Below are 144179 nucleotides of genomic sequence, written 5' to 3' on the forward strand. Positions count from 1 at the left end.
TTCCATGAAAATTTTCAAGTATGTATTTATTATAAAAGTGCAAAAGATGAAAGGAAGCCTGCTATTTGATAAGGTCATAGGCAAAGAAGAAAGTTGCATTTGAGATATAAACACTCCAAGACTGTAGAAAACGCTGGTGTGGTGACGGAATTTATACTACTGTGTTGTATGGAAATCCTAAAACTGGTGTATAACCTGTGAAAGTCCCATAAGCAGAAGTTAAACAAATAAGTCCTTTATAGACTTCTAAAATCCATAGTCCATGGGCTTCTTGCATCATCAGAAGTGGTATAATGATAAACTATGACAGTAAATAAGAAAGGGTCATAAGGCATGAATTAAAGAGTTAGCACACAAAGAGCTGGATTTAGTACAACATTCTAAAAGACAACTAATAAGTCTGTTTCAAATAATTAAGGCATTTTAAGAAAGGAGGAGGGATAAATAAGACAACTGCACAGAAAAATCAGTGAACTGGAAGGTAAAATTGAGGAAACTCTCTAGAATGTATCACAGAGAACAGATGGCAAATACAAATGAATAGATAGAAAATATAGAAGCTAGATTGAGAAAATCCAGCAGATATAAAATAAAGCTGTCATGTTGTGCATTCCCACTGGTAGGATGTAAAACAGTATTGCAGTTCCTCAAAAAGTTAAAAATAGAATTACCATATAATCTAGCAATTTCATTTCTGGGTAAATACCCAAAAGAATTGATACAATATAAAATGGAATTGTATTTTTAGTTTCTCTTTCTGAGAATCCATTACTTGTGTATAAAAATGCCATCGATTTCTGGGTGTTAATTTTGTATCCTGCTGTATTGCCGAATTCATTTATTAAATCTAGTAGTTTTTTGGTGGAGTCTTTAGGGTTTTCTATTATAATATCATGTCATCTGGGAATACGATAATTTTACTTCCTCCTTTCCAATTTGGATGCTTTTTATTTCTTCTTTTTGTCTGATTGCTGTGGCTAGAATTTCCTCCAAGAGTAGTGAAAGCGGACATCCCTCTCTTGCTCTTGTTCTTGTTCTTGTTCTTAGGGAAAATGGTTTTAGTTTTGGCCCACTGAGTATGATGTTGGCTATAGGTTTGTCATATGTGGCATTTATTATGCGTAGGCCCACTTTGCTGAGTTTTTATCAAAAAAGGGTGTTGGATTTTGTTGAATGCTTATTCTGCATCAATTAATATGATCTGGTGATTTTTGTCTTCTAATTTGTTTATGATGTATCACATTTATTGATTTGTAAATATTATACCAGCCTTGCATCAGTCTCTGAGTTTGATGAAAATGCCAGGCCCTCATCACTGGGTTAGAGGAAAATGGAAATCACAGGTTAGGTGTTTATAAATTATGTGCAGTACACAGACACTGCCCAATTATACAGGAAAGAGAGTATGGGAAGTAGAATAGTCATATGCAGTGGTTTTATCAGTAATTGTATTGTATAAATGTACAAATATTTGTATATTTTATTGTTTGGAAAGACTTTTATTTTGCAAATCCTTTAGGCAACAATTAGCCCCCAATTTTTTAATATGTATTTTATTGATTTTTTGCAGAGAGGAAGGGAGAGGGATAGAGAGCTAGAAACATCAATGAGAGAGAATCATCAATCAGCTGCCTCCTGCACATCCCACACCAGGGGTGTGCCTGCAACCAATGTACATGCCCTTGACCGGAATGGAACCTGGGAACTTTCAGTCCGCAAACCGACGTTCTATCCACTGAGCTAAACCTGTTTTGGCTGCCCCCAAAATTTTTTTAAATGAACTAAAAGTGTATGGTTAGTGAAAAGTTAGGTACTAACTTTCTGTGTCTCAGACAATTGATGGAAGTGTCATGTGCACACAATAGGTTTGGCATTTACTAGCCAAATCCCTTGCTACCAAGGGTAAATATCCCTTATTTATTAAAGAATATCATGGCAATATCACCAACCACCTGACAATCAGAAGGGACAAGAGTGCCACTGAAGAAGCATCGGCACCTACTTAAGTCAGCACCTACTTAAGGAAATTTAAAGAAGAATGTGCCCACAATGAGGGCAGCTGTGGAATATGCACTTACAAAGAATGGCTTTGCACAAAGACCAACTGCATATGCTCAATTAATTTTGCTCGTTTCCAACTTACAAAGTGAAATAAGTGGTCGTTACTAACAAATTGGGAATGCTGCAAACAGTTTTCTAAAAGGGCCAGTTTTGCATACCACTGTCACTTGATACTTCAACTAGTCAATGAGTTCAAATACTTCCTAAAATTGGATTCGTGGTCTTCAAAATCCAACTCATGGGATCCCAGGAAAGTGTTGGGAATTCATCCTGTCCAAAGTGAAACAGGACCTTATTTTGAATGTTACTGCAAATGTAAGTAGAATGTTTCCGCTGAGCTGGTGATGTGCAGCCACAAAGCAAAAACTATGTTCTTACTGAATGAAAACAGTGGGGCAGAACTGCACTTAGAGTCGGTTGGGTAAACGCACAAGCTATAGATGTGTACAAAGAAGCAATGCTGTTTTACCAATAAAAATAAAAGCTAGAGTTATCAAAATTTACACACACACACACACACACACACACACACACACACACACACAGAGAGAGAGAGAGAGAGAGAGAGAGAGAGAGAGAGAGAGTAATTAAATAACTCAACTACCAAATTTTTGTGACAAGGCTAATGATGAAATTCAAGAAATAGACAAACAAAAAAACCTTGCCATAGTGATATGAGCTTTATCTCCTTGCTTCTAATAAGCAATCAGATTTTTGACCTTTTCAAACCTTTGAATTATTTTTTTGTGAATCAACCTAAGAGTCCTACATGTATTGAATTTTTATTTATTTATTTGATTGAATTTCATTTAAAAGCCATTGGAAATCTTTAATGAAAGTATATGATGAATGAAAAGTTCCCCAATGCAGCTTTTGAAGCTTATGGAGAACTGCCATCAATAAAAACAAAGCTTGCCAACAAGAAGATATGGAAATATTATTAAAGCAAAGACAGAACTAAACAAATAAAGTGATCATCACTCAAACAGTACCAGAGATTTGATTTGGAAAATATTGAATTTGGAATATCTCAACATGTAGGAAGTATATTTGGATGGTGATTCTGTTTTTAATTGGATAAAGTGATATTCTGTGCCAGAATGAAGCAAAAATAAAAATCCAGAATTTTTTCAGCATTTAAATATGTTAAAACATTAAAAATGGTAATACAGGAAATCCTTTATGGTAAGTCCTATCTTTAAAAATATCTGTTAAAAAATGTTCCTCTGAATGGAAGCTGAGAGACAGTATGTAAAATATTTAGGCTGAAATATTTAGCTATTTCAATATGAAAAAATAGAACTGAGTCTATATCTTCCATGCAGTATAAATTGCTCTGACCTTACCATATACCTTGGCATCTATAAAATACTTTCTCAACTAAAAATATGTTTTCACTATAAATAAGAATTATTTGAATGTAACAAGAATTTCAAATGTATTAATCATAAATTACAATTTTGGAGATCTCAGAAATTTCACGAAAAAAAACACACACCACACAATAACAAAAAGGTACTAAAAAAAAATAACATTCTTCAGAAAAATACCAGTGACAGTTTTAGAACTAGAAATGGCTGAGTGAGTGGGCAGAGCACCAAGGATGTTTAGGGCAGTGAAAATACTCTATCTATGATACCATAAGGTGGAAATATGTCCATATACAAATCTGTCCAAACCCAGAGAATGCACATCATCATGAGTGAACCCTAATAATATACACCACAGACTTTGGGTGATAATGATGTGTCAATGTAGGTTCATCAATTGCAATAAATGTACCTCTCCGGACGACAGGGATGTTGATGGTGGGGGAGGTTGATAGCAGGGGACGTTGTACATGTGTGTGGGTGGTAGAATATATGGAAACACTTTATACCTTCTGCTCAATTTTTCTGTGAACCTAAAACTACTCTAAAAATGTCATTAAATTTTTTTAAAGTTCATAAAAATGTTGCTAAAAGTATAATAATATAATGAAATGAAAAATGTGTTTAAGCCAGAAAAATGTTATGATCAATTAAGATATTACATCAATAAAGTGTCATTATCTTTTATATTGTATAAAATGTTGAGAGCAAAAATAGTAGTTTTCTAAGTTTACTTTGTTCTTATGTATCACAATTACCCATATTAATTTTATAATTAATAAAATACTTTAAAAGAAAAAAATAACTAAGAAACTGACTGAAGTGTAAGAATATCTTGACTGTTATTTTAATGGTCATTTAATTCATATGTGAACATTTAAAGTTGTTTGCATTAATAAACATGAATATGTATTATTATCTGTTTGCTAGAAATCACACTTTAAATAATTTATTAATTCCAAAAGGTTAAATATGAAAAGAAAGAAGCATCAACCGAGCTCTTAGTTGTTAAGTGTGTATACATTTTTGGGGGGACACCCTCTATTAATATGATTGACATGTGCAAGAACTGTGTCTTAAACTACCCTTTCTGCTTTCATTCTTCCTCGAGATTAAAGTGTCAAAGTAGAATTTTTTTTTTTAACTAAGCAGAAGGAGAGATGAGATGTCTCATTAAAACTTGGATGAACTCTCCCTGTCACAGCTTATTTATGTTAGTAGCTTTCCTCAAATCAATGACTCTCACTAAGATGGGTACATTAGTGCCTTGTAGCTAAATGCATTGGGAAATAAATGGAGACTCCTTCCTTATATTGCACACACAACAAACGTTGGCTGATATCTGTCAGCTGCTCTGAAGTGGGAGATTAGAAAATTAAACTTCATTGATAACTTCCATGAATCCCAAGTCAAAAATCAAAGCACAATCCTCTGTGTCACATTGAACCTGGAAGGCAGTGTAAGAAAGCTTTTTAAGCAAAAGCTGCTGAATCTCTTCCTAGCCAAGGACTGCCTTTGAGGTTCACTCCAAAAAGCAAGTGATCACCGGGGATGGCTGTTCTCATAATTTTGAGTGTTTAATGTAAAGCAATCCCAGCTCATGAGCACTCATCTACACTAATAAAAGACAAATATGCAAATTGACTCACTTCACAACACCCACCAGCCCATCAGGAGTGAGTATGCAAATTTACCCAACAAAGATGGCGGTGGCCCTGACCCCTAGCTTCTCTGGGTCTCTGGGCAGCATGCATGCAGGCGAGGAGCAGCCGGGTGGGGTGGGATGCCTGCTATGAGGGGGAGGGCAGGGAGCAGAGGGAGCTACATGAGCAGTGCTCTGGCTGGAGCGAAGACTGAAGGCTCTGGCTGAAGCGAATATGGAAGGTGACAGCCAGAGCAAAGGCCTGGGTCCCAGGTGCTGGAGGAAAACTGGTGCTGGCAGCCAGAGGAAGGAAAGCCTATTGCACGAATCTTTGTGCAACAAGCCTCTAGTATAACCTATGAAAAACAATATACCTATAATGGGCATCCTACACAAAACTAGGAAGGTCTCTGTTCTCCTTGAGTGTACTGCTGGCTAGTTGCTTTCCGTTGTCAAGCTGGAAGAGACAGAGACAGTCCAGTGTGATGCTTTGGAGGAGCACAGAGCACAGAAACAGCGGATTTAATCACCTCTCACACTTCTTTTTCCTTTGCAGTTATTAGCAAACATACCTTTCTCCACCTTATCTTTGTTGAGGTCATATCAGCAATTATCTGCCTTTCCGTTTATGGGAAACCACCTGACTAATTCATAGTGCAGAAAAGCTTATCCACTTGCTTCCATGTTCCTTTGCCCAAGAATGATTAGCAATGAGATATTTCAAACATATAGAAAAACAGAGATAAATAAAAGCACCCAGAGTGAACGGAGGTTCACACTCCACTGTGCATGCTTAAGATGGTTGTCGTCACACTCTTCAGTCGTCACTGCCACATTTACAACAAGATTTGGCCCTTGGCTGGGACATGTCATATGAGCATACCCTTGCATGTAAGGCTCTGACATATTTCTCTGAAGTGATTGTATAGCTTTCAGCTCCATGGTCTTCCATTTTCCAGTGTGGCTCCCTCCATAGGGTAGGGATGAGACTGGGTGATACAGTGGCTGCAGTCTGGCTTTGGGACCCCCTCAGGTCTGAGTTCCAACCCTTCCCACCTGTTGAGTGCATGTGGGCAAGGGTCTTTACTGTCTCATTTATAGAACGGGGATAATAATGCCGACCTTGTAGAGGTGCTAAGAGATGATGTAAGTAAAGTGTTAGATGAGTAGTTGGCACATAGTAGGTGGTTATTACCAGCTTGTGTATCTATTGGATGTGCAAACAACACTCAAAAGCTTGAGCCCCATCCAACTGAAGGATATCTACCAGGAACCAGCCACGCACGGTGCAGACCATGAATGGCTCTTCATTTGTGGGCTCACTCATGCATGCCACTTCTGCAACCTTCCAATGCTCTGATTCTAAACCATGCCATTTTTATAGAGTTTTGTAACACCTTTGCAGAAAGCCAAATTAGCCCATGAGGTAAGGGAGCAGTTGGTTGTAACCATGAAGCCCCCTAGTGACCATGAGCATTCTTTGGCTGGCTGTCTTTATTTCCATGCATATCTCTTTCCCTATTCTTAGGTGTACCTATGATTTGTCATTATCGCGAGTTGTGTTGAAAAGATCATATGGACTCAGTGGTTCTCAACTATGGCTGATCTTCGAATTCATCTCTGTGTTAAAAATATCTATCATCCATCTACCTATTATCTATCTATCTATCTATCTATCTATCTATCTATCTATCTATCTATCTTCCTACCTACCTATTATTGATCCCAAGGCCACCTCCCAAGATATGCTGGGAATCTCTGGGACTGGGAGAGATGGGGATGGGTAGGCTGAGGGTATGAGGAGTTAATGTTCCATGCAGGAGAGGCTATTACGGATCCAGGGTTGAGAACCACACTGAGTTCACCACTTGAAATGGTGTCTCTCTGAAGAGCAGTCTGAGATGTGGGAATTAATCAGGGAGTCTTTTCTTCTTGTTCCAGTGACTTTGTAGGCAGGATGCTGCTATTCCAAGTCTTCTGTTGCAAATTATGTCTTCCATAGGAACGAAGTATACCCACGGGCCATGCAAGCACAATGTAAATCAAAACACATGTCCACAGCTGGAGCAAACGCATTAGGAACATTTAACTGGATTCCACTGGAGTGAGTCGGTGTGACACACATGCCCAAGTTGACAAAAACAACCCCCTAAAGAAAGCTCCATGAAAAATAGCCAAAGCATTGGGTTTATGAGTAATTCAGTGTTCTAACACACACACACACACACACACACACACACACACACACACACACGGTATAATGCACACACCGTACCCTTTCGCAAACAAAAGCACACCAAATGCCAGGAACTGGCATGAGAGTACATTGTTTCCCAGACATGAAGCCCAGATTGGAACTGACCAGTGCTTCCCATACTCCCCTTCTCTCTCCCCTCCTCCTGATCCCCAACAGCTGCATGCTCTCAGGTACCCTGGAGGAGAAGTGCATCTGAAGATGGAGACGATGAAGAAATCACGCTTCTCTATTTATTACAGTTTCCATGGTGACAGCAAAATAAAAGACAACAATAAGCGTTTCAAAGCAACAATAAAAGAAGCCACCTCTCTCTCAGGCAGGCCCTCCTTGGAGGGAAAACAGAAGCTGTCCTGATGCTCTCTGTGAGATGATGGCCTGTGTCCGTCCCCCGATCCAGGGGTATGGCTCTCAATGGGGCTGGCTCCCTGTACACACGCACCCCAGCAACCAAGAAGCTACTCCTGTCATGTGCTAACTTTTATATTTTCTTTGGGGATCCTGTTGCTGAGTTTCACTTTCCATAAACTTCCAGAAACCAGACAGTGAAATCTCTGGGGATTTCTGAGCCACCCAATTCAAAATACCATAATCAGGAACTTAAGTAGGGTCAGAATGCCGGCTGACCTCTTGCAACTAACAGGGACTTGGAATTTGGGCTTGTGAGATATTAACAAGTTTTGTCCCTCAGGACAGAGTCAGCAGGGAAATGCCCTGGGTGTCTGACATGGGCAATGCCAAAGCCAGATCCCTCTTCCTGGGAGAAACCAGGGCCACCACACTTATTGGTAACAAGGTAGAATAGTCCGCTCACTGCAACCTCATTATCATTTGTCACACTTGCCTTGCATTCAAATGCTCTTACCCATGTCGATCGTGCCAGTTAGATGTCCCTTTCAATAAAAGCTCCTAGTAGTACTAACTCATTAGGTTCCACAACTATTCAACCCATTGACAGTATTCCCCTTGATTAACCTCCAAGAAGAGTGGGAAATTATCATAGAACAGTGAAAGCAGTGGTTCGGAATCATTCCTTCCTTCCTTCCTTCCTTCCTTCCTTCCTTCCTTCCTTCCTTCCTTCCTTCCTTCCTTCCTTCCTTCCTTTCTTTCTTCCTTCCCTCTCTCCCTCCCTCCCTTCCTCCATCTTTCTTCCTTTCTTTCTTCCTTCCTTCCTTTCTTTCTTTCTTTCTTTCTTTCTTTCTTTCTTTCTTTCTTTCTTTCTTTCTTCCTTCCTTCCTTCCTTCCTTCCTTCCTTTCTTTCTTTCTTTCTTTCTTTCTTTCTTTCTTTCTTTCTTTCTTTCTTTCTTTCTTTCTTTCTTTCTTTCTTTCTGGGGGGAAATTCCCTCAGTGAATTTACTTAGAGCAAAAATGGCATCTCGGCTTTGGTCTTGCCCCTATGTTCACTCATGTTAGTACTTCTTTTCATTTAAGTTTTTATAGAAGGTAGGTCCTCTTTGCCTAAAAACCCAAGGGAAAAACCCCAATGCTTTAATTTACTCACATCCTGCTGTGCTTTCTCAGGTTATTCATTTCCATACCACGCCTTCAGATGCAACCTCCTGCTCTGAAGGAAAAGGGAAGACAGGTCAATGGGACATTGTCCCAACCTCAGAAGGAGATAACTTCTATGTCCTTCTTCCTGGTGGCCAACACCAGGGCTGCTCTAGGCTATTTCCAAACCTCAGCAGGCTCAATCCTAGAAACAGACACCATTTCCTTCCTAACCTGTCATGCTCAGAGAGGCATAAAGAATAAATTTAGAATATTGGTAAAGCACATTTCCATCACCCTTGAGGTATGAAAGCTCTGGCCACTAGACACTCATAATTTTGCCTTCTTAAATCCTTGTCTCTCCTCCTGAGTTCACCCACTCAGAGTTTGGCATTATATTCTTAAACTATAAAGTCCTCAACATGATGCCCATTCGGAAAGCCTAAGCAAGCAAGGCTGGTTAATGCAGGACGTGGCCACTTACTCTATAAGATTCTGATCCTCTCACTGCCTGGTAGCCAGGGACCTTGAGAAAGTTGCTTCAGGTGGCAGGGAGCCCCAGTGCTGCTTCTCGCTCTCTCTCTAACAGCCATGTGACGTTGGGAAGAGACCTGTCTCTTCTCTGGATTTCAGTTGTCTGCTTTATAAAAACAAAAAGCTGGCCATACAATCAATCTCTTTCAGCTACATGTTCTATGCTTTGCAACTGCAAGGTTGAATCTGAGAATCTATGCATACCAAAAGACTTAAAAACTATGGCACCTAACACTTAAGCACTTTATGTGTGTTAATTCATTGACTCCTCTTTGAAACTCCATGAGGTAGGTATTGTAATTATAAACCCTAATTTTAAGGTGAGGAAAAAGGCATAGAGAGCATGGCCTGTGTCAGACGGAAGTAGCATAAAAGCAGGCACTGTCTCTAAGGGAAGTACTCAGGAACCAACCACCAGAAACATAGGAAAATAGATTTGAGGTTGAACCTCCTAGTGTTTGCAGGCTGAGAAAGTGAGAGAGGAAGTGTGAGAATTACAATTAATCTGCCAGTTAACAGCATTTACAAAGAACCCAGACTACAGCCAGACAACGCACTCTTGACCACCGGCTGGATTCTTTCATTACCAAGGACAAACACAAGTGGCAATGGTGTGAATGAGGATGATTCTGGCAGCTTGGGCTCTCTTTGCCACCTCCTCAGTGTTTTGGGGCAGGAAATGTCCCAATGATACTGGATTAGGGAACACAAGAGGCCAGGCAAAGAGAGCCACTCTCAAGACTGGTTTCGAGAAGAAATAAGCCCTGCCTCCAGGATCAAAACACAGCCACTGAGGTCCCGACGGCCCTACTCTGATGTCCCAGCATTGGCCTCCTCTAGTCCAGCAAGATCTTTGCAAAGGAACAGACAACATGTTTGTTCATTTTGAAAACAGGTCTATTAGAAACCCCCAAACCCAACAAGCTTCTCTAGCAGGAAAGTTCTTCTCTGTCCCCTGCAGAAAGATAGTGATGGGAATGTATGCTCTCTGGATTCTGGGCTTCTTGCACCAGGACTCAAGGTTCTGAAAGGGCCTCCTTTCAATGTTCACCTACTGTAGAAAGGTTTCATGGAAACGTGATTGAGCGTTGTTTGGTTCAGGGCCCGACGAGGGTTTTCCACCATTAATCCTCTTGGAGGAGGGTGGGGCTGAGCTGGGCACAATATAGCCTGGTCGCAGGGTTATGCAACCATCGCTCCACAAGTTAACAGCACCTTAGGGGGTTAACCAACACAGCTGTGCAATGCGATACACCTTCATGCTATCGTCACTGCTACGTACTGTGGCCAACTTGGAGAGTTCTCTATATTGATACTTTCTTTGACCCTATCCACCAAATAGCTCTGTGGCACACTGGCTGTCATAGAATGAAATACCTCCCTTCCCCTGGAGCTAAAAGCATACCGTACTAAGAAGCGGTAGATTCTTTGCTACCATGTCATTGATTTACCTACTGTACTATGTGACCCTGGAGAGCTATGAATCATCCCTCAACTTTCCAGCTAACCAAACAGGTTCCTTCGGATACAATCTCTTCTTTCTCTAGATTTATTTGTTCTGAATCCTGGTGCATTCCTAGGGCATTATTTCTTACTGAAGACAGCTCTCCCTCAGTGTTTGCTTAGTGATATTTTTTATTTGAAGTTCTTCCTGAGTAGTGGGCTTGCCCTTTTCCAAGGCTTTGTGTTCTTAGGAATACCTGAGTCACATGCTGTCAGAGTTCCAGCATTCATCAATCACAGGCCGGGGCTCATATTTTTGTGTCTTTCTTCTCTCCCATGGGCCACTAAAGAGTGTCAAAATTCTGATTTCTTTAGTTGAACTCAGAGACAATGTCTTGTCTTTTTTTTCTTTCTTTATATTCACTATTTTAATTTCTAGGTAATGCAACAGATCATGTCTTCTTTCCAACACTAGTTGAGGAATTACTGTGTTGGGCATTTTGCTGAGTGCTGGGGGCAGAGTTGAAGATGATCTGTCTTTAGGAAGCTCACCATGAATGAGATAAGAAAGGTCATGACTAGCCAAAACTGGTTTGGCTCAGTGGATAGAGCGTCAGCCTGCGAACTGAAAGGTCCCAGGTTCAATTCCGGTCAGGGGCACATCCCCAATAGGGGGTGTGCAGGAGGCAGCTGATCGATGTTTCTAACTATCTCTCTCCTTTCCTCTCTGTAAAAGTTCAATAAAATATATTTTAAAAAAAAAGAAAAAAAGAAAAGTAGACAAAGCAGGAAGTGCTTCAAGGAAAGATCCCTGCAGGCACGCAGAGCAGGGCTTGACACAGCCTGGAAGATCCCAGAAAAAAATCCATCCAAAATTCAAGAAGAAGTGACACTTGACCTACTTTTTACTTTAAAGGACAAGTAGCAGTCATCTCTGGAGGAGTCCAAACAACAGTGGGACAGATGTGGATGAGGAAGAATGACGTAACAAAGGGAGGCTGGAGAGTCGTGGCCAGGGCACGCAGGGCTTTGTCCCTGGGGCTAAGATATAGGAACTGTATCTGAAAAGCAGACAGGAGCCCCCAAAGGGGAGAGACAGCAGGACTGTAATATAGAATGGTGTCATGAATCGAAGGACAAAATCTCTGCTACATTAGTAAGACTGTGTGTCCCCATTCACTTCATCTGACATTGCTACTTGGCCCCAGTGACTGCATACAGTGCATGGGGAGACTGATTGGAGCTTTGTGCCAATTCCTGGCCCCAGCCTGCCTCTCCAGGAGACTTACAGCAGTGGCCACCTGTCCTCTGGTCTGAAGAGGAAGGATCTCTTTGCATAAGGGCACGAAATGAGGGATCCGGATGACGGACAGCAGTGGAAATGGCACTTGTAGCTGGGGAAGAGAGCGTGTGAGCAGAGGCGGAGACACAAGCCCGTGAGCCCCATGTGGTGGGAGGAGGTGGGAAATGCGGTGACAGGGACCAGAGATCCCTGGGTTCCCCATCTCTTCAGAACATTGCTGCATAGAAGGTTACACATTTCCACGTTGGACATGCTCAGTTAGAAAGAAAGAAATTGTCTCAGCACAAATGTGAGGCAATAGCAAATGAAGAAGACAAAGCACATGGCCTGGGGTGCTTCTCTTTCTAATCTGTTCTCCTTGCCCAAGACAGCTTGCCTGTGGTGCCCAGTTAGACATGCTCCCTTTGAAACCCAGCGTTCACAGATCTTAAGGGAGTTTTCAGATGGCAATGTAATTCTTTTTTTATTTTTATTTTTTTTTAATTTATTTTATTTTTTTTAATAAGGCTCAAGCAAAGTCCTAGTAATCATCTATTATCACATCTGTAGCATAGCTCATGTTCTCTTAAGGCTCATCAGAGGATTTAGAAACAGCTCAGGAAAATAATCTGACTCCTAATGATCCCTGGACACCTCTTTTTTCCTTCTGGACACAGGCTTTTTAAAATTTCCAAGACACATTTTGGGTAAACTTCATTAGGAATTTTATGAGTGCATGGAACTTGAACTTGCAGGGTTATCACATTTCATGCACACGGGCCTCTGCTCTAAAACCCACACTTTCCCCCTCATATATATGTTCCATGGAGACCTTTTCCAGGAATGTAGAGGTTCAAAACTTTCACTCAAGCTGAGGTTTCTCCGTTTTTATTAGGAATTTCACTGGGTGTGTTACAGAGACAAAAGCAGTTTCAAAATTGCTGGCTCAGTCACGTGGACAGCAAGTGACTCTCAGCCCGGCAATGAAGAAAACGGTTTTTGGCTCAGCTAGAGTGGGTCAGTTGGCTGAGCACCATCCTGTGCACCGAAGGGTTGCCAATTCAATTTCCGGTTGGGACACATACCTGGGTTGCGGGTTCAATCCATTGGAGCATGTACAGAAGGCAACCGATTGATGTTTCTCTCTCTCCCTTCCCCAAGCATACCCTTATGCTAGCATGTAACCCCTCCGATACTCCCAACCCCAACTTGGGTCTTATTTCCTACTTCACAGATGTAAGAAGACAGGTTCTGGATACTGTCTGATGAATGTAGGTTCAGTACGTTTAATGCAATCTGTGTAATTCTGCAAGCATATACAGAAATGAGGATTTTGTAAGCACCATTTAAAACTATCTGATTTTTCAGGTAACTCCCTGTAGATCTTTTTATAAAGCAAAAGCCCTTTTGGAAAAAATTGCATCATTCTCCACTTCACATGTTCTAATTTCAGGTTTTCATAAATTAATTTCAAATTTCAAAAAAACCCCAAAACGGTGGAGGCCACCATTCATTTTCATTTGTTGAGCTAAGCTCCATACCAAGCCAAGAGCCAATCATGCTTTGCTGTTAAGCTTTCCTAAATAACAAAGGACATTTGAAAATGTGAGCTACTGAACAGAAAACTTCCCCGTGAGTCAGCAGACAAGCCCAGCGAAAGATCTCATGGTTCCAACTAACTAGCCATAGACTTTCATATCTGCTTTTTCTGTGGTCTTCCAATAAGAGTCCAATTTCTAGTTAGGAAGTGAGAAATTGGGTTGGTTAGAGATGCTAAGATACCTTGTATTAAGGGTGTTAGAAAAAAGTGGCTGAGTCCCAAGGTCTCAAACATGGGAACTCTTTATCTTCAGCCCCCATTCCATCTTCTCCATGAGATTGCAAAGGAATACAACGAGCAGAGAACTAGCCCAGGCAATTTGTTAATGGGACTCCCACCTCAAACCCTGATAGAGTAGATCCTGGTGAGCTGGCTCTGATTATAAACTCCTGCATATCCTATTATTAAAGTATATTTTGAATTATATTACTGTATTACACATTCATTGTATTTAATAGTATTGTATATTCTATAAAGTGAATTGCATATTTTATTATTTGTAACAGACTTACATTTGATTATATATGAAATATACATTTCTTTCTCAGAGAGCTGGCTGTTACAACATTTATCAGCACACCACTGCCTAAATGAAGAACAAACCCAGGTTGGTTCCTCTTTGGCTTCTATCTTAGAGGCCCATGCCCTTAGCTCCTTAGTTTACTATTCCTCTGTCAAAAAAATCACAAGTAATTGTACAAGAACACAAATCAAAAGATCTTTTCCTGAAAACTCAAAGCATACCAGTATAATCTGCCCAATCCAGCCTTTCTTGATTTGAGAGAGGGAGAGGGAGAGAGATAGAAACATCAATGATGAGAGAGAATCATTGATTGGTTGTCTCCTGCAAGCCCCATGCTGGGGAATCAAGCCTGCAATCTGGACACGTGCCCTGACCAGGAATCAAACTGTGACCTCCTGGTTCAAAGATCGATGCTCAACCACTGAGCCATGCTGGCTGGGCCAATCCAGCCTTTCTTAAGAAGGCTGTCCTTCAAAAAAAAGACAGCTATAGGCTGATGTGATCACACCTGCCATTAGGCAAAAATGAGAGAATCCTAAGAGTGCTGCATCATAACTTAATAGATGTTCTCCTCCTTAAATCCTTATAGATGGCTCCTTGGGGGCAGAGGACAGGGGGCTAGAGGCATTGAGGTAGGAACAACAGGAATCTTCCTGTGAAATCTGGAATATGTTTGAGGTACATGACAAAAGATCAGTTGGATGTTTCCACCTTTCACCAAGCAGAATAAACACGAGCATCAGGGGTTCCTACACATTTATTTTTAAACTAGAGGCCCAATGCAGAATTCGTGTACAGGTGGGGTCCGGTCAGCCTGGCCCCAATCGGTAGATAAGGACTGGGCCTGTCGAGAGGAGGAGACAGCAGGAGGTTGGTAGGCTGACTGGCCCTGATCGGACCTCCGATCAGGGCCAGGTTGGCTTGGGGGAGGGACCATGGGCAATTGGCCAGCAGGCCCTGCCCCCAACTGGGGGGGGGGGGAGCGATTGGAGGTAGGGCTGGCCATGGGGAGGGGCTGTGGGCAGTGGACTGGCTGGCCTCACCCCTGAATGGGGCCGGGGGAGGTTGGCCAGCCAGCCCCACCCCTGATTGGTGTGTGTGTGTGGGGGCCATCAGGGGCACGGCTGGCTGGGGAGAGGGGCCACAGGCTGATTAGGGCGCTGGGCCACATCTGGGGTGGGGCCAGCCAAGGGAAGGCGCTGCAGGAGGTTGGCCAGTCGGCCCCATCCCCAAATTGGGCCAGTTCTCTAGCTGCAGTGAGCATCATAGTGACTGGTTGTTCTGGCGTCAGGTCGTTGGCTTTTTATATATATAGTCACTGACTTTAAAATGTCTTTCTAAAGGTAAATATAAAAGTTATCAAACCAAGATGGATAGAAATTTAAAATAGTGTTACTTGGTAGTTGTGACTGGTAACTTTAGGCCAATGCCATTAGCCAATCCTTACAACTAAGGAATTTCCTTTAATGCTAAAAAAAGAAAGAGGGAAGGAGAGAGGGAAGGAGGGAGGAAAAGAGAGAAAAGAAAGAAAGACATAAAAGTTCAACATTTTCTTTTTTAAAAAATATATTTTATTGATTTTGTACAGAGAGGAAGGGAGAGAGATAGTTAGAAACATCGATGAGAGAGAGTCATCGATCAGCTGCCTCTTGCACACCCTCCACTGGGAATGTGCCCGCAACCAAGGTACATGCCCTTAATTGGAATCGAACCCGGGACTCTTCAGTCCCCAAGCCGACGCTCTATGCATTGAGCCAAACCGGTTTTGGCTCAACATTTTCTTAAACAAAACAAACAAAAAAGGTCAGACCTGTCTGTTCATATAAGATTTCTGACTGTTCCTGTTACTCTGTGTTCTTCCTTGTCCAGACATCTACTCAATACATAATTTTTTCCCACTTGTTAAGTCTTCTCCTCCCCCTCACCTTCTCCTTAATGACTTTCCTCTAAAAAAAACACAAAAACAAAAGGTCACCATATATCTGTTGTTCTCTGAGTGCCATGAAGTAGAACCTTTTGCTCAACAGTCATCCCCCAATTAAAAGGAGGGCAATTTTTCACTAATGAGAAAGCACAATGGATGCAGGCAAGATGTCTTCAGGTAAGCGGCTTCTGCTGTCTTATTTATAATATGCACAAAAGACTTGTCTGTCTTCAAAATAACAGATGAGTCAATGCTACCATCATAAAATGTTGACATATCCACCCACTGCAAAAAGGAAACTGGCTTCAGAACGTCTTACAGAAAGCATGAAGCTAATCTCGACAAATGGTAACACTTTTACTTAATTGAAACTCAGGCACAGAACTGCTCTCAGGCCCTCAGGAGAGAGCTGTGTTTAGTGGACGGCAGGCTGATACATTAAGGGGGTTTGAGGGGGAAAGAGTGGGAGAAACCCAATCAGTCTGGCATCTGACAAGGTATGAGCCCTTTGTTATAATCTTTTATGAATTAATAATTATGTTGTTGATAGTATCACAGGATGGAGAAGGGATGTGTTCCTAACAAAAACACACCCAAGAAACTTAGAAAACAAAATGGGAAAAATCAAGAATATTTTTACTTACCGAGCTCTGCTATCTGCATAGAAAAGAACATGTACTTTCAACCACAAAGACATTTACTAACTTAAAAATATTTTATTTGGACATTGCATGTCAGATTACTGTGGCTTTAGCCAGACTCATTTCGGTATTATTTCTATATTCCTAAAGGAGGCGCTATTGAGCTCAACAAACTTTTCATTATATGAACAGAGAGGTATTTCCTCCACCCATGTCTTTTTTTAATGTGCTAAACTTTAAAGTTTGATGGTTTTTTTTAAAAGAGCAATCTCTTGTGAGGCTCTGGGGCCAGATTGCCTGCCTTGAATCCTGTCACTGCCTCTTGCTGGCTATGTAATCTTATACAAGTTAGATTTTTGTGTATATGCTTTTATGAAGTACTGACAATACCAATACCTATCTTATGTGTTGAAGACTTAATGAGTTAATAATACATATGAAGCACTCGGAACAATGTCTGGAACACAGTAAGTTAGCTACTGCTATTGTATTATTTTACTATATTTTCAAGGTGAATATATATATATATATATATATATATATATATATATATATATATAGTTTGAAGAGAAAAGGACCCCAAGTACTTATTGAGAACTAATCAGTAACTAGAAAAATATATATGGCCCAACTGTTGTGGCTCAGTGGTTGAGCGTCGACCAATGAACCAGGTCAAGGTTCGATTCCTGGTCAGGGCATATGCCCTGGTTGTGGGCTTGATCCCCAGTGTGGGGTGTATGGGAGGCAGCCAATTGATGATTCTCTCTGACCCTTGATGTTTCTCTTCCCTCTCTCCCTTCTTCTCTCTGAAATCAATAAAAATATATTTTAAAATATACATATTTTTAAAAATTACACCATTCTTTTTAAAAAATAAATCTTTATTGTTCAGATGATTACAATTGTTTCCACTCTCCCCCCTACTCCCTCCCATAGCTCCCCTCCACCTGGTCCCCACTCTATACCATTCTTTTTAAAAACGTATTTTTAAATTGTTGAGGTAATTACTTTTGGTTCTAAATTTTGACCAGATTCAAAGATATTTATTAAAAGGAACATGTTATATATAATGATTTTATCCTTAGAGGAACTCAGCCCTTACATTTTTAATGCTTATACTTTTCTAAGTCCGCCATTCAGAAGTAGGAGTTAACACTTGACTTCAGGATTTCAGGTTAATAGTTGCCCATAATGGAAACAAAAACCCCTTACCACTTTCTGCATACAATTATCATAAAGGCACAAAGAGAGCCAATACAGGGAACATACGAATTGACTGAAGAGTGGTGGTGAATAAACACATTCGTGTTACTACTGAAGGACAGGACCTTCAGTTATTTCAAGTGGAAAATGCTATCTGTTAACACAGAACCTCAGCAGCAGTAACACAACTTAGGAAGTTGTATTCTGCAAAGCAGTGCGTGAATTTTGGCACTGCACAGACCAGACCAAGGTTCAAATCCCACTCAGCCAAGAGTGGGATTTGAAAGGCACATAGCTCAGGGTGGCACTTCTGAGCTATGTGCCTTCGGCCAAATTACATAATCTCCGAGTTTCCTTATCCTGTTTGGTAATGACTATTGTAAAGTAGGATATATTTACCTCACAGAGTTAATCTTAATTCTAAACACGACAAACAAAACACCGCTATGATTAATTTATTCTTGTTTCCTCATTTTATAGGTAAGACTGTATTGAGGCACAGAAATAAGTTGTTTACTGAGAGTGCTTAAAAGAGTCTTGATTTAAGTATTCAAACTAGGAAGACAAAAAATATACACTAAATGTCAGGAGCTCCGTTGAGAAGGATAGTAATTTACTAAGTACCATCCTATAAATGCCATTCCCCATCAGACAGCTGGTGAGCCTACTGATGGAAAAGTGCAATTTATGTGCTAAAAAGTAACATCGTAATACTTTATGCTTAATTAACTGCTATGTCTAATGTCATTTAATTTGACCACAACAGCCGTATATTTTAAGACCCGCTTTTTAGTGATAGGAGTAAGTAATAAAAAATTTCATAAACTAAGAAATTTCAGAAAAAATAAATAAATTAGTTTAGCTCTGGCTGGGTGGCTCAGTCAGTTGGAGCATTATCCTGTGCACCAAAAGGATGAAGGTTTGATTCCTGGTCAGAACACACACCTACATTGCAGGTTTGATCCCTGGTTGGGGCACATACAAAAGGCAACCGATCGATGTTTCTTTCTCACACTGATGTTTCTCCCTCTCTCCAAGAAATTAAGACTTATCCTTGGGTGAGAATTAACCTTTTTTTAAGGTATGGAAAAAGAAAAATCATAACTAATTAAAGAATTTGCTTATTAAGCTCTCAACTTTTAATAAAAGTCCACGTGTCCCTTAACTGTACCTATCACAGATGGTAGAGGTTAAATTAGAATTTGAAAATAGTCACTTTGCTAGAAAGAAAAAGGCTGCTACGATTTGTTGCAGAAAAATGTAAATGAATAATAAAAATGTAAAAGTAAACACATTATGGTAAACCAACAAAAGATAGCCACTCTTTGAGGCTAATAAGTTTTCAAAAAACTTCGTTATTCCTTATAACTTCAATCAAATGTTTTTAATTTTACAAATCTAGACCAACACCTTCCCTCCAACCCTGCTTGTCCTCATCTCTTGCAATCAATGGAGACAGTAGGAAATAAATCCACAAAACAATTTTTAAAAATTCCAATGGAAGACTACTGCTTTTATAAACTGCTTTCACCATTTATAAAGTTTAAATGTCTTCTAAAATATAGCGCTGGCTGTACATAACGTTTGCATGGTGGTTGGGGCCAAGGTGTATTGTGTGGTTTGGGCAACTGCATCCCTGCTGCTGCATCATCTCACAGCACACACACCCTTATGTTCATAACCCATCACTGCAAACGGACACAACCACTTCTCTTCATCCTCCCCATCTTTAGAGCCACCTGACCTAGTGCAGTGTCTTAACCACTCATGCTTTCACATAGCAAAAGCCTGCAGCTGCTTCCTGACTGCTGCCCTCTCCTTGCATACTGTGGCCAGACTAATCTTAAAGACTCCGCATTGGTACTTCTTTCTGCAAAGACCAATAACTGTTCCCCATTGAAAATGTCACATTTAAATTAATGGTTCATTCTTATCTGCCACACACTTGGTTCTTTCATTTAGTCACTTCACCAGAGGCCACGTTCATCGAAACGCAATGTGCAATGAGGACAAATTTTCCATGAAAACGAAGATTTTTATTTAAAAAAATATTTTATTAATTTTTAGAAAGGAAGGGGAAAGAGAGATGGAAACATCAAAGATGAGAAAATCATTGATCGGTTGATTCCTGCATGCCCCATTTGGGGATCAAGCCTGCAACCCGGGCATGTGCCCTGACTGTGAATCGAATGGTTGACCTTCTCATTCAATGCCCAATCACTGAGCTATCCCAGCCAGGCTGTGTACTCTAAGATTTATATGCCATTTTAATTTTTTTCTCCCATACTCCAAGTACAATATATTAACTCACAGCACCACCTACCTTCCAATAAAAGACTAGAAAGCTAGGTTTACTTTTAGCATAATGCCCAAATGGCTGACCTATACAAAGTAGAATGCAATTAGGCTCATAATGCAAAGGAGAAAAAAAGATATCTAAAAACACAAGTTCCATGTGGCACTATATATAAGATACTTATACCAGTACACATACATTTCCTCGTAATGTTCCAAACCCAGCAACATATTAAGAATTTCAATCTGACACAAAACAGTCAGTGCACAGACTGTGCCTGTAAGAGTTCACTAGAGCTGCAATCAGGGAGATGAGGGCTGCTTTGACATAAATCTAATATTCACTGACACTTTCCTGCCAAAGTGGTAGCTGGAACGTGTGGTTTTCCTTAGAAGTCTTCTCAATGTTTTAGTCCTGTACCCTGCTTAAATGAGACAAAGGATGATGAGGGATAAAATCTCACTTTTCTTTCCTCTCGCAGTGATACCTATCAGACCAAAATCTGTATAAAACATAGAAGAGGATGCCCAGGCGGCGCACTCTCTACAACAGGGGTCTTCAAACTACGGCCCGCGGGCCACATGCGCCCCGCAGAGGAGTCTGATCCGGCCCGCCAGGTTTTTTGGGCAGTGAGCGCAGCCGAGGTGTTACAGTAGGAATTAGTAGTTCATATAGTCCGGCCCTCCAGCTCTCTGAGGGACCGTGATCTGGCCCCCACTTTAAAAAGTTTGAGGACCCCTGCTCTACAATGATCCAAACCAACCACACCACAGTCCTTTCTCAAATCGGTGTGATTCCCTGATTTCATACTGAAAGGGGATTCTTTTTTCCACAGAAGCGACAATCTCCTTACACCAACCTAAGCGGTACAGAAGTGTTAGTCGGCAGAAATGAGCATTTGTACCAACAGCTGAGAAGTCAGTCAAACCATGAGAAGCAACAGACTGCATGAAAAGCTTGGCTGTGATGTTCATGAACGGAAATGTCTTACGTTACATAGCATTTCTCCTGTGCAGGCCCCAACAGCCCGGTGAGGCAGGCTGGGGTGAGGACCAACGTCCATGCCCCCCACAGGGAAACAGACGCACTGTGGTTTATGCACCTCGGCCCAGGCCACGGGGCATTATGGCGGTCTAGTGCTCTATTCCTTGGATATAAAATTTAGGAAACAAAACCATTTTGGAAGGCTCTTTGCACGCCGGCGTGCAGCATGTCACACTCACAGCAGCAGACTACCAGGAGCCTTTCTGTGATTGGACAAATTACCATTCCATTTTGGTGGGATTACCTTGCCAGTTAGAGTTGTTAAAAGAAAGAAATAAACTCTACTAACCTTTACAATAATTAGTGAAAATTTCATATCATCAATGGAGTAACAAGGACAGTTCTCACCTGCTTCGTAAGCCTTCTCCTCTACCCTCTTTGCATTTCCCTCACAGGAAATCCATTATTTTCCTAATGCATTAGTTTTAAATGCTTCGTTTCTTCCTGAAGAGACCCTTTGAGCTGATCCAAGGAAATTATTAATTTACTTCAAGGTTTCTCTAAACTTCTGTGTCCTAACATGTAGAATACAATGGACATTTTTACATTTTCTTACATCCTACTACACAATACAAACCTGGTTAAAATGCACTAAAAAGCATTTGTGTTCAAATCAACACTAATTTAAAATGTTTGATTAGGAAACAGCGTAATTTATTTTAATATATTACAATTTAGTATGAAGGTGAGCAGTTATTTCTGAGTTTTAAGTATTTAAACTATAGTTTACACCATTGAAACAGATTTTGGGGGGGTCTTTCTCTCTTCATTTTTGATTTTTTAATTCTTCCTTTTAAGAAGTTCACAGTGTCACAGGAGTAAAAAACAAGACTGGTAGGAAGCACTCTAAAACATATGGCTTTATATACATAAAAAATTCAATAATGTTGTCATAACCCCTAATACAATGGGATCTATGTTTACCTACTACTATCCAGAATAGACGTCTGTACATATTAATTGTTCAAGTATGTCTAGAGCAGTGCTGGTCAAAGTGAGGTCCCACTGCTAACTTAATGGGTGTTTCTTTGAAGACCACATCCAATGTCAATACATTAAATATAAGTGTAACAATTTCTTGACTATGCTCGAAAGAGCCAAACATAATTTAACTTACATTTAGTTAACACCCCCTTTGTACAGCACCAAGGTTAAAAAGGGACCTAGCTAAATGTTCTCTTTCTTTTATTAGTTACAGTTTGTTATTTCTACAACATTAAGCCCCCACTGAACTCTTGTGAAACTTTAACCTTAAATAAATAAACACTTCATCCACTTCACACTTAAATACCTAATTGTTTCCGTATAGTACATGTTTCTGGGTAACAGTTCTATCTTTGAGAACTAGGCAAGTAGGAAAGGGTTCTCTAGGTTTGCTTTAAAAGTTTCAAGAAATTTGGTGGCTAGCTCGTCATCGACGACTCGGCCGTCACTCGACATGGTGACCCGGATGAGCTGCTGCTGCTGCAGTTTGTCGTTCCCCTCTTCGTCCTGAGTGAGCTTCAGCACAGACCGGAATCGCCCCACGGCCAAGATGCAGGCCTGAGGAGGGTTGATCACCGCAGTGAACTCATCGATGCCAAACATCCCCAAGTTGGAAATGCTAGAGGAAATAGAAAGCTCTGAAGGTGGCATGTCGACAATCAAAGAAGACTTTCCCCCCCGTGCACATTTTCACTTTAAAACTGTCATTCACAGGTAAACTGATTGTGTAGTAGTGGTAGAAAATCTAAGACTCTACAGATAAACTAGCCAGATAAGTAAGTGAATTTTACTAAGTCACTAGATAAAAGGTCAATATAAAAATTCATTTTATATTTATATACAAGTTGCTGTGACTGGGAAATAAAATTTAAGAATAATACCATATATAATAATATCAAAAATATCACGGAGCCTGGCCAATGTGGTTCAGTGGTTGAGCACTGACTCATGAATCGATTCCCTCGATTCCCGGTCAGGGCACAGCTTGGGTTGCAGGCTTGATCCCCAGTGTGGGTTGTGCCGGAGGCAGCCAATCAATGATTCTCTCTCATCATTGATGTTTCTATGTCTGTTTCCTTTTCCCTTCCTCTCTGATATAAAAAAAACAGGTAACATCTGTTTGATGCTACTGATAATTAAGAGTTTAAATTTTACCTGAAAGATCCTCCTTGGTATTCTTCAGGTAACAATTTCCCATCTCTTGCTTTCTTTGAGAGAACCTGAGAAAAATGCAAAACATGTCAAACAACACTGTATTATGCACAGTGCAGGGTATTTGTCACTTGAAATATATGGACAGGGTACAGTCTCATCTCTGATATGCTTTGCTTTCACTTTATAAGATGTATATGTAATTTTCTCTAAAGTCAATTTTAAAATGAACAAGATAGGATACAATCTAAAGAAGCTAAAGTTGTGAATCAAAACTGTAGAAAAAGCACTTTCCTTGAAAAATTGTGCACCACCACTACACAGAATGTTCTGGTGTTTTCCATTTTGTCTATAAAACTTTTTTCTTTTAAGATATTAGAAGACATTATTGTCAACCTAATATTTTGATTAAACTATGCAATGGCAACAAACTTGCAACCGACATAATAGTTTTCATCTTTTACTCTTTCCTCTTTTTTATCCATAACACACATGTAATTTCAGACAGTTGTTAAAAAAAACCCCAAACCTTATATTTCACTTCCCCATATTAGAAGCATCTTTCTTGTTGCCAAGTCTTTATAAATGACTTTCCAATGTCTGTTTTTCTAAACACTGCATCTGCCAGAATTTACTTAGTCATTTCCCCAGTGGCATCATTTGGTTCACTGGTTTCTTTTGAATGATTTCATATAAATTCTCAGAAGTGGGATTACTAAGCCCCAGAAAGTGGACATTACTGCTTCTTCATCCTACAGCTGAAGCACTCCCTGGATGAGCTAACGGACACCCCACAAAGAATATAAGGATGTAGTAATGTTATATCACTCTCGAAAATACTGAGTTCTAAAAACTTCCTTACAGAGGGAAAGACAGATAACACCCTGAGAGTGAGTTTAAGAAGTTCTTAAATTTTCCTTTACTTGCATTTGCAGTTAACTGCACTTCTGTTTGAGTTTTACTTTACAATGCTTCCAAAGCAGGGACACAGAAGCTCAATCATTCCATATAAAAAAATTAATAATGAATTTACTTTATGAGGAGAAGAGTTGATAAAATAAGTCCTGGGCTTACTTAATGGTCTGTATTATATACCTAACATAAGTACAATTACAATCACCATTAATAAGTGTTTAATTTGAAACTATAAATAATTTCCACTTTGAAAAATAAAACATTCTTTAAAAATCTAAAAATAATTTCAACGTATTACTGTGACAATGCAACTGAAACAACTACAGATTGATTTTCTTAGGATACAGTTACTTATGAAGCTATTTGAAACCAAAATGAAAACTGAAGAGAGAGATTTAGATTGTGCAGTCCATGGAGTATCAGAGGCGGAGAGAATGATCTGCAGAAGTGCTTTTTCTGCCTGAAACAATACCACTGTTCACATGACTTGCACAGACACATCATGTGGACCTTGAGAGGCATTTCTTTAAAGGCAGATGATTTCCACATGAGTGACTGCACTAACACATAAAAAGCATATCCATTTTAAAAACTAGGCTGCAAGCACTTTAAAAAAATCTCTGTACACTCTGAAGACATCAGCAGGATATTCCTATCAATGAACTCTAAGAACCTGAAGTAAAAATAGACTGAGGAGGATTGATGGTTTTAAAAATTCCTAAAGAATTCTCACTGGATTTTCCTGGTAGTGTGAAAATATGAACTTAAAGCCAAAGCTGGTAACAACTCTAAGCAGACAGCTATAACAATATAATACAAGATGGACAGCAAACATTTCTAAAATATATTACATGCCTTATTAATTCATTCAAAATTATACTGGGTACTGATGCAAAGTAAACTTTACCTCTGCCTTTTAAAAGTACTATAATTAATGAAGAATTGAGAAACGTGTGGGATGATCTAAGGTTTGTTACCATATTCCTCTATTCAGGAAATACAAACTTGAACTTGGCTAAAACATTCCTTTAGCAGCATACACTGGCATCCTTGGGATTACTGCGGGTCAAGAAGTAAATACTTAGTGCAGGTGTTCTTAACCCGGGTTCCATGATGCATTTCCAAGGACCCACAAACTCCTTGGAAAATTACTTTGACTTTTAAATTGGCCAAAGTCACACCACCTTTCAATTACAAAATATAGTTGCATTTTTATCTATAAGAACATATTCTGCAAATCTTTTCAAAGAGGAGTGGAGAAAGGCTTTAAAATGATAATTCTACTAAGGTCACCATCATTTATATCTAACTCTAAGGGTCTAAAGACATGTTTTTTAAACCAGATTGCCTTGTTTTCATTTATTTATTTATTTTGAGCAAGTAGGTCCAGACACAGGCACTCACATATAACATCAGCTTCCCAAAGAAATCTTATCTTCTACTTTTTAATCCCTCTCATAACGTGTTCTACCACTAAACACAACTGGCCCTTGGTAAACAAAAACAAAAACAAAAACAACGAATCTGAAATTGTCAATGCTGACACTATGATATTTCTGATCAAAAACACAGAAATTACTGAGGCTGTCAAAGCTGACCTACTGCCTGTGTTCCTGCTGTTCAATGTAATATTTTTGGTGAAATCAGATTCTTCTACATTAGAGCCACAGAACTGCTTCTGAAGAAAATGCAGGAAAAATGAAGTACTTTTGTTTTTAGAACACTAAGCACTTTTAGTGGTCTCAATTCTAAAAAGAAAATGAATAAACTTTTAAGAATAAAATGATGTTAACAGTGAGGCCTATCACCACGTTTTTAGAAATATAGTTTCAGCTTTAACTATCTAAACTATGATCTTTAATGTTGAATTCTAGACTTGGGGAAGTAAATACTAATTCATCTATAACCTGAATACAACTGACCCTACTTTATCTGCATGCTATTTCTGCAATTTTGAATGTAAAATGTTCTTAAATTGGGACATATCTGCGCCCTGGCCAGGTGGCTCAGTTGGTTAGAGCATTGTCCCGTACACCAAAAGGCTGTGGGTTAAATTCCCTAACAGGGCACATACCTAGGCTGTGTAGGTTCAATCCCCAGTTGGGGCACATAAGGGAGGCAACCAATCAATGTTTCTCTCCTCTCTCTCTCTTCCCTCCACCCCTCTCTTCCCTCCCTCTTTCCCTAAAATCAATAAAAACATATCTTCAGGTGAGGATTAAAAACTAATAAATAAATAAAATAAATAAATGGGTCATATCTGTATTAAAAACTTTAACTCCATATATACAAATGACAATCACTTGGAAATACACAGACACAACTGCATATACAAATATAAGTAATTACATGTAGATATATGCATATCAATCACAGAGTGACCAGATCACCTCAATGCTTTGTCAAGAAGTAAAATCCAACGTTTTGAAAGCAGAGTATTTAAGGCCTACCTTCACAGAGTCAGCAATTTCCTGTATGCCTTTGGCCGCAGCGTCCTTTATGATTGGTGTAATTAAGCCTCTATCTGTTGCCACAGCCACTGAAATATCGATAAAGGGCAGTTGCTTTGGGCCTTCTCCATCCCAGCTTACATTAACATTTGGCATTTGCTAGAAATCAGAAACAGAAATACATGTTACTAATAAAGAAGCAGCTTCAGAACAAGGTGAGTAGAAAAGTAACTAAATTACTATGCTCACTGGAAAGTGAATATAGCTAGACAGAAGGAAATAAAAATTTGCTTTAAGATACGGTTTGGATCTCTGTGTTAAATACCTTTAATATCCGGGATGAACAATTAAGCACACCATCTTTCTGAAACAAGCTTGAGGAAATTCTGATCAAAAACACATTTGATCCCTTTATATCATGGTTACAAAAAGGCTCCCTTTGTGAAACCTGACTGCTATAAAATATTTTATGTTTGGTGTACTTCCTGCCCCAACATTTTACCAACATGACCTTGAGAAGGCAGACAGGGAAGAGGGGTGGTGACATTCACCCACTCATTCCTGAGATATTATATTAAGGAAGCCTGATTTTCTAGCACAGCCCGAGGAGGTACCAGCATGCCATTCATAAATGACTTCCTTATTTAAGAAAGATTTTCTAGCTTCATAAACATATAATATGTCCTACATGTGAGCATGTCTATATTTAATATACATATAATACAAAAACCAGATGAAATGGTTAAATACTTGGAAACAATGCAAATTGATACGTTGTCAAGTATCATAGCAGAAAATGATGCTGAAAAATAGACATAAAAAATTTTCTCTTCTCAAAAATTCTTTGCTTTCTACAGAATAAGATCCATACCTCTCTTCTGTAATGTAAACATAGCCATCCACAGAATAATTCCTGCTACCTACCTAATCTTACTTCTGACCACTGCGCTAAGATGATTTCCCAGGTCCCTCAGGCCCCGCCCTGCCATGCTGAGCTCATTTTCATTTCTTCACTCATCTCTTCAGAGGCTCACTCATTCAACAATGCCATTAAGTCAAAATAAACAAGGAAGTCCCAACCTCTTAGAAGATTTAAAATTCTTTAGAGATAATGGTAAAATAAAAGAGGAAAAAAACCCACCCCTCACTAGGCAAATAAATTTAGCTAGGAAGCTATTGTGACAAAAACCTATGGGACTAAGTTGTCCTCAAAGGAGAATTTATAAATCTAAATAATCTTACTAATAAAAGATAATTATAATGAATTACATTCAAGTTTCCTAAGAAAATATCTCTAATCAAAATAAACCTGAGGAAGTGAAGGAATACAAAATAAGTATGCAAAAGCGAGACAGTTCAGAAAATCCCCAGGCATTTCAGACATTAACATAATTATAAGCAAATTTAAGTGACTCTAAGCTAATTAAGTTTGGGAATTTAGATGAAATAAATTTATTTTCTGAGAATATATACACTTCCAAGACTGATTCAAGAAAAAGCTGAAAATTAAACAGTTCAATAATTATGGGGAGGGGGATGAGAAAGTTGGCAGTGCTCCCTCTTCAAAACAGAACTCAGGTATTTTTACTGGTGAATGCTCTACAACTTCAAGAATAAAAAGCTTCACAATATTAAAAGAATCAGAGAGAAAGGGAAGGAAAAAAAGCACCCAAATCCATTTTGATGAATCAATTTATTTAAAAAAAAAAGAAAGAAAGAAAAAACTAGCACAAAATTTAAATTACAATTACTATGGCTCCTGATACAAAATTATGAAATGAAATTGACCAAGAGCTAATGACCACTCAAGGAGGGCAAGAATAACTTAGAAAATCATTAATAATTCAAAATATTATTTGGTCAAAGACATATGAACACTTCGACATGAACAGCTGAAACGGCATGCCTATAAATTCTCAACTATTTAACTGTTCAATAAATAAAAATACATTCTTTGTAAATGTACCTTCAATATAGCACCTACAAAGCCGCAATACAGAAAAGCAGCCTCATTCCACAAAGAAGACATGACAGGAGATGGCGCTGAGCAGCTAGTCAGGAAGCCTGGGTTTCAGATTCACATCACTAGTCAGACAGACCACCTAGCTTCTTGCCACTCCACCGGAACGCTATTGGGCTTCTGAAACTTAATACACAAGGTCCAGACACAAACTCGAGAGTCCCTGCTGCAAAGGGACTCCTCTCCCATTTCCCAGTCTTAGCACATGGGAAACTCCATGCCTCGGTCTGGAATCATCTCTAGCTCATACCCACATGACTCCCTCCCTCTCTCTTGCAGGCTTTGTCTCATTACCTCCTTGCTAGAGAGGCCTTGCTTTTGAAAACAACGGCAATAGTTATTTTGTCCCTGAACTTGCTCTCTATTTCAGCTGAGCATTTTCACTATCTGACAGCATTTGCTTGTCTCTTCCAACTAGAACGTAAGCCCCATGAGAACAGAAATTATGTAGGCCTTTGTTCACCACCATATTTCAAATGCCTAGAATGTATTTAGCACAAGACAGGGGGTCAATTAGTATTTGTTGAATAAATGGTCACTATTCTGCTATTATTAATTAGTTGTAAGCCCTTTTGATTTTGTTTCTTCATCTATAAAACCGAGGAAGATTAAATGATAGAATGATTTTAGCAATAAAATTATAAAGGGCTGTGATTTAAAAATAAGAGTTCTATTTATCCATAAAAATCCAAAGATGTGAGATTACTTTAGAAGCCAAAATTATTGGGATTTGCTACTTACTTTAAGAGTAACAGCTGCTGCCTTGATGATAAAATCATTTACTGACACTTTAATGTCATCTGAAAGAAAAACAAGCATATTAATATTAACGTTCATAATAAACTTTAACATGACCATTAGGATTTCAAACTTGTAAATTACTACACTGACAAGCAATGGTAAAAAACATGACAGGTTTTGTTTGCTTATTCAATAAGATTCCACTGATTAGAAAAACTTGTATTATGTGAGGTCCTGGATAAATAGTATTAACCATGGAAAGTTTATTTCTGGGGCTTGATTATAATTCTTTTAAATTGCCCAGTTATAATACACAAGAACTTACAGAAAGAAAACCAACTTGCATGTCTCTAAAGAGACAAATGTTCTCTCTATGATGTATACAAACAGGATGATTTGTTTTTTTTCTCACTTTTCAAATGTTTTTTTTCTGCATATGCTTTATAATATACTGACTATATTAGAACTATGGTACAGATAGTCACTTTATGAAATAAATATGTATGAAATAAATATGTATCTGGGGGATATTCAAATTTTTTTTACTAATGAGGTGTACAACAAAAATTTTAGACCACTGCATTAGATAAGATCTGCTTTTTAACTTAACAAGATACAGGAAGGTCCTAGTGCAGAAAGTAAAATGAGGTTTTCTGTCTAGTTTTATGGTGAGTCCATTTGAATTAGTGTCCCTCCAGTACACATGAGATTTTAAGATAAAGCTGAGGTCCTCTCCCTCCTTACAGAGCTGCCATAACTAAAGCATTTGATTTGTACTCTTGCTTTCCCCAGTGAGTATGGAAGTGTTGGAAAATGTAAACTACACTTGATTCTTTATTGCAAGAATTTCTAGAAGATCAAGATCTAGTCAATGATATGTGGCAGCAATCACAAATCTTGTTATTATAGTATCATGGAATTTTGTGTGAACAAGACCTCATTTCAAAGGCATGCTGAAGATTTCAGAAAGAGAGTAGATAAATTACCATAAACATAAAAACTGCCAAACTGTCATGGTAACTGTCAGCTGCTCATTTAATTCATAGCTCTTCTAATTCAGATTTCCAGAAACATACAACTTCTTTGTTTCTTTAAAATCCCTCAGGAATAGAAATAAAAATGGATTTCCAATGCTTACATGTCAGAATTTCCTAATATACATAATTGTAAAGATTCTTAGCAAATTTTTAGAAAATGGAATCAAGCAATTATGAAAAAATTAATGATTAAATGAGTTTTATGCACTCATTACAAGTAATCACTCATATAAATAAGGTCAATTCAACATTTGGAAAGCAATAAAATTCACCATATTAATAGGTAGAAAAAGGAAACGTTATCTCAAAAGATGCAAAAAAGTATTTGACTTGCCCTAACCGGTTTGGTTCAATGGATAGAGCGTCGGCCTGGGGACTGAAGGGTCCCAGGTTCGATTCCGGTCAAGGGCATGTACCTTGGTTGCATGCACATCCCCAGTGGGGAGTGTGCAGGAGGCAGCTGATTGATGTTTCGCTCTCATCAATGTTTCTAACTATCTATTCCTCTCCCTTCCTCTCTGTAAAAAAATCAATATATTTTTTAAAAAGTATTTGACAAAATTCAACATCCATCCAAATGTGAATTTCAGTCTGAAAAAGGAAATCTACAAAACCCTACAGCTAATATTAAAGACTGAATACTTTCTCCCAAGATCAAGAATGAGGTGAGAATATCTGCTTTTACTACTTATATTTGGCATGCAATAGAGGTCCTCAACAGTGCAATAAGGCAAGAAAATGAAATAAGAGTCATACAAAGTGGAAATGATACATTAGTTTATGCTAACAATTCTTATGTCTCAGCAATCTTAGCCTTAATTGATTTATAGGAGAAACATTACAAATTTAATAACCTAAAATATAATTTGAAAAAGAAATTAAAACTTGTATCAAGAAAAGTGATACATAAGACATATTTATAATCTAAAACATTCTTAAACCAGTTTGAACTTTATATTTTCTAAAATATAAAGCTTTATTTGGGTATCATATAAAAAAGTATGATTTATTCAATACTATGGAATCTATTTCTTATAAGAAATAAGCCAATTGCCAATTTTTTTTAGCACTAATATATTCCATGAAATTGAAATAAAAAGCTACATATGTGCATTTTATAAATAAAGGATTTTATTATAGTTAACATGTGTATTGCATTAAGTAAATTCAACTTTACTAACCTTTGACCAGATTTTGTCTAACTTTTAAAACAGCTCCAACGTCACAATCAGCAGTAGCATATGCATGAGGTACAGTACTTTTAGATTCAGTTAGCCTTTTGGCAATAACTCTTCGAATATTGCTAGCTGGGATTTCAGTAAATGTGCCCTGCAAGGAATAGAAATCTGTCCATTAAACCATGAAAAATAAAAGGAAAAAAATAAATTTCATAACAGAAATCAAGTCTCATTTACTTTTGATGATAATTAAAGATTAATATTAAAAAAGTACTATTAAAAATTCTTAGTGCCCTAGCCAGTTGGCTAGAATGTCTTCCTGTACACCATAAGGTGGCGGGCTCAATGCCTGGTCAGGGCATGTATATGAGGCAATCCATCAATGTTTCTTTCACATCGAAGTCTCTCTTTCTCCTTTCTCTCTCTCTTCCTTTCTCTAAGATTTAAAAAACATTCTTAGTATAAGGAAAAATGTAAGAAACCTAAGGAGTATAAAACTGTAGAAAAAAACTTCACAGTATATGAGTGTAGAAGAAAATGGAAAAATTCAAGTTTCAGTTATGAATGGGACTTTATATGTTAGTATGATTGAGATGATTTTAAAATATCTAAGAAATCATGAATAATTCCTCATGGATGTGTGTGTGCATGCACATGTATAAAAATACACACACATACCCCAGAGGTACCACTTATAAGCAATTTTTGTGATAAACATCATCTCTATATATAAAAGGCTAATATGCAAAGTGTCCCCTGGGGAGTTTGAGCACTTGTTATGATGTGCGCTCACCACTGGGGGCAGTGCATAATGAAGAAAGGCCCATCTGGCAGACAGAAGGCCCTAATTGGCCCTGATCTCCAACCAGGCCTAGAGACCCTACCTGTGCATGAATTTCATGCACGGGGCCTCTAGTTTCTTAATAATACTCAAAGCAGCCAATAAATCAATAAAACAACTAAAAGCAATTTTTATCTGTAAAAATGTCATAAAGTAGCCCTAGCTGGTTTGGCTCAGTAGATAGCACATCAGCCTGCAGACTAAAGGGTCCCAGATTCAATTCCAGTCAGGGGCACATGCCTGGGTTGCGGACCTGATCTCCAAAAGGGGGCGTGCAGGAGGCAGCCAATCAATGATTCTCTCTCATCACTGATGTTTCTATCTCTCTCCCTCCCTCTCTGAAAGCAATAAAAATATATTTAAAAAATGGCATAAAGTAGCAAAAGATAATCTAATATACTGGATAATCTATCAAATTATTTCTATTTCAGTTTATTTTTTTTTAAAATCACATGAATACCTATGTCCTAGAAATTCAAAATATGGAGTATGAATGAGATAAAAAAAAATCTTTCTGTAACTTTATTGTCGCCTTTCCATTCTGTTCCTTGAACTTCTAACAAAAACATGGGACCTTAAATTACATCTAATTCCTTCCTTGTCCTTTACATCATCCTGGGATTGGGTTATAATCACTTCAGGATAATACAGAAACAGAAAATACAGATGATTTCCTTTTTAACAATTGCTCACTTAGAGAACTAAACATTTTAGGTTAACAAAATACTTAGTCAAACAGAATAAATACTCTCTATATACTGTAAGAATTTGAAAGTGAGGTTTATCTTTCTAATTTTAATAACTTAGTTTTTAAAGAAATTAAGATTTGATTACACATAAAATTTTTGTATATGTAGTCATAAGTCATTAATGTACAGTAAAAAAATCTGTTTCCTATGAAACTTGTACTATTTTCAATTCTTCTAAAATATTATATTTAAATATATCTCTCCGTTAGAAAAAGTAGCATAGGTTTATCTCTGTTTGCCTGTTAATATTTTAAGTGCCCATTCAATTTTAAATAAACCGGATTATTCTGCATTTCTTCTGATGGGAAGAAATAACGTGAAACCTAGGAAAGGGAGGGACAAAAATGGAGCAATTTGTAAACAAAAAGACTGTTCTTCATAGTGAGCCTATCAATTTCCTTAGTGAAAAATTACAATTTTTCCACAAAAGGGAGCTGGTATCAGCTACTAATTACTAGCTAAACAAGACATGAAAAGTATCGGGATTACAGAGCATGTATATGGTACTGAAGGTGTGGAACTTGTAGTAAATTTGAATGGAATCATAATCCTGGTGTTCCTTTTGGAAGTCAGAACTGTACAAATAAATTTGGTTTGTGACAGGAGCTCTGCAAAACAAAGCACTTGGAGAGTTTTAGCTGCTACTAAAATAGACTGCAAAAAAGTACTTGTAAAACATGCAGTAATGGTGCTTATTTCCTTTCCCACTTAAACCTGGAAAATAAAAATCTACTTAGATGACATTACCGCTACGTTAGGTTGTCCAGGAGTTGACACTGGTGGGATCATGGGCCGGGGATAAGATGGTGGGGCTGCGGCTGGGGCTGGGGCCTTTGCGGGCAAAGGTGCAGTGGGAGCTACTGGAGGGGCTGGGGTTGGTCTGGTTTCCGTGACTTTGCCCGCCTGTTTCAACTGGACAAGCTTGACAGCATCCCTGGAGATAAGAGAGAATTAGATAATCATGATCAGCAACAAGAACTACAATAAAACCTTTAGAAAAATGGTAGGGAGATGTGGAGGGAAGATACAGAAATACATACATGTCAAGGCTAAAATGGGAAAGGAATTATTTGAGCTAGACAAATGAATCTTGTCTGCTGATTCATATTATTTGTCCAATCAGTACAATATTTGTACTGTTTCAAAATCCAAAGAATTAGAAATTTATTAACATACTGGATATAGTTTTTTTAAAAAAGGAAATTAGTCTTTTCATTCCAGGGACGGGAGGAGGGGTCATTTGGAATATGAGCAATTCATAAATTAAACCACACCCTCATTCTTTAAACTTGTGAAATAATTTTCACACTCAGAAATTATGAAGTTTATTGTGCCTATGACTTTCATTAGGACATTTACTAAATCACTGTTTAGTGCTAATTACCTTGTTCATGGCCAGAAAAATCACAGTACTGTTAATTTCGCTCAACAGGCTATCAGCACAATCTAATGTAATGAACCTAACCTCAACATCATTTAGAATAAAAAATAGACTAATAATAAACTTGCCATTGTATTACTGTGTAAAATAAAGGTATTTTTGTTTTTTAAAAGGATATAGTGAGATTACTAAATATGTCACCCCTTTTTTTCTTATAAATAAGCATATTGCTTTAAAACCTTACCGCAATTTAAAAATTTTAATGGAACTGCCAATAGAAATGTGGCACATATAACTACAGCAGCCTTATATTAGGTTTATATACCTATTTGACTAATCTTTGTCATCCCCGTTAGAATAAATTTCAATAGATAAGGCACTGTCTATTCTAACAGACTCTTGAAAGACAAAATTTAAACAAATGGGAAGACATATCAGTGTTCTTGGAAGACTCAACATCATAAAGATGCCAGTTCTTTCTAAGTTAATTTAAAATGTGACACAACCCAATACAAACAACATGGTTCCCTGCCATACCCTGCCAGGAGGCTAGACGAATTGTTCAAAATCCATTTGGAAGAATTAAAAGTGTGGTTTTAACAAAATATAGACAAAATAGGAAAGAAAATCTAAAAAGAGACCCAACTGTATCTGGAAATTACTTTGATCATATAAGTGAATAAAATTCAAACAGATAAGAATAACCTTGTTTTTAAAAGTAATTTCCATGTTTTAGAAATTTAAATGTGATTGCATATTTTTTTCATACAAACGAAAAATAACACAAAAATTCACTCTCCTGAACTCTAATTTTCTGCCTTTATCACCATTTCCAAGGATCTCACTTAGTTACCAAATTAGAATTGTTTTTCAGTAATGCTGCAATTATTCAGAAAACCCTTGCACAGCATACAATTTTACTCAGACAAAGGCAATTAAAAACACAAAGGAACAGTGTACTTTCTTTTAAATCATAACTTGAATAAGCTCTTCTTTAAGTACTTTCAGAAAATAATGATCATGATAAGTAATGAAATTGGCTATTACGAAAAGCACACACATACTCTTTGGTGAAAATCCCCCGAGGGCCAGTGGCTGTGCCCTGGCTGGCATCCAGTTTGTGTTTTTCCAGAATATTACGGGCAGCTGGACTTACGCGGAGCCTAAGAAGAAACAATGAAGATAGTGGGATCAATTAACACTCATATTTTGATTCAAATATATCCTAAAGTCAACAGTTTTTCTGATCATTAAAAAAATAGAAACATAAAGCTAAAACAAACAGCCACAGACAAATAAATTAATCTGTACTAATCTGGTTTCTATTACTATCAACACATTTTCACACAAATTTAATTAGTTACCATTTCAAAATAATCTTTTAAAAAGAGTAAATATGCACAAGGAGAAAGCTGCTACTTTTCACGTGGTTCATTCAAATAAACACTCACTGCAGTGTCCCTGGTGGGAGTTCCTTTCTGACAGGTACAGGAACGGGTGGTCCTGGGGAGGGGCGAGGCGCTGAGGGCTGTGAGGTGGCTGCTGGAGGACCTACATCTTTGGGAATCTCAACATGTTTCCAATCTTCTCCTTCTTCAACTAGCAAGCCAATTAGTGAACCTAGCCGTATACCTTTAGATCCTTCTTCAACCTATATTTTAAAAAGAAAATAACTGCAGAGATGGAAAGGCTCATGACCTCATGAATAAGCTTATTCCTTTGTTGGATGTTGCTGTGCCAGTTAGAAATATCAGTTACTTTGAGTTACATCTCCTTCCAAGTCAGCCAGCCTCCCCTTCCCACTCACTACCTCCCTTTCCTTCCTTCCTTCCCCCACTAATACCCTCCTTTACCACTTTCCCCCTCCCAGTTACTAATGCTATTTCCTGAAATAAAGGAAAAATCTAGAATCTCCCCTCTTTCTGACAGCTTTTAAACAGTAAGACATATTTATGACCATTATCCTTTTGATCTCAATCAGTACAAATCTCAAACAAAAAACTGTGGTTGCACATGTCAACTAGTTGTCTTTCTCAGAGCTCTATACAATGGCTTAGAGAACTCTTAAGAACTCATAAGAGATTAACTCCCCCAATAAGTCCTTTACTAAAATTAATTCAATGAAAAATATTTTCAGTAAGCTTAATCTAGAAAAAAGAACATCTCATTATATAGATAGAATTGGTTAACAACTCTTGTTAATGTTAAGTATAGTTCCCACCTTTTTCTACATATCTATTTACAAACCTGAGAAATAAAACAGCATGAACTTTTTTTTGAGTACATTAGAAACATGGTGGTGTCTCAACTAATCAAACACATTTTCACAGACAATGCCAATTAAAAGTGTAAGACTGAAGATAAAGCTTGATATAAATATATTTTAAATGCTTCAGTAGCATTAATTTATTTTTAAAATCTCTTATTTTTAAAAAGTCTCTATAGAACCTTCAAATGACAGTATTTTGTAAGTTCAGTAATAGAAGAAAATGCCATTCCTTTAACATTTTCTATTATATTCCCTTTCAATTACTGTAAGTAAGGTTCATTTCAGATGTAATTTAATGAATAACTGAATGACAGGCTGCAGGATGTTCACTAATATAGTAATTATAAGTAAAAGCAAAACTCCTAGAATGAGGCTGGCATTTCTGAGAGGTTCTAATTTTTATGCTGATTACTATAATATGTACTCTATTCCTTAAAGAATAGGGTGTAAGTCTGGGGAGTAAGGAAACTTTCTAATTTACTAATCACTGATGGAGAAGAAACAGAACAATGCTTTGATAAGGCAAAATATATATAAGAAATGGGTACTTAAGACTCAGAACGTTTAAGGAACTGCAAGCTGTGGAAAAACACTAAGAAACCCAAGAACATTTTTTTTTTAGTTCTTTGCCACATACTGAACAGTTTTACTTCTTTGGACTGCTCATTTGTCCTTATTACATTAAAAAGATGAGTTAGGATTATTATTAGGTTATTTTTTGAGTCTTCTAAAAATGTCTAATTATTTGCTTATGAATTGCTAACTAAGAATCACAAGGTAAAATGACTAATAATTTTTAAAACTTGATATAAAAAAGCACTAAGTGATATAAAGTCCACTTGATGTTAACTCCTATCAAAACTGAACCAGAAATAGGATCAATATCCAAGTACAAAGAACAATACTCCAATGCAAATGATTTTTTAATAAATAGGAAAGTTGTATTGGAAAAATATCAATAAATTTCTAACATCTGAATCAGACATGATATTAAATCTAAAACTGACACCACATCTGTTTTATTTATAAATCATATAAATGATTCCCATATATACCCTATCAATTGATACCTCTACAAGTAGGCAATAAGTATTTATGATAGTATCATTTCAACATTTATCATATTTAAAAATCAAATAACATTTATTTTTAACTACTCACATTTTTTTTCTTCCCATTAAAAAAATGACACCATGAAGCATAATACCCAAATATACCGGAGAAGTGTATGCTACCACACAACTTGAATATATAACAGAAGTTAAAATAATATCTATTAGAGTTCGTTCCATTTAAAGTCACTGAAATCACTAAGTGAAGTTCAGATCATTTTCTCTGGCTTTCTTTATTCCCTGAGAAATAAGAGGACTTTTAGAAGTGTGCTAGCTTCCTGTAGACTAGTGTGCTTATGTTGGCAAATGTTTAAAACTGGCACAGTCTCGGTAAAAGAAGAGTAAATAATGCTCTCTCCAAAGTGTTTAGAAACCAAACAAGGTGGCCTTTGTCACTGTTAGCACTGGGACGGCTCCACTCCACCAGAGCGATTGGAGTTCCAGAACACTTCACTCGGTCAGTTCTTTTCCAGGCACCTGCTTACTGGATAAAATTCTCCCTACTCTTGTGCCACTGATCTCCTAATGTGAAGTGTAGGGTTTTTATAGTTAGCCCTGAGAAAGCTGCTGATTAATAGTGAAATATTGGATCTGGAATCTGTCATTTAATGTACAAGCCTTCCCTTCCAGTCTTTTAGAGACTTGCTCAGTTTTCATACTGGCTCTGCTACTTGCTAGTTAGGTGACCTTAGAAAGCCGTCTCACCCTGACCGTTTCTTCATCTGTAATGGAAATAATAGTAACTACTCAGAGTTGTCATGAGGAATAAATGAGTTCGATATAAGATACAAAACAGTGCCAGAAATCTAGTAACCACTACATAACTATACAAGATGTTATTATTGTTACTACTAGGGTGTTCGTATTTTCAAGTTTTTTATTTTATTATTATTCTTAAAAATATATTTTTATTGATTTCAGAGAGGAAAGATAGAGGGACAGAGATAGAAACATCAATGATGAGAGAGAATCATTGATCAGCTGCCTCCTGCATGCCTCAAACTGGGTATCAAGCCCACAAATGGGGCATGTGTCCTTGACTGGAATCGAACTTGGGACCCTTTAGTCTTCAGGTCAATGCTCTACCACTGAGCAAAATCAGCTAAGGCTGGTTAGTGATTTTTAAAACAAAAAATATACTCAACACGGATAAAGACTGGACTTCAGAGGATTGTCCCTTGGCAGAGGCTGGAAGAACTGAAGAAGGCTTTTGACAATCTATTTTTCCACAATACTCAGAGGCTGAATTCTGTCCCAAGCCATGAACCTCTTGTAAGGGCCTCTTTACCAGAGACATCTCCATAGTCTGACATAAACCTGCAAATGTGCTCAGAACAGCCTACCCTCATCTATGTACCAAAGGATAGGAGGTGAATTCAAGAGACACAATAACTTCTGTGTAAAGGGGTTCATTCCATTTAAGTTCTAATAAATACAGTGCTTTGATTCTGATATTTAAAAAATAATCAGTAAGTTAAACAATTATTTAAATATTTTTTTAAGTTTAGAAGTAGAACACTCCAGAACTGCTAAGTGAATACTGAGTACTAACTGCAGTGGTTAGTGGAGATGAGCTAAGTAACCTGACTGGCCTAATGGGTTTGAAAACCTAGTAAAGAATTTCCATGTTAACCATTATACAGCTTTCAGTTGTTTTTATTCTTTAATATATACAGATTGACTTATATGCCAACGAACTTGAGTTTAAAAGGAAGATAACTAAGAAACACTGAGGCTGAAAACAAATCAAGGACAAGACAAGGTAAACTGCAGCATATACCACCTCATTTTTTCACTATTTTCCCCTATAAAAGTGTATATATGTTGTACATTAATATACTCCCATTTCTATTAAAAAAGCATGTGAAATAATAAAGCCATAAAGTCCTAAAATATACATACAATCTTTTCTTTGGCAAGAAAATAGCTATTTGTGCCCCGAAAGCTGCTATCAATCATACCCCCCATTGCTTTCCAGAGCATTAGGGGGCCAGATGAACAGCCACTCCTGGCCTGTGGCATTCATTGTTAGCAATGTGAAATGCACTGCAAAGCAGCTTACTGAAAAATGCTATCAATTCTGGGAGACTTTCACAGCCAATAACCCAGACAATCTTGAACCCAGCTTGCAAAAAGCACACAGGATAAAATGTAGCTGGATTTATTACATATGGAAATTCAAACAACCTTTTTTGTTTTCAAATCCTTTGCATAAATTAGTCAAAAAACTATTTTTATATGAATATTTATATTTTCAAAGCCTACAATCTTAGCTGCTACATCATATATTTATATTTAGTTATAAAGGTAAAGAAACTTTAGCCTTCTGCTCATATTTCCTCCAAGGAAGCATTTTCAACCATGTGTTTTACATGGCTATTAATATTGTAGATGACAAATAAAGGAAGTTTGTCAAATTAGATTATAAAAAAATAAAATGTAAGCAACTAGAAAAAAGGGAAAGGAACAAAAAAATAAGAAACATAAATGAAAACTGTGTCAAGATCTCCGTCTAATGAGAGTGTAACATTTCAAAGTGTGGTCTGTGGACAGAATATACAAAAGAAGATATATCCATGCTCAAAGCAGAACTGAACTGGAGTTTCGGAATTAAAAACACATGTAACAAAGGACTACTACCAATAGAAGCACAGCTTACCTGTACAAATCAAACAGAGAGGCATGAATGGATACTTATCGTCTAGTCACAAACAAACATTACAATTTATTGGACAACCTTGCAGAGAGCATGGGATCTAATGGTCACCCAGAGCCGAGTGAGTGCTGGTAATTATAATATTGATGGGAATAACAACATTTTTGGCACTTGGTGGGTGATAGGTCTTGTGATGAGTGCATACATCTTCTCTCAATCTCTACCAGCACCCCCATGACATGGGTATTTTTATCTCCACTTTATTTTTATTTTTTTTAAAATATATTTTTTTATTGATTTTGTACAGAGAGGAAGGGAGAGAGATAGAGAGTTAGAAACATCGATGAGAGAGAGTCATCGATCAGCTGCCTCTTGCACACCCCCTACTGGGGATATGCCCGCAACCAAGGTACATGCCCTTGACCGGAATCGAACCCGGGACCTTTCAGTCCCCAAGCCAACGCTCTATTCATTGAGCCAAACTGGTTTTGGCTTTATCTCCACTTTATTATGAAGAAAAGGCAGAGAGAAGTCACAGGATTTGCCAATCATTACGTCATGAATAACTGGCCAACTCATTAGCTATATGAATCAGGCAGTACTGAGACCCCAGAGCCTGCAATTTTAGTTGCTACACCTGCTGTCTATTAGATGTTCTGGAAGAGAAGAAACAAACATGCACCATTATAGTAACCCTACCTAGTCAGGCTTTAAGCATTTTAATTTACTTACTTTTCACATATACTCTGATATTCTGTTTAAAAACTAATATGCTTATTACATAAAATTTGGAAAATATAGCAAAAATGGGGAAGGAAGATCACTTGGTTCCCTCCCCAAAGACAAACACATAACATTTTTATAACATTTTATTCTTTTCTATATTTATGTTTTTCCTTGTAGTCCACAAGATTGTAATCAATGTCAACATATATTTAAAAACCATTTTTCCAAACATTTTTTAGTATTTACTAATGTATAATATGTAAAGAAATCACGTTGGTTTTTAGAAACAAATTTTAATGGCTACAATGGCTTCTTCTGTTGTTTAAGAGAGCTCTCTTCTATTGCTAGACGTTTTGTTTGGAGGGCTATATCAACTTCAACCTCTAGTGAAGCCACTAGAGTACCCAGGATGTAGTTCCATATTTTATATTAGTTATAAAGAAGAGATTGCCCAGAGAAGAGCTCTCAAAATGATTCTGATGAGGAGAAAATTCTAGTGTCCTAAATTAAATTACAGTAGGCCTGAGGGTGGAAGGAAGAGACAGGAGAGGTTACTGCCAGGCAGAACCAACAAAAGACTGCTTACATTCCCGAGTGTGCACTGAAGCTGATTTAACTTCAAGGTGACTATCTCCAGGATTATTTAAAGAGAATAGCCAAGTAGCCCACCAGCAGTGCCTCCGCTTCTTGCTTACGCTAGAACTTTCTGGACTGTGACCGACAACCAATCCACAGGAACAAACACTATGTATTTAGCACAGAACTGGTGCTTCTTGACCACCCCCAACCGCCTTGATCTACAGCCAATGCAAATTCTTTCAAAACAATGTCTATCTTCTTCCCCAAACTGTTTGTCCTTCAACTCCAGGACAGCTGTCCTGTTTTCATCCAGCACTGCTGCTGGGGGTTCAGACTTTCAGCTGTAGGGCCTGGTTCTTTTTCTGGCTAGCATTTGGCTCAACAAATCCTTTCTTATAAAAATGTTTTTGTTAAACAACTGCATATATTTAAACTAGAGACTTGGTGCATGAAATTCATGCACGGGTAGGGTAGGCCTGGCCAATGATCAGGCTGATCAGAGCTTTCTGGCTGCCAGCTGGGGCCTTCCTAGTGGTCAGTGTATGTCATAGCGAGCGATTGAACTCCCTTGGCATGTGTGTGTGTATATATATATATATATATATATATATATATATATATATATACACACACACACACACACACACACACACACACACACACACACATATTTACACACACACACACACACACACACACACACACACACACACACAGATTTAAAGGAAATGACTGGTCTTGCTGGATCCACAGCATATTTTCCATAAAAATGTTCATGGAACAGAACTTATACTATCAACAGAAAAGACTGTCAACTTGATTATATTCTATACATACATTTTTATATAAATATGCATTTTAAATTATAAAAATGTCTAAATTGTGAGAATGAGTAAGAATGGGACTAGGCCAGTGAGTGTGACTATGAAACCTATGGAAAAGACTTCCCAGAACATCTTAAAATAGTCTTGTCTAGAGGAAGGAGCTGAGCAGATGGCAGCTTTATACGCCTGCAGTCCTGGGGGGGTCCCAGGGAGCAATAAAGATAGGATTTATCATTCTCATGATATAAGAATAAAACATTCCTTCTTTTTCATTTTACCAACTATAAACTTCGAAATTGCTATTTCTAAGAATTACCCTATTGCTTTCTTTGTCTTCAAATTCCATCTCAAATAGCCTTCTCTCATCCCTCAGGCCAGAATGCTTTTCATACCTCACTAGAAAATCCAAACACCAAGTACTACTGTTGAGGTTGAAACAGTTCTCTGGGGTCTGATCACCACGGGCTATTCTTAAACCTTAATACTAAAATATTTTATACATCTGAATTTAAAATATAAGAAATCTTCATCTGTTGTAAACAATCAAAATAAACTTACCACTATTTTGGCCAAAATGCCATCATCACTTGCATCTAAGGTCACCACAGCTTTGTCCGTCTCTATCTCACATAAGGCGTCTCCGGCACTCACAGCTTCCCCTACAAAACAAGACTGGGTTTGTTTTGTTTTTTAAAATACACATTTTAGTATGTGAGTTGGTGTGTGTATATGTTTGTAAAAACATGAGTAATAAGTACCAAAATATCAGTGTTTGTTTCTAGGCTGTGGAATTACAAGTAATTCTCATCATGTATATATGAGTGTTTGCATGTGTGTAAGAGTATATATGAAGATACAGCGAATAGCAATGAATGCACATCCTCTTCTGAACAAATCAATTCCAGATCCCATATTCCTCCCTTTATAGTATACTTTGACTATTATTCCATGAAGAGAAAAGTGTTACAATTAATAGCACTTCTGGGTTCACAACGTAGGCTGAGTTCAGAAAACCTGTTGGCACTACAGAGTATAAATGAATAAAGCATATTAAGCAAAAAGAGAGATAATCACAGATACAATGAGGTCAAATAAGAAACATTTCTGTGCAACAGAAACAGTAGAGAAATTAAAAAATGTTGAGCAGGACCTGACTGGCTGGTTTCTAGATCTAAAAGCAGATTGGGGCAAAGTGTAGTAGTTGCTCTTAGAGTAAAGGGAACTAAAAGTGGCCTCCTGAAGCCAGGAGGCTCAAATCAGACTCTCAACTTAAAGCTAGGACTGGGTCTGGGTTCCTCTGCTCATAATAATCGGAGGCTGATAACAGAGGTGATCGTCGCCTGCCGACTAGGACTGTGGCTTTAAGAACTGTGGGTCTAGGAAGGTGGGTGAACAAAAACACTGCCTCAAAACCAGGAACAGAGCCAAGCCACTTTCGGGCTCCGCTACTACACTTGCTAATATCTCTAGTATCAATAGCTAAATCCCTGATTGGAGGGCGGAGGAAGGGAAGAGTAGGGGACAGGTAGGAAGACATTAAAACACAAAACCTTCCACTCAAAAGTAAATTGCAAGACAGAGTTCCAAAATATATGAAGAAATTTAATGTTAAGAAAGAAAAACCATAAAATCACTACTAAGAACAGAAACTCATTTCAGATGCAATTCATTTAGAAGACCCATCAAAAAACAAGAGATAGAAAAAATAATAATGTACAGAAATAAAATAATATCAGGTAGAATGAAAAAAACTAATTAGAAATCTTGGAAATGAAAAATAGTCAGTGAAATAAAAAGAAACAATCAATGGGGTGTATTTTGGATGAGCAGAGTGAAGTGAATTGGTCAATTATAGATAGCATTAAGAAACTACCTGGAACTTAATGTAGGCAGACAAGATAAAAAATAGAAGAGGCATTAGACATAGATTGAGGTTGCAATGTTTGTTTAATGGAGTTTAAGGGAAGAGGCTGGAGGGAATGGTGGAGAAGCAATACATGAAAAGATAACTACTGAGAATTTTCTCAGAAATGAAGAATCATGTACCCTCACAATGAAAGCGTTCTGAATGAGTTTAGAATATGCCTATCTATGGTGGATAGACTGGGAGAGGGCACAGGGAGCCTTGCAGCTTGTTGGAAATATTCTACATCTTGCTCTACCTGAGCTTATGCTTTCTGGCAAGTAATAACTTGATAAAGAAAAGGCTAAACAGAAAAAAAAGTATTAGTCTGTATAAACTGGAATCCACATTAGATACACTTAAGAGAAATTGTATACTATCATCAATAAAAACACAATCATAAAAGCTTTCGGAGGAAAAAAATCAGATTACCTCAATGAGATGCCAGACTGAGAGCACACTTCTCAGCAGCTGCTATAGAGGTCAGAAGACAATGCAGAAGTATCTTCAAAAAGCTGAGGAAAAATAACTGTCTAGAATTTTACATGTGGCCAAACCATCATTTAAGAATGAAGAAAAAGTATTCTTTAGACATATAAAAGCTAAGAAAATTTATCATGTACTGATGAATTATTACAAACTACAGTTCATCAAGAAGAAAAGTGTTCACAAAGGTAACCCATGGACTATAAGAAACAATTAGCAGAGAAGTTGATAAAAATGTTAACTATTAATTTAAAATATTTCTGAGTGTTTATAAAGGTGTAAAGCTGAAACTCTAAAAAAGAATAAGATGAAAAAGGGAATGTTCAGATGATCATTAAAGCATGCTAAGAACTTTGATATAGATAGGAGGAAAAAATATCAAATAATCTAGACTTTATTGGCAACATTTAATATTACCTTAAAAACTTAATAGTGTACACCAAAAACTTAAAAAATAGAAATATCTACAGTATTCAAAAAGCTGAGGAAACACAGAAAATAATAAAAACGAACATCTAACTGAAGGCAGATACATAAGAACAACAGAAAAGAATAAAACAAAAAGGTAGAAATACGTTCAAATGTGTCAGTAATTGTAATAAATATAAATGGCTTAAATCCACCTACCAAAAGCAGAGGTTATCAAAATTTAAAAAATAAAAATATGGTAAATATGGCTTATAACCAAACAAGACCTAAAACAAAAATAAAAAAATAAGGGACAAAAGAAATATGCAACATACAGATACATCTATTAGGAAAAAAAAGTGGGGGGGGGGGGGCGCGCTTGCTTTTTCTTTGCTATGGCTTTCCACAATTTATGAGAAGTATCTGGTAATTAAACCTGAAAACTGTTAGTTCCTCTGATTCAAACAGCCCCTCTTTTCAAATAGCAAGACAAGATAATCTACTTTCAAGGCTACATTCTTGAAAATACAGTGGTGCCTCGCACAACGAACTTAATTCGTTCCAGGAGTAAGTTTGTTATGCGAAAAGTTCGTTATGTGAAACGCGTTTTCCCATAACAATACATGTTAAAAAAAATAATTCGTTCTGTAGCATAAAATATGCTAAGATGACATAAAAAAAGATAAATTTTTTGTTATTATTTTTATTTAGATACATCTAAAAACATAATTTTTTTTTTAAAAAAACATATTTTTTTAATTTTAAGACAGACTAAGTAGAGTCTACCGAATCTTGCACATCTTCATCCATTTTCTGCTTTTTGGCCGATGGTTTCATGAAAAACCTGTCCAAAGTCGTTTGTTTTTCTCTTTTCTCCAACATCTGCCGGAAATAACGGACAAGAGTATCGGAGTAAAGATCGTTGATCCTGTTTGCTTCAGCTGAATCCGGATACAGTGTATTGAGTTTAACTTAAAAGGACGACTGCCGTGATACGTGCGTGATTTAATTCGTAATGAAGAACGATTGCCGCGATACGTGCTTAAGTTAAGCGCAGTGACTAACGACTGCCTGCAGTGCCTGCGCGGAAGGATGCAATACATCGGCAGCGATCGTGGAAGCTCGGGCGAAGCAGTCGTGGAAGCTCGGGCGACTTCGTTGTGTGAAACGAAGTTCGTTGTATGAATCATGAAATGAAGTTCGTTGTGTGCAGCGTTCGCTGTGCGAGGCGTTCTTTATGCGAGGCACCACTGTACCTTTTCCCTGCTGTTTTTATAATACAGGGATAATTAGTATAAACTTTTCTTCCCACTGCACTTCAAACAAGCCTTTTAGGAAAGCCTCATAATTTTTGCTCCAAGCATGTTATATAGGCTTGGAAAAATACTGATTTGACACCTCCCAAGACATCAGCAGGGGCTGCCTCTTGAATAACAAACAAAACAAACTACAACCCACCCACCTCTCTTCCACCCCCCATATTTGCTCAATTTCAGGTCTCAAATCCCCACCCTTCCTTATTGCTTAGCAATAGTCACAGCTTATAAAAAGGAGGCTGCCCTTTGTTTTCTTGGCCTTGTACAGATTAACAATGCACTGACCCTTCCTTTCCCCTCTGGGGAAAGTAAAATAAACTCCCTCTCTCTTACTACCTCTTCTCTCAGTTGTGAATTCTTTCACAGCCCAAATCACCAGCCAAAACCCTACCACACACCCCTCACATACACACCAAGAAACAGTTGTACAACAATATTAATAGGCATACTCAATAGGACATGAAGAAAAATCTAAAATACTAAGAAAGTTCACTGTACAGAAACTACTTCATTGTACACCAAAATTCTCACAGAGGTGGTTATAATACCTCTTAGTTAAAACAGTTCAGAACCACCAATATATATACTCCATTAATGAAATAAACAAACTTATCTGTTAGATAATATTTAGTGAAAACCCTAAAAGAAAAGGTGCTTGGTCTGACTCCAAGGAGATTTTTTTTTTACTGAACAAATATTTATTGAAAACGCATTAGCACACTCAAGATACAAAACTGAAGGTGGGGCGGGGGAAGAGTTAAGATTTCTGGCCTCAGGAAGCTTATTTACTTTCTAGTGTAAAGCTAATTGGAAATTACAATAAGATTAGGTGAAGTCTAGATGCTATGGGTATATTCAGAAAGGGCATCTACCTCCATTTTTGGAAGGTGAAGGACATCTAATCTGAGCCTGAAAAGATGAGGGAGAGGTAATGAAGTAAATGGACCTTAATCCAGGCAGAAGGCAGGACATACCCAAAGGCCTGGGGGTAAAGAAAACAGGGAACTTTGGAGGATTTTCCTAGCAATACCTGAAAAGGGCTGAGATATTAGGATGGTCTGGTAAGTAGGAATCAGTTAAAAAAAAAAAAAATACAGAGAAAGCTACAGCAAAAGATTATATAATCTTACTTCTTTATAAGACAGATGTTTTAATAGTTTAAATAGATTGTACTTCAAAAGGAAAAAATCACACCTTTATATGTTTCTGCTGTAACCATGGAAAAAAAAAACTGAACCAGGCAACCTAGCAATTAAATACTTCTTTTAGACACCTAGAAAAAGACAAAATGTTTTTATCACTTGAGCTCATCTATTCCATATTCTAAACATCCTTTAAGAACCACCCATAGCCCAAACTGGTTTGGCTCAGTGGATAGAGCATCAGTCTGAGGACTAAAAGGTCCCAGGTTCAATTCTGGTCAAGGGCATGTACATTGGTTGTGGGCACATCTGCGGTAGGGGGTGTGCAGGAGGCAGCTGGTTGATGTTTCTCTCTCATCTATGTTTCTAGCTCTCTATCCTTCTCCCTTCCTCTCTGTAAAAAAAATCAATAAAATATATTAAAAAACACACACAAAAAAAACCACCCATAAATTCTACTTCAGCCATAGATCAATCTAAATGGACTTGTTCCTGTTCCTGAATTCTTATAGTTGTAATTTATTTCCAATGAATCAAAAATTGCATTACAGAATGTTATGTTGCTACTATTAATTACTTTTAAAAAAAAATTAGGTTCCCTCTTTCTACCAAACTATGGGTGTCTTCACAACAGGAACAGGACAGGTCCTAAGTATTTTATAGTCTACCTAATTCCCCAGGCTAGGACCTTACAGATAATGAGTTTGAGATTAAAACACTTTAGAAAAAAATGAACAATAATTTCACACATCCTCATTTCCTCAGAAGGTATACATCAAACTGTCGAGTTTAAAACATCTTATTATTACCTAAGAGCACAGTACTCTTAATTTATTATGAAACTAAGGTTCTATCTATCAATTAATCAAACATAATGTACATGCCAAAAGAAAATTCTGAGACCCAATAATGAGCCAGGAAGATTCCAAATATACTCAGTGCAGCCTTGATCCACAATTTAGCACTGTAATTGGGAAAGCTGCAAGGCAGAGTAGTTACAAGGAACTCTTGCAACTCAGACAGGTTTGAGTCTAAGCTCTGACACTTACTATAGTAATCTTGACCAAGTTACATAATCTCTCTCTCAAAAAAGTTTTGAATGTGCAGCTATATTAAAAACAAAATCACAGAACTGGAGATGTTATGTTAACTCTTCACACACATCTTCAAATAATACTTGGCAACATCCTTAGATGAAAATGGTAGGTATGTTATTAGTAACCAAGACTCATTCTAGCTCCCTAGTCCATACCCTGTTATTTCAAACAGATCATTCCACAAATATTCATGCACAAGACATTATACTAAGCACTGGGTATAAATACAACAATAAGATATGGTTCTGTCCATAAGTTGGTAGTCGAGAGAAGATGAGAAGCTAGGACAGAGCATCATGGCCAGTGTGAGGTGACTGACAGGGGCTCCTCAGCTGCCATGTTGAGGGCTGGCTGGTTGCAGAAAGAGATGGCAGCCTTGCCATGTCCCTGTGCCAACTCTTCGTGGTGCAGACGAGGTGGAGCGGGCCCGGAGCGAGAGTGCGGGCCCCAGGAGGGGCCAGAGCGGAGGCCAGCCCGGGGGCCGCTCCCCAGCACCGAAGCCAGCAGCATCATCCTGATCCTTTGTCCCCCTGGGAAGCTGCCAGAGCCCAGGAACGGAGTATGGAGAGGCTTCCCGTTCTCTTTAAACATTCTGGGTAGGAGGTATGGTTTTGATGAAAACACAGTTCGTGGTGGTGTTTATGTCGTTAATGAAACATATCCTGTGGCTTTTACAAAATAACTTGATTCTGCCAAGAATAAAAGTCTTAATTTAAAAGATGTGCGCGGTAGCCCTAGCCAGTGTGGCTCAGTTGGTTGGAGCATCATCCCTTGCACTGAAGGAGTCACAGGTTTGATTCTGGTCGGGGTACATACCCAGGTTTTGGGTCCAATTCTGGTTGGGGTGTATATGGGAGGCAATCGATGAATGTTTTTCTCTCACCTCAATGTTTCTCTCTCTAAAATCAATAATAATAATTAAAAAAAACCACATCCTTGAGTGAGGATTAAAAAGATGTTTGTGGTAATATTGGCGGGGTGTGTGTGTGTGTGTGTGTGTGTTAGTTTTTATATACGTAAGACCAAGTCAATCAAACCTATTTTAATGTTCATTAAAGAAAAAAATAATTTTGTGGTACACTGAACCATCATGACAACCATGATTAGAAAAAAAAAAATACCTCAATTATTTATTTAACAAATATTTACTAACTGCTCTTATGTGTAAGACATTGTATAGGACAGTTTAAGTAAAAAAATGTTAGACCTGCTTCAAGAAGTCCTAATCAAAGTAAAGAGTACAAGCAAACAAGCAGCAATGCCTGCTCCACCCAATCACTGCCTGCAGCAGAGTGGGAAGCTAGAGGAGCGCCCCCCCACACCCCCCCCCTGCCGGCAAGTCTGCCAACTCTTCATTTCATCAGACACAGGATATTATTTGCATGGCCAAGTCCCCAGGCAACCTGGCTCCTAGGCCATCTGAGGTTCTGCCTAGAGGGCTAAGGACACAGTTTGAGAAGAAAATGGCTAGGTAAAGGGGTAACTCCCTTCACTCTCCTGACCTGTTGTATTTTACTAGAGGCCCAGTACACAAAATTTGTGCAAAGGGGGTTGGGGGTCCAGCCTGCACCCTCTCACAGTCCGGACTGCTGGCTCCTAACCACTCACCTGTCTGCCTGCCTAATTGCCCCTAACCACCTCTGCCTCAGCCCCTGCCATTGCAGCTTCGTCCTGAATGACATCTAAAAGGTAGTTCGGCTGTCCGGTCTAATTAGCATATTATGCTTTTATTATTATGGATTATTATTATAGATTGCACTGTTCATTACACGTACCTGACTTATGTGGTTGGTGAGTGGTTATTGTATTGGACGGTGCAGACAAGAACATTTCCATCACCACTGAAAGTTCTACTGAAAATTCCACTCACTAATTCTAAAATAATGACATAACAGAAATATTAACAAGAGTAAAAAAGCATAGTGATGGAATATTATTAACTAACAAAAGAAATGAATTGCTACAACATGAAAGAGCCTTAAAATCATGCTAATGGAAGAAGCCAATCACAAAAGACTATATACTAGTGTACATAGATTCTATTTACATATGTTCTGACAAAAAGCTCCTCAGGATTAAGTCTAGTGATATAGGAAAAGGGACTGCAACCAGGCAATAGGTATCTTTTGAGATGATGGAAATATTCTAAAACGATTGTGGTGATGATGGCAAAACTATATATTTACTAAAAGTCATTAAGTTGTGCACTTAAAATAGGCAAATGTCATGTCATGTAAATTATACCTCAATAAAGCTGTGTTAAAATAGAAGTATACTGAAAAAATTTTGATATTTGTGAAATACCCATTTCAAAAAATGTCCATTTTAGCACCACAAACACAGTATAAACACACCCAAATTAATAAAAAATCAAAGCCTCTTCTAGCAGCCAATGTCAGATACCCATACAACTTCTGGTGGTACCTAGTGATAACACTTCAGTGACAAATTCCTTCAAGACAGCTTCACTTCTGAATTTTACACACTATTATATAGTTTACAACTTCCACACCACCACCTAAACACTCCCAGTCCCATGACAGAAGGAATTCCCACATAAATGGCGGAAGAGAGAGGACACCGAGAGCAGAAGCAGCAACCAGCACTGAAGCAGCGCACTCCGTATGTGCCAGACACCACGTCTTTGTGGCTCAGTTCTCCACGTAACTGTCTCAGCCTGGCTCCGAGCCAGAGCTTCAGAACATGCTCTTCAATCTCTCAAGAAAGAAAACAATGTTTTTCATACACTCAAATATTCTCTCACCACAGGGGCAACAAGGATATTTTCTTCCTTTTTAAAAATTTTAACAAAATCGACTTTTAATTAAACTGAAAATGTCAGAAGCACACTTTCCACCCCAAATAACCAACTTGTGGAATCACATACAGCTCAATTCACCTTTCAAGAGATGTTGCGTGTTGCCTAGCACTTTTGAAGTATTTTCTCTACTAATTTTATGATGTATATTCTTTACTTAATCCTCAGACTGAAATGAAGTATTCTAATGCTCATTATAAAACTACTTTTCAAATATTCATTAGAGCAACAAAGATGGGAATAATTTATATGCTATATTATTTGCATGTTTTTGTGACTGAAAAAAAGAAAAGAAAATGAAATTAAGTTGTTATTAGAGAATTCTAAAGCCAGGGATATATCTTACATCTCATCTAATTCAACTCATTCCCAGATATTTCACGGCAGAGTGGGAACCCCAAAATACAAACCTTGATCCCTAGACCAGCATTCTTTTCATGGCACACTACTGTCTTGGCTTAAGACACGTGTGTGTGCACACGCACACACGACTATTACAGTAAGTATGAATAACAGTCTCAGATTTTCAAGAAAATTTGAAGACTGAACTGCTATCCATTAAAAGTTATCACATTAACCTTCTCTTCAAAACAAATCAGATTCATAATCAGATATAACACTTCTTTTTCATGAAAAAAATGTCAATCCTCTTACTGTTTGAAGATCTACTCATAGTTTTAAATTATGATGATCATACATTAATAAGACCTTAAGATAAATTTTAAACACATACCGTAGCTATTAAGAGAAAAAGGTATGTAAAAAGTTTGCTGCCAGAATAGAAATAATTTTAATACAGAATGATTGAATCAAGTTATTATAAATATATCAAGTACTAAACATTCTTAGACAATCATACCCATGTGTACAATACATAAATGTTTACAGTAAATTATGCTCAATTAAATCACAAAGGTGATGAACTTAAAAAAGAAGCCAGTGAATGACTGAGAACCAAGAATTAATATTGCTCTCAATTATTTGTAGTGTATTAGCAAACAAACATTTCTCCTCAGTTAACAGGACACAGAATTTTAAGAAAAACCTCCTAGAAAATGTCCTTTATAAAATAGTACACTGAAATCAAAAGGAAAAAAGAACAGACTGATGAGACAATTTGTCTCCAGGCTCTTTATCATACTCTCCATTATCATGGCTGTGAATAACTATCAGATCACCAGTGAGCTAGAAGTCTGAGAGATAAATGTGGTCCAAAGAATCCTCTTATCTACTGGCCTATCAGTTCTCAAAGTGTGAAAAAATTTAATCTTTTATAATAACCCTGAAAGTCTGTTCTTGTCTCAATTACTACAATATTTAATGAAACCAACACTTTATCATACTGATCGTGGAAATAGCCAAAGCTCTGCAATTTATCAGGAAAAGGAAATTTAAAAATAGAATCCAAGTGATTACAATTTTTTTAGAAAGATGAAACTTTCTTAGATACTGATAATTATTTTAAATGATGGCAACAGCCATGCAGAGCCAAATCCTCGAAGTGCTTCCTATTGAAGCACTGGCTGTTTCAATCATATGACATGTCTTTCTCAAATTCTAGAAATAAATTTATGATGTTGAAACTAGAAGTTAAGTATAAGGACTAAAACTTGAGAGGAAAAAAAACACCTTAAAATATTTTTTAACATTCTCTGCTTATGGAAGGTTACAGGCTGAATCCAGAAAACTTCTGCTACACTAACATGGAAAAATTTTGTTTAAACAAACTTAACTAGCAGAGGAACCCAATTTATTGCATTTACCATGTACTAAGTAATACAACTGATTTTTAAAAAAATGATCAAATAACACAAGACAGTAATAATGTTCTTGCTCACCTTCCTTTTTCAGCCATTTCACAATGTTCCCTTCTTCCATTGTCGGAGACAGGGATGGCATCAGTATCTTAATAGGATCAGCTGAAAGTGAAAAAAGGAAAGATTAGCCACAAAAACATAATGCACCTCACAAGGCATCAATAGAAAGTTCAAGTAAATTAATATCAACTTCAATTTGAGGAAGAAAATATTCCAAAGTTGAAAAGACTCCTAACTGGTCAAACTAAGTATAGAAATAGTATAGAAACATGAAATTCTCAACTTTTAAAAATTTTTTTTGAATATTTTCAACTCCTTTCTAATAGTGTGCTCTGCATATTTTTAAGCCAGATGTTTCTAAAATTAAAAAATAGAAAAGTTGATTTATATTTCATCTTCTCCATCCCCTTTTGTTGATGTAAAAAGTATTTACAAATAAAATGATCAACAAAAAAGACAAATAATTAAAAGAAATTAGAGTTCTGATAACCTATAACAGAATAATCAAGGTTAGACTTTAACAAATTGGTTGTGTTTTTATTTTCCTCTAATATTATATTATTCAAGAATCAAATGTTCTTGCTGGAATATGTGAAAGGAAAGGTATGCTTTGTCAGGCAGGACCAGACCAAGTGAACCTAAGTGGTTAGTTAAATTGACCCTCGAGTGTGTTCCGTACCACAATTCAACTGGGGATACAAAAAGGCAGACTGGGGGAAAAGATCCGAGTAAATACTTGCCTTTGTCTTTTCCTCATTTTCTTTTAAGAACTGCCTACCTGGAGGGTACCTGGAGGTACATATATCAGCTTTTTTCACTTTTTACAAGAAATGAAAATGTTTGCATCGCTTAATGAAAAACAATCAAGCACATTTGCCCACAGGATGTTCAGCCAGCCTAAGCCTGAGCATTTAGTTTTTGAGAACTGGGTTTTGAAAAAGGAAACTAATATGAAAAAATCCTACAATCTAATAGCACCATGATAAGAGGCCAGCCTTGAAAGACACAGCTTAAAACAAATCCCAGTTTGTTGCTTCTAAGAAAAAGATCAAGGCTGGCATTATGAGAGAATATTTCATAGGCACATGCATATTAAATTTATATAAAATAGAGTTCCACTTCAAAGAAGCAAAATAAATGGACCTCATTGCTTCTAAGTCCAGATTCCAATTTATGACAAACACTAAATCACTTCTCTCAAAACAAAGTCTGTCTTCAATATTTTTACATTTTGGTTCTAGCTGCCATGATACAATTCATATTTATGATTCTTTATGCCATTATAATCTCTCACCTAACAGCCCTTCACATTTCCATTATTCCTGACATTAAGGACTATATTATAAAATTTCTGCATTTATTATTGTTTTCAAAATTACCACATCAAAAGCTGCAGAATTGCCCATATTTTAAAATAAAAAGAATGTAATCATTCCTAATACAGCCAGCCTCCATGGATGAATTGAAATTGCTTCTCTGAATAATAACAATAAAAAATAAAAATTGTGTAATAAATCACTACCCTTATTCTGAAATGAAGGTGACAAAAAACATAGACAGTCATTTTAGACATCTCCATTATTCAGTAATATCTTTTGATTGATTACACTGGCTTACTTATGGCAGGTAAAATGTGCAATGTATTTACTTTTTTAAAAAAATTCTCCAAGTGCTTAAAGTATTATATATATATATATATCTCCCCCCTCCCCCATTTGTATTTTGTGATTAATCTAACCAATCTATCCTCAAACTGTCATGCTGGAAAATAATTTCAAACATAAGGATTAATTTATTAATAATGGTACATATTTCACTCTAATATATATCCTCTTTCAACTGGAACATTATACACATCTTTTTCAAATGTATTTTTCCAGTGGAAAAGTAATTATACAAGCATTAATATCAGCTTTGAGTGACAGAGCTGCACATAATTAATATCCGCCCTTTGTGGTTGCCATAAATTCCACTGAGATAGTGTGGGCTTTTCTAGACCTCTCAGAATTTTAACCTATACCTAATATTGTTTAATTTCACTAGAAATTAAATAGCTTCCCTTTTCATTCCAGTACGCAATACATTCTACTTTTCTCCTGTCAAATTGAGGACGCTTGGAAATGTGCACCAAGTTATATTTTCTATGAAAAACTGGGCACACTTCTGGGTAAAAATAAAGGAAGTGTGGTCTCCCCAACTTCTGCTGGTCATTCAGGCTATTTCACAATTAACTTTACAAAAACACCACAATTAGCTTTAAAAAAACACTCCATATTTTTTGTTAGAATTTAATCCTGTTTAAGTCATTTTAGTGTTCTATCCCTTTCTATCGAGCTAACAAACTACACTAATGGCTAATAAAGTCTGTCCTTCTGTAGCAAGTTAAAAAATATTCAAAATGACTACAGTAATGTACATTTCCAGTTTATATGTAAATTAAATATATATTTTGATTTGGTTTGATTTTAAAATTTTAAAAATATATTTCCATTGATTTTTGGAGAGAGAAAGGAGAGGGAAACATCGATTGTCTGTCTCCTGCACGCCCCCTACTGGGATTGAGCTTACAACCCGGGCATGCATCCTCTCCTGGAATGGAACTGGTGACTCTTGGTTCTTGGGACAACACTCAACTACTGAGCCACACCAGCAGGGCTACATGCTGATTTAAAAGTAGCGTCTCACAAGTCATTCAAACTGTCTTAATCTTTTTTCTTTTTCATCAAATGAATGACACAATAATTATTTATTTATTTTTTTTGCTTTGCATATTGCTGCTTTACCTGCCACATCAGGCACACAAGCAATCTTTCAATCACTGAATTGTTATAGCTGTTTCCCTAAGCAATTCTTACATTTCTTCAAATTTGCTCTTCTAATCTCTCTACAGCACAATTCTCCCTTCCACATCAAATATAGTACACTGATATAATTCTAGCTTCTTATTCCTTAAAGTATTTCTTTTGCCCTAAAAGCAAAACATTTCTACTTCAGGCAAAATCAATTATACCAAAGCTTTAAATTGAGGATCTATAATAGATCAGTTCTAAAAGTTCTCAAGATTAAAAAAAAAAAAAAAAAAATATAAGCATACACATGTAGATCAAATTGCTTTATGGCTAACATGAACAAATCCCAGCAGTTTGCACATGGTACAGGAGTTATTCTGGCCCATTTATGCCACTAGAATACAAACACAAAAATCATGAAATGCAGATAGACCAATAAAGAAGGAAATTACCCAGTACTTTCTTAGGGAGAGATAGTGCTCACTTAATTACCTCTCTTTTCAAGGCAAGAACTCATTAAGTTTAACTGAACCTTTAAAACTTCCATTCAAAGAAAACAATTCTGCCACCTGCAGGCTGAATAAAATAAAGCAGAATGAAGTATCCTATCTAATAAAAGAGTAATATGCAGATTGACCATCAGTCCAACACACAAGATTGCTGCCCCCATGTGGTCAAAGATGGCTGCCACCATGTGGACAGAAGATGGCCACCACAAGATGGCCAGCTGGGGAGGGCAGTTGGGAGGAACCAGGCCTGCAAGGGAGGGCAGTTAGGGGTGACCAGGCGGGCAGAGGATGGAAGTTGGGGGCAAACAGGCTGGCAGGGGAATGGTTAGGGGGTGATCAGGCTGGCAGGCAGAAGTGATTAGGGGCAATCAGGAAGGCAGGCAGGCGAGCAGTTGGGAGCTAGCAGTCCTGGATTGTGAGAGGGATGTCCGACTGGATCAGGCCTTAATAGGCAGTTGGACATCCCTCGAGGGGTCCCAGATTGGAGAGGATGCAGGCTGGGCTGAGGGACACCCCCCCTCCCATGCATAAATTTTGTGCACCGGGCCTCTAGTAGGTACACAAAATATCAATGGATGACATCAGAAAATGTATGCATAACAGTCCAGAGGAAAATAGCATTTACAAGTCTTGGTATGGTATAAAAACATGTAAGAAATGCCCCAAACAGTATATATAGCATAATCTAATTTCTACTACCAGCTCAGCTTGTACAAAAAGACTTTGAAAGGATATACTCCTAAATGACCAGAGTAGTTATCTCTAGTTGGTGATATTATTTTAAATCGTTTTCATTACCTTTGTTTTTTATAGCTTACACTAGAGGCCCATTGCATAAATTAGTGCACCAGTGGGAATCCCTCGGCTTGGCCTCTGGGACAGGCCGAGGGACCCCCCATCAGTGCATGATCGGGGCTGGGGAGGGACCTGGGAGGTTGGCCAGCCAGAGAGGGACCGCAGGAGAGCTCCAGGCATGTCCGGCCTGTCTAGCTCAATCCCAATTGGCCAGACCCTAGCAGCAAGCTAACCTATCGATTGGAGTGTCTGCTCCCTGGTGGTCAGTGAACGTCATATGGAGCGGTTGAGTGGCCTTAGCATATCAATAGCACAATGGTCAGCCAACTGCAGCTTGAGAGCCACATGCAGCTCTTTGGCCCCTTGAGTGTGGCTCTTCCACAAAATACCATGTGCGGGCATGCATGTACAGTGCGATTAAAACTTCGTGGCCCATGTGTAAAAGTCGGTTTTCAGCTCTCAAAAGAAATTTCATTTTATTTTTAAATCATTGTACTGTTGATATTTGGCTCTGTTAACTAATGAATTTGCCGACCACTGCATTAGCATATTACACTTTGATTGGTTGAACAGTCGACCAGACACTTAGCATATTATGCTTTTATTATATAGATTATTAACTTTCTGCAACAAATTTATCTAATTTCACTTTCTCCCCAAACTTATCTAACATCTAAAAAAAAGTGTACTTTCGTTTTTGTTATTTTAAAACACAAACCTACAAGGTCAAGGAAAAAAGGTGCATCTCTAAACTACTGACTAGCCTAGTTTGCTTTGCTTAGGTGATCATACTTAGCCATTACTTACTCTAGAAACCATCAAAATTAAGAAGCACTTCACTACTGTTCTACTTTAATCTACCTGTCATAGTAACAGACATGCCAATCAGTGATTCCCAACACATCCTTCCTTTTTGAAAAGAAAATGTCCAAATCACAGCCTTTGAAAGAATCTGCCCTATGTGCCCTGGGAATGACTGACCTACAATGAGTCAACAGCTTAACTCCAGGGAATCTGGAACTAGATCGAGGAGGTAGTGCCCACTTAAACTAAACTGAAAGATCATGGGGCATAGGGCCTCAATCAGCATTAAGGCAACACAAGCTGACATTATAAAGAAAGAAAAGCTATGAGTAAACAGATTGGCAAGTTTATGAAGAAAAACAAAGTAAACCAGAGAGAGAAAGTCAGACAATGGGAGCCATAGAAGAAATGGATGAAATCATCCCAGTTCCCCATGGCCCAGCAGCACTTCATATATGTGCTACTGTATCCACATAAGAAATCTTATTTTTACTTCGGCTATTCTGTTTATTGCCACAGTTAAAAGAATTCAAAGAATAGTATCAGTCTTATCAGTATTAGCATAGAAGCACTTAATAAGGATTAGGCCTAAAATGGTATCCATGCTTTGGCAAAAATACTGTACCATCAACTCTTACCAAAAAGTCTGCCTGTCACTGAACTGCTATCAAAAACTCAGATGCCTGCAGGGAATAATCAGGTGAAAGAAAGGGGCTAGCAACATCTAAGGTTTTTTTTTTTTTTTTTTTTTTTTAAATATATTTTATTGATTTTGTACAGAGAGGAAGGGAGAGAGATAGAGAGCTAGAAACGTCGATGAGAGAGAAACATCGACCAGCTGCCTCTTGCGCACCCCCTACTGGGGATGTGCCCGCAACCAATGTACATGCCCTTGACCGGAATCGAACCTGGGACCTTTCAGTCCGCAGACCGACACTCTACCACTGAGCCAAACCGGCTTCGGCTGTTTGTTTTTTCTATAATGGAACTCTTTTCCATTATATACACACATTATCTGACCTCTGCCACTTTTCCTGGTCTATCTTTTGTCGTCTGCTTTCTACAGCAGATAAAGATACAAGAAAAAAATGACAACTAGAGGTGATGACATAAACCAAGGCACATACAGCCTTGCTGGCTGGGAAGTAATAGTGGAAAGTGGTAAACTAGAAAGTGATTTCCTACCTAAAGAGAACAATCGTTACTCAGTTTTAACTAATTGTCACCATATTGACCCTAAAATTAAATTTTCAAGAAAATACAAAAATCTATATTTTTATGTAAAAATTTTATTTGTCTGTCTATCTATCTATCTATCTATCTATCTATCTATTTACTGTGGATTAATCCTCACCCAAGGATATTTTTTCTGCCATTGATTTTTAGAAAGGGTGGGAGGGAGGGGGGAGAGATACAGAGAGAGAAACATCCAGGTGAGAGAGACACATGAATTTGTTGCCTCTGACCCCAGTCCTGACCAGGGCTGGGAATGAACCCTGCAATCAAGGTATTAATACATGCCCTTGACCGGAATTGAACCCTCAACTCTTCAGTCCCAGGGTGATGCCCTAACCATGGAGAAACCAGCGAGGGCAAAGTCTCTAGTTTTTAAACATTGTCAATAAGTTTAATTTTCTTCTAAAACAATATAGGTCAGTTCACCGGCTGCCAATTTGCAATCATAGCGTGGACCTCTGCATCCTTTTATAACTTTTCAGATTTTTAGTTTCCCTAGATGTTTATTTAACATCCAAAATATGCAAGGCCTGTAGCTATATATTAGGCAAAAGCACTACAAAGGTTGGGCCTCATTCATTTTTCTCCTCATGTTATTTTAAATACAGGTTATTCCTCAGAAAGAACTTAAAACCAATATTATTAAATCTTAGTTATTAATTAAATTCAAAACCATGCCATTCAGTCTAAAAGGGCAGCAATGGAAACTTCAAAATTAACTGCCTAGACTATTTTGAAAACATGTCTACAGATGCTATGTCACATATGTAAACACACATCTGACGTTGGGGCCTTTGCATCAGCTGTTCTTTTAGCCTGGGAGGGCTGCCACCTGCAGGAAGCCTTATGTACTCCCTTATTATCTTCAGCTTACCTCTCAGAGCTCACTACGCACACTAGTGAAATCATGCCATTATCCTTTATTTCCCCAAGAAGACTGTACACACCTTAAGGATAAGGTCTAGAACAGAATTTAGGGCTGCAGCTCCAGGAGCCAGGCAGAACAAAAGCATGTAGGTGAAAAGGTAGGAGACAAAGTTTGGCTCAGCATTAGAAAAAAAATCCAAAACTTTCAAATAACGTGTAGCTACCCAACAACACAATCAGCTTCTGTGGTGCCCACAGCCCCGCTTCGCTGCCACCCCATAAAAGATGGCCAGGTCCTAACACCCAGTACCTGTGAATATGTTATGTTACATAGCAAGGGCGAATTAAGGTTTAAGAAGGAATTCGAGTTGCTCAACAGCTGACCTTGACATGGGGAAAGCATCCTATTATTACGCACACGGACACAATATAACCACAAGGGTCTTTATATGTGAAACAGGGAGGCACTAGGAAACTAATACAGCTTCCTTGCAGATGATGCTCCAGCCGTTAGTGTTCATGGTGTGGGGACCACGGAGGGGGCAGGGTGAAATGCCACCCTACATCAGATAAGGATTGCCTAAGTGCGTTTCTAAACGCATGGGTCCTTCAACCCGGTTTGAGGAACCCCTCTGAACCTGCATGAACACATGCCCCTTTCTCTGTGGAGAAGATCTAGAGCAGTGGTTCTCAACCTTCCTAATGCCGCGACCCTTTAATACAATTCCTCATGTATAAAATTGTTTTCATTGCCACTTGATAACTGTAATTTTGCTACTGTTATGAAGCGTAATGTAAATATCTGTGTTTGCTGATGGTCGTAGGCAACCCTGCTAGTGGTTCTCAACCTAAGACCATCAGAAAATACAGATATTTACATAACGATTCATAAACAGTAGCAAAATTACAGTTATGAAGTGGCAACTTTATGGCTGGGGGTCACCACAACATGAGGAACTGTATGAAAGGGTCGCGGCATTAAAAACGTTAAGAACCACTGAGAGCATCCAAATATTCTCAAAAGGATCTGTTTTACAAACAAGGTTAAGAACACTCTTCCCAGATTATTTCCAACACGGGGCTTTTACTATTCCATGATTTTCTAAGGCAGTGAGTCTCAAAGTGTAGCCCAACAAACACCAACCCAAAACATCAAAACTCCTCTAACCGCAGGCAGCTCTCTGGGGGGTGTAGGAAAAGTTCAATAATTAATAAACTGGTAGGAAAGAAAAGTCTAGACACAGTTGAAAAACAACACATTGTTCAGAGTATTTTATGAATCATTAAGGGAAGAAACTGAAATAAACTGTTCCCATCACCAAATCCTTAGAAATCCCAGTGCACTCATCTTACCGTGTCGCTTGGTGTAACTTCTTTTTTTTTTTTTTTCCCCTCCCCCTGAGCCTCGGGTAGCCCAGAATGCAGGCAAATATCTACTGCACCTAATTTTTCAGATTAAAATTCATTCTGTGTAGTGCCAGAATGATCACTGGCAGGTAATGCGTCGCATTAAAAAAATGTTAGTTCTATGACCCCGCCCCTCCCACGTGTAAAAAAGTAATAATAATAATGCCCTATGTATATACTGTTAAGTACCGGAAGAATTGTTACTTATATCGATTATCATTACTAAATGCCGATTTCCTATAGTAAACTTCATGAAATGATTTCCCCTCCTAATTTTTCACTCTTTCATGCTCATGCCTTGCCAGGCCTGTCTGGGACGCCGGAGGCATTTAGGAATTAAGTCCTTTACCAGCACACCGGGTGGAAAAGACCTCCCACTACAGAAAGGCCAAAAGAAAGAATAACAGCTCAAAGTATTGATAGCTTTCTGAATTGAAACAATCTTAGGCAGCTTCTCCCGGACCCGGATGCCAGACAACCCTAAAGGAACTTGAGACGTGACTGGGAAGGGGGCCGGAGAGAAGGGCGTTTAGGACTTATCTTCGCGCCTTTCAAAAACCAACAACAAACCAACCCAAATTCCAAGGCAAGGTCAAGAGAAGCCATATCAACCAGGGGCCACAGACAGTCAAGTTCCCCCAGCTCCCAAAGGCTGCCCTTCGGGGCATGCGCTCATCAGGCGGCCACGTCAGCAGACCCCTTCCCGAGGAAAAAGGCCCAGGGAACCGAGAGCCCGAGTACGTCCACAGCCAAAGGCAGGCCCTCCAGGAAACAGCCCTTTGCCTGACCCAGGCCCAGGGTGTCCAGTTCCGCAGAGAAGCCGAGCGAGCCGCGACCACTCACCCCGCAGCCACTGCGTGCCGTGAAGCCATCTCCAGCCAGCTCCGCCGCCGGCAGGCCACCCAGCAGCCCCCTTCACCAGCCCCAGGCCTCGCCGGCCGCCGAAGCCCAGGAGAGAGCGCAGCATCCGCAGGTCACAGCCTAGCCTCCAGGAGGCCGCCATCTTTCCGGCCTTTCTCACAGGCTCCCCGCCGCACTGCCTGATCCCTCTGTCATCAAGCCCCTCCCAGGCCCTGCCCTCACCCGACTAACCACGCCCCCTAAGTACTAGCCACGCCCCCTATGTACCAGCTGTGCCCTTGAGTCTCGGTTAAAGCTTCTCAGCCCCGCCCCCAGCCTCGCTGGCCCCGCCCCCGTTCAGGTTGCAGCGCTGCAGGCTACCCAGTCAGCGAGGCCCTCTCCCAGCCCCGCCCCTCAACTGGTCCGCCCCGCCCCTGGGCTGTCCTCAGATTTGCCTGTTTGTATTTTAACATCTCGCCTCGGTAGTGCAGGCGTGCGCATATTGATTGAAGGCCACCGGTTCCCCTGCAGTCAGGGCCATGTCTGACTGTTCCGCTCTGGAGGGAAATTGTTGCAGGCGGCGAAGCTGCATGCAGGTAGGGGCGGGGCCGCAAGTGTCTTTTATTCCGAGGAGGCGAGGCGCTGCGGGTGGGATATGGCGGGGGCTTCCGGGGCTGCTGGACGCAATCCCCACGTGACCCCGGCGGGCTGCAGCCCAAGCAGCACAGGGCGACCTGAAGGTTCGCGCCGCTCGCTTGGCTGGGCTGCATCCTACAGCGGGAGCTGGGCACTTCCGTTAAAAACAAAAAGGGGAAAAATAACCGAGGAGAGTCCTAAGTGTGTGTTTCAGAGCAGCTTGTTATTGTCAGGAAGACAGGCCAGTCGAGGAAATGTGCAGTCCTGGAGTGAACCTGAGCAGAGACCGAGCTCTCCAGGGTCCCTTTGCAAAACTGGCCACCAGCCTGAGATTGCCAGGCACTCCCCGCAGGCACACGGGGAACCTCCGCCTGGACCGGGGCTGTGCCTCCCTAGCCAGCACGGTCCCTCTGAGCAGGTTTCCTGCCTCTGTGTTATGGGATGATCATAGCAACGATTCTTCCTTAAATTGAGGTCAAAAGGAAAATCCACCCTGGGACTGTATATGCTGTTCATTTGCTTATACACACCCACAGTTTTATGGAGCTTCTCTGTGCTCATGAATACAGCGACGATTAAGGCAAATGGCCTACGGTGTAGGGATACCTGACAAATAAACAACTTCGATGCATTGTGAGAAAGCTTGCCTAAGAAGCAGAGATAACATTAGCCCCCTCATCCCTCCCCCATTATTCTTTCTTAGGGCTGACAGTCCCAATGAAAAAGTAATAACCAGCCAGAGAGTTTGTGAAATACATGTGGGGGAGGTGAACTTTTCCTCTACCCTTCTAGGTTTTTTTGGCTGGTCCAATAATTAACATGAGACAGATTAACAAAAAAAAATGACTAAATTAAATTACATAGTACATAAAGGAACTCCATATATACATACTAATAAGAGCCAGGGCCCCCCATATGCATGGAGAAGGTCATTCTTTGATAAGAAGAGCAGATGTTAAGTAATTAGAAGCTTGCCCTGCCTTATAGACAGGTCATGAAGAGTTATTTCTGGTAATAACTCTTATGAGCAAGGCCCCAAATTTAAATTCTTTAAGGGAGAAATAAAGGTTTCTCCTGAGTCTGCAGGGTCTCGATTGCCTTCTGCTCAAAATTACTCGGGTGCCAAAGCGGCACATCTTAGGAGGCCTGTTCTGAACCCCTTAAGTTTCTCTCCAAGTATTTTGATGCCCTACTGCTAGCCTCTGAGCACCTCAGGCAGGCCTCTGGGGAGCTTTCCCTTACATTGCCTAAGTAGCTACCCCAAAACACCACCATCTAGCCTCATCCTCTACCCCAAGCCCGTTTCACAGGCAACCTTGAGTTTTCATCAGTTTTCTCACCCAAAGTTAATCCTTTCTTTTTAGCTTCTAAAATACCTTCTAAATCCATGTCCATCATCACTTTTTGCAATTTCCTTTAAAAACTCTTTCCACAGCCTCCTTCCTGGTCTGGTCTTTTGTTTCCTTGCTCACCACCCTCATCCTCTCCTTTCCACTGCCACTATAGAAACGTTGCCAACCCAAGACCTGGTCATGTCATCTGTCTGAAACTGTTCAGTGGTTTTCACGTACCTATAACATCAAGTCCCAGCTCTTGTGCATCTGCCTCCCTTTCCCCTCCATTCCACAGAACCTAATTTATAACCAGTTCCAACTACTGGATTCTCTCTGACTGAAATGCCCTTTCTCCTCTTATTCCCATCCATTAAGACTTAGCACAACCATCCCTCCTCTAGGATGTTTTTCCTAACTACCATTCCCTCCCACCCAGAGCTTTCTGCTCCCAGAATCAGCTTGAATTATATATTGCTTTGTCACATCATAACTGTTAACTTCTTTCCAAGATTGTGAGTTCTTCAAGGGTAAGAATTTTATTTTCCTCACATTCATTTCTTTGGGGCCTTCAGCAAAAGTTGCTGAATGAATGAATGAATGAGAGGGCTCCATAATTAATACCAAAGGAAAGGCACATAGAGCCAATTCTGTGTTACTGAGTCCAAGGAAGGAGTGATATTTGCTACCATGAGAGAAGAAAGATAGGTGAAGTGGGTAGGGGCCTGGTATAAAGGCTGACAAGCAGGAATCTGGCAGCTAGAGGCAGGATTATTCTCTAATAATCCAGCATAAGCAGTACCAGTACAAAGACAAAAAAAAGGATTCTTGGCTGGCAAGAAAATGTCTTAGTTATCTATTGCTGCGTAACAAGTGTCCGAGAACTTAAGCTTAAAACACAAACATTTGGTGGACCAGTTTCTGAGAATTAGAAATCCAGGAGAGTTTAGTTGGAGGTTCTGGCTCAGGGTCTCCCATAAGTTGGCAGCCAAGCTGTCAGCTGGAGCTACAGTTGATCTCAAGACTTGACTTCAGCCAAGTTGTTGGCAGGCCTCTGTTCCTCACTGATTTTTTACCAGACGTCTCAGTTCTTCATCGCGTGGCCTTCTGCATAGGCTGTAGGAGTATCTTGAGCAGCTGGCTTTCCTCACACCAAGTGAACTGAGAAGAGAGGACAACCAAGATGGAAGCTGTAGTCTTACAGCCTAATCCCAGAAGTGACATAGTACCGTTCTGCAGTAGTCTGTTGGGCATACAGACCAACCCTGGTACAATGTAGGAGAGGAACTATATACCATGTTGTGAACACCAGGGGGTCTTTAAGAGCCTTCCTGATGATTGACATCCACAACTTGGATGAATAGAACTGGGAGATTTATGTAAAAAAAAACAAAACCAGTGAAAATATTTGAAAAGTTAAATTAGGGCAAGAAAGCAGAAGGACTTAGACTAAAAAGTTGTTTTGCCATTAGATGATGTAAGGAAAGGAGTTCAATGATCAAAATAGTTTATTATTTTAGTACTAATAGTAGAGTGAAGGGTAAGCTGGAGGAGGAGAAATTGTAGGCAAGGAGACCAAATAGGAAAAAATAACCTTAATCCCCCCCAAATATCAGTCTCTGAAGGATTTTCTACCTGACTATTGCAAAATAAAAATAAGGACAGTAAAAAAAGTGAATTTCACAAAATTAATTGCATTTTATTTCAAGGATTAGCTTTCATTCTGAGGTTATCTTTCCTACTTTTCTTATGTTAAAAAATGTACTTTATTTTTGAAAGAAGGTGATAGTAATTGTTAAGTATAATTAATTCTATAACTTGACAACCTTATGTCAGTCCCTAAAATTTAAAAAGAAAAACTACTGGTCTTAAACTTCACTAGTCTGAGAATCACTGATCCAGATTATTAATATAAGAAAACTGAAACCCAGAAAGGGTCACTGACTTGCCTTAGGGTCTTCAGGTTTCTAGTTAGGGCGTGACTAATGTGAAGAAGAGTTTTTGGTTGTTTTTTAAAAAAATATAGTTTATTGATTTTTTTACAGAGAGGAAGAGAGAGGGATAGAGAGTTAGAAACATCGATGAGACAGAATCATCCATCAGCTGCTTCTTGCACACCCCCTACTGGGGATATGCCCCCAACCAAGGTACATGCCCTTGCCTGGAATTGAACCCAGGACCTTTCACTCCGCAGGCTGATGCTCTATCACTGAGCAAACCGGTTTCGGCTGAAGAAGAGTTTTTAAGTGTGGCAAAAGGCTTTGAGTGGAGGTGAAGTGGCACAGAAAAGCAGTATGTGCCTAGAGGACAGTGAAACGGATGTGCGGAAAGCAGCAAAAACCAGAGACAGACAATGCTGACAGTTTTGCCGTGTCTGCATCCAGTCCCTTCCTGGGGCCAGGGTCAGGAACAATTGTGACTGAAATGATTACTGATAATCTCACGGCCATTTGGAGATAACTTTTTATAACTGCAGGCAAGAATAAACTCATTTCAAGCTGGTCTATTTTAATATTTTTTGTGTAATTGTCTTTGTTTCAGGCTAGACAAGGTAAAGGGAATCATTGGGTGTGTGCTCTTAGAGGGTGTCAGGCCTGTGCATGCATATTTAGGAGGAATATGCTATGGTTATGTATGCTTGGGGCCATCTTTAAGCTATTTTACAACTCTGAGTTGTAGGTGACTGACAGCAGTGCAGATGATGATTGTTCATAGAGATGAAGGTTGAATTGTGGTAGCAGTTGTGACATCTTTCTGGTTCCCTCATTAATTGATGGGTTAAATAATATCCTTAACACGGGCTTATTTTATATTTGTGTTAGAATCTCCAAGAAAACCGGTATGAGAAATCCAAGCCTCTACACTATGCTGAGATTGAAACAAAAAGTAGAGGAGGGAATCAGAGCCATGGTTGGCTGTCAGGAATCTCAGCGACGATTGAGACTGATTTCCTTAAAAAGCTAGATTGAAAAATTGGAAAAATAAAATGCCAATTCAAACACCTTAGACTTTAATGTCTTTAATATATGCAAGACACTGTGTACTAGTAAGTGTTCCTCCCTCACTTAGAGTAGGACATCTACTATAAGCAGTTGATTGTAATCCATCTTTAGATATGTCTTTCTAAATTCTTATTCTAATTGAAAACCAGATGTAACAATAATAGACAAGTTATGTCATTTGCATTCGGAGGGAAACTAAATACCAAACCTTTCCTGCCTGTCAATTCTTGTTAAAAATATATATTCTGATTTTTACTTTGGACAACTTAAATGATTGCATTTTTACCAAATATGTCTCTGTTGGTTCCCCCTGCTAAGTGATTGTTCTTCTTGAAATTGTAACTTTGTGGGTTTGAACGATTGAATGAAATTGCATTAACAATAGCTGCCTTCTCATTGTTATTCCTGTAGAACGAAGCTGGCTAATTACTATAATACCTCAGTACTGGAAAAGACCAAAGCGCAAAGGGAGACCCTTAATAACAGACCATTTTTCTATAATGTTTGGAACTTGCTGTGAAAATTGGTGGTTCTAAGGATTGGAAAAGTACAGGAGTCTTCTCATTAGCTGTACTTTACTATATAATTAAAATAACATTTGTATCTCTAAAAAAAGGAAATAGCAAATTATACATGGTAGGGCTAGATTTAGTAAGGACAGATGTAAGAAAAACCAACATAGTTTGACTATTAATTTTAATTCAAGAACTTTTAACTCATTAAAATGGGAAGGAAACTAACATTGTGTCACACATTGTGCTGGGTGCTTTATATTCATTTGATCTCATTTTAACCCTCATAATGTTCTCATTTGATGGACCAGTAAACTGAAACTCAAAGTCATGTAAGCATAAAATTATGTAATATGGATTTAAATGTATGTCCATTTACTCCTAAGCCATATGTTGAAACAGAACTTAAAAGGATGTCAGTGTTCCCATGTTCTTAATTTTATATTTTGAATCTATTCCATCAAGTTATCATCCTAGATGATAAAAGGCTAATGTGCAAATTGACCAAATGTTGGAATGACTTGTCTCTATGACATGCACTGACCACCACAGGGGCAGCGCTGCTCAGCCAGAAGCCAGGCTCATGGCTCTCCAGCCTCCATGGTAGCGCTAAGTATGTCCAACTGATAGCTTAGACATCAGTGGGACATTCCCTGAGGGCTCCTGGACTGCAAGAGGGCACAGGCCAAGGTGAGGGGACTCCTCCCACCCATGAATTTTCATGCACTGGGCCTCTAGTTTATAATACATACCTAAAATAAAATGTGTATGTCAGATATTAAAAGGTGAATTTGAAAAACGACCATGATTTCAGAAATCCAGTTAAGTAGCTGAAAATTCAGTCTGTTCAACACTAATTTGGATTCAAAGATGTTTTAATCCTTTTTACCCAGTGCCAAGATTTTGTAGGCAAGCTTCCGTGCTGTGCTTTTCTGCTCAGAGAGTCTATTTTAGATAGAGGGAATGACCCCTTGGAGTCTCTGGTGTATATAGCAATTTTCTGTTAGATGTCCTATTTGGGGCGTGCCCTAGATTTTATCTGTGTTTCTAGTAGTTTGCATAGCTATCAAAATTGAAGCTCAAGGTCATCAGAGTTCCGCAAATACCTTCAGGGAAATGATGGCTTTGGAGCTCACTTACCTTCCAGTTAGACTTATTCTTATTTCCTTTTTTTTTTTTTTTAAATAAGTTTTTTATTGATTTGGGAGAGAGAGCGGGAGGGAGAGGAAGAGAGAGAAAAACACTGATTGGCTTCCTCCTGCATCTGTCTCCCCTACTGGGGATCAAGCCCACAGCCTGGGCATGTGTCCAATAAAAAAAATTGAACCAACACAGAATCTGAACAAAAAGCTATTATAGTATGTCCTATATATAAGGCCTTACTGAATTACTTGGTGTAAAGAAATTTGCTAGATGACAAGCATGTTCCTTTCAACATTACATTTTACTTTATTTCAGCCATCTCAATAAGACACTTTGTAATATACTGTATAATGGACATTTCCCTACTTTGTTCTTGGAGCCTGTTTTCAGTAATGGACTATAGGCCTTATTCTGAATAATTTCTGGTTGCCAATTACATAATAGATCCACTTTCTAAAAACTAAAAACAAAGCATGTTTTATATTGATATAGAGATATCAATAATAAAAGCTACAATAGTCACCTGCTAAAATAACATCTATTTTAAAAATAATTTTCCTCTTTTGAAGGACAAGGAACACCCAAGATACCTGATCCCAGAGCTTTGCAAACAGTTTTACCATTTGGGCTGGGTCACTGGGACTGGAGGAGGAATTAGCTTGAAGCATGGGTAAGTTTTCAGCTAACTTCATTTTTGGGAATTCCCCGTAGAAGCAGACCATGGGGAGCCTAACGCACATATGTCCAAACAACAACTGATGCAGTTTTATGTGATAGTGAAGGTATTTCATCTCCACTTTGAGAAGTAGGTATTTGCATCACAGAGTGGAACAAGTATGCCGAAGTTGCAATATAATAAATAACTAAGGATTTTGGAACACAATTTCTAACCAGAATAATCTGGTCCTCGGTCTTTGGAGTCCCAAAGGTAAATACATGCTGCCAGGTATGTTCATATGTCTGGAATTGCCAAGGTAAACAGGATTTGCCTTAAAGGCATATTTTAAAACCACTTAAATACAGATCACCAACTATCGAAATCCTAAAAATTATGTTATTGAGTCAAAAGAAAGGCAGTATGCCTTTCTAAGCACATGTATCCTTATTAATGGAGGTAGCACCTGATGATCCTTGAGGCTCAGGACAAAATAGGAGGTTCTGAACTAGAAACAGGAGGAGTGAATAGTATTTAATACTTCATTCAATTATTCAGTGTCTTTTCTCCAAGAGGATGAACAAATAGGCAACTTACTGACAATGAAAAGAGAGGTTAAGGCATCTCATTCTCTCAAGTGCTTCTCCTCCTGAAATGGTTAAGAATATTATTGTCTGGAGGCTGAATGTTAAACTGAGTAACTTGATTTATTTCTTTACCGTAACTCACTTTCTTTAATGAAATCGGATTACTACAACATTTATATAATATTGAGTATGTATAGTAATGCTTCCAAGGAGGCTGCATTGTGTGAAAGGAATGTAAAATGTAGTCAGGACATTTGGGACAAAAGGATTTTATGGCATCCCGCAAGATGAGATGATGCCATTGTAATTTCATCAGATTCAAATTACTGAGGAACTCATGAAATATTAATTGAAGTGGAAGTAACAGCAGGGGTCTTAGTCAACCACTTTCACAGTTATGTGTGTAGGGGAGGCACTCGGTCTGGGAAGGTCACATCCCATGAGGTGCATCAGACATTCATCTATGTCTCTTTCCTTACCATCAACCCAGTACCAATGTGCCAAGTCAGCATTGGGCAGGCTTTTGGTTTATTTTGCCAAAACTTTTGAGATGACCTGTTACTAGCAAAATCCCATGAAAACAATGTTTGTTGTTATTTCATGCATTTAGGAGTTGAGTCCTAGCATTGGTTTCTCAGCTGTATTATTCTAAGCATTGCCCTTAGTTAACACCTTTTTTTTGCATATGCAGAAGTAGTTTGTATATGAACAAAATAGAGCTTTCTACCAAACTGAGCTAAAATAACCATTTTTAACTGGCTCTTTAGAAAAAAAGAAAGTGAAATTAGAAATAGAATGCAGATAAAGGGTCATTGCAAATCTAAACAGGCTTTTAAAAATATATATCTATATATATAAAAGCCTAAGGGACTGTTTGACTGGTAGCTATGACGCACACTGACCACCAGGGGGCAGGCACTTAATGGACAGCCATGGAAACAGAACAGACTGATGAATCTCAGATGGAAGAGGGAAGGGGGAAGATGGGAAGAGATTAATCAAAGATCTTATGTGCATACTAGAGGCCTGGTGCATGTGTTCATGCACTGGTGGGGTCTCTTGGCCTGGCCTGCCGGGATCAGGCTGAATCCATGCAGGGGGTCCTGGATTGCGAGAGGGCACAAGCCAGGCCGAGGGACTCCACCAGTGCATGAATCTGTGCACAGGGTCTCTAGTATAGACATATAAGACTATGTTTTTCCTAGAAGAATTTTACTAATCCATATATTGAGTTGTGTGGTCACCCTAAAACACTCACTGACACCTTTTAAAAATTCAATGGCTTTTATAGCACTACAGTCCGTTTATAGGAAAGTTGCCTCGTGTGTAAATTTGTCTTAGATTCTTAATGGCTAAGGAGCTCCTCCTGGGGTTCATAAGTGGGAACAGCCACAGTTTTCTGGCCCTGCATTTGGAATCTTATTACATTTGTGCCTTACATAGTAAACTAAGTAATTTGTACCAAAATATCCCACTTTTTTCCTAATACTTATACTTAAAAGCCCACATCAACTACTTTGTTGGCAATATTATTCTCACGTTATTGGGGAAAGTTTGGTTTTCTTTGTCTCATGCTTAGGAATGAAATACACACCCATTAGATTATGTTTCTACAAAAATACTGACAATAAGCTCTTTAGGAATATAAAATTATTTACTGATTCCATGCTACTGATGTGTGATATCAAAAAATGTATATAAAAGAGCTTAAGATGCACATAAGAATTAAATCAGAAGAAGGAAATGGAGGACCAAGAAAAGGACCTAGGATACCCAGAAGCCATTGTGTTTAGGTTGGGCACTACCATTCACATTTAGCATTTCCTGTTTTCCCAGCTGTAATATTATATAATATGTCAGAGATACTAATCCTGTTGCATGCTATTAGACTTAAAGTTAATAAACTCATATATAGCCAAGATAATTAAGGCATAGTAAGATTCAAATGACTAGACAGCAAATAAAATAAATGTATTATGGACTCTTGGGTTTTGTCTGTCTGCTTATCACTTACAAAAGAGCAGGGAGTTTAGAAAAATAAATTCCAAAACTTAATACCTTGAAATTTAAAATGCTTTTTGTTTGCGGCTTATGGCACCAAGTAAATACTTTACTTTTAGTCTCTGGTGTATTTCCCTCCTAAGATAAAAGCTCTGTCATCTTTGCATTTTTATCCAGATACCTCCTTCTTTGTAGGTGTAAAAATACTTTTTTTAAAAAAATCTATATACCTAATCTTTTAATGACCAATGTTGACAAAGTCTGAACTAATTTTTATTTTACAAAGGCAGTACTAAAAACAGATTTGGCTCACCAATCACTTGAATAAACAGGATAAATACCCTGGATTTTCCTACTTTGTGGATAGGTTTTATTTACCAGCAGACTGTTTTGTACTTTACTTGGCTTTGTTCCCAGGACGGCCTGAGTTTGTCCCACATAAGACCACCTGCAAGTCCACTTTCCACTGGAGGTCATTTGACTCCATACCACGCATGATTCTAGAGTTTCTTCCATGTGACACAGGACAAAATATTTGGATCCCTGGTAGTTGTAAAGGGCCCTATTTAACTGTGTTACCCCCTTACCCATTCCACGACTTCTAGAGCAGGGATGGGGGGGGCCTTCCTTCTGCCAAGAGCCATTTGGATATTTATGACATCATCTGCAGGCCATACAAAAGTATCTACTTAAAAATTAGCCTACTGCTGAAACCGGTTTGGCTCAGTGGATAGAGCGGTCTGTGGACTGAAAGGTCCCAGGTTTGATTCCGGTCAAGGGCATGTACCTTGGTTGCAGGCACTATCTCCAGTAGGGGGTGTGCAAGAGGCAGCTGATCAGTGATTCTCATCGATGTTTCTAACTCTCTATCCCTCTCTCTTCCTCTCTGTAAAAAAAATCAATAAGATATATATTTTAAAAATTAGCCTATTATACTTGGTCAAACATTTAATGAACTCACCCCTAATGCCTTGGCAGGGCCAAACCAAATGATTTCCCCGGGCTCTCTGAGGCCTGCGGGATGGGCGTTCCCCATCCCTGCTCTAGAGCAGCAGTCGCCAACCGGTGGTCTGCAGACCACTGATGGTCCATGAGGTCTGAAAGGTTGGTGACTGCTGGTCTAAGGAAACCTTTGGAACAGTGGTCGCCAACTGCTGGTCCCAGTGGTCTTCGAGGTCCGAAAGGTTGGCAACCACTGCTCTAGAGGAATGGCACTCTGTGGTTTTCTTATGCAACGAAGCTCTGAAGCACTAGCTACTTGGTGAAAACAGACGCGTGAAGGTTGCTCACTGTGCTTTGGATTTCCCTGCCATGATCAGGCCAGGCCTTTATTTTCTAGACCTTAATTTACTAGGGGACCATTAAAGGAACATTCATCTCCTTACATCTTTGTCAGTTCCAAGTCTGTAGATTTACTAATGACCTGGACTTGACAGTTGGATTTAATAGAGGCTGCCATCCTCATTTTCACTATGGAACAGTATTTATTCAGTGTCCATGCCTCAGCGGCAGAAGCTAGAGCATGCATTTGCTGGTGTTTCCTTCGCTTGCACGTCTGGCAGCTCTGATACCCTCTGGAAGCCACTGAAACTGATAGATGAGCCAAAGGATCTTTCTTGAGTGGAGGAGAGAATTTAGAGAAGACTTTGAAATTAATTTCTCAAATCAAATTTGAGAGCACCTTGTAAATGATAGGGTATAAGACAACATCCTATAACAGAGAGATCTCCAGATGTAGCCATGCCTTTTACATTCGTCACTTTTATAATTGTTTTAGCTTTTATTTCCAAATATTTTCATAAGGTAGATGTGTTTTTCAAACAGGAAGCATACTGTTCCACCCCAAAAGTAGCCCAGTTAATGCTGTAGTTTAATAAACTGTAATTTAACAAATTGTCCAGCAGAGGTCTCTGAACTTCATGTTTTCTAATAAGAGCATGCCTGCAGGACTTCTAGTGAGCATGTTTCCTCCTGATTGGATTTTAGAGTAACTGCATTCCGAATGTGCTAGGATAAACTCTGCTCATTCATGCTTCAAGATTCATGCTAAAGACTTGTGTTTTCAGATTGTATTTCTCCACACCAGGTGAAAGCCTGGTTACCAATGATTTTGCCCCATGGAAAGAAATAAATACACATTCCAAAATATAGAAGACTCAAGCAACTTGCAACATTTTACGCTGTCATCAGCATGGCAAAATCATTAAAGTATTTGGTATTCTTTCTGTATGGTCTATACCGTTAATTAAATCAAGCTGTTACTTGTATGACTTCATTATTCAGAACACTAATGATTGGACTGCAAGGATACATATTTTTCTTTGTGCAAAAGCAGAGCAATAGAGTTAACTAAATACCAATTTCTGTTCTTTGTGTTACCAGCAATGAAATCTACATTGCTCCGTCAGGAGTGCAAAAGGAACGGATTCAGGTATGGCAAAGAGGTCCTTCTTAAACCCAGATGTATTTCTTCTCTACTTCACTGTTGTTTTTGGAAGTGGAATTAGTTGTAAAAGAAATGTTAGTTTTGAAGGGTGGTAATATGATGATAATTTAAATAACTAATCAACAAACATTAGTTGAATAACCATTAAAATTTTTTTTAAGGTCGTAAGTGTCCTCCATGCAACAAGTATGAGTTGAATTCACATTCAACCTCTAGAGGGCAAAAGCGAATAACACAATCTTAAGTCATATAATAAAAGGGATTCTAACTTTGTAGCATTATAACTCCATCTTTATCAGACTAGAAGGATAATCAGGTTGATGGTCTCAAATACACGGAGATGATTTCTATTTAATGATCGCAAAGCTATTCCAATTTAAAGTCGTAAAACTTATTTCAAATTTGGAGAAGACTCATTTGTGTTAATGCTAGAATAATACCTAAAATTTATTTAAAACAATCACATCATATTTAACATCGATCTGAGGCATAATGGTTCATTAATAAAACATTTGTAATAAACCCTATAGTTTGTAATACACCTGGAGAATTAAAGTTACAAGTCAGAAATATGCACACATTACTAAGAAATGTCTGTGGCTCTCCATAATTTCTTAGAACTTACAGAATAATATACCTTATTGAGATTAATATCTGAGAGTGCCTATTAAGCATCTTGGAATAAGGAAATTTTACTCTTTGGTATTCTTCTTATATTATTAAATTATAACCCCCATCTTAGGATAATGGCTTCTTTATATAGTCTCTCTGAAATATAGTTGTGAAATTATAGGGCTAAATTGAGAACCTAAATTGATGAAATGACAGCAACATCATTGCATGCATGTTAAATGTTCCATATCAGTTTCTTCTTCGGATTTTAAAGGGAGACTTTTTTTTTTTTTTTTTTTTAGCTTTCTTTAGAATATTTTCATTAGTGTAAACTATTTTTTATTCTCAAAATGGGTAAAAATTTTGAGAGAGAAATTACAATTATATGAATATTTAAAATATGAGTTGAATATGTATAATTATCACTCTGCATGTGAGTGTATACTGTATCCAGGGATGAGCAAAAGTAGGTTTACATTTGTAATACAAAGATAATACAATAAATAATAAATAGTAATATAGGAATAAACTTTCTCATATTGACAACTGTAAACCTACTTTTCCCTGCGCCTGTATACATAAGAAAGGGGACATTTCTAAAGATATTGTGTAAACTTTTTTTTTTTTTTGCTCTCTGTAAATAGCCTGAAGACATGTTTGTTTGTGACATCAATGAACATGACATAAGTGGACCACCATCGTATAAGAATCTAAGAAAAAGCCAGTGTACTCCTCTTTTTATGAACGCTTACACTATGAGAGGTAGGCAGAAATGTATTTGATATAAAGAATATTTGCAGAGTAGGCTCCCCTAAATAATGCCAATGATTGCTGCAGTTAACATTTCTTGGATACCTACCCTGTTTCCCCGAAAATAAGACAGTGTCTTATATTAATTTTTTCTCCCAAAGTTGCGCTAGGTCTTATTTTCAGGGGATGTCTTATCTTTCCATGCGCTAGGTCTTATTTTTGGAGGATGTCTTATTTTCGGGGAAACACGGTACTACACACCCAAGCTTTCAATGTGTTAACCCCTTCAGTCCTCACATCAGCCTATGTGCAAGGTCTATTAGTCCAATTTACTGGTGAGAGGACAGAGGCTCTGGAAAAAAGATATTTTCCAAAACAAACAGCTAGTGAGCATTTTGGGTCCAGAATTCCAACCAAGATCCGTGGGACTCTAGTAGATGGTCAAGTAGACCAAAGATTGTGTTTGCAATCAGGTTCCCACTCTCAGTTTAGAGTTATACCTCTGGGAACTTGTAGTGGAAGTAAATCTCCTTTTGAAAAATGTACTGTGTGATAAAAATAGGAGTCTTATTTTAAATCCCCCAAAATTATGGTAGAAGACAGCCTGTAAAGGTTGAACCTAGAGGACACTGTGAAAATGGGAAATTGTAACCGAAGCCCTGGCTCAGCCACAGCAGTGATGTCATAGAACGTCGCTTTCATGAAATCCATATTGAGCAAGTCACCATGCTCTCCTGTTCCAAACATTGTCATTTCGACTGAGGATATAACTGAAGGAAGCGGGTTTTCCCAGCATGAAGCTTTCCCAGCATGAAGCTCAACAAACTTACCGACTTGTATAGTATACAAGTCCTTTGTATGTAAATTCATTACATCTACTCCTCAAAGTCATCCCTTATGCTACCAAGATACGTCCTGTGCTATGAAGCCTAACTTGGTGATCAGGGGTCAGGGGTCAGGTGGACCTGGGTTCAAATTCAAATGCTGTCACTACTGTCCGTGAACCATGCACACGTTTTTTTTAACTTCTCCGAGCTTCCACTGACCATGAACTGGTGACCTCTGTGGTGATTGTGATGATGTGAAGAGATAACATAAAAAGGGGATCCCTAAGTAGGTGCCTGGCACATAGGAAGCCCTAAGTAGGTGATAGTAGTATTGTGATTGCGATCTCCATAATCGTGATAGCTGCACTTCAGACCATCTAAGAGCTAGTTCGTGGGCACATGTAAAGTATAAGGAATGGTTCTGATGCTTGTAAAGTGTAATTTAAAATTTTTATTTTTTATGTTTTGCTTTCTGGCTCCTCTATTAGTATTTCTATTTTCCTCCCTCCCTCCTACCTTACTACCTACTGCCAACTTATTCCATACCTAGAACAACAAGTGCATATATAAATGTGGGTTCCAATGCATACGTGTGTGTGTGTGTGTGTGTGTGTGTGTGTGCATGTGTGTATTTTTTCTTAATTTTAAGGTATAATTTAGCTTTCACCTCACGTGTGACTTTTCTTTTCTCCCCAGGAGCAGGCGCAGTGATTCACACCCACTCTAAAGCAGCGGTCATGGCCACCCTTCTCTTTCCAGGACCGGAGTTTAAAATTACACATCAAGAGATGATAAAGGGAATAAGGAAGTGTACCTCGGGAGGGTATTACAGGTATTTTCTTTTCTGCTTTTGCTTAAAGAATTTGAAAAAAAATTTTTCTCTTTTTTATAAACAGGCTACTGATTTTTTTTACCGCACTTAATGAGATGTTGTGGAATCTGTGTTCAGTAATACCCCACTTGATGTTATACTTCCAGATCACTTCTTAGTGACACAGATCAGATGCCTCCCCCCGACCCTTTTCACTGCAGCCTTGGTAAATGATTAGCAACATGAGTAATGAAATGATTGTCAGAGCAAAATGACAAGACCTTGGCTGAAACTTCTGTAGAGATGGAAAGATTATGTCCCTACACTGAAGCACCCAGAGAGCAAGGCATCCCCATCTTCACTTGGTCTGCAGGGAGTTTCAGTCCCCGCTAAAGTTTTCACTTAGTTTTTATTTGATTTCGTATTTCTAGAATCCTATAGATTGAAAGCCTAATATGCTAAGTGTTCGGTCGTCCAGTTGGCCGTTCAACCAATTAAAGTGTAATATGCTAATAATATGCTAAGACCGATCAACTGCTTGCTATGACATGCACTGACCACAAGGGGACAGATGCTCCAACTGGTAGGTTAGCTTGCTGCTAGGGTCCAGCTGATCGAGACTGAATGAGACAGGCTGGACACGCCCTGGAGCCTTCCCACAGTCCCTCCCTAACTGGCCAACCCCCACGTCCCTCCCCGGCCCCAATCATGCACTGTTGGGGTCACTTGGCCTGGCCTGTGTCCTCTCACAATCTGGGGCCCCCTAAGGGGATTTCAGGGAGCCAGTTTCAGCCTGATGGCAGGATGACTGGTTGCTATGACACTCCTCAATGCAGGAGCTGCCCCTTGGTGGTCAGTGCGCTCCCACAGGGGGAGCACTGCTCAGCCAGAAGCTGGGATCACAGCTGACGAGCGCAGCAGTGGTGGCGGGACCTCTCCTGCCTCTGCTGCAGTGTTAAGGATGTCCAACTGATGGCTTCCAGACTGCGAGAGGGTGTAGGCCGGGCTGAGGGACCCTCCCCACCCCCTCCCGAGTGCAGGAATTTTGTCCACCAGGTCTCCAGTATGTTCCTATTTATAAAAGTTTTATAATTATTTCCATTAAGTAGATCTCCATATTTTTATAATTTTTCAGTCTGGGAAGTAGCATAGATAGTATAGAACAAAGGCCTAGATAAAAATCATATAATTTCACCAGCCCACAAAAATGTAGTTAATATTCATCCATCTAGAATATAGTGACATGAGGAAACATGTTCTGGGCTTGGGTACAAGCTCAGCATTTTATTTGAATGTATCGGCATCCTAACTCCTGAGTCTTCATTTCCTAAAGGGCCTTGTTTGGGGGAAAGGGGTGCCAGTTTTATAAAGTGTCCTGACAGCAATATCTTATTGTTGCTGCATGTAATAGAAAGTACATGTTTAAACTAGTGTGCTGAGAAATTAATTTGATTTGATTGTAGTTAATATTTATTGTGTGCCTAAAGCATTCCTCAGCACCATGAAATACCTATTTACAAAAGTTAAATATTTATATTTTGAAAGTATTCGTACTAAAGAAAGTATAGTGTCTTTTCCATATCTGGGTCTTGGAGGAAAGGCATTATGTGAGATATCAATTTCATCAGTATTTGGTTGCTTTGGTGAAGGAATAAAAAGAACATATGAAAGGGTGGGTAGAGGAATAGAGAGCTTTTGAATTCTGTGTGAGAGAAAAAAACAGACATGAGTTTTTTAAAATATATTTTATTGATTTTCCACAGAGAGGAAGGGAGAGGGATAGAGAGCTAGAAACATTGATGAGAAACATTGACCAGCTCCCAATGTACATGCCCTTGACTAGAATCGAACCTGGGACCTTTCAGTCCGCAGACCAATGCTGTATCCACTGAGCCAAACTGGTTTTGGCAAACATGAGGGTTTTTTTTTTAAAAGATGCCATTTCTTATGTATTGTAACATACACATTTAGTATATTTTGTGAATGTTTCAGAATTTAAAAAATACAATTTTTTTTTGAGACATCCTTTGTGATTTTATTTGAGCCTGGCTTGGAAATCAGTAACATAGTCATTATTACAGCTCAAGGGGTAGTGATATTTTATCAGAGTTTGGGAAGAATCCTGAGAGTCCAGTTTTCCAAAGAGGGAGTAAAAGAACATGGATGAAGAAAGAAAGGAAGGTTCTGATATTCTCTACTCTATTTTTTAAAAGTTCATCTTGGGGAAAAAAAAATTCAAATATCCAGCTCTTATCAGGGGAGGTTCATATATATATATATATATATATATATATACACACACACACACACACACACACACTAATAAAAGGGTGATATACTAATTAGACTGGGAGACCTTCCAGACATCCTTCCAGACAAAGCCATGGTGGCAGGGTCGAGGCAGAATTGGTTAGGGGCAATTAGGCTGGCAGGGGAGGCCAGTTGGGGGCAACAGGCCAGCAGGGGGGGAAGTTAGGGGTGAGTAGGCCAGTGGGGGGGGGCAGTTGGAGGTGAGCTAGCCGGCAGAGGTGGGCAGTTGGGGGCAATCAGGCCGGCAGGGGAGAACAGTTGGGGGCAATTAGGCCGTCGGGGTGGGAGAGAAGTTAGAGGTGATCAGGTTGGCAGGCAGAGTGGTTAGAGGCAATCAGGCAGGCAGGCAGGCAGTTGAGCAGTTAGGAGCCAGCGGTCCCGGATTGTGAGAGGGATATCCGAGAGGCATGTGGAATCAGGCCTAAATTGGCAGTTGGACATCACCCAAGGGGTCCCAGATTGGAGAAGGTACAGGCTGGGCTGAGGGACACCCCTCTTCTATCCCCCTGTGCATGAATTTTGTGTACTGGACCACTAGTCCTATATAATAAAAGCCTAATATGCTAAGTGTCTAGTTGTCCGTTCAATTAAAGTGTAATATGCTAATAATATACTAAGGCCCCTCAACCACTCACTATGACATGTACCAACCACCAGGGAGCAGTCGACCAATTGACCAGTCACTATGATGTGTATTGGGCATTAAGGGCAGATGCTCCAACCAGTAGGTGAGCTTGCTGCTGGGGTCCAGCCAATTGGCACTGAGCTAGACAGGCTGGACACGCCCTGGAGCCCTCCCACTGTCCCTCCCCGGCAGGTCAACCTCCTGCTTCCCTCCCTGGCCCCAATTGTGCGCCAGTGGGGTCCCGTGGCCTGGCCTGTGCCCTCTCACAATCTGGGACCCCTTGGGGGATGTTGGAGAGCCATTTCCGGCCTGATCCCACTCAACACAGGAGCTGCCCACTGGTAGTCAGTACGTTCCCACAAGGGGGAGCGCGCGGCTCAGCCAGAAGCTGGGCTCACAGCTGGAGAGCGCAACAGCAGTGGTGGGAGCCTCTCCCGCCTCCATGGCAGCACTAAGGATGTCTGACTGGGCCTAAACTGTCAGTCAGACATCCCCTGAGGGCTCCTGGACTGCGAGAGGGCACAGGCTGTGCTGAGCCGCACTCCTCCTGAGTGCATGAATTTTCTGCACTGGGCCTCTAGTTTAAATTAATTGCCCTCCCTTTTGGAAGCAAATGCATGTACATAGTATAGTGGAAAGAACACAGTTGGTGATCATGGACTATCCTTGCTCTGTCCCTCATTTAACTGGTAAGGATTTGTGTTCCAGCTTTAAAGTGGGTGGCCTGGATTGAGTTAGCTTTCAGGTCTTCTTTTGCTGTGAAATAATTTTGCCCCTGGAAATATGTCTGACTGTTCAGTATATGCTAGAGCAGTGGTCAGCAAACCACGGCTCATGAGCCACATGCGGTTCTTTGGCCCCTTACGTGGGCTCTTCCACAAAATACCACATGCAGATGTGCACTCACAGTGCCGTTGAAACTTTGTGGCCCATGCGCAGAAGTCGCTTTTCAGCCTGGGCGAGTCTATTTTGAAGAAGTGGCGTTAGAAGAAGTTTAAGTTTAAAAAATTTGGCTCCCAAAAGAAATCTCAGTCGTGGTACTGTTGATATTTGGTTCTGCTGACTAATGAGTTTGCTAACCACTGTGCTAGAGGAAAATGTAAGCTTATAGTTTTCCTGACTAATATTAGGAAAGATTTGTGACTAGCAATTCATTCTTTCCATATGGAAGAATATTTTATAATTACATCTACTTTACTTAAATGAAGTAATGAGCAACTCCCTACTGTTAATAATAATGATTGGCCACGTTACATATGACAGCTATTTAGCCTAGACCTGCCCTAACATAGCAATTTCTGATAATGCTTCAGCAGAGCCTTTTTGATTAAATTTAGCCATTACGGAGGGAGTGAAAAAGCAGGTGTTATATTACCAAGGCAAGAGAAATTCATGTAAAAAGGAAACTTGTCTGAGTTTTGACTGGTTATAAATGACCTCAGAGATAGACTTAAACTTTATAATAATTAAGTTATTTGCTTTAAATGTTACTACATGAACCAAAAGGAACACTCGTTCTGATTTCATTACATGTATTAAACAAGGTGAACTAAGTGAAGTTCTTGACTTAATGATGTTCTGAAATGATATCATACCTTTAATAGTGATCTCCAGAAGTTTCTTGCTAGCCCAGTGCCACTGTCCACACCTGTATTTACTTGTCTGAGACGCTCAGGTCCTGCAGAGTTAAGTAAAAGGTTTTGTATCATTGAAAAATTCCTATTCAATAAGTAGTTCAATTGTTAATCCCTCCTTCAGTTCTGATGCTGAACTCTATCATTTCCCATCTCCTGTTGAATATATTTTGATTGCCTCTGCTACAAGGAAATACTTGTATGATCTTGATAAATTTTTTTAGTTAGGTTTTGGTATCCTATACAAATTTCTGCCACTTAGTCTTGGGATTGGAATGATGCCTGCTAAATTCCCAAGGCATCTTTTGATACAGATGTTTGTGCAAGATACAAAGAATTAACATGCGGCATCTTGTTCGTAACTTCAAGTGGCTTTCCAGATACAAAGAGGATGTCTAACTGGTTGCTTGAAAAAACTGTAAATGTTACATATGAATACTTTTGTTTTAATGGGGGGGGAAATGGCTTGTTTCATCCTGTAGATACGATGACATGTTGGTGGTACCCATTATTGAGAATACGCCTGAAGAGAAAGACCTCAAAGAACGAATGGCTCGTGCGATGAATGAATACCCAGACTCCTCTGCGGTGCTAGTCAGACGTCATGGCGTCTATGTCTGGGGAGAAACGTGGGAGAAGGCTAAAACCATGTAAGCATAAATCAAAGAGCATTTGGGACAAGTCGCCACACTCTCAATGTGAAAGAGAACAAACTATATCTTTACGTGTTATTGATCAAGTTTGATTTAAATATTTTTTTATTATTTAAATCTAGATATTTGATTTGTATTGTGTATTCATTTAATAAGAAATACATTTTTATTTGACTGGATGAGCTACTATTTGTAAAGGCACCATGCGCTTTGATACAAGGAAGCAGTCGGACCTTGTTTGAGGAGTTTAAGGCTAGAAGGGAGAATAAAGCAAATCCAAGTTATATAACGGCCTGCTACATTTATTTCAAAAAGTGGCTCATAGTAACAAATTTAAATTTATATCAGTGGTGCATTTAAAATTCCCTTTTATGTCCTGATAATTATATAATACGGTTGCATGGTCCAATATTAACCCTTTCCATGTTTTAACAATGGTGGAGGCAAAATAAGAAAAACGTAGCTTGAAACTGAGAAAAAATCCTAACTATCTAGGAACAGGGTTAACTTATGGAGAGGAGAAGTGTGATGATTAGGTTTGGATGACTGTTTCTCTGAGGACCTTCAGCCCTTTTTGCTCTTTCTTTCATAGGTGTGAGTGTTACGACTATTTGTTTGATATTGCCGTATCAATGAAGAAAGTCGGACTGGATCCTACAAGGTTTCCAGTTGGAGAAAATGGGATTGTATAAGCCAAATGGACGTTTATGTACAGAGACCAAGCTTATCTTAACTGTCATTGAAATGAAACCTGACTTTTTAAAAATTGAACCTGCTGCCATTAATTTGCCACTATACACTGCAGAGGACCACCCTGAATATCTTCTGACTTTGGATGGTATTTGCTTAAATTCTTGTCATTTTGAATGACAATGCAGTAGAATAAAAATTTTTAATAATGAATGTTTCTGTTTATTTTTAAATCCATAACAGCAAAAATACTTCCCTTTAAATTAATTCCCTTTTTTATATATACATTCCCAAAGAATTCCTTTTATTCTTCAAAGTTGCTGGTAATAATAGAATCCACTGGGAAATTTCCACTTAATTATGGGATGAGCGCTTTCTTGTTTTTGCCAAAACTAGTGGTTAGTTCTCTGTATTTTATTTGTCTTTGCAGTAGCAGGACTGGTGGCCACTCCCTCCCTGAAACATTGTTCTCAGGCTTCCATGACACTAGATGGATGTGACTTTCTTCTTACCTCACCTTTTGCTTTTGTGGTTCTTGAATTTCTCTCCTTTATCAGATTTCAAAATGTTATGGGGCCTCAGTGCTCTCTGCCCTTAGCCATGTCTTCATCTACACTCCCCCCCTCTCCGACAGTGGTTGGCAAACTCATTATTTGAGTGATGTGTTATAAAATCACTCACAATTTTTCTATTGGTTTCAGACTTAATCGTATCCATCACATTTAATATAATGAAGGAAATATTGTCCTAGGCTGAGGGACAATTCTTCCTCAGCTCCCTCCCCCTGCACGAATTTTGTGCACCGGGCCTGTAGTAATAAGTAATTACATAAAATTTATAGTGTAGTAAACACTCATTCTTCTCATCAACTTCTCAACAATCCTGTGATGATAATGTTATCACCATTTACCAAAAAAAAAAATATATATAAACACCTGGTGAACCAGGTGACCATGTTTTATCAGTTTCCATACCTGTGTCCACAAATATTTGTTTTCTGAGGAAATCCCCATGTTACAAATGAAAACATTAACTTTCCCAATGCCTATGAGTGGTAGAGGTGGAAATTTGGCTCTAAATTTCAGGTCTTTGGCTCTAAATTCTGTGGCATTTAACCGGGATAAGCAAATACCTCAGCTAATACCAATCTATGCATTTGATTGGTTAATTCTTAAATTGTTCAAGATAATGTAAACAGGGACATTTTCAGGTTGACATATCTATTTTCATTGTTTATATAAATTTCAGGTATATTCTTTCTGACGTTTTACTAAAACAAAATATGTTTAATAAAGCATTTTAACAATACTTATAGAGATAAGTAACATCAAAATGTTACTGAGTATTAAGATATTATTAAAGAAATAACTATTTCCCTCCCTCCCTCTACAATTCTTAAGAATAACCTTATTTACACACACTGATGAGCCTGTACATTCCTGTCTTTCCACTGGGTTCTAGTAGGAGAATCCTGGTAACCTCTCTTTCATGGAACTAGAAATGTGTTAATTTTGTTTAAAATCCAAACCTCTGCCCTAACTGGTTTGGTTCAGTGGATAGAGCATTGGCCTGTGGACTGAAGGGTCCCACGTTCGATTCTGGTCAAGAGCATGTACCATGGTTGCAGGCACATACCCATTAGGGGGTGTGCAGGAGACAGCTTATTGATGTATCTATTTCTCTCATCGATGTTTCTAACTCTCTATCCCTCTCCCTTTTTCTCTGTAAAAAAATCAATAAAACATATTTTAAAAAATAATAAATTCAAACCTCTAAGGGCTTTGCACCTAAGTGACACTTTCCAATGGCACTTTTTTTTTTTTTTTTAAACCATTCCTTTTACAGGATATCAGGTATAATTCTGCCCTTTAAATTCCCTGGTGTTTAGCAATTACTGCAGTTCATTAAATTGCTTGGCATCTCTAAGTAGTGATCTTATCACACAAAGGAATGAATTCACTCATTTTGATATACATTCATTAATGCCACATCAGCAATCCCTGTGTGCTTTTTATAGTAATTCTTTGAAAAGGTCTTCTTTCCTCTGTTTCCTGAGTTTCGGGACCTATTGTAATTTTCTCCCTTGCCTCTTCTGATCCACTTACTTCAAGCTGCTGATCTCCCTTCCCAGCCTCCAATGACATTGTTAAAACCTCACCTTGTGAAAGCTGGCATTGTGAAAGATATTACTTTTGCCCCAGGGAACCTCAGAAGAATTGCCATTTAGCACTTAACAATCATTCTGACTCACCAACCTGACAAAAAAGTGTGATTTTAACCCAGGCCTTAACTACTTCTAGCTGTTAATCTTCAATCATTCACTGTCATTCACATACTCTCAGGCACTTTTCTTATTTACTTAACAAACAAATCACCCCCTATAGTTCCAATATGGCATAAAAACATTACTGTAAACCAAATCCACATTACCTTAAAGTATATTATCACTTGTAATCTTTCTTAAATCTTTCACTTGCCCTAGCTGCTTTGGCTTAGTGGATAGGGCATCAGCCTGCCAACCAAAGGTCCCAGGTTTGATTTTGGTAAAGGGTATGTACCTTAGTTGCAGGTTCCTCTCTGGCCCAGGCCCTGCTCAGGGCTCCTGCAGGAGGCAACCAATTGATGTGTTTCTCTCTTTCCTTCTTCCTAAAAACCAATGGAAAAATATCCTCAGGTGAGGATTAACAAAAAAAAAAGAAAAAAAAAGCTTTCCCATCACATGACTGAGGTTTTCATACTCATTTTCCTTTTCACCAATTACCTCTGCCCATCCATTCTTAATTAAAGTGATTTTATTCATTGCTTTATTACTTTTTTCTCCCTTTGCCTTTTCTTCTTTCTTTTTATTCTTTAAATATACATCTTTTGTTTTTTACTTTTATCTTTCTGTCCTGACATACTTTCTCTCCTGACACCTATGTTCTCAACACGTTAGCACATTGAGTATTTTTGCAATGACCTTGAGCAGAATTACTTAAACTTCTCCTTCTTCTTCTTCTTCTTCTTCTTCTTCTTCTTCTTCTTCTTCTTCTTCTTCTTCTTCTTCTTTTTCTTCTTCTTCTTCTTCTTCTTCTTCTTCTTCTTCTTCTTCTTCTTCTTCTTCCTCCTCCTCCTCCTCCTCCTCCTCCTCCTCCTCCTCCTTCTCCTCCTCTTCTTCTTTTCTATTTTCTAAGAATCTTTTAATTCCTATTTTCAGCTATTAATATTTTTCTTTTATACTTTGTGTTATTATAATACATATTGGTATTATGTACCCTGTTTCCCCAAAAATAAGACAGTGTCATATTAATTTTTGCTCCCAAAGATGTGCTAGGTCTTATTTTCAGGGGATGTCTTATTTTTCCATGAAAAAGAATACGGTACACATTTATTGTTAAATGAAAATAAAGGAAATTTATTACCTGTATACGGTACAGTAGTACGGTAGTTGTCAACACAAACCAGAAAACTGTGAATCCTACAGTATCAAGAATTTACTCATTTATTCAATGACAATCATGTCATCATCTTCTGGAACATCATCATAACAATCCAATTCCTGAATTTCCTGGTGAATTTCTTGTGACTCCATTTCTTTCAGAATCAGTGGACCAAATCTCTCATGTTTAGCCTAGGGGGGCCTTATTTTCGGAGGGATGCCTTATATTTCACGCAGAAGGAAACCTGTAAGTAGGTCTTATTTTCGGAGGATGTGTTATTTTCAGGGAAATACGGTAGTAGTAAATCATTGTTGGAGTCTAACCAATTTCCCTCATTCATTGAATCCACTTTCATCCAACCTCCTAGTCTATGAAGTTTTGGCATAGGTGTCAATCACAATGTCCTGCCTGCCCTCTGGCTGCAGGTATAAGCACATGACCCAGGCTTGGCCAATCAGGGCACCCCTATCCACTGCCTACAGAGCTCATTTTAAGTATGATGTTCCTGACTCAAAGCAAGCTGTCAGGGCCCTTCTCCCACTCTGCCAGGCACAGAAAACCTGTCTCCTGCTGAAGAGATTGAAACCAACACACAAAGAGAAGCAGGAAAAGCAGCTATAGAAATAGAATTCTAATAGAGAAGTATCTATGGAAAAATTGAGGGTCAGTACCTGGATCCAGCCAAGCCCTTGAATTCACCTTCAGCCTTTGAGTCAGAAGGGATGAACAAATATGCTTTTTTTAAACTTGTTCTTTTTTAATAGTCTTAGCTGACAAAAAAAGCTTTACTAATAGATGCTACTCAATTACACAAAATAAAAGGCTAATTCACATTAATGTAGATCAGAGATTCCCAAACTTGTTTGTGCCGTAGACCCCTTGCCATGTTTTTCCGTTTTGGGTAGACCCCCTACTTACCTGATATTGATTTTTTTGTAAATTTCTAACTGTAGTGAAGTTTAGTGTTAAAATTTAATAAAAAATAATGTACCTACTTTTCTCCGGCATTCTCAAACAAAATAACACTGATTCACTATAATTTGTATGATAAACTACCAGTTTATATTTTTTAAAATATTTTCTCAGCACTTTCCTATTCAAGATTCAGGAAACGAATGAACGTATTTTTCTCACATTCATATTTATAGAGTGACGAATTGAACAAGTCGGTGCAAGTTCGCGAAGCTTTGAGACAAAAATTGGCAAGAATGTTTACTGCGCGTATGCTTGTAACAAGATGATACTGTACTGGTATATCATTATGTGCAGGTTTTTATCCTACAACTTACACAATTTTATAAACATATATAATAAATTTTTTACTTCATAGGTACTTTTATAAATAATGTATATGTTTTTATATTATAAGATAATATGATGTAAGTAAATAGGTACTATCAGTGTATGTTGAGATCCACTATCGTGGACCCCCATTTTCATTTCATGGACCCCCAAATTTTTTTTTCGCTGACGTAGACCCCTTGCAGGTTGTCATAGACCCCTGGGGGTCGATATAGACCACTTTGGGAATCACTGATGTAGATGATACCACGGTCTTTTAGGCACTTCATACAGAATTGGTAAATAGATAAATGATGTTGATATATTGGCATCACTGAAAGGGGTGTGGGTTCATACACAATTTTTCTCTCAGCACATTGTGTTAGAGCCATCAGGGCAAGCTCTCACAATTGAGAAAGCTTTAGAGAAACCTGCCCAGCCAGCATGACTCAGTGGCTGAGCATCAAGGACAGACAACGAATGAACCAAGAGGTCAGGGTTCAATTCCCAGTCAGGCTCCATCCCCAGTGTGGGGTGTGCAAGAAGACAGCTGATCAATGATTCTCTCTCATCATTGATGTTTCTAGCTCTCTTTCCCTCTCCCTTCCTCTCTGAAATCAATAAAAATATGTTTTAAAAAACCACACACACAAAAAGACTTTATTTTAGAAAAGAAAATAGGAAACCTTGGGGGGTGGAGGGGGGGGGGACTGAAAATCTGCAAATTTTACTTCATTACAAAATAAATAAAAAGGTTCAATTAGTAACTTTGCAAGCCCTCCGTGTTTTCACTCTGCTGAGCTGTCTAGAACAGCCATGATGAAGACACTAAGAAGACTCCCTCCCCTCCTCACCCCTTCCCCCTCACTACATAAAACAATGGATTAATGAAGGAAGCTTCAGATGGAATTATAAGGAAGTAAGTGTTTAATAGTGATGCTAAGAGCAAACACTGGAAGGAAGAGAGCTAACTGTTTTAGCATTTTTATTAGTAATATTATTGTTTTTATTGCTGTTCTAGCTACGTAGTTCCATAAATTTTTTGGTCTTGTCGACCCCAATGTCTTATTATTTTTAGCATAGCATGGATTTTTTAGAAACATATATGGATATGGTGTTAGAGCATTTATATTGCATTTATATATACTCACACTCATTCTAAAAAGGATTGAGCCAAAACCGGTTTGGCTCAGTGGATAGATGTTGGCCTGTGGACTGAAAGGTCCCAGGTTCAATTCCGGTCAAGGGCATGTACCTTGGTTGTGGGCACATCCCCAATAGGGTGTTTGCAGGAGGCAGCTGATCGATGTTTCTCTCCCATTGATGTTTCTAACTTTCTATCCCTCTCCCTTCCACTCTGTAAAAAATCAATAAAAATATATATTAAAAAAATAAGTAAATAAAAAAGATTGAGGACCATGTGAAAATGTACATAAGAAGATAATTTTTTGGGGGGGGACGTGAAGAGAAAGAAAGAAATAGAAATATAGGCATTAATGTTGCAGGGTAAAATTAAGGCCAGAAGAATATGAATGTTGGAAAGCCCTGTATTGGTAGACATAGCTCACACCTACAGTGATGTGATAGGTTTCTTCCGCCCCGCTGAAAGTGAAGGAAAAAGTCTCCATTTGGTTTATGGATGGGTCACTTTAGTATAGGGGGGAAGCCAAAAATGGCCAGCAGCCCAACTACATCCTATCCAGGGGTGGCCTTGAAAGATAGAGGTGATGCAAAACTTTTTCCAATTAGGAAAAAAATCTGGTCACTCCCTTTATATGGACAAAAGAAGTGGCCCAAGGTTGAAATATATACTACTACAGACTCATTGGCAGTGGCAAATGGCCTAACTGGCTCATCAGATGTCTGGAGGGAGAAAGCTTGGAAAGTTGGGGTCAAATTGGCCTGGGACAGAAGCATGAGAATAGAGAGACATATGAGAGTGGTCACGAAGTGTGAAAATAGTTGAATCATATGTTAATGCCCACCAGAGGGCACATACTATAGAATAGTTATGAAAAAATGGATAGGATGACTCAGCCAGTAGATGCCATCTAGCCTCTAAGTCTCTCTTTGATAATTGCCTCCCCCACAAGAAGTTATTTCAGAATGAACAAATTTTCAGTGGACCACAACCCTAGTAACTAAGAACAGCCACCAACCTTGGCATTCACAGCCAAATTTGATAGGCATATTTGAGGACTCAGAGTAGGAGAAAGCAACTAAGAGACAGATCTGGAGCCCCTGATAGAATTATGACTCTTCAGGGCTATGAGCTCATTATCCTTTCATGCCCAGACTTGCCCTGGAATTAAGCCTCCCTGGGCATTCAACATTAGGCTGCGTTTACCCACTGAGAGTGGTGATACTGGCACCCTCAAATGAGCTACCATTTGCTTAAGATGCAGAAAATCGTTCTATCTATGTCTACTTAGTCCTTACTAAGTAGCCATTCAGTAGCTACACTGAGACACTCCCTAAGGAGCTCAAACTTATGTCATTGGAAGGAACCAGGCTTCTATTACCTCCTGTAAAATAGAAGCCTGTGAGAGATTTATAATCCACCTTGGTAAAACAGCTTCCTACAAAAGGAAAACATGAGAGAGTTAAACTGGTGTGACTACCCCAGCAAATTCTTAAAACTCTCAGTAGTTCCTCCAAACTCTTACTACCATTTCATAGCAAGGGCAGGACACTAAGGTGGCAATATCCAGTGGACAGCTGAAAATGTGGGTTTAGATTTTGTGAAAAACAACATCTGAGAAATCTCAGCAGATCAGTGATTCACCCATACATTCAGCCATTTATTTAGTCAACAATATTTTTTGAATACCTACTACATGTCAGGAACTCTGCAAGATGTTCAAAAATTTCTAGGGAATATGACAGAGCTAATCTCTTTTGTTGTGGTATTTACCAGTAGAATCTGGTGGTATTGTCAAAATATTAATTGAACCATGAGTATAAACAATCTTTTCAAGGTTTGAAGACACACTAAAATTTGGGGCACATTCTAGCATTTAAAAAAGAGAAAATAAACCAACAAAGGAGGTAGAGAAACAGGAGATATTTGGAAAACTAGAAGAGCATAATACTTAGTTTAAGATGTGAGAGTTCAAAAGGAAGAAAGAAAATAAAATATCACCTACTGCTAAAAAAATCAAGAATATGACTGAGGGGGAAAAGTGTAGAATAATATTAAGAATATGGACTATAGCTTCAGAAAAACATAACTATGAGTCCAACTTCACCACTGATTGTTGATATGATTTTGATGGAGTTGAAAATGCCCCCTATAGGGTTATGTAAATGAGATTACATATGCAAAGTGTCAAATATACTTCTTAATAAGTAGAGGTTTAGTTTTTCAGCTTTTTAAGTTTTTGTTTTTTTTTTTAAACAAGGACCTGGGGTCAGACTGTGAGTTTACACGCCAGCACCCTCTTTTATATATGTGTGTGTGTGTATATATATATATATATATATATATATATATATATATATATATTATTGATTTTTTTACAGAGAAGAAGAGAGAGGAATCCATGAGAGAGAACCATCGATCAGCTGCCTCCTGCACATCCCCCACTGGGGATGTGCCCGCAACCAAGGTACATGCCCCTGACCGGAATCGAACTTGGGACCTTTCAGTCCGCAGGCCGACGCTCTATCCACTGAGCCAAACCAGTCTTGGCCAGCTTTTTAGGTTTTGAGGGGCATTTTTGAATTTGCAAAAAGGAGACTTGGTGAATCCTAGGAAATTTGCCTAATGTCTTTAAAATTCAACAAACATGTTCATAAAACCTGCCACTGTCTATGTATCTCACTATGCACCCTTTCACTATTCACCCTTCTGATAAGATGTAAGAAGAAAGCTAATAAAGCAGAAATTTTTATAGTAATTTAGGGCCACTAATTGGTGCCCAGACGCCTCAAGCTTTTCGCATAGAGCATGTGGTCAGTCACACAGCTGGAAATTTAAGCAAAATATATACTCAGGCTTTCAAAACTCAGACCTTGCAGCTGAATTGGACTCTGTCTTCCACAGCATACAAATCAATCAATCATCAGAGTCAACCCAAGTGAGAAAACTACAAACCATTTTCCTCTTGCCCTTACTTGGACCTTGGAGGCAGGGATAGTAGTAAGGAACCTTTAAGAGAAACATCAGAGGCAACTGTAGAAAATATTGACAAACCCACATTCAAAAAGGGGAGATGGCTGAGCTTGTGGGAGACTGAAAAATGGAAGCTAGATGTCAGAGGGCAAAGGAGAAGACTTTGAAAAGTATGCACAGACCACTCATTGGAGAAGTTTGGTAGTGAAAAGACAAGAGACCCAGGAAATTCTGACTGTGCAACTGTCAACTTCAACCTAAGCTTAGACCGATTGCTTAAACTACGTCCTGTTTGATGAGTTGGTTTCTCAAGCAAGCAATCTGTCTCGGCTCTTTTCCAGGGCCTGGCTTTCTCTGGTTCCATAAGCAGAAAGGATCATAATCCCCGCTGAGATGTCAGTGGAGAAGACTCTACTTTCTGATACACCCAGCCTGCAGATAATGATCTTGACTAGAAGATTGCAAGGCATTTAAGAGCAGTGAAGGTGCCAAGTCACACTGTCTTTTTCCAACTGGAAAGAGATCATTCTTTCTATGCCTTGGCTTAAACAAATAAAGCAATCACTAAAAGTTCCAGTCTCTGCAGTAACACGAGGTTTCATGTCAGGTTCCGGGATACACATAGGGCAACAACTAGGTCATCTGTGAGGATTTAGCTTTCCCAATTACTGACAGGCTGTGAATCACGCTAGGGTCAGATAACTTTCTCAAAGAAGGACTGCACGGTGATGGGGGTCAAAGTCTATGGTGTGGCTCAACGTTCTAAGACCTCTGTCCCTTTCAAATCAATTCCTGAGTATCTTCCACTGTGTCACAATGGTACTAACTTAGCCCCTAGTGAACATGAGGAGACTGGACCTTCCATTTATGTTCCTCTCAATTCCAATCCCTGCCCTTGTTAGGAGGATGGCTCTACCAGCCTATGTCCACTTGGGTCTGCCTTTGATCTGCTGTGTGTGCACATGTGCTGGCAAGAATAATAAGGAAAATTAGCAGAATGGTCAGAAAGCATAATGACCACATGTTTATGGTGATGTCTGGCTGATGGGTTTTAAAGCCTCCTAAAGCTTGAGATTTCAAAATTTAAGTTAATCTATATACTACTCACCTCATGGCCATACAAAGAAATATCAAGTGGAGTCCTTGCCAGAGCTGCTTTTTGAGTGCATTGATACTGGGTATAGTTCATTGGCTGGCATAGGGCAGGTGAATCTCTCAGTGTTAAGATGAACTTGTTCCACAGATTTCATTGTTCAATTTAAACAAAACATTCTGATATTAGGTTATTGGGTGGTGAGGACAGGAATAAAACAAAGCATTATGTTTTTATTTTTGTTCACTCTTCATTCAGCATGTATTTTTTGAGCACCTACTATGCACTGCACACTGTGTGAAGTGTTGGAAGTGCAATATGAACAAACCAGTCAGGATTCTGCCCTAATGGAGCCAGAAGAAATTGTCAAATCATTTTACAAGTCAATAGAAAAGTGTAAACGCTACAAAAGAGAACTATGGGGTGCTATGAGAATGGAAGATAAAGAAGTTTGACCTGATTTTGGTGGTCATGATGACGGAGTTAAGGAATATCAAAGTTAATTGCCAAGAACACAGAGGTTATTCATAACTCATCATACTTGGAAACCTTGGGAAAGTCTTAGCTATGATGTCCCTCCTCTACTCGTCGTGAGTTGTTTAATATTTCCTCGGGATGGACAGGGAAGACTAGAAAGTATTCACATAGATTTAGGAAATGTATTTGGATAAAGAAGTAATCCAATAAGAGAACATGCTTTATTATTATTTTTTGTTGTTGTTGTTATTGTTAATATTTGCCTGAGGATATTTTTCCATTGATTTTTTAGATAGAGTGGAAGAGAGGGGGAGAGATAGAGAAAGAGAAATACCAATATGAGACACATCGATTGGTTGCCTCCTGCATGGGATCAAGCCTGCAATTGAGGTACGTGCCCTTTAATGGAAATCAAACCCGGCACCTTTCAGTCCTCCAGCTGATGCTCTATCCACTGAGCCAAGCTGATTAGGACAAGAACATGCTTTCTTGATTTACTAAATTCAAGGCAGACTATACTAGTTGATACTTCCTAAATTAAAAACTATCAGGTAGAATTGTAAGAAGTTAGTTATATTCAATCTTTTTGTATCATAAAAGCAGCAAATTCGGGCTTTGGGTTAACTGTGTAGAGACTTCAGATAAAGAACTTTAAAGTACGATATTGAAGAACAGGACTGACCTGAAACTACACAATAGGAAACCACACCCAAACGATACTTTTGCGATGCAAGGGACAGTAAAGCTCTGTGGTAACAAAGGTGTAAAAGAGAGATCACTAGACCAGGTGTCAGGAGATTCTGGCTCCAACCCCCGCAAGGCCACTAACATTTCCTCTGTGACTCTGCATAAATCGCTTCCTATCTCTGAAGTGGTGGCTCCTCATCTGTGAAATTATGGAGTTTGACCTCTGATAGTTAAGGTTCCACCTCTTCAAGATTCTTCTTTTGCTACAAGAAGACTCAGGGTAAGGCAGTAAGACTCAGAGTAACAAGTTTCTATAATCCCCAGCTTACTTCCAACGCTGCTCTGTATGGACAGGTGCAGACAAGTGGTAATATGGCCCGTATCTTTCTACTCATCACGTGTGTTAGGCGCCATGTGGACGAGATATGAATAGATTCACCTTTCTCTGTCAGATAATTTGTAAGTTAAGAGCTCAGATTTGGATCTGAGCTCGCTAGCATTAACCTTTTCCTACCTGTGGAGCCTGGGTAACATATTTCAACTCTCTGAGACTCTATTTGCCCATCTATCAAGTGGGGATAACCATCACCACCCCTCAGAGTGTTCATGTGTCTGCCTATGGAGGTAGATACCTTTGTCATTGCATGCAAAAATGCCAGACTCAGACTCCTGGGTTTGAATCCTACAACAAACCCTCAGTCAGGTTACTTATCATCACCTGCATTTTACTTTTCAATCTGTAAAAATGGACATGATAATTGTAGAGGCGTGTCTCAAAAGCAATAATCTGTGCAAGCACATAGAGCAGTACATAACTCTTATATCTCAATGAAAGTTCACCATCGTTATTAATAAGTGATAGCTAATATTTTACATTACAGAGTACATATTATGTATCAAAAATGCCAACATTCATCAAGGAGACCATTATTGAGGCCATGACTCAAAAGATCTGATATATAATTGACCCAATGACTAGCTAAAGCAAACACAAATTAATTACTAAGCATTTTGTTTTCATCCTGGATGAAATCAGAGATAGCATTGTTCACCACGTAGGAGCTGAATCCAAAAGGAATGGGACTGGACACGCTTTCTGAAGTCCAGCTTGGTCACCGGCACACACCTCCACTCTGCTTGACCAGGGTGGCGGTGTGGCTGCCACTGAGCCCTCGCATTTCTCAGCAGAAGGGCAAATGGTGACCACACTTGCTGAGAGTGAGGTCATGATGCAGGGGTTGGTTGGACACCGGCAGGCAGAGCTGACAAAGACGCACTGTTTCCCTGACAGCACGGAATCATATTACTGCACACACAGGCGTCTCACACCTGGGAAGGATGAAATTACACTGAGCTTAATCCTCCGAAACCAGCTCAGCAAGAAGTCGCTTCAACTTTGGGGATAGGAGTTGTCTCCTGGCAAAGAAAATATTGCAGGGCAGCTGGGCAGTTTTCATAATTAGAAGGGCCTGGCCTTGTCAGTTGAAGTCATCGTTGATCCTTTATTCTCTTTATTCACCAGACCTTGAGAGGTCTGAACGCAGGCCCTTTTAAATGGGCATGCAGTCTTCCGTGCTCACCCTTCTTAACTGAGGACATCAGTCCTTCAGGGAGGTTACATAAGCATATTAAAGCAATGCAGATTGATACCAGACGCTCACTAAAAATAGGTATATAGATAATTCATTCCTTTTAGCCACACTGAGCCTTGCTGCAATTAGGGTCAGCAAGGATTATGTGCATGCCAGAATGTGTCAGTGAGCACAAACCCAGGGTTGTAACCAAAACTGAGGCCAGAAGGATTTCACAACCTTTATCTCCGGGCTTAAGTAACCACAAAGCCAGCATTTCAGAAGGTGCTTAAATAAAAGTCCTCCAACAAGGTCTGATGTACCGGTACACCTTCCCTGAATGCACCATCTCTCCCACTGGCCTGTCCTTCAGGGAGGCCCAGGATGGAACCTCACAGCAGAAGGTGGACAGAACAGCCACCTCTCCAGCCAACTTCAACCTGAGGGTCCTGCTTATCATGGCCACACCCTTCTCTTCTCTCCCTCCCTCAAGAACATAACTTAGTTTGGAGTTTTATAAAAAACTAGAGGCCTGGTGCACAAAATTCATGCATTTGAGTGATCCCTCAGCCTGGCCTGCGCCCTCTCACAGACTGGGAGCCCTCGAGGAGTGGGCCTAAGTTGTCAGTCAGACGCTGCTGTGGAGGTGGAGATGCTCCCACCACTTCCACTGCACTCGCCAGCCTGTGAGCCCAGCTTCTGGCTGAGTGGCGCTCCCCCTGTGGGCATGCACTGACCACCAGGGGGGAACCTTCTGCATTGAGCATCTGCCTTCTGGTGGTCAGTGTGCATCATAGCAACCAGTTGTTCCGTCCTTTGGTCAATTTGCATATTAGTCTTTTATTACATAGGATTAAATCTATGAAATGTGTCAATTGATCCTCCTACCAAATGCATCACAATGCAATGGTTTAAGATGGGGGGTGTCAACCCAACATTTTAAAAGTTAATTAAAAGTAAAATAACACATGGTAAAAAAAATTTTAAAATGTAACACATGGCCCAGCTGGCATGGCTTAGTGGTTGAGCATTGACATATGAACCAGGAACTCATGGTTCAATTCCTGGTCAGGACCTATGACTGGATTGTGGGCTTGATCTCCAGTTGGGAGCATGCAACAGGCAGCCAATCAATGATTCTGTCTCATCATTAATGTTTCTATCTCTCCCTCTCCCTCTCTGAAGTCAATAAAAATACATTAAAAATATATAAATATCAATAAATAAAAGGAAACGGTTTAAAAAAACTTGAAAGAGACCAAAATCATACTATAAAAAGTGTATCTTCATAATCTTTCCCAGCTACCTGGTTTCCTTCCCTAGAAGCAATTGGTGTTGCCAGTTTCTTCTGATTCTTCTAGAAGCATTTAATGCATACTCAAGCCTAAATGTATATGTTTCCTTAAACACACATTCACCTACAATGGTAACAAACTCATCCCACTGTTGTGTACTTTTTTTTTTTCTCACTATATATTGAAAAAAACATATATTTGAAAAAAACATACAGGTCCTTCCTCATCAGTACATATAGCACAGACTCACTGTTCTTAAAGACATCAAAGAATTCTAGAAGTGGTATGGATTTAGCCAGTTTCTTAGTGAAGGACATATTCTTATATGTACAACATCATGTCCATGTGTTAGTATACCTGCAGAATAAACTCCTGAGAGTGAAACCATCAGGTTAATAAATGTGCACATACATAATTTTGATAGATGTTGCCCAATTGCCCTCACAGAGGTTGGGCCAATTTATCCTCCTACCAGCTACATACGAGAGTCGATATTTCCCCAAACTCTGGCCAGGCTAGTGTATCATCAAACCTTTTACCTTTGCCAAACCAACAGTGACAATCATACCTTCTTCTTATTTTCACATACATTTCTCTTATTATAAGGAGACAGAACACCTTCAGAAATCTTTACCTGCCTTTTCTTTGGATTTCTGTTCATGTCCTTTGTCTCTTGATTTGTTGGTGTTTTTCCCCCTTATTTTTTATTGACAAAATTGACCTATAACATTCTGTTAGTTTCAGGTGTACAACATAATGACTCGATATTTGTTAAGTCTTGTGAAATGATCACCACAATGAGTCCAGTTAACATCCATCACCACACCTAATTCCCTCATTGACTTGTAAACACAATTAGTAAATTAAGAAAGATTGACTGCATTGTGCAGAGCAAATATTTTATACTAATTTATTGTATGACTTTTGACTCTGGATCATTTCCTTCCCTGCATACTAAAAATCTTCTTTTGCATAATTAAATTTAGCAAGCGCTTCATCCATGGTTTTAATTAGTAAAAGTTGGGAGAGGCCATTAACATTTAACCCACCACAGTCAAAACTGACTAAAAGCCAAACTCCTCAAGATAACCAAGGGCTTATGTTTTTCTTGCTTTCCTTTCTGATCTCTACACATCCTCTCTAAGCCCATCAAGTCCCAGCCATGTAGATTATTTGTAAACAAGGCATCATATCTGTTTGTTTGTTTATACCTAAAGGCTGTGACATAGGCTAGTCTTTCTATTTGGAATGAATTCTTTGTCCTAGACTTCAAATTTATCTGTTGGGCAAAATCCCATTTCATGCAAAGCAATTCAAGTATCATTCAATGTCCTCATCTGTAAAATGGGGATAATAATAATGCTACAAAGCATTGCCTTGAGAATTAAATGGGTTAATATTTGCAAAAGTATTAACTAGCACCTTGTTGAGAACAGTACCCGATACACAAGACCCTTGTGAAATAAATAAAAACATATTGAACCCTGTGTCAGTTCAAGCAACAGAGAATAATCCTCCAGGCAGTGGCCATGCTACAATTAACCTGCTTTCTTTTCTACATTCTTTCCCAGACTGCAAAGTCTCATAGGAAGTGGTCAGACACTGTGCTTCCCTCAACTTTATCCCAAGCAGCATGTGGTAGCTTTGTTGAATCCATAAATAAAAAACTTGAAAAGCATTTTCTAATTTGAATTTCTCAAAATTATCTTTTATGAGTAACTCCTTTGATTCACACTAGACTATGCCTTCTCAGCAATCATTGGACACTCTTGAGAAAAATTAAGAAAATCAAATGCCCACAAATTATTTTTAATTGTTACAAGATGCTTATAAATATCGAATGTAATAACAGATGAAGATGATGTATGATCTAACTTGCAGCTATGTCACTAAACATTTTAAAATTCTGATTTCACAATTTCCATCTTTAGGAAGCAAAACATTTCCTTCTCTCTCTCTCTCTCTTTTTTTCCTCCTAGGTCTAAGGTATTTTAATTGGCTCTTGAAAAGTTCTTGGGCTCCAGCCTAGGCACTATGCCTATGGTGCCTAATGGGCAAAGTAGCCCTGTTTTTTCAAAGGCCCAGAGACAAGTGCAATCAAGTTTTATGCTAAATGTGGTAAACTTATTTTCTCTGTTGAGGCCAAGTATTTATGTGGAGGATTAGTTGGGTGCACACTTCCTAAGAGAACCAGCTGTTTTTGTAAGTAGGCACCTATTGCAAAAAGAACAAAAAACCTGGTTTCCTGCAAGAAAGAGGGATGTGGGGAATACATCACTTTCCTCATCACCTGCCAGCAATGCCAAGCCCTCATTTCATCTCAGCACCAGACACTAACTATAGGGTCTAAAATATATTTTCTATTAAAAGCCAATTATCACATCTTTCCCAGAACAATTCTCACATTTTCCAGGTTCTTTGGGGCCACTTAGGACTTGTTCTCTTTTTCACAACCCCCATTCTCCCCTCCCATCTCCCTTGGGCCAGATGTTGCATATTACAACCCTTGGTCATAAACATGGATGAAAGGTCCCATCTTTGAAGGCTGAACGGGAAAAGGTGAAAATAGACTGAGACTAGCAACACCATTTAACCTGAACCAGGTGGTGGGAAGAGAACACTAGAATGGAATATCCAGGACATGAACATCATTTTTGCAGGCACTTGTATGAATGGCCCCATTATAAAGGAATCCGGGTTGGTGCTTTGCACAACTCTAGGGGGCAACATTCACATAAGGTCATGGTGCTTCCCGGAGTTGTGCACACACTTTCCATATTTAGGAAGCAAACCTTGTGGTTCTGAAAGCAATGCTCACATGTCTCTCAGTTCTAGGGAAATAAGGAGCAAAATGGCCAACGAGAAGAGAGAGAGAATATTCTACCAAGTTGCCTATATGCTACAAACATTCCAACCTGCAACCGATTTCATGCTCAACTCTTGATACACCTAAGATTTGCATAACCCGGTACTGGGGAGGTTTGGGGGGAAAACCAGGATTCCACCCCTGAACCCAAGCCAACTCTTCAATGACTAGAGACTGGGAACCCTGCTGTTTTCCATTTTAATCCAGTTTCTCTTTCCCAACAGCATTTAAGGACAAACATGTTCTGTTCTGCAGCCCTGGAACTCGCTATTCATGGTTCAGTCATTACCCAGGAGGACTTTACAAGGGTTATTGGAAGTTTAGCGTCACAGTAAATGTGGTGTAATTTACACAATAAAATATAGTCCTTTGCTTAATGACTTGCCTCACCGATTGGGAGTTTTTCTCCTTTCTCAGGTCAAGGTTTTCACGTAGGGCCTTAACTACGGAGTTGACATTGCTATGAAACACTTTTGAACCCCTAAGAATAAGACTTCTTGACTACACCTAAAGAGTGACTTGCCAAAAACAATGAATGGTGTTTCACAATCTGAGTGGGTGTACTTCACCCAACTGATATGTAAATAAAGGAGTGGTGAGTGAATAGCTCAATACTGGAGGGGCCTCTCCAGAGAGCTCAGCTACCAGAAATCAAGAGCAATTTCACTCCAATCCTGTGACACTGGAATTCAGGCACAGCAAGGTAGTTGGGCCTGGACAAAGGGGAGGACAAAGGGTTCCTTTCTCTCTCAGGAGCTCACCCATGTCCATAGAGATGGGACGCCAAGAGGTGGGATGCCAGAGCAGATTCGGAATCCTCCCATGTAGTTTCTATTCTGGACTTTGTTTTTCCCTATTTACATTCAGCAGAGATGCCCTAGCAGGTTTGGCTCAGTGGATAGAGCGTTGGCCCTGGGACACAAGGGTCCCGGGTTCGATTCTGGTCAAGGGCATATAACTCGGTTGCAGGCTAGATGCCTGATCCTGGTTGGGGTCTGTGTGGGATGCAACCAAAGAATGTGTCTCTCTCACATTGATGTTTCTCTCTATATATATATCTTTCCCCCTCCCTTCCACTCTCTCTAAAAATCAATGGAAAAATATCCTCGGGTGAGGATTAATAAGAAACTAATTTGTTTAAAAAATGCATTTAAAAAAGTAAATAAAATAAAATAAATCAGCAGAGAATTAGAGATAGTTACAGAGAAGAAAAGATCAATGCTGCCCATCTGTCTTGCCCTCGCTCGTGCCAGGATAAAAGCCCAATAGGCCAGCATGGCCTGAGGGAGGAGAACCACCCAGGTCCAGCCAGACCAAGGAAAGCAGGGAGAAAATATTTGTAGATACTAGTGGAATCACTATAACAATAGCAATTCCCATGTCAATAGCTAGCACTTGCCCACACTTATGTGAACATGAGGCATCAGACTCTAGAAAATTCTGCCCACTTTGCAAGGTTTTCTGGTGATGTTCCATAGGCATTCACATACAAGCCTGCTGTGTTCCATTCCAGCTCTGTGCTGACAATGTCTGCTTCCCAAGTTCCCCACATGGTCTCAATGACAAATCTGGTGTCTGGGTCAAGCTTGTGTCTCAGGGTGCTACCAAGCTGCTAGCCAGAAAGGGACCAAATTGGTACCATCTTTTCACCTGGGCATCACAGCATACCAGGTCTCAGGGACCCTCTGTGAACACACATCCTTCTTGCCTCTCTGGGAGGGATCAGACAGGAGTCCCTGGGAGTCAGACTGGTCCGTTTGGGAACTGATATCTGAGATAAATATGAATCTTTTCTCTTTCTTCCTCCTCCCTTTCCCTACCCCTCACTTTTCCCCAGCCGTCCCTCCACCCATTTTGTTTCAATATATCAGAGTGAACCCCAATAACCTACATTTTAATTAGTCCTTCTAGAGACCAGATACCACCTTCTGAGAAGTAACGCTGTGTTCATGAATAGCCTACTAGCTATTCTAGTTCTGAACACAGGCTCTCCCACTTATTATGTCCTTAAGTAATTGTGGTCCAGTCTCCTCAATTACCAAATGGCTATAGTAATAGCACTCAGTGCATAGGGTGGTGGTTGATCGTTTGTTCATGCCTTTCTTGTATGAATACTTTACTGAGGGCCAGTAATGTTCCAAGCACTATTCTAGATGTTAGGATTTCAGCAAAATCAAATATATAAAATCTCTGTCCTCACGGAGCTTAAATTCTAGTTGGGGAAACAAACAATAAGCATAAAATAATAGAATGTTGGGCAGGATAAAGTAAATAAAACATAAAGCCTGGATAGGGGGTGGAAGAGTGACAGGGAATCTTTTTGAAAAAAACACACAACAAAACAGCCAGGATGGGCCTCTTTTAGAACGTAGCATGTGAGCCAAGATCTGAGTGTAAAACATTAGCACAGTTCAGGCTAGTGTTTAACCAATGAGGCCATGAATATATTACTTTTCAGGTTTCCATCTTCAAGACTGTGTGCCTGGAAATGCTATAGGCTTTTTATTTTATTTTTTAAAAATACATCTATAAGCAACATTTGAAAAAATATCAGCTCATTGCACAGACATAAGCACTCTTATTTTAACTATTACATCTCATTAAATCTTAGTTTCTTATTCCTGGTTGCCTTTCTACTGGGTGGCAGAGCAAGGTTCACATCTGGGTGTTTTGACCACTGGTCCATTACCCAACAAATGGCTGTCAGGACCTGAGAAGGGCAGCAATACACTTTGTAGAGTGGAGCCACTGAATGTTTGCTGTTGTGGGATCTGGACTATAGATGGGAAGGAAGTAATGAGGAAGGGAGGGAAGCACATTCAGTAGACAGAACTGCCCCTCACTCAGAAGCATAATGCTATTGGTGGTGAGCAAGCCAACATGATATCACTGCAGAATATTTAGCATAATATCTCTGGGAACCACTGAAGCCTAGTATGACTGACAGACAGATTTTTCTAAAGTCTTTCCTTGGAAATTATTGTTCTATGAATTCTACTTTCTTTCTTTTTTTTTTTCTTTGTGTGTGTGTGTGTGTGTGTGTGTGTGTGTGTGTGTGTATGTTTGATGTATACTTGTTTTTTTAATTTTATTGATTATGGTATCACATAATTGTCTTCATCCCCCCCTTCCCATCCCAAACCCCTCCCCACATATTCCCCCACCCCGCTGTTGTCCATGGCCACTGGCTAGGCTCATATGCATGCACACAAGTCCTTTAGTTGATCTCTCCCCTCTACCCCCACCCTCCCTTACTTTCCCTCTGAGCTTTGAGAATCTGGATTCTACTTTCAAAATCTTTGGAAAAGACTACATTTTTCTCCTGGAGATTTACAAAACCTATTAGCAGACTAGATTAAAGGCTTTGAGAAGTTCTGCATTTAAGAAATCACATTATTTATTTTATTTTTTAAAAATACATTTTTATTGATTTCAGAGAGAAAGGGAGAGGGAGAGAGAGAAAGAAATATCAATGATGAGAATCATCGATCAGCTGCCTCCTGCATGCCTCACACTGGGGATTGACCCTGCAACCTGGGCATAGGCCCTGACTGGAATTGAACTGTGATCTCCTGGTTCATAGGTCAATGCTCAACCATGGAGCCACACCAGCTAGGTATTAACAGTAATTTTTAACACAAGGAAAGTGCTATAGATTTTGAATAATGTTTTCCAAAAATGTATTGGGACAGTATCTAGGTTATCCTACTATTATTTTTCTCTTAGCCCATTGCAATGTCCTTTCCTGAGTGGGAGGGAAGGGTGGGGCTACAGCCAGCCTGCTGGGAAGTGCACATAACCCACAGCATCTTTCATGGATGCCCAGGGCGCGCCCTTGGGAGTGTGTCAGGCATGCAGATCTTACTGTCATGTCTGTTATCTGATGGGAGACATGCTGAACCAACACACATTCCACATTTTACAGATGAGCACATGAAGGCTTACGGGAGGCAAAAGAACATGCCTAGATCATTGAGCCAGAAGAAAACTCCGTAGAACTAAAACCCAGGCATTCTGTCTTCTGGCTCTGAACAACTTGGTCTCTTTGGAAGCACCTGTCTCAGGCCTGGTTTCCTGGAACAGAGCCTGAGGTGCGAGTTCTAGTTTAAGAAATTAATTGGAAAAGTCTTGTAGGTCCCACTCAATCTAGGCTCCTTCTGTGTTACCCCAAAAACCATCAGTATCCCAGTGTGGAGAATACTACCCCTTAAACCTGAAGAGGCCTATCAAGCACTGTGTTTCTTTCTTTTTTAAAATATAGTTTTATTGATTTCAGAGAGAAATAAGAGAGGGAGAGAGATAGAAACATCAATTATCAGAGAAAATCACTGATCGGATGCCTTCTCCATGCCCTCTACTGGGGATTGAACCCGCAACCTGGGCATGTGCCCTCACGGGAATAGAACCTGTGATCTCCTGCTTCATAGGTCAACGCCAACCATTGTACAAGAAAATGGATCTTGACTTTAGATAGGATAATTCAGCATGCTTTGGGTCAGTGGACACCTAAAAACTGCCCCCATGGGGCAGTCACTGAATCTTTGTAGTATTCATCTTCCATTCCTAGAAGCACATGTATGTTGCCAAGGTATCCGGTGAATTTGCCACCTCTCATCAGGTTAACATGATATCATCAGTACAGTAGACCAAGGTGATGTTCTGCATGATTGTCATATGGTTTAGGTTCCTTTGGACTACATTGTGACAGGGCAGAAGAGAACACAGCCCTGAGGAGAAACTGTGAACGTATATAATTGTTAATGGCATATACACTGAATGATCAGATTATTATGATCTCTGAATGCATAATAATGTGGCCACTCAGAGTATATCCTATACAATATGAGGCCTGGTGCATTCATTCATGCATGGATGGGGTCTGACCAGCCTGGCCAGGGGGAGGGGACATGGGCAGTTGGCCAGCCTGCCTGCTGGTCGAACTCATGGTAGAGGGGACAATTTGCATATTAGCCTTTTATTAGATAAGATATACACTGAGTGGCTAGATTATTATTCGTTCAGAGATCATAATAATTTGGCCACTCAGTGTATATGTCAGCTCTTTCTGAATCTCCTTTCTGATGGGAACTTAAAACTGGAGAGCTGAATGCAATTTACATTAGGATGTGTTCATCTCTTCTAGTAAAAAGCAACTGCTTCGAGGGGTATTCCTTGGCTAAGTTTGCAGCAGTCCACTGTCTTCCCCAGGCATGGATTATTCATAATATTCTGTGTTACATCTTTACTCCTAATGAACTGAAGCAAAATAGTTTGTATCTATGACTATCTCCCTGGCTTTACTGAAATTCCTCGAGGGGTTGTGTCTTATTCATCTTCATATCCTCAATAACTAGCACCTAGTAGAGGCTCAGTAATTATTTGTTGCATTAATTTTGTTGCTTCTCCATACCCCCACGTACACCACCAAATTATCAAATGCATTCAAGTGAGAGGCAACTCTTATAGGATAAAGAACATAGTCTGGGAATCAGACCTAAGTTCTAGTCCAGGCCACACCACATAACTTTCAAGAACTCTATGGTTGGGGGCATTCCTCAACCGTATAGGTCTTAAAAGTTTACCTCTTGATTACCTATCTGAGCTCTAGTTTTCTCATTTGTAAATGGAGCTAAAAATCTCCCAACTCTTAAAGCTGTTTAAAGGATTTAATGAGCTAATTTATGTCCCTGGCAGAGTTCCTGGGACATGGTGGATACCCAGTAACTATTAGTCCCTTTAGTAATAAATTACTGAAAAAGGTCACACAAGGGTTGGCAGGGCTAGGCAATTTCTGGGCCTTGATAGGGAGTAAAATCTACTGCCCCCTGGGGGTTACAGGAGTAACTTCGACTCTGCTAGTGTCATACACAATGCTCAGTTGGAGTCCTCAGTGGTCCCGGAAGGCAGTGGGGAACATGTCCTAGGATGCCACACTCTGAGAACCCACCATCAACTTCTTCTGGGGCAGCCATGCCTGGCAGGCTAATGAGAGGGACTTGTGTCAAAAGTACGCCCAGGTGGAAAAGAGATTAAGATGGCCCTAAATAACAACAGGAGTGGCTGTGAGAGGCAGTTCCTGTGTGGCTAACACATCTATGTCTAATACAAGTCTGGGCAGAGCTGGTGCCTGTGGTCAAGTTTACCTCCTCCCGCTCCTGTCCTGGAGCGCAGTCATCCTAAGGCCTCTCTGTCTCTGAGGGAAAATGCCCACAACACTAGACATCGGAGGAAAAGGAGTCGCTGGACAACCAGCTTAATGGCCAAGGAAGGGAAAAGATGGGATTCAGGGGGTCCCAGGACCTCGGGGTGTGTGTGATTTGTGTCCAGGAAAGGAGAAAGGTTTCCTGAGGGGCCAGGAGAGGCTCTTCACATAGTAACTCAGTCAGGATGCATTCCTGAGTCCATGACAGAGGTGGGTCCCAGGGAATCTCAGTGGTCAGCTTCAGACACGGGAAAGAGCAGTTCTTCATATCCTCCTGAGTTCACCATTAGTTATCAGTGAGATACCATAAATAATGGGCTGTGCCTTCCCGCCCTTCTGATGTTAAGAGCAAAGTCAAGGCGTTTGGTAGAAACTGCTCATTGTTCTCTGATATTTCTTCTCTCCACCTTCCGGAGCAATAGGTCCCCACTCCACATTTTAGTTGAATGTGCAGCTACCCAGAACAAAGACTACATTTCCCAACCTCCCTTGCAGCTCAGCTCTGCCATGAGACTAAGTTCTAGCCTAAAGGATGAATGCAACAAGTGCGCAATGACCATGAAATGTTCTTAAAGAGAGGAAGTATGCCCTTCTCCTTCCAGTTGACTTGGAATGCAGGCATGATGGCTGGGGCTGGAGCAGCCAGACTGGGCCATGAGGTAGGATCTTCATATTGAAGTTAACATGCAACAAGCATAAAAAAGTTTTGCTCTTTACAGACTGTGGAGTTGCCATACTAGCTGGAAATGCATACCGTGAAAGGGAAATAAACTTGTACTTCTTACTTTAAGTTTGTTTTTTTTTAAGCCAAATCTTAACCAATACAAGGGATTCCACTTTTCAAATGCCCAAATCCTCCATTTCCCTGGTGAAAAACCACATAGGTTAATGATACTGAGTAATATCTGTTGAATGCTTACTATGTCTCATTCACTGTCCTAAGCACTTTACATGAATTAGTTCACTTAATCCTCACAATAATCCATGAAGTAAGTGCTATGTTATTCTTATTTTATAGATGAGAAAACAGGAATGAGGAAAGTTAACTAGCTTGCTCAAGTTCACTTAGTAAGTAGTAGAACTGGTATCTGAACCCTGAAAGCTAGACTCCAAACCCAGACTCGTAACAACTGTATTAATTAAAAGTTAGTCATATCAGAAGTCCAGGTCAGATGGGATTTGGTTGTTCCCTGTCCTGCTTTCCATCACCCACCATTGTTTTTGTTTTTTATTACTTTCAAAATAGGGAAAGGAACGCATTACGTAATGTAGCAGTTTGAGAGGACTTTTTTTGAAACATGTGACTCATATGGAAATGGAAGTATGGGTGTGAATTGATGAAAAGGGGTCCTTTTATTAATTGGGTACCCCAACTCTAAATTAATAGTCTTCAAATTTTATGGATGTCATGACCTACAGTATAACATGTAGGGGCACACAATCCTCAAAGCATGAGAATGTGTGTGTGTGTGTGTGTGTGTGTGTGTGTGTGTGTGTGAAATTCACAAATACTGCTCTATGAATAGATTCTTAGGTGGGTCCTATAGTGATGTGCCCAGATTTCCTCTTTAGACCTGATGTCTCTATCTCCAGCATCTGGGAATAGCACATGCTGCATTCCTCATTGGAAACTGCCCTGGCCTGAGGGAAACTCTCACCCAAGGCTGTGCCTTCCCAGGGGTGGTCTGCAGCCAGTGACTGACAGATGGGGATACAAAGACCCAACTCTTTGCCTTAATTCTGGGCTTCTCTATGGGGCTGTCTCAGCTCTGGAGATCCCTGTAGGATGGCTGAGCCCAATCCTGCCCTCCTCACTTCCTTACAGCTGTGTCACTTGTGACCACGCCACCATAAACCTGCATGCAGCTCCACATTTCAGAATCTTGTTTTTCGGACCCAATCATAGACAATTATGCTCATTGTCAAATATAGCCCCAAATTAAAACTCCAATAAAGATGAGGTGAAAATAAATATAAAGAGCTCTGGTATTTTCTATGTACACCCCATAGCCCCCATGAGCTATGCCTACCCACTTAGGAGATGATTCCCAAGGCTTACAGTTTAAAACATTATACACATTAACCCCAGCCCAGGGATGTGGGCAGGGGCACGGTAGAAGGGCAGCAAGGAGGAGGAAGAAAGAAGGGAGACCTTCCTCGACCTTCCCCACCCAGTTAAGTTTCCTATTGCTTCCCCTTTGGGACATTCATCACCATTGAAATAACTTGTTTAACCAGTGTCTTCCCAAAGATTGACGACTAATGAAATCAGGTTCTGAGTCCATCTTGTTCATTGTTATATACTTGATATTGAATAGCTCCTGGTATTCAATAAGTGCTCAATAAAAATTTATTATTGGGAAGAAAAGATGCAGGGATGGGGGGAGAGAAAGAGAGAGAGAGAGAGAGAGAGAGAGAGAGAGAGAGAGAGAGAGAGAGAGGAGAAGGAAATAGGGAGAGAAAGGGAGGGGGAGACTTTATCAGGATCCATTCATCTCTCATTTCCAGTCCTCAGTGGTACATACAGGCTGAGCCCTTCCCCAGCAATTTCCATCCGGCATGTCCTAAGGGCTGCCTTGAACCTGGAGGGCCCTCGGTAAGGCATACAGAGGGAGGATATACCCATTGATTTATCCAATAGATCCCATTAAACTTATTATTCATCAAGCAACCTGCTCTGGAGACATAAAAGTGAATGAGCACAGACAAGGGCCCTGACCTTGTGCAGCTTGGAGCCTGGAGTAGACATCCATCAAACAAAAACACAGGAATACAATGAGAGACTCTATTGAGCACTCTAACGGAGAGAAGGTGCATGCCCTGAAAATGGCCCAGCCTAATGTGCATTTGGGTGGTGGTCAGGGGATGAGGACGGCAGGAAAGTTGGGTCAGACATGCTTCCCTGGGGGAACAAGTGATGCTTGAGCTACAGTTGATGGATGTGGTTCACTGGGCCAGTGTTTCTCCGCCTAGAAACTACTGCCATGTGAGATCAGATAACTGTTTGCCATGTGGGGCTGCCTTGTGCACAGTACAATCTTTAGCAGCAGCCTTGACCTCAACTATTGAGATATGACACGTCCCAGGTGTGATAACCAAAATGTCTCCAGACATTGCCAAATGTCTCTTGCGGGGCAACATCACCCACAGTTTAGAACCACTGAACCATGGAGGGGCCAGGGGCTGGGGAACTGGAGAGGGGCAGGAGGGGAAAGGTATGCCAAGGGCAAGGAGCTGGATCTGCAGAGGCCCCAGTGGGAGGGGTGATGCACTCTGAGAGGTAGACAGCGCCAGACCCTGCAGGCTGAGAAAGAAGAAACCAGTTGTCTGCTCCCTGGTAAGGAAAACATGAGAGAGATGATGGAGAGAGAGAGAGGGCGCCTACCGAGCTAATGACAGGATCTCATGACTCTAATCACTGGGATCCAAAAATTAAGAAATAAGCCTGCACAAATCCGGAACTGTGAGACAATATTAATTGAGCTGGGTTAGCACATGTAGCCCATCCATCCCGCTCTCAGGGCTGAAGAGGGGATGACAGATGAACTCAGAGTGGGGCAGGAGGACCTGCCAAGAGCTCCATTTAATAAATCAGCTGACACTCCCTGCATTTGCATTGCTAATGGAGGTATCTAAACCCCAGGTGTTGCTGCAGAAACTTGTCCCAAAGTTGCCTCCCCGTCTGCAACTTCCCAAGGGACTTGGCAAAGGGTAGCAGGGTACGGGGAGGTTAGGTCTGAAAGCAATGTAAAAATCAGCCTGGAGCTGGTGGGGAAACATCCCACAGATCCCGCCACAGAAGTGCAGGCCTGGTGTCCTAATAAACACCTCAAAGCCTGGGTCACAGGGCCCCTGAGGCAGAACTGCATGGGGGTGGGACACCAGGCATCCAGCCTCCAAAATGCATCCTTCTTGGGCTGTTGAGCTCTCAGACATGCCACCAAAATTCATTCACTAACCAGCGGTGACCTCTAATAAGTGAGAGTTAACCATATTGGATCAGTTTCCCTCACACATGTTGAAATTTTCGTGTGTGTGTGTGTGTGTGTGTGTGTGTGTGTGTGTGTGTGTTTGGGGTAGATGTTGGGGAATGCTTAGTATCAGAGTCATCTAGGGAGCTTTTACATTTCCATCAACAGTGTACTAAGGTTCCAATTTTTCATCATCCTTGCCCACACGTATTTCTCTCTCTCCCTCCCCCCCCCCCCCCTCTCTCTCTCTCTCTCTCTTTCTCTCTCTCTCATTTATAGTAGGCATCTTTGTGGTTGTGAGGTGGTACTGCCTCTTCAATTTTTTATCGGAGAGGGTGTCTCACTCCCCTCACTGTAGTTAGTCTGTACCCTGTCCCCTGGTTACAAATTGATATCCAATGAGCCTCTGATCCTGACAGACATCCTACAGTGGCTGCTGGAGGAAAAAATACCCTGCATTTGAGTCAGAAGTCTGGCTCTGCCACACTATACCCGTGTGACCTCGGGCAAGAGACTTAACCTGCCTGTGCCTTAGTTTCCTCATCAATAAAAGGAGGATGATAATTATATTTACCTGATAGAGTTTCCAGGAGAATTAAGTGGATTAATATATGTGTGTGTATATATGAATATTTAGTATATATCAATATAATATATATATATATATATATATATATATATATATATATATACACTAATCCACTAAATATGAAGCTCTTAAACATAGTAAGTCTCTTATCTACTAGTAAATAAGTGGTAGCTATTGTTATCATAGATGCCACCTAGGAATGTAGCTGCTTTGTTTTTTAATACATTTATCACTTTGAAATAGCTTTAGATTTACAAAAACGTTGCGAAGTTAATGAAGAGAGTTCCTATGTGTTCTTCACCCAATTCCCTCTAACACTAACATCTTACACAATCGTAGTACATTTGCTAAAACTGAGAAATTACCATTGGTCCATTATTATGATCTAAAGGACATTATTCCCAGTTCGTTGGTTTTTCCTTGATTGTCCTTTTTTTTTTTTTTTCTTTTTTTTTCTGTCCCAGGATCTAAGCCAGGATATCACATTGTAGCTATTTTTGTTTGTGTTTCTTTTCTTTTGCCTGAAGGGTGTTTTTAAATGCTGGGAATGGAATGCCTTTGGCTGGGGCATGGTTCTCCATTCTGCCACAACCTCCCACCGCTGCCCGCAGCCACGCGCCTGCTTCCTAAGTCTGCAGTTACTGGAGACCATGAATGTGTGACCCTGGACTAGCAGCCAGCTCAGCCCATCCCCTCGAAGGAAAGGCAATTTGGTGACTAATAGCTTGGGGTCCCCGGAAGATTTCTATTAAAATTCAAATACTGTCAGGTAGCTAATTTCTTTAAATTAAAATCACAGATAAACTCAGCAGAATTGGGTTGACAGGGAGGAAGGCTTTGTGGGAAGAGTTGGTGAAAGAGTCCCTGGAGGTGAAAGGTAATAGGGGATAGAAAGACTTCTAAGGAAAGGCTGCCCAGGTGTTTCTTGTTTGTTTGTGTGTGTGTGTGTGTGTGTGTGTGTGTGTGTGTGTGTGTATAATTGATTCCAAAGAGTGCAGGAGGGAGATAGAAACATCAATGATGAGAGAGAATCTTGATCGGCTGCCTCCTGAATGCCCCCTACTGGGGACTGAGCCCTCAACCTGGGTATGTGCCCTGATTGGGAATTGAACCGTGACCTCCTGGTTCATAGTTCAATGCCCAACCACTGAGCCACGCCGGTCGGGCAAGGTGTTCATACTAGATTTATCTATTTTATATGTTGGGCTGGATCCTGCTGACATGGGCCCTGACTCTTCCTGCTCAGCTCTGTTCACCCCTCACATCCTCACCTCCCCATCCACCCCAGTGCTCCCTGGCATTGGGGATCTGTGGTGCTGGTTGGGGCCATTCCCTGGCCCTGCCTCCTTCCTTTCTGGGATGTGGGAACTCCGATCCTTGGTGGTGGATGAGAAAAAAAGGCTGGAGAAAACTCAGCCTCCTGAAACAACTTAGTAATGACCTGATGGCTTGTTTACACAATACAGGCCTCACCCTGGACGCCCATCCGCATCACTGCCTCCTGAAATGAGACGCAGCAACGTAACTGAACAGACTTCCGTTGAGAACGAAATGACCGAGTCCATGAAATATGGAGCCATCTGACAACTTTACTTCTGGAATGCAAACCTTTGTTATTTAAAGGGCGGGCCTGAAGGGACCAAAATTCTGCCACCTTGAAACTGCTTTCCCTTTCCTGCCAAGAGGTTCAGACAGAAACAAACAAACAAACAAACAAACAAACAAAAAACCCTACCTCCAGAAGGCGATCTTAGGATGTTCCCCTTAGCCTCATTTGAATAAAGTATAGTAGAATCTGTCTGAAGAACAGACATTGACAAGTATTACCAATGCTGGTAGGATCTGCCTTCATAGCGAAAAGTGAGGTAAATGAGGGAGCAATTAACAAACACAGTTTTGGTGGAATGACTGTCACATGTCAATGTTGCCTGTCTCTAAATTTCTCTGATGAAAAACCATCTGATGGAAAATATACTCAATGTTGTAGCAAAGGCAAAGTTTGTGCAAATGATATAAATTTTCCAGAATATCCAGCATATTTTAAAAAATTAATGATTAATGAAGATTCTGACAGTAAAAATTTCATGAAAAAAAAAAGGGCTTCGGGCAGGTGACACCACTTGGTCCTGGGAAGTCCCTCCACCACTGACTCTGGGATACTGAAACATTGGTCCCTCCCTCCATCATCTGGCTCCTACCTCCCCACAGACCGTTAATTACTATAATTCTTCTTCTCATTTCCAGGTCATGCCTTTTTAACCTTCTTGTCAAATTTGTGGCTGCTAGGATACAATTCCGTACCAAGATGATGATGCTTCAGGGATTCTAACCCATCCCTGCCTTAGCAGAATCAGCTCCCAGCCTCTCTGTTCCAGTCTTGGGTCCCATTCCTTTGTCTCCCTCAGGTCAGTCAGGGAGAGCATTGCATACCCTATGCAGGCAGGGACCACAATCCTTGTCAGCAGGGAGAAGTGACTGAAGGCAGACCTTCCGCCCTCATCACCCCTAAAAGATTTCAGGGATGGAAGTCTTTGCGAGTGCAATGGGGAAACTGAGACAAATAGCTGAATACAAACTGACAGAACAATTTACAACCAGATGCAGAAGATAATCAGGGCAGAAAGCCCGGGTGCCTAGCAACAGACTAAACAGGTACCAGATCTCATCCCCAGGATGACCTCTCTTCCCCTGGCTTACCGATGGCCATGTGGTTTGGACACCCTTACCTTTCCTCTCTGGAGATAATATCTAGGCCTCAGTTGTATTTCAGCTCCAGGTCCAGAAAGGCAGCAATGCCAGGCGATGCCAGGACCAGCTGCCATAACTCACGAACCCTTGCCCTGGTGCCGACCAATCAGTGGAGACCAGGACCCTGAAAGGATGCACCTGGAAAAGCTGATAGAGTCTATGGAGATCCTCCCCTAAGACTTCCCCTAAACTCTCAGCCTTTAAAATCCTCAAGAGGAAGAACCCAGCATGCTCTCCCCACCCTGGGAGCATCGCTATGCCCTTCCTTGTTCCCCTGTTCGTGTCCCCCACAGGCATGCTTCTCCAGGGACCTAGGAGACATGGAACCAGGGGAGCAGTGGGCTGTGGCAGCTCTTCTCAGGCTAACCCAGGAACCTGTCTCCAAGGCCCCCTTTTCTCTGACTCCTCAGTGAGCCAAAGCAGCCCGTCTGGGCTCTCCTGTTGCCTCTTCTGTCCTAAGCCTTTTCTTGATTCTCTGTCCCCAGCTTTAATAAACATACTCAAAAAAAAAAAAAAAAGGGGGGGGGGTCTTCTCTCTGGCCAAGGCAAAGCAAAGTGCTAAGTAGGGATTTGAAAGTGAAAAGCTGACATCTAAATACAGCAGTAGCAGCAGTTATTTTTTGTTTGTTTGTTTGTTTTGTCCTAGCATTGATCCAGACATGTCTTTTTTCTTTTAATTTTCAGTTTACATTCAATATTATATTGTATTCAAGGCTTGGTACATGACATCCGTGCAGGGGGTGGGGGTAGGGGTCCTTCAGCCTGGCCTGTGCCCTCCCCTGTGGGGAGTGGGCCTAAGCTAGCAGTTGGACATCTCTCAAGGGGTCCTTAGCAATGTTATAGAAGAGGCTCCTGAGAGCTTGGCTTCTGGCTGAGTGGCGCTCCCCCTGTGAGAGTGCACTGACCACTAGGGGGCAGCTCCTATATTGAGCATCTGCCCCCTTGTGGTCAGTGTACATCATAGTGGCCAACCATTCTTCCATTTGGTCAATTTGCATATTAGGGTTTTATTATATAGGAAGGATTGGTTTCAAATGTACAGCATAGTAGTGAGACAGCCAGACACTTCACACAATGTTCCCCCCTGATAAGCCCATGTAGGACGCCATTTTTTCTATACAACATTTCTTACTATATAGTTATTACAATATTGTTGACTATAATCCCTATGCTGTACTTTACATCTCTGTGATTGTTTTGTAGCTACCCATTTGTACTGCTTAAACCCTTCACCTCTTTCACCCAGTCACCCAGTCCCTCTCCCTCTGGCAACCATCAGCCTGTTCTCTATCTGAGTCTGTTTCAATTTTGTTTACTTGTTCATTAGATTCCACATATAAGTGAAATCACAAGGTATTTGTCATTCTCTGAATGACTTATTTCACTTAGCATAATGCCATCTGGGTCCATCCATGCTGTCTCAGGTGGTAAAATTTCATTCTTTTTTAATTTTTTATAGCCGAGTAATATTCCACTGTATGCGCTCCATAGCATTTTTATCCTTTCATCTATTGATGGGCACTTGGGTTGCTTCCATCTCTTGGCCATTGTGAACATAGGAGTACATAGATCCTTTTGAATTAGGGTTTTGGGTTTCTTTGGATACATATACAGAAGTGAGATTGGTGGGACGTAAGGCAATTCCATTTTAATTTTTTGAGAAAGCTCCATACTGTTTTCCACAGTGGCTGTGCCCATTTGCACACTCACCAACAGTACACCAGGGTTTCCGTTTTTCCACATCCTCGCCAATACTTGTTTGTGGATTTATTGATGACAGGATTCTGACAAGACAACGCTCTGCCAACTGAGCTACCCAGCCAGAGCTAGGCTCTGTGTTTTTAGAGCCCACATATAAGTGAGCTCAGACAGTATTTGTCTTTCTCTGTCTAACTTATTTCACTTAGCATAACGTCCTAAACGGTTATCCATGTTGTTACAGATGGCAGGATTTTCTTCTTTTTTCTGGATGAATAATATTCCATCACTCACACATATGCCTCCCAAGTTCTATACATATGCCTGTGTGTGCATACTTATGCACACACCCACCCACCCACCTATATGTGTGTGCATAAATATGCACGCACACACACACACACACACACACACACACACACACCTGTCTGTTGATAGACAGGTAGGTTGTGTCCAAATCTTGGCTATTGTGAGTAATAACACATGTAGGAGCAGCAATCTCTTCAATGTACAGCATAGTGACTGTAGTTCATACTGTGTTTGAAAGTTGCTAAGAGGGTAAATTTGAAAAGTTCTCATCAGAAGAAATAAATTGTGACTCTGCGAGGGGATGGATGTGTTAACTCACATATTGGGGTAATTGTGTCACAGCATGTACATATACCAAATTGTCACACCGTATACCTTACACTTACATAATGTTATATGTCAGCTCTATTTTAACAAAGTTGGTGGGGCATGGTGGGGGGTATGCACCCTGGCATTCAAATCCTGCCTGCCCACCACCTCGGCTAGTCATGTAATGTAGGAGTTCTGTGTCTCAGTTACCTCACACGTAAACTGAAGGTAATAATATTACCCATAGGGTTGTTGTGAAGCCAGCATAAGAGAGAGAAAGAAAGAAGGCGAGAGGGAGTGTGTGTGGCATGTGGTCTCTTGCCGTGTTTGTAAATGTGTGCCGGTAGGAGACATGGAAACCCAGGCCCTCCGAGTCTAGATGCCTGCTCTCTGGACACATCACTGACGGAGAAAACCCACCTCCTCTGTGTTCCTTTAACAGATGAGGAAGCTAAGCCCACCTAAATGAAATCTTTTTGTTTCAGTTTAGGAAATAACACTATGGGCAACAAAATTTAGGAGATTAACATAAAGAAGAACCAGAAATAAAAACCCCAAGGAAAAAAAAAAAAAAACAGCCTGGCCAGACCACATAGAAACTACATCGACAGAGGCTCCACGAATAGGCGAGGGCTGAGAAGGTTAACAAAACAGTGAGCTCATTTCTGACAAGTAACCGGAAAGGACAAGCCGTGTTGCCAAACACCGTGGAGGCCTGGCGGGCAGCCGGCCAACGTGCCCACAGCCGTCTGGCCCAGCAGAGCCCTGTGGCTCCGCGTCCTCCACCCTCTCAGCTACCCCCGGGGGAATGCTTCCTTCAAGCCCCTGGAGAAGATTCGCTCGGAGCTCCCTGCTTCCCAGTCGGATCCCTGTTGGCTCCAGTTTGCTCACGTTCCCAGTCCCAGCCACGCCACCCCCGTGTACACTGACAAAGTGGGGGCGTTCAGAAGGAGCTGTCCACCAAGAGAAGAACTGCCCCTGTGCTGTAGCACACTTTTGATATTTCCAGAATCATCCTGGTTTCTCTTCTTCAGTCATCCCCGTGCATCTTGACTTAGGTCTCTCTCTCTCTCTCTCTCTCTCTCTCTCAAAGAAGGAATATGGACTTTCTGCTTCCACTATTGATCAAGCCATTCCCTCTGACCTGAGCATGTACAGTCAGTGACCTGCAGAATGGCTAAAAGTCACATGGTGGCAGAATAAGACAGACATGAATGCATGGGGGCAGAAGCTGCCAGGGATGGGGGGATGGTGGTGTGTGCTCCAAGGTTTGCTATCTCTGCCCCCTTCCAATATTGTTTTTCTCCTTCATGAAACAAGGTCTGCATGTCTCTAATCTACACATCTCCCTCCCCCCAAAGGAAGTGTGAGGAGCAAGTTCACCCACCGGGTCCTCTTCTGCGGAGACGAGGTCATCTGCTGTGTCTGAGTGTTGCTGGCAGGTTGCCTGATCCCCTGTCTCCCTCTCCTGCAGGTGTCCCCTGAGTGGCCTCCAGAGGGGCCGTCACTCCAGAAGATGTGTCACTTCTACCCCCTGGGAGTGGAGCCCAGCTCCAGGTACCCTTGGCAGGTCCCAGATCAGATCTTCTCAGCAGGCCCTTGCCACGAATCACTTCATCCACTCCAAAAAGGCAGTTTATTAAAGGGGCCATCTGATGTGGTGGGGCCTTTCTGCTTTGTTGGAATGTTGCTTATGGATAAACTCACACAGCAGAGAAATGGCCTTTTCGGTGAAACTGTGACCTATCGGGGTTCTAACACATAACCTCCTAGGGACGCCTGAAACACAGGCAAAGCCAGGATGGTGAGGCAGGTGGGGAAGAAAAATTGGGGAGATCGGCTTTATATTTGGAAGTGTAAAGATTGTTGCCTGCAGTAAAATTTACCCTTTTTAGCGTACAGTTACATGAGTTTTGACAAACACATACACTCATGGAACCACATGAGGAAAGAGGGCAGTTCCATGGCCTCAAAAAGTTCCCTGTGTGTTGATTGGGCCCTTGCAAAACTCATACAGTGAACTTCTAATCCTCAGCCCCTCTGCATGTGAGCTTGTTTGGAGAGTGGGTCTTACCATAGGTAATTGAGTTCACATGGGGTCATTAGGGTGGGCCCTCACCCAATATGATTGGTGACCTTACCAAAAGGGGGGCTGGCTCACACAGAGAGGACACCCTGTGAGCATGGAGATGGAAGAGCCTGGACACATCCTTCCTCCCCAGCCCACAGAAGGAACCAGGAACCAGCCTGCTAGCTCCTTCATGTCAGACTTCTGGCTTCCAGAACCGTGAGGGAATGCATTTTTGTGGAGTAAGCCCCCAGGGTGGCGCTCTGTGATGGTGACCCCGGCAGGCTAACCCAGACACTTTGCAGCCCGTCACCTCCCTCACCTCAGTCCCTGGCCATCACTGATCTGACCTGTGGCCCATAGTTCTACTTTTTCTAGAATTTCACATACATGGGATATAAACTGAGTGGCCAAATTATTATGATCTCTGGATGCATAATAATCTGGCCACTCAATATATATATAGGCCCGGTGTATGAATTTCTGCATGGATGGGGTCTGACCAGCCTGGCCAGGGGGAGGGGACATGGACGGTTGGCTGGCCTGCCTGCTGGTTGAACTCCTGGTTGAGGGAACAGTTTGCATATTAGCCTTTTATTATATAGGATATACACTGAGTGGCCAGATTATTATGCGTTCAGAGACCATAATTATCTGGCCATTCAGTGTATAGTACAGAGCTTTGGAGTCTGTTTGCCTTCATTCAGCAGAAAGCTTTTGAGATTCATCCATGTTCCTTTCCTTTTCATTCCTTTTTATCACTGAGGAGTGCTCCATTTTATGGCTGTACCACAGTTTATTTATCCATTCACCAGTTGAAGGGTACTTGGGTTATTTGCAGGTTTTGGTTATTGTGACTAAAGCCTCCATAAATGTTTGCATAAACTTTTTTTAAAAAATCTGTGAACACCCATTTTCATTTCTTTTGGGCAGATACCTGGAGTAGGCTTCTTTGGTCATATGATAAGTGTAGGCTTACATTTGTAAGAAACTACCAAATTGGTTCCAAAGTGGCTGCTTCATTTTTGCATTGTTGCCAGTATGTATGAACCTTTGAGGTGTTTCACAACCTAGTAGGCATGTACAGGTACCTCATTGTGGGTTTTTTTTTTTTTTTTTTTTTTTGCATTTTCCTAATAACTAAAGATGCTGAGCATTTAGAAAAAAATGTTTTTATTGAAGTTTAGAGAGAGGAAGGGAGAGGGAGAGAGACACAGAAATATCAATGGTGAGAGAGAATCATTGATTAGCTGCCTCCTGCACACCCTCCACTGGGGATCAAGCCCAGGCATATCCTCTGACCTGGAATCAAACTGTGACCTCCTGGTTCATGGGTCAACATTCAACCACCGAGCCACACCAGCTGGGCAATGCTGAGCATTTTTTGTGTGGTTATTTTGCCATCCATATAACTTCTTTTGAGAGGTATCTATTAAACTATTTATCCCATTTTTAATTGGGTTGTTTGTTTTCTTATTAGTGAGTGTGAGAAGATTAAAGCCCTTTAGCAATCATGTGTTTTGCAAATATTTTCTACCAGACTATTTCTTGTCTTTATTTTCTTAACAGTAACTATCAAAGAATAGGGGTTTTTAAATTTTGATGTAGTCCAATTTATGATTTTTAAAAATTAACCATGCTTCTGGTATTCTATCTAAGAAACCTTTGCCTAAGCCAAGGTCACAAATCCTTTCAGAACCCTTGCTTTTTTCCTGACTGAGAAGCTACTTCTGATTCTACACAAGTCATTTACTCTTTCTCAGTCTTAACAAAACCCTCTGTGCAATGTGGAGATTGAAGTGATAAGAAGAGTTTTTCAAACTTTTTGCAAGCAAGGGAACCTACTTTTGCCTGAGCCCATGCATGGTGCCCTAGCATATAAAACCATATGTGTTCCTGGGTCTCTGCCCTCCTGGAGGCTCTTAAGTAATGTCTGGCTGCCTTTCCTGTGTCCATGAGTCACTCGAGGATCTTGTGAAAGTGCAGGTTCTGATTCCTAGGGCAGGATAACCCTGAGGTTCCGCAGTTCTGACAAGTTCCAGGTGAGGCCCATTGCTGTCCCAGGGACCTCACTTAAAGTGGCAAAACTCCAGAGTCCCCTCAAAGCCCAAGTGTGAAGTCTAGCTCTGTCCATCTAAGACTTTGGATTTCTGCCATGGAGGTCTTCCAAGAAGAGCAAAGTTCTTCCATATCAGTAATTCTTTCTTTCTCTTTTCTATCTTCCCCCATTATACACCCCAATTAGCTCATGGGTATACCAATGCATAGGTTACCCAGGAAACCCTGTAAGTATGCCTTTGATGCCATACCCCTCCTCTTTAACTCTCAGCTTGGCTCCCATCTTCTCAGACTTCCTTCCCCCATTAAAAAAAATATATTTTATTGATTTTACACAGAGAGGAATTGAGAGGGATAGAGAGTTAGAAACGTCGACGAGAGAGAAACATCGACCAGCTGTCTCTTGCACACCTCCACTGAGCCAAACCGGTTTCGGCCCTTCCCCATTTTTGATGCATCCCCCCATCTCCAACACCCAAAGGTTTCATTCTACCTTTCCCAGTCTGATAAAATGTATTGGATGCAAAACATCTATATTTCCTAGCCCTCCCAGAATTATGGGGACTTGAAGAAGTAAGAATTGCAACAGAGGACAATGCCTGACACAAAGAACGATACGTTAGAGATGGCATTTCCAGTGCTGGGAGATTTTTCTTTTCCTGGGAGAGGAAGGTCTCTTAGGTCCTGCCAAACTACACAACTGGTTTTGTTGACCCACAAAGTTGGCCAAGGTCACAGCCATCTAGCCTAGAGCAATCTCCTGTCTGGAGGTGGCAATGGAAACAGGTGGTGTCCCAGCTGGGCTGCTGAAAGCCATGTCAGGACTGTCTTGGGAGGAATCTCTAAACAGAAGGGCAGGTGGCAAACCTTGCCTAATTCTCAATGTAGAAAGCCTGTAAACTGAGACTTCAGGAGGGGAACATTCCTGCTTTGTCTCTGGCTGACAGAGAGGCTGGCAGGGGCCTGATACCATCAGCTGCAGTCACCCAGGTGGTTAGAAACACCCCTCACCTGTCAGTCTACAGACAGGCCCACACGACTCCCCTGCAGAGGAGAACGGCTCTCGTTGCCCAAGAACTGGTTCTGGCCGGAGACAGGAACGTTTTGTGTGGGATCCAGTTGATGTTCTGTAATGTCAGGTTAGGCTGATAGGGTATTTTATTGAATGACACGAATTCCAGCTTCAGTAACAGTACCCCAGTGTCAATAGTGACTGCAAATAGACTGTCTTATAAAATGAGAGTATACGTGCACAGTGTCCCAACCTCCCCGCTCCCCAGTGTGTGAGCTATGAGACCACACTTGGCACCCACAGGCGCCTCTCCCTCCTCACCTAGGGCATACAATGGCTCCCTTTATGCACCGCCCGGCGGCCTCCATGGGAAGGGCGCTTGGTGTGTGCGGAGTTTGACTACAGTACTACTGTACGCGGTAATCATTAACCCGAAATGGCGTTTACAACGCTGAGATGTGGCGTGTGCTGCTCTGCTCCCATCTGTCCAGCAAACACAATACACCAACTCTAAACAGGTAGGACCAGTTGCCGCCAGGCTCTCGGAGACACAATGTTCTGCGATGGAATTAGCCGGGCATAATGGGCCCATTGAGTCGGGCAGCAGGTGCTTCCCTTTCTGGGCCGCACAAATCCGGGAGTTGGACCTGGACCTCCAGGGGCTGGCCCGTGGGTTTGGTTTCTAAATGGGCTTTGTTCACTCGCTGGAAGACAAAGCTCCGAGGCTCAGTGTCAAACCCTGGGAGCTGAGCTTAATGCTTCCCTCGGATTCCCCCAGCAGGAGCCAGTGGCTGAGTCACCCACTGGGTGACTTCCTATGTAAGGAAGGTTTTATCACCATGGGACCTTTTGTATAGTGGGTGGTAAGGTACGGGAACGTCTTGCTTTAAGAGGCTCTGGGGTCACTCAAAACACGCAGCCAGCTTGGGCTAAAAAGGAAGGCAGGACAGGCCTCCCGGTTCTTGTGTTTTCCCCCATTTGGAGGTTGCTCAGTTCCAAGCAAAGCTGCTCACATGAAGGGTCCAGGTGTCACTCCTTCCTGTGCTCCTACCACTGACTTGGGTGAAAGAGGAGAGGCAGCGACTTAGAGTAAACTTAGAGTAAGGGTGGCAAACTTAGAGTAAGAGAAAGTGGGTTCCAGTCCGGGCTCTGGGACCCATAGCTGTGTGATGGTAGGTAGACCCAGTCGGTTGTATGGGCCTCGGTTTCCTCATCTGCAGTGAGAGAAAGCCAGCACAGATGATCTCCAGAGTCACCTGGACCACAAATATCCATTGGCAGATGCTCTCCTCTTGCCTGGAGTACCTAGGAAATGACAGGGGGAGGGGGAGGCTGTGGGATGAAGATGCCAAAAGGCAAAAGAAGCCCTGAAAGTCACACCACTCACTTGGAGCTTTTACTTCCTCCCAGTGACCAATGGAAGCCCTCTGAAAAACGACAAAGTGTTCATCAGGACCTTAGAGACCATTTTATTTCATTCTTTTCATTTTCAGACCCTGGATCTCCAGCTGTACCAACTTGGGATGGGTTACAAGAAGAATTGGTGGCAGAGCATCTGCTTCCCATCTGTCACTCTTTCCACTGACCTCGTGGCCACTTGTGCTCAGTAGCTCATACCTAGACCATCCCTCAGTGGAAACATAAATTCCTGTGGACACCTGATAATAACGTTACATCAGTGGTTGAGCTCAAATCCTGTGCTACACACATGACCTACATCAGCTCATTTCTTAAAATAAAAAACCTATGGTAGCTATACCTGAAACGCATATGTTTTCTTTCAATTATGCCTCTATTTAAAAAAAAACAACTCCCTGTGATAAGGATGTTTGATCAGTTTCACAGAAAGATATGGAAAGTAAAGCTTCGAGGGTGATTTGTCTGAAGTCACAAGGATTACACCTTGAACCCAAGCAGTCTAGCTATAGGATCTATTCACCTAACCATTACACCACACTGCCTTGCTATGGGGGAGGCTGAGGGGCCATGGGTTCTTATCCAGAGTGATGGAAATATTCCATAAAGATGGAATTTTTTAACGACCTTAGCATTCCTGATTAGAAGACCAGTTGGCAAACAGGGCACCCTCCTTCTGGGCTGTGGGCTTTCCTTAGAACCTGGGGCAGGGCCCAGAGGGAGAGCCCCCGTCCTCCTCCCAGGCTCTTCAGCCTTGGTAAAGAGGCTTCTTTCCCCTGTGCAGTGCTGACAGACATGCGGACACCCTGGGTCTGGATGGTGAGTGATCTCATTGCGTGAGAGTTTTCTAGGATCTGCCTCCAGATAAGAAAGCCCTGTGATCACATCAGCCCTGCATCCTGGAAACTCTTTCCCAGTCTAGGTCCTGTTTCAATGCCTTCGTGTAACAGCTGGGTGGGGGATGGAGAAACTGGAGTCATGTTCAAAAGTGACAAGAGCTTTGAAACGCTCTCCTCTCTCTCATGCTGGACAGTCATTCCTGACATACTCCTCAATATCAAAAGTTGAAGGGTACCTATTTTCCAAATGGATGGGCCAAATGTGGCCTCAGAAGGCTCAGCAGTGAGTTGGCTTCCTGGCTCAGGACCCTGGATGGAGGCAGAGAAAGAGGCATAGAAACAGACTGAGGAGCCTGAAGTGATGCCACATGCCTCCTTTGCTCTGGGGTGTCATGACATCAGGTCATAGAGAGAGCCTCCAATGACTTTTGTTCTAGGAAAAATGCTTGGCTTTGTCGAACTAGAACTAGCTGACCCCCGGAGAGCATGTATCCAGAACTACGTGGCCCCTTGCGGCAGGCCTGGGCTTGACTCACTTCAGTGTCACAGGCAACTGACTTCAAGGTGTCTATGGCTTGCAGTCAAAGTTCACAAGACACGGCCTCTTGATTTGTCTTAAATAGACTGTGCCCTGGCCAAATGCCACAGCCAAAATGCCCCTTCCTCAAGGAGGCCTTTCCCTAACCTCTGGTCAAGCCTACATCCCCTGTGATTCTCCCCCGTAACTCTTATCACAATAGCTATCACTGACAGCTCAAGCTCCATAGAGGAGACTAAGTATTGATGAATCATCAACACTTAGTTCAGTGATGGCACTTAGTAGGCATTCTATAAATATTTGTTGAATAAAAGAGGAGTAATGTAGAAATTATTACATCACAAAATGCATAGGAAAACATTGGAACTAGAAATGATCTTTATGTTGATTTCAACTCTGGAAAGCAAGGCCAGGAATGAGAAAGTGACTTGTTCAAGGTCACACGGCTTGGAGACTACAGGGCTAGAACTAGAATCGGAGACCCTCTGCTTCAGTTCATTCATTGCAGGCGTCACCTTTAATGTCTGCTCTTGGCTAAAACTACATGAGATACTAGTTCTTCTATGGAGTGTTGCTGCCCCTCTGCCTCCAACACAGCTGGAGTTTATTCACTTCTCTGCACCCCTTATCCATTACTCTAGGCCCAACTTCCACCATCTCTTGCCTGGAATTTCAGGTGCTTCCTCGGTGGTCTCTTAATTGCTACCTGCTTCTCTCCATTCCCCTCTCCGCACATGAAGCACTGTGATATTTTTCAAGTGTGTATCATAGCATGTTGTTCCCCTGCTTAAAATCCACCAATTGTGTCCTGAATGGAGCCAGAGTTACTCCTACTAGACCTTTGTCATCTGACCCTTGCCCCCTCGCCTTTCCTCTTCACTCTTGCCTTCACTAGCTACATTCTACCTACGCTGGTGTTTTGCTTCTGTTGCTCAAACATTTCAAGTTTGCAGTTTCTTCAGCCTGGAACACTTTCTGGCAGATCTATACATCCTTCTTTTCACACAGTGTCACTTCTGACATAGCGTATACTAGTATAGTAACCCCTCCCATGCCACACCATTATCTATCATATTATTTCATTTTGGTACTTCCACAGCATATATCACTCTCTGAAAACACCTTTTAAAAATATATTTTTATTGATTTAAGAGAGGGAGGGAAAGAGAAAAGATAGAAGCATCAATGATGAGAATGAATCATTGATCAGCTGCCTCATGCACACTCCCTACAGGGGATGGAGCCTGAAACCCAGGTAGGTGCCCTTGACCAGAATCAAACCTGGGACTCTTCAGTCTGTAGGCCAATGTTTTATCCATTAAGCCAAACCAGCTAGGACTGAAATCACCTTCTTTACCTGTTTTTTTTTTTTTTTTTCTTGTATGTGACCTGCCAAATCATATTCTAATGAAAGCAACTTAGTATTGTATGTCCAGCACACACATATATTTATTGAATTTGTTGAATAAATTAATGTTTGCAACCACTTTTATGTCATTGGAGATACTATCTTGGATTTGTTCCTCAAGGTGGTAGCTAAGAATTAATACATATAAAACCCTAGAATATTTGTTTGCTTAGGAAGGGAAACCACATGGATAGGGCAAACCTCCCAAAATTGGCCAGCATCATAATCACCAGGAGAGTTGATAAAAATAGAGCTTCCTGGGAACCATCCAGCACTGACTGGATCAGAACATCAAGGGCTGACTCAGGAGGTTGCTGGCTACTGACACAAAGTGGGCCAGTTTGGAAAAGCTCTGAGTGATAGGATCCAAAGCCAAGTACATGTTCTTACCTTTGACCTTGTATCTGTATTTCTGGGAAATAATCTTAACCACAGAAAAGACTTTGTGTACAAAGATATTTATCTCATCTTGATTTTAAAAATGAAAAGTTTGAAACAATCTAAATGTCCAAAGGTAGGGGAAGTGATTAAGGAAACCATGATACAGTCACTTGATGGACATTAAATTTTCATGAATGTTTCAAGACTGGCTCAGCAGTTGATTGTCAATCTACCATGTTTCCCTGAAAATAAGATCCTCCGAAAATAATACCAACTTACAGGTTTCCTTCCGAGTGAAATATAAGGTATCCCCCAAAAATAAGGCCCCCCTAGGCTAAACATGAGAGATTTGGTCCACTGATTCTGAAGAAATGAAGTCACAAGAAATTCACCAGGAAATTCAGGAATTGGATTGTTATAATGATGTTCCAGAAGATGATGACATGATTGTCATTGAATAAATGAGTAAATTCTTGATACTGTAGGATTCACAGTTTGTCTGGTTTGTGTTGACAACTACCGTACTACCGTACCGTATACGGGTAATAAATTTCCTCTATTTTCATTTAACAATAAATGTGTACCGTATTCTTCTTCATGGAAAAATAAGACATCCCCTGAAAATAAGACCTAGCACATGTTTGGGAGTAAAAATTAATATAAGACACTGTCTTATTTTCGGGGAAACAGGGTATGAATCAGGAGGTCATGGTTTGATTTCCTGTCAGGGCACATGCCTGGGTTGTGGGCTCCATCCAAGTAGAAGGTATGCAGGAGGCAGCCAATCAATGATTCTCTCTCATCATTGATGTTTCTCTTTCTCTTTTCCTCTCTGAAATCAATAAAAATATATTTTAAACATATTATATATACATATATTTTCCCTTGTTGAGATGTCTCATCTTGAAGGAAACTTCTCTTGGCTGGAAAGCTAGTCGGAACCAGTTGGATCAATTAACCATTAGAAGAGCTCATGGAGTCAACTTCTTGGCTGAGTTATGATTATCAGGGCAACCTTTCCCAGCAGGCAGCTCAAGAGATGATGTGTGTGGATAAGTGCAATATGAAAAATTGACTCTCTCATTCTCCTAATGTTTCAGTGCAAGAGTAGACAGGGAGCAGATCTTCAATTGTAGTGTCTCCAGAAGCTAGTTCAATAAACAGCTGTTGAAGGAATGAAAATAAATCTCTGCATTCACCACATTATACACATACAATAGTTAGGTAAAGGACAATAGAGGTAAGGGGACAGAATAAATGTAAAGAGATAATCTTTTCTGGCCCAGAATGGAGAAAAATTGAAAAGGGCTATTTATGAAATAAGCTCTGTTCTGGCCCCTTATTTAGAGATTCAAGTGGGATTTTCGCCTCCATCAGTGGTCTCTCTGAGTTTTGATATCTTCATCTGAAAATTTCAATGAATATATCTCATGGGGTTATTGAATTAAGGATTAAATGAGGGATCTTATGTAAAGCACTAAGAATGTCTTGGGTTTGTAGTAAATACTAACAGAATATTATTATCTAAATTTTCTGTCCTAATACTCTTGTCTGTAAAATAGTGAAAAGAATCATTCCAACTTCATAATTTTAAGGTACAGATAAATTAATGATAACAGAGTCTAATATTATAGTGCCTCCTATAGGCTAAACATTTTTCAAAGGACTTTGCATTTATTACTAATCTATACTAATAAAAGGGTAATATGCTAATTAAACCAGACATCTTCTGGGCGTCCTTCTGGACAAAGCCATGGTGGGAGGGGCCGAGGAAAAGGCAGTTAGGGGCGATCAGGCTGGCAGGGGAGGGCAGTTACGGGTGATCAGGCCTGCAGGGGAGCAGTTAGGGGGTGATTAGGCTGGCAGGCAGAGGTGGTTAGGGGCAATCAGGCAGGCAGGCAGGCCAGCGGTTAGGAGTCATATTGCAAGAGGGATGTCCCAGATTGGAGAGGGTGCAGGCTGGGATGAGAGGACTCCCCCCCATGCACAAATTTTGTGCACCAGGCCTCTAGTTCATTATAACAACCCTGTGAGTAAGGTACTGTTATTATATTCATACTGCAGATTGAGGTTCAGTTGAGATAAATACCTGCTCAAAGTCATACAGCTAGTAAATAGAGTAGCCAGAATTGGAACCCAAACAATTAATTCAACAACATTCATCAGGGCCATGGTACTTCTTGTATATACAGATAAACAAAGCATTCAGCACAGTTCTTAGCATATAGCACATCCTGATTTCTTGTAAATCAATACATGTTGTTCAATAAATACTGATGGCTATTTTTTAATTTATTATAGTTAGCTGAATGAATTGTTTGCTTATTTATTTTGAATTTGAATTGTGACTGTGGTGGCATTAAGAAATAATACATTTATTTTCCCTTTTTCCTTTACTACATCTCTTATTTCTTTCTATATCTTTGGGCAGGAAAGCACTCACTTTGCAAAGAAACTCTCAACTTGACAATTACGGTAGAATCACACCATGACATGAATTTAACCCAGAGGAATTCAGCTACACATGCTTGGCAAAGGTAGATACAATGAAGATCTTTCTTTTATAGATGAGGAGAGAGAAGCACAGTAATAATAATAGGTACAATTATTGAAAGCCTATTATGTAGCTAGTATGCACCTTATCTCTAATTGTCATCATAACCCTGCAAGGCAGGTTATTATCCTCCTTTTACAAGCAAGGAAATATGGACTCATGGTGTTAGGTAACTTGCCCAACATCACACAGCTGGTAAGTGACTGAAGCAGGATTGGATCCCAGAGTTTGTGCTCATTGAGCCATACAACCCTCTCTTTGGGGAGGGACCAACTATCTGCTAGAAGACACATTCTCATCAGCTTTCAGTTATCCAGTGAGTGTAGTGAGGCTCTGGCTTTACCAGCAGTAATGATGATAACTAATCTCCTTCTGTTGGCCCCCTTATCCATCTCTTAGTTGGTGCCACGTAAGAATTTTATGAAGGTTATGAAGTTTATAAATTGTTTTGACCTTGAAAACAAGATATAAGATAAACTCCTAGATGGTCATGGCTTTGACGCTAATGCAAGACATGCATTATCTGCCTGAAGTCCTACAGAGTGAGCAGGTGGTTTCTTTCACTTTATTCTTCTAGGTTGGCTCGCTTTCTTCTCAAAAAGCCCCAAGGCAGACAGAGAAATGGGAAAAATTCTTTTCTTTCTCAATAGAAGGCTCTACCAACTTGTTGCAAAAGCTAGGGGCCCTCTAAGCAAGGAGTCCCTGCAACCCTGGGCAGCTGTAGGAATTAAGGTGTGTGTTTGCAATGGTTTTATAGAGCCAACTGGGTATTATTGTTCCCTTGGTTAATTTTCTGGAAACAATCAGTCAATTATGAATCAAAGGCTTCTATAGCTATGGCCCATAACTAATTGTATTTTTAAGACGTGTTTAATCACAAATCAGAGATTATGTAAGAGCCTAATTGATGTTGAGATTGGATTCTTATAGAATCAAGTCAGCAGTACCATTTGCCCAGGGTTGAATTTTATGGTGCATAGTACTAGGATAACACAGAGGGAAGAAATGACTTCTAACTAACAGTGTATTACACTAGACTCACACTCAGGAGCAGTGACTTCTATCTATTAGGACATTTTACTAGGCTCACATTGAGAGAAGTGACTTCAATCCAATAGGGTATTGCACTAGGCTCACGTGCCCTGATCTAGGCCTGTTAGTTATTTTAACACTGTTACAGAAAGATCTCAAAAATATACAAAATAAACAGAATAGTATAATGAATCTCCATATACCTATCATTCAGCTTTGACAATTTCCAATATAATGTCATACTCCATTCCTTGTTCAATTGCTATTATTTTACAGTTATTTTGTAAGTAAGGCAATATTTACACAGCACAAAGTTTTCATGTACAAATTGGACCAATGAAGTCTTTTATTTAACCCATGCTTCTATCATGATTAAGAATACTTTTTATCTCCCAGCTTCTTTGTGTTCTCACCCAATCTCTCTCTTCTCCCATAGCAACCAATGTTCTGATTTTTTTAACAGCAAGTCTTTAGATTAGTTTAGATGTTTTAGAAGTTTATATAAATGGAATCATGCAGCCTGTACTCAATGGTGTCCACCTCTTTCACTCAGGATAATGTCTGTGAGATTCCTCCATGTTGTTTCATTCATTAGTGGTTAATTTTTAAATATTGCTGAGTATTATTCCATTATATGAGTAAACCATAATTTGTTTATTCTTTCTCTTACTGATGGACATTTATTTTGGTTTTTCTATTTGGGGCTGTTATGAATAAAATGACTAAGAACACTTTTGTCCCGTGTTTTATGGATCTGTATTTTAATTTCTATTTGATACATACTGGGTGTAAAATTTCTGGGTAACCACAATAGTTTTTGTCTAGATGGCTGCCATATTCTCCCAGCCTACCTCCTAGTGTCAGCCCCCAAAGCAGCACCAGGCCATATTCCCTCCCTCATCCCCACAAAAGCAAAAGAATTCTATCCAGTACAAACATCTTCTTAGGAAGCTTTTACAGTCTTTCTATCTTCAGAGTAAAGTCAAGCCTGCCTGGCCTAGCATTCAAGAACCCTGACAATTTGACCTCAACGTTCTTTTCCTAGTTTATTTTCTGCTTTTCCCTTGATACTCTCTGGGAGCCGATCACGTAGTCTCTTTGATCTTGTAGGACTGAGCCTAGAGACCACCATCTTCCTGGGTTTTGTAACCCATGGCAGTGCCTGGCTCACAGTGGGACGCCAATGGGTAGTCAATGCTTATCATGTGGTACTCATACCTCTAACTACAGACCCAAGAACATGCTGCCACTGCTGCTTTCACTCTGCCTTTGTAGGAGGTAGAAGATCAAACCAGGTGAGCTTTCTCTGGATGCTCAGATTCACTGGGAATTTTTCCAAATCACCTGGTCCACAAATTCCGCATGGCTCATGTCATTGATCTGCCAATTATAGGGGAATAATGGAAAGAGAACAGGAATTAAGAGTCAGTTGCCCCAAGTTCTAGTCTTATTTCTACCATCCACAGTGCATCCTTAGGTAGTTCTATCACCTGAGCCCTCATTACCCTTTTTGGAACACTGGTATGCAAGGTGGGGAGGAAGGGTGAGGACTGACCTTGAGGATCACTAAAATCTAACCTAAAATCACCCAGTGAATTGAATTTCACAAAATAGTGAACTGGGTCTGTTGCTTCCCCTTGGTTTGCAGGCCAGTTTTCCCTTCCATATTCATACTCTCTTTCCCCTGTGCATTCAGTGCTCCCCAAGTACAATCCAACATTGTCCTTTCCCCAGACCCGTGGTCGGCAAATGGTGGCTTGTGAGCCACATGCGGCTCTTTGGCCCCTGGAGTGTGGCTCTTCCACAAAATACCACGGCCTGGGTGAGTCTATTTTAAAGAAGTGGCATTAGAAGAAGTTTAAGTTTAAAAAATTTGGCTCTCAAAAGAAATTTCAATCGTTCTACTGTTGATATTTTGCTCTATTGACTAATGAGTTTACTGACCACTGCCCCAGACCATCGATGCCAGGAGGACAGCACCCAATGGTGGTAGGAATTGGTCTCCAGCAACATATTTGCTTGAAGCAGAGCTAGCTGCTTGAGAGTGCACTGTTGGTACAGGGCTCTCCACAGGTTATAGAAGAAAAAAAGAAAAAAAAACTGGTGAGAATCAGACTGCATTTTCCCAAAAAAAGAAATAAAATCCCAATCCTTGTTTCAGAGACAGAAATCACTTTCTAGCCCTGTGACTTAATTTTTTTTGACTTGCTCATCTATAAAATGGAAATAATAAAATATCTACCTCAAAGGTTTTTCAAAAAATTAAATGATAGGTGTAGTACACTTAGAATTATGACTAGCACATATGACAATTTCAGTAAATATTAGGTAAAGCCATTATCATCACTAATGCCATTAGCAACATCTCAGGGGACACAAACAATCCTGAGGGATGGGGACTCCACACTATATTCTGCAAGGTGTTAAGATGCTGACCAAGTTCACCAAATGATTTTATTTCTTCGTTCTTAAAAACACGCTAAGCTGAAACTGGTTTGGCTCAGTGGATAGAGCGTTGGCCTGTGGACTGAAAGGTCCCAGGTTCGATTTCAGTCAGGGGCATGTACCTTGGATATGGGCACATCCCTGGCAGGGGATGTGCAGGAGGCTCTGGTTGATGTTTCTCTCTCATCGATGTTTCTAGCTCTATCCCTCTCCCTTCCTCCCTGTAAAAAATTAATAAAATATATTTTAAAAAACACAAGTTAAAAATGCAAACAGTGTCTCCACATGTGAACAGCATTTGTTCTTTGTTTTCTTGGAAATGAAATTTTGAAACTAGAAAACTCACTTCTCTGAATCTCCCAACCCTTAGGTCCCATCCATGGGTGTCCTCCATGGGTGACAACAGAAGTAAGCAATGGAGTCCTCGTGCCACCTTGGGAAGAAGGGAAGTGACTTGGCAAATTCTCGGGAGGGCAGAAGTCTAATGCTCGTGGACATGCCCTTGACGATAAGCGAAAAAAGAAGTGAAGAGCAGAGCAGAGTGGCCACAAACAAAAGCTAGAATTGTTTGAGAAATGGACCCTTTTCAGAAGCCTTCAAAGCTACCCTTTCACAAAGCCTGGCAGGGACACAGTATTGAGCCTGGGTGACAGCCAAGCTTGGCCTTCATTTATTATTGCCAAACTGTTTGTTGTCTTTATTTGCCAAGACTTACTAATTGAACTTCAGTTGGTCTGGCTGGCCCTCCAGAGAACCGGAGCTATTGTTATCTGCTCCGTGAGACCTTGCATGGAATGTGCCAACTACTTGACCAAGCTGTGGCTGACATCCCTTCCTTGTTCAGGTGGCTCTTTTGCTTTCGGGCATGTTGTTGTTGTTTTGTTTTGTTCAGTTCCAACTCAGAGCAGCTGTGTAGATTGGACTGGGATGAAATTCACTGACCCAAAGGGAAGATTCCAGTTGGGAGGTCAGTGAGGTCTCCATAAAGGTCTGCATGCCCTCCTTGATTTTCCCTTGTGCCTCAGTGAGAGGCACACCTCTTAGCTTCTGCCTCATAGGGAAGGGAAGCTCTGTATCACTGGTCCTCAAAGTATGGTCCCAAGAGCACCATAACTACCTGCTGGGAATCTGTTAGAAATGCAAATTCTTGGGTCCTACTCTAGAGTTACCACATCAGCAACCTGTATTTTTACAAGCCTTCTGGGTGATTCTGATGAACACTGAAGTTTGAAATGGTACTTCAGGCTAGGGTTCCTCAAGCTCAGCATTGCTGACAATTTGGATTTGATTGTTCTTTGTAGTGGGGGCTGTCCAGTATATTATAGGATATTTATTTAGCAACATCTCTGGCCTCTGAGACCCACTAGATTCCAGTAGCCCCCCCTTCCACCTCTCCTCCCAATATAACAACCAAAAATGTTTCTAATCCTTGACAAATGTCCAGAGATGAAGGAGGTAAATCATCTGTGGTTGAAATAATGAACAAATTGCTCATTTTTCTGGGCTTTTCATTCTCTGTATCATGTGACAAATGACTGTCCCACTGTCTGGGAGGCTTCTTAGCATGCAGTAATGATGAACACAAAAAGACAGACCTGCCTAACAGAAGGTCTTGTTTTTCAATCTTGATAAATCTTCCTTTGATCCATCCACAGGCTAGAGGACATGACTTTGTCTTTAAGAGCTAGTTCTCTTGCTCAGCTTGCTTGGTATACCCAAGACAAAGCAAAATCGCCAGAGTTTGGGTTCTTCTCATTCTCTTTGGGTTTGCTATCCCGAGGGCAGAAGAGAAAGAGGGACTGAGTTCAGAGGTGTATACCTACTGTCTGGTGACATGAATAGGACATTTGCTAAATCTCTCTCACTTTCAAAATAGAAGATTTCATGGCACATTTCTGGGGCAAGTGTTTCCAAACGCTCATGCTAGAGTTCCCATCCTTGGGCTCTTAGGGTTGTTGCACTTGAGATTTGCATTTGAAGGGTACCCAGACCAGGAAACTTGCTATTAGGCTTTATTCCAATCACTGTCTTTTCAGGGTTTTGACACTGTTTCCACTAGAGAAAGCTGAATTTGACAAAAAAATCAGCTTGAACTAACTCAGCCAAACCTAAAGTCAGTTGTTCAAATGAACGTCAACTACAGGTTCCAATTCATTTGCTCACTTGGTTTGGATCTATTGAGCACCTATTAGATGCTAGCATTGTGCTAGATTGACTGTCAAATCCTCAGTGACTAACACATAGTAGGGTTTTAATAGAGATGTGTTGAGCAAATCTTAGAAGGCAGCCATTCTACACAAACTGGGAACATTAAAAAAGATCTAACCAAAGAAAGTGCTACTTAGGTTTTCAAGGAAAAAGCAAGAGTGAGCCTTGCAGAGAGTGTGGGGAGGGTATTTCAGCAAGAAACAGTAACAGGAGCAAGCACAAACATCAGAGCCTTAGATGGACTTTAAGAAGGTTTGAATGAATTGTCTGAAGAGGTGATTTTCTGGTTGTTTACTGCCATATAAAAAAATTGCCCCAAAATGTAGTGGCCTAAATAAATTATAATTATTATAATTATAACTATTATAATTATAATAATTATAATTCTGAGGGTAAGGAAGGTTGAAGGGCTTGGCTGGATGGTTCACCTCAAATTCACTTGGCCCCAGGGACTGATAGTCCCCTTCCAAGATGGCTTCTTCATGGACATCTCTGGTGTCTTGGGATCCACATGGTGTCCATTATCCAGCATCACTGGCTCCATGGGGTCTGCATGTCTCATGACATGGCAGATTCAGGAGAGTTGGGCTTCTTCTGTGGCAGCCAGAACTTCCTCCAGAGCAAGTCTCTCCAAAAGTGGGTTTTCCAAGAGGCTTACAAGGAAGCTTTAAGGCTTCTTATCATCTTTGCAAGTTGCAGAGCATACTTTTTATGTGTTCTAATGATCGAGCAAGGCTCTATGGCCAGATGAGATCCAAGAGGAGGAGAGAAACGCCCCCTTGCTTACCCGGGGAAGGGCTTGCGTTAAAAGGAAGGAAGAAATTTGACAGCAGTCATCTCGGAGAAAAGCTTCCTCAGTGTGTTTCAGGGGTAGAAGGAGTTCGGACTAGAGAAAAGAGCCTGAAGGACATGGAGCAGCAAGATAAGGAGCGAGCCATTTACCCTGGATTCTATGAGAAGCCGAGGGAGGGTTTGAGCAGTGAGACACAGTTAAGATAGTGGTGTGAGCAGATTCGTTTTAGAATTATTCACCTCTGACCGCTACAGAGAATGAGATGTAATGGGATGAGACTGGAGGCAAGAAGAACTGTGAGATCCCTGTAGCCTCAAAGAGCAAAAGTGCTATGGGGTGGGGGTGAAAACCTCATGATGGGCAGGAGTGTCAGGGAATGAGAATATGAGGAAAATTCAAATTATCAGAGGGCTTCTGACATCTTTCCCTATACCAGCAAAAATAGCCCCTTTCAAAACGAGAGAAGAAAGGCATCGTTTTCCATTCCTGGAACTGAATGGGGGTTAAATGGCAGCTGGCAACTGAGCTTTCCCTCAGAGGCTTAATGGCCACACCTCTTGGGGTTGTCAGGTGCTGCCACTGAGGAGAACAAACAGGATTGGTGTGAAGACCATTAGAAAAGGCCCTCGGAACAAAGATTCCATTTGGCAGCTGTTGCTCAGGGCTGAGTGAAATAAACAAAAGGGTTTGTTGAGCAAACATGAAAGAAGCCTAATTGAAGCAATTAAGATGAAATTAAATAGAGGAAGGTTTTTATCCTCAAGTTCATGGAAAATTTTTCACAAGGTTGTCACTGGAATAGTCATTTGGGCCTTTTAAATAAAGACAAGCACAGGATATGGGAAATTGGCCAATTTGACCCTTAGGAGTGGACCAAATCAAGTGTGGCAATGTGGACTCAACATGTGCCATTGTTTGGCCTTGGCTGTCCGATCTTGGGATGGGAGGGGTAGTGGGATGGGATTGGGTAGGACTGGGGAGGAATGGGATAGAGGCGGCCACAAAGGGAACCATTCAACAACACCAGAATCTCTTGGTTATGACATTACTCTGTTTTGTTTACTTTCTAACATCACTATCTGGGAGTATCTTTTTGTTGCACGCTTACTTGTTTACTGTCTGTCCTTCCCCCCCGCCCCCCCCCCACACACACACACACTCACATGCATACACACACTAGAACTCTGGTTTCCTTACAACATAGCTTGGGAGATGCTATCTGGCTGGGTTTAGGTCCCCAATACTAAACCCCAAAAGCAAACATCCGTACCTCACCCATGTTGAGAGCACACCCTGACAACTTAGAACTGTCTCATGGAAAATTTATGCCTGAAATCAATTCAAACAAGTACATTTATTTAATGAACAGTTACATAGTACTTACTACATGCCAGGAATAATTCCAAGCATTTTACAAGTATCAACTTAATCCTCATAACGATCTTATGAGGTTTGGATACTCCTGTTTTTTTGTGTTTTTTTAATTTTATAACTTTAATTTTATTGTTGACACCATTACAGATATCCCTATTACCCCCACCACACACACACTTTGCCCACTTCCACCCAGCTTCCTCACTTTCTTCTGGTCATCACCACACTGTTATCTGTGTCCATTGGTTATGTATGTATGTTCTATGGTTAATCTCTTCACCTTCTTTCATCCAGTCCCCCTTTCCCTTGCCCCTCTGAAAACTGTCAGTCTGCCCCATGTATCCATGCCTCTAGTTTTATTTTGTTCATTAGATTCCCTATATACTTGAGATCATACTGAGATCATACAGTATTTGTCTTTTCCTGACTGGCTATTTCACTTAGCTTAATAATCTCCAGGCCCATCAGTGCTGTAGCAAAAGGTAATAATAGTTCCTTCTCTTTATGGCTGTGTAGTATTCCATTGTGTAAATGTACCATAGATTTTTATCCACTGTCTACTGATGGGCACTTGAGCTCTTTTCAGATCTTGGCTTTGTAAAAAATGTTGTTATGAACATAGGGGTGCATATATTCTTTTTCATTGGTGTTTCTGAATTTTGTTGAATGCTTTTCCTGCATTTGTTGATGTGATCATATGATTTTTATCCTTCATTTTGTTTATGTGATGTATCATATTTATTGATTTGCAAATATTGTACCAGCTTTACATCCCTGGAATAAGTCCCACTCGGTCATGGTGTATGATTTTTTTTAATGTATTGCTTGATCCAATTTGCTAATATTTTGTTGGTAATTTAACATCTATGTTCATCAGGGATATTGGCCTGTAATTTTCTTTATTTGTATTATCTTTACCTGGTTTTGGAATCAGAATAATGCTGGCCTCATAATGAGAGCTTGAAAGTCTTTCCTCCTCTTGAATTTTTTTCAGTAGTCTAAGGAGGATAGGTGTTAGTTCTTCTTTGAATGTTTGTAAAACTAGTCTGTGAAGCCATCTCATCCAAGACTTTTGTTTGCTGAGATTTTTTAAATTATTGCTTCAATTTCATCAGTTGTTATTGGTGTGTTCAGGTTTTCTAATTCTTCCTGATTAAGTTTTGGAAGATTGTATGTTTCTAGGAATGTGTCCATTTTGCCCAGGTTGTCCAGTTTGTTGACATATAGTTGTTTATAGTATTTTCTTACAATCCTTTGTGTTTTTGTGATGTCAGTTGCTACTTTGCTTCTTTCATTTCTGATTTTATTTGGGTCTTCTGTATTTCTTTCTTGATGAGTCTGGCTAAAGTTTCATCAATCTTGTTTATCTTTTTAAAGAACTAACTCTTGGTTTCATTGATTTTTTTGTTCTGCAGCTTTTGGATGAGATGTTCTGCAAATATCAATCAAATTCATCAATCTAGTGTGTCATTTAAGGTCACTATTTCTTTTTTGATTTTTTTTGTCTGGAAGATCTATACAGTGATGACAGTAGGGTGTTAAAGTCCCCTCATATGACTGTATTGCTGTCCATCCCTCCCTTACACTCCATCAAGATTTTCTTTATTTATTTAGGTGTTCCTATGATGGGTGCATATATGTGTATAAGGGTTATATCCTCTTATTGGGTTGATTCCTTTAGTATTATGTAGTAATCTTCTTTGTCTCTTTTTATGGCCTTTGTTTTGAAATCTATTTTGGCAGATATATAAGTATTACTACCCAGCTTTTTTATGTTTCCATTTTCAGGAAATATTTTCCCTATCCCTTTACTTTCAGGAAGTCATTTGTCTGAGATGGATCTCTTATAGATAGCATAATGGGCAGAAGCCAGGGATTCTGCTACACTTTCTGTAATGCACAAGACACCCCCTACAACAAAGAATTATCCGGACCAAATGTCAATAGTGCCAACGTTTAGAACCCCTGTTGTAGAGGACATAAAGACTACGTAGGTAGAATTCAAAGCTTCAGACAATAATATTCATGCTATGGGAATTACTGCACCATGGCTTACATTAATCAACCCTTTAGCAGTTACCACATCTATCAAATGTTTATTTGTCTGTCTTTCCCATTAGACTGTGAGCCTCATGAGTGTCGGGATCCACCCAAGTCTTTATGGTGGTAAAAAGCAGAGGATCTGGAGTTCAACAGTCTTGGATTTTTATTCTATTTTTACACTCACTAGTTGTGTGACTTTGGGCTGTTACTTGACCTCTCCAAGCCTCAGTTGTTTTTCAGTTGTATAATCTGAATTATGTATCTACCGCACTGGATTATTGTAATAAACTAATCAAGAAAGGCACTAGACACAGTCCTGGCACATATAGTCACTATTTTATTATTGTTATTGTTATCTCCAGCACTATCCCAGTGCTCTGCAAATGTGTGCAAGTAAATAATGAGTAACTGAGTCATCTTGTTTTGCTTTTCTTATTTCCACAATAGGGCACTGGCTCTACTAGCCTGACGTGAAATGGTCGTGTGAGGAGGTAACCAAGTCCATTCCCCAGAGAGTCCCCTGATTCCATTCACATGGCACCTCTGCGGACCATCTTACCCAATTTTGCTTCAGAAAGGCAGTTCTGTCTTCTAAATGGCCCCCGCCTACCAGGACACTCTCCACCCCATTTCTGAGTCTTGGGCACGTCCTCTGCAATAGGAACCTCTCCCAGCTATTCCCACTGCCTGTTAAGCAACATATTTTTGATCAATGTTCAAAAGCCTTTGGACCCCTCCCTAAATACCTCATGTGCCCCTGTTTAGTCTGGACAACCTGGCGAAGAGTACATCCGTGAAGCAGTTGGCTAACTTTTAAAGTGGTGGGTGAGGACAAAGCTTTGACAACCTGATTTCTCACCATGTTTGCTTTTAAGGGAGGTGTTCCTAATGAAAGAAAGAATACCTCAGCCTTCTAAAGAGCCCCTTGGTATATAAAGTAGGAGTCACACGGTGCCTGAGAATCACTAACCAACCAGGAAGACACCTGGTAAAGATAAAATTGAGAAGGAGAGGGGGTCAAGTGTGTTTAACATAGAGTGCATGACTCCATTTATCTGGTTCCTCGTGTGTCCAGAGGTTAGCAAACATGTAAGGGCATAATCAAAATATGGAACCATTCTCCTTATCAAAATATATTTATGGGAAATCAATTGATGCCCTTAATCCTCATAACAATAACAAAAAATGCCATTATTTTCTTTACAGAGTTCCTCTATATACTTGTCTAGAAACTTGACTTTCTGGTAACAATATACAGTAGGAATTAAGACAAGGTAAGAACAAAGTGATCTGGATGTGGAAGAGATAGGATATGAGCAGCAGAAGGCATTAGGAACAGAGTCGGCCTTATTTTGTAAAAATCATAAAAAAGAGACTTCCCATTTTCTATTGTTTTAACATTAGGGACTTAGCAGATATTTCTACTTTGTTGAATTCCAAACCTAATAACAAAAATAGTAAAAACTAATATATTTGAGAGTTAAATATGTGCTGGATACTTTTCTAAATCATGTATGTGTATAAATTAATTTCATTCACTCACTTCACAAAAATTTCTTGACCACATATTAGGAACCAAGCACTGCTCTAAGTTCTGGGCATGAGCAATGAACAAAGCCCTCCAAGATTCGTCCTTTCATGGACCTTACACATAAGAATAAGGAAGGTCAATAAACAAATAAATAAGCAGACTATGTAGTCTGTTAAGAGACAGAAATTATTGCTATTAAGAAAAAATAATACTGGTTAGAAGGCTAGAGTTGGGTGTTGGGAGCTGCAATTTTCAATCAAGCATTCAGTGAATGCTTTGCTGAGAAGCTGACTTTTGACCAAAGACTTGAAGGATATCTCACAATTCATAAGACCAACCCCAAATAGTGTTGCTATTGGGTGTTTTTGTTTGTTGTGTTTTACTGAACCTTGGAATAGTTCTCCAAACTCCTAATCAATCTATATAAACCTCTACATTTTATAAAATGATTGAGCCAGGGCCAGGTACCAAGCAGGCGAAGCATGGAGTCACCTCCACAGTCCCTGGTCTTCTTTCATGGTGGATTTAAGACCTGTCGATTTTCCATACTACTAAAGATGTGACTCTGAGGGAGAATTGGCATCATGGGCATCTGAACCTATGAACTGCTCATGACTTTGCTTCTGCCACTTAGTCTGGCTTCAACCTAGGCTCTTATTTTCCAAGTCCTTCCAGACCCCTTCCCCATGTCTCTCAGTTGCCTGTCCTCCAACACTACCCATTGCCCTGCTCTCAGTCAAACCAGTTTGGAAAGATGTGATATCAGTCAGGCATACCTTAGTTTGATTTTCTTTTAACTTTTTTTTTTTATAATATATTTATTGATTTTGTACAGAGAGGAAGGGAGAGAGATAGCAAGTTAGAAACGTGGATGAGAGAGAGTCATCAATCAGCTGCCTCTTGCACACCCCCTACTGGGGATGTGCCCGCAACCAAGGTACATGCCCTTGACCGGAATCGAACCCCTTCAGTCCCCAAGCCGACGCTCTATCCACTAAGCCAAACCGGTTTCGGCCCTTGGTTTTATTTTCAATCTGAGGGTCCTTTCTCACCAAAAGCTGCTTGTGTTTTAAGGCTTATTTTTTACTACTTGAGTTGAATTTTAAGCATCAAGAAGATAAGAAACGCCGAAACTGGTTTGGCTCAGTAGATAGAGTGTCAGCCTGCAGACTGAAGGGTCCCAGGTTCGATTCCAGTCAAGGGAATGTACCTTGGTTGTGGGCACATCCCTAATAGGGGGAGTGCAAGAGGCAGCTGATCGATGACTCTCTCCCATCGATGTTTCTAACTATCTTTCTCCCTTCCTCTCTGTAAAAAATCAATAAAATATATTTAAAAGAAGAAGAAGAAGAAGAAGAAGAAGAAGAAGAAGAAGAAGAAGAAGAAGAAGAAGAAGAAGAAGAAGAAGAAGAAGAAGAAGAAGAAGAAGAAAAGAAACAAGTAAGAAAAGCATCCAGGACAGATGGCCCTTGGGAAACTTTGAAATTTTTCCATGTGGTTGAACACATATTGGCTTCTCTGATTTGCATGTGACAATATCCCTTTCATGACACATAGAAAGAAGACAATAATAGAGTGCTGGAAGTGTCCTTGTTTATAAAGGAACTGAATGACAGTTCTAGGTTTCTCCTGTAGCTCAGGATCAAGTTCTGTTCTGTTTTGTCTTTTTACCAATAAGGACTCTTTAAGTATATTTTCTCCATTCTCCATTATTTAGAGGATTTTTCCTCTCAAATATTTATTTAGTAATACATTGCAAGCTTTTAGGATGGGGTAAATATTCAATAAATAGCTCAGTGTGATAAATATATCTACTTTCTGTCTTTTCAGCACCTTTTTGTCCCCTGGAAGTTACCCCATCCTATATAATAGGTATTAAAAATATAGTTCACTTCTCCCAATTCTGGGGTGGGCATGTGACTCAGGCTGGACAACTGAGTAACTAATCCCTCTGGCCCAATAATCCGTTTGGAGAAGATCTTTTAACTCAAGTTGATCAGAGATTCTCCAGCAAATCATTGGAACTGTTGGAATGTATTACTCTTTCTTTTCTATGCTTACCAGCTGTAAGGATCATGCAAATTCAAGTTGAGAGCTGCCAGTGATCATCTCTACTACCATGTGAAGAGAGCCACCTGAGAATAAAACCAGCAACCAATACAGACTGATGAAGAGAGGGGAATAATGACCAACGTCCCAGTTCTCCCAAAACAGGGGTTTCCCAAGATAAGGAACCCTCACTGTGCCGGACTAACCAGAATGGTTGGTCACACTAGAATGGAGCTGTGGGGACATAATTTGATCACCTGGATTTTGATGAGTCTGAAGACAGTCTACATACCACTTAGTCATGGGAACCAATAAATTAACTTCTTTGCTTTAGCAAGTTGAATGAGGTGTGTGTGTGTGTGTGTGTGTGTGTGTGTGTGTGTGTTTAATCACTCTCAGTTTCCTGATCCCCAACTAATAGTGACATTTCCATTGATCTGTGTTGTTTTGTTACAATTTCCATTAAGTGCAATCAGAAAAGCTCAATTACCACCATTATTTTTAAATTTATGGAGCCCTCAGAACTCAGATTGACCAATGATTTCACCTGGGTTTATAGATACTGAGTCTGAGTTTTATCCTACTACAGATTCTTATAGGTGAAGCTTCACACCTACTTTTCAAAGAAAAAAAGAAGTCTACAAGATTATATAAGGCCAAACCCAAACATTTTGTAAGAAGGAATTTAGGAAAAGAAACAGACTGGGAAACAATCTAAATGCCAATCAATAGTGAAATGGATAAATACATTTTGGTGTATGCATTTTGAATACCATACATCATTGGGACAACACAAAAGTATGAATAAATTGCACAATAAAAAATTGAGTAAAAGAAGCCAAACACAATTATGATTACAATGATAAAAAGTATAAAAGCAGCCCTACCCAGTTTGGCTCAGTGGATAGAACATTGGCCTGTGGACTCAAGGGTCCCAGGTTCGATTATGGTCAAGGGCATGCACCTTGGTTGCAGGCACATCCCAAGTGGGGAGTATGCAGGATGCAGCTCATCAATGTTTCTCTCTCATCCATGTTTCTAGCTCTCTATCCCTCTCCCTTCCTCTCTGTAAAAAGTCAATAAGATATTTAAAAAAAAGAAAGAATAAAAGCACACAAAAGGAAATAGATTATTTTTATTTAATTAAAATATTTTATGTTTATTTGTTTATTTATTGATTGTTAATTTTCACCTGAGGATATTTTTCCTTGATTTTTAGAGAGAGTGGAAAGGAGAGGGAGAGACACAGAAAGAAAAACATCGATGTGAGAGAGACACATCAATTGGTTGCCTCCTACTCGGGCCTGGACCAGGGCCAGAGTTCGAGCCTGCACCCTAGGTACGTGCCCTTGGCAGGAATCAAACTGGAATTTTAGTCTGTGGGTGGATCCACTATCCACTGAGCCAAACTGGGTAGAGC

General features: G+C 40.0%; 2 protein-coding genes across 3 annotated transcripts; one reads left to right on the forward strand and one right to left on the reverse strand.

Moving 5' to 3' along the window:
- Positions 1-19339: 19339 nt before the first annotated feature.
- On the reverse strand, positions 19340-63378 carry PDHX (pyruvate dehydrogenase complex component X). Its single transcript, XM_084895513.1, has 12 exons — positions 63160-63378; positions 53931-54011; positions 43481-43581; positions 36208-36407; positions 35821-35919; positions 34123-34309; positions 31789-31936; positions 29571-29629; positions 26810-26968; positions 23448-23512; positions 21007-22911; positions 19340-20807 (listed from the first exon to the last, which is right to left on the reverse strand). Exons 1-11 carry the CDS (start codon positions 63317-63319, stop codon positions 22653-22655), a joined length of 1518 nt encoding a protein of 505 aa, XP_084751639.1. The 5' UTR covers positions 63320-63378; the 3' UTR covers positions 19340-20807; positions 21007-22652.
- A 218-nt stretch (positions 63379-63596) lies between these two features.
- Positions 63597-84594, forward strand: APIP (APAF1 interacting protein). 2 transcript variants are annotated; one of them, XM_084893740.1, is made up of 7 exons: positions 63597-63752; positions 70350-70450; positions 75406-75454; positions 76726-76843; positions 78355-78490; positions 83521-83688; positions 84284-84594. In XM_084893740.1, the coding sequence occupies exons 1-7, from the start codon at positions 63696-63698 to the stop codon at positions 84381-84383; spliced, it is 729 nt and encodes a 242-aa protein (XP_084749866.1). In that variant the 5' UTR covers positions 63597-63695; the 3' UTR covers positions 84384-84594. The 2 variants fall into 2 exon arrangements, with proteins under 2 accessions (XP_084749866.1, XP_084749867.1); XM_084893741.1 differs by lacking the exon at positions 83521-83688.
- The last annotated feature ends 59585 nt before the right edge of the window (positions 84595-144179 follow it).

The sequence above is a fragment of the Pipistrellus hanaki genome, assembly GCF_964339955.1.
Source record: "Pipistrellus hanaki genome assembly, chromosome: 9".
Taxonomy (NCBI): domain Eukaryota; kingdom Metazoa; phylum Chordata; class Mammalia; order Chiroptera; family Vespertilionidae; genus Pipistrellus; species Pipistrellus hanaki.

What these genes read in the sequence shown, in the direction of transcription:
- APIP (XM_084893740.1), top strand. Translation starts at nt 63,696, where the DNA reads ATGTCTGACTGTTCCGCTCTGGAGGGAAATTGTTGCAGGCGGCGAAGC. An exon ending in TGCAAAAGGAACGGATTCAG is followed by an intron (nt 75,455 to 76,725) that starts GTATGGCAAAGA and finishes CTCTGTAAATAG; the next exon opens with CCTGAAGACATGTTTGTTTG. An exon ending in TGGGAGAAGGCTAAAACCAT is followed by an intron (nt 83,689 to 84,283) that starts GTAAGCATAAAT and finishes TTTCTTTCATAG; the next exon opens with GTGTGAGTGTTACGACTATT.
- PDHX (XM_084895513.1), bottom strand. Translation starts at nt 63,319, where the DNA reads ATGGCGGCCTCCTGGAGGCTAGGCTGTGACCTGCGGATGCTGCGCTCT. An exon ending in CTCCCACCAGGGACACTGCA is followed by an intron (nt 35,920 to 36,207) that starts GTGAGTGTTTAT and finishes GTTTCTTCTTAG; the next exon opens with GCTCCGCGTAAGTCCAGCTG. An exon ending in CAGCAGCTGTTACTCTTAAA is followed by an intron (nt 26,969 to 29,570) that starts GTAAGTAGCAAA and finishes TCTGATTTCTAG; the next exon opens with CAAATGCCAAATGTTAATGT.